The sequence below is a fragment of the Coturnix japonica genome, chromosome 3 (genome assembly GCF_054131305.1).
Source record: "Coturnix japonica strain WE chromosome 3, WE-NBRP24, whole genome shotgun sequence".
NCBI lineage: Eukaryota > Metazoa > Chordata > Aves > Galliformes > Phasianidae > Coturnix > Coturnix japonica.
In genome coordinates, this window is record NC_140665.1 from 83,953,820 (window position 1) to 84,097,998 (window position 144,179).

The following is a 144,179-nucleotide window of genomic DNA, read 5'->3' on the forward strand; positions in this document are numbered from 1 at the left end:
TTTACTGACGTAAGGAATGGTCAACATTGGCCTCTGCTCCTGCTGAGGTCTGGAGTAGGGGTGTGTCTCCCTTCCAGAGCTGAGGTGTTCGAGAATCCACATTGAGGTACATAGATCAGAAGCTGCTTGTGTGAAAGACTTCAGGCTGTAAAGGTGAAATCTTAAACCAAGACAGGGGAGGTTTATTTAGAGGAAGTTTTTCACATAGAGGGTGGTGCCCAAAAGAGGCTGTGGATGCCCCATCCCTGGAGGCATTCAAGGCCAGGCTGGATGTGGCTCTGGCAGCCTGGTCTGGTGGTTGGTGACCCTGCGCATAGCAGGGGGTTGAAACTAGGTGATCCTTGAGGCCCTTTTCAACCCAGGCCATCCTGTGATTCTGTGATTCATTTTGCTGCCTGTAGATCACACGGGTCTTTGGGATCAGTTCTAATCACTCCTATATTTGCTAGGTCCCATTTCCAAACAACAGACAGTATGGCTGTACAGCTCTTCTCTCACCAACCGCATGAGGCCAAAATTAGGCTTTTAATTTCCTGCTGGTTACATTTTCCAAGGGCAGACATTGCAAGAGCAGTCAACAGACACAGGGATATCTATCAAAACATGTAACTTAAGTGGAAATTATCTCAATTGAGAGACTGAAACATTTTAGTTAAAACAAAAAAATATATTAGACTTTTCACAGTTGAGTCTATTACACGTGTGACTAATAAAGACCAACATGTTGATCCAAGAATTTACAATTTAAATAGTTGAGATTCATCTTAAGAAGATTTATGAGAAAACTGATTAAGAATGTTACATTGTATAAATGAATAGTGACAGATTTCTATGTGTAGTACGCTTAGGAAATGACTGCAAAATAAACTAGGAGGTCGTAATACTCAAAGTTAAGCAATATAATTCAAACAAATGGTTCTGTTACTTACTGGGAACCGTATGTTCACATGTCACAACTTATTTAAGTATTTCTATTTTGGTCCATCGGCCCTGGCAACTCGTTTCTTAATAAAGGGGCTCATAAGGTCAAGGGTGAAGAGTGATACCGCATTGCCAGTGCTGCGCGGTCATTAGCTAAACAGTTTCGGTTTTAAGCAGTCGGATTTACAAAGGGACCCCATGATCAATTTTTGCATCAAACTTATTTTTTTCCAAGCTAAGACACTGTTAAGAACGTGAATGTCAGGAAACCAAGCGAGTAAAAGACCCACATTAATTACATTTCCTATTTAGTATCTAAAACAAAGCTCAGCATTACTCAGCTATTAAGAAAGATCTCATCTTTTGGAATTGCAGCTGCTTGGTAGTTCTGAAAATAAAACCAGGTTAATTCTCCCTAATATAATCTTAACTTGGAGCTTTGCCATTATTACGGGAAACTTTTGTTACACATTTATTGAGTGTAAAATATGTAATGTATTATGTTACACGTTTTACAGAGCAACTACGCTAATTTGGGACTGTATATCCTGCCACCCAGACACTGCTGAAACTCTGAAGAAAAAAGATTGGATAGCCCTCAAGTTTAAAGAGGAGGTGCTTTCCAGTTCCATGCCAAGTCCAAGAAGCTGTAGCAATGAAATAGTATAGCAATACTTAAAAATAACCTTACTGGTTGTTCCGTAATATTCATTTGAAATCATTACTTTCATTCCAGGTTCCACTTTGTTTGAGAGTACTCTGGGGAGCATCGGGTTTGGAAGGTATGAGTTATGAGCTGTCATTAAGTTACTGGATAACACATTATTCTCTGCAATGACAATATGTTATTGTGATGGATCCTGCAAATATTGAAAGAAAGTTGTGCCTTTGTTGCTAAACATGTATCACGACATAATTTATATCCACGTCTTTACACCTATCGAGAACAAAAATACGGATTGAGGAGAATTCTAACTTTTAGGACACTTGTGTACATTATTCAAACATACCCAGAGGATTTAGTGATAAGCCTAATTTTCAACATATTTTAGCGTATGCTTGATGTGCTGCCTTAATTCATCTGACCTGGGATCAGTAACTGTTCATGGTTTCAGTCTCCATGTGCACACACAGCAGTTACCTGCACCTTAACAGGATCAAATACACTTAGGGACTAGAAAGCATCTTTCCACTCCTTCTCAGTGAGTAATGACTCTCTCAGCTTTTAGGTCCAAAGGTTCTTCAACAAATAAATGGAAGCATGATGATTTTTATCAAAAAACTTTATTAAAAGGGAACAAATATCATCATTTACATAAGTAATAAAAATGTAAAAACATGTAACTATATTTATAAATATGTAATTCGCATTCTCTTAGAAATTTTATTCACAGCTTAGTTAGTTGTTGAGGCCAAAGCAGGCTTGTTCCCGTGCGGCCATATGGAAGCTCTTGAGTTAGCTCACAGCTGAAAAATGTAGTTTTCCATAGGACACACTGTATGCTGAGTGATTGAATCTAGAAGAAATATAAAGGCAGGATTGTTTGAGATCATGTGCACAAGAAACAGATTATAAAGCAGTAATGTATTTCAGGGCAATTTCTGATCTAAAACAGAGAAAGTCCCTAAAACAAATGCAGACAGATAATAATACTGCAAACTCAGTTACGTTTAATGAAGATGCTGCATTTTTTTACCCATAGGCATTTTGCTCTTGTCAACCTTGAGTGAATTTATTGGCATTTGGTACTCGCAGCAGACAACCACAAACCTACTGGATCGTAACACTGAAGTGTCAATGATAAGACAAAACTTCAGATTTGATTGGATTTATTTGATTAAGATGGCAATTTGTAGGGACAAGCTGTCACTGTTCTTCTTAGTGTTATTCAATGATTATCTTACTGAGAAAGGGGCTAAGTTTCAGAGACCTGTACCTGGTAAGGTACCATATAGAAACATTTATGTTTTACAAGTTCCACAGTGTCAAATCCAGCTGCATGGGTGGAATATAGCAATTATACAGGGCACTATCAGAACGGCAACAAGAAGGGCAATGAAACTGGTGAGGGGTCTGGAACACAAGTCTTGTGAGGGGCGGCTCAGGGAGCTCGTATTGTTTAGCCTGGAGAAAAGGAGGCTCAGGGGAGACCTCATTGCACTCTACAACTTCCTGAAGGGAGGCTGTGATGAGGAGGGGCTTGGCCTCTTCTCCCTGGCAACAAAGAGGACCCGAGGAAATGGCCACAAGTTGTATCAGAGGAGGTTTAGATTAGATGTAAGGAAAAACTTTTTCTCTCAGAGAGTGGTCAGGCACTGGAATGGCTGCACAGGGAGATGGTGGAGTCACCATCCCTGGTGGTATTCAAAAGGTGTCTGGATGAGGAGCTACAGGATCTGGTTTAGTGGTTGTGGTAGCAACGGTAATGGGAGGACAGCTGGACTGGATGATCCTGTAGGTCCTTTCCAACCTTGTGATTCTGTGATTCTATAATTCTATGTTTAATGCAAAAGCAATCTGAGAAAATGTGTAAAAGGCACCAACAATTCAGCCCTTTATCTAATATGTGACTCCCTGCAGCTGGGTGCACAGCTCCCCAGCTCCACTGATGGGCTCAGCTTGGCCCATCCAGCTCCACGCAGATCATTGGCACACGTGCCTTTTAAAAAAGTAATAGTCCTGTGGAGTTTTCCCATTTCTAGTTTGTTCTGAATGAAGCAGTCACATATACAATACATTTGAAAATCTTTGGATTAAATTTTTTCTTGGTAAAATTACAATGGTGAGTAGCATCATAAAGCAGTGTTCATTTTAACAGACAGTCTCCTTGGGACCTACAGATAACAGCCCATTCACTCCCTTCTCTCTAAAACCTCAGTTTAGTGAACTATTTACACTCCATTTTTGAATTCACATTCTATACTGTTTCATATGTATTGAAATAAGGCGTCTTACCTAAAATCCACTTTTCTGACAAACATTTTATTTCCCGGTACTTCTTTCCCGAGTATTTTCCTATGCAGATTTTTGCTTGACGTAGGGCTTTACATACTTTCCCCCCTGACAGCTCTATAAGCTCCACCAGCTTTTTGCAGGGTGGCTGGCTGGTGGGAGATACAAACATCACAGGCTGGTTTGAGAACAGATTCAGCTGGTAGTTTCCTGTTGAGAGGTGACGCTGAAGCCTGCAGATCTGTATTTGAGGGAACAAAGGAATGAATACAAATGGTGTTACTCAGGGTAAAAAGAATCCTCATCTTAAATCCAAGAAATAAGTTATAGGATATGAATATGAGCTTTTTTGCCGTATCAGAAACTCTCGTGTAAACTATGCAATGAATTTGTCATCTTTTATTCTTTTAGTTGTTTTAATACAAGAGCTAAAATGACCATATATGGCACACTGGACTGATATAATTCCAAAACCAGAGCTGAGACTCCTTAGTTACAGCTCAGACGATTACCTGTAAGAGTTCTTACAGGACGTGGCAAAACTATCTTTGACTAGAACCCTACATTCTTACATTTATAATGCTGGGCACCGCACAGACATACTAAAGGATATTCTAAATAATTATAGTCTTTCAGCACACATACAAACCGCGGAAGAGTTTATAACACTGTGTTGCTGTACTAACTTGCTGCTCTGTGATCTCATTTCCCTTACTGTGTTCCTGTATTAACTGTATTTTATCTCAGACAAATGAAGTGACACAAACCTCATCAAAGTGAGCCCATCAAAGTGAGCATCTTCACATGGCAATAAGGACACTGTGTATAAATCTGGCTTACACGAGACGGCTGGATATGAAACTGTTCTCAGTGAAGAGGTGTAACTGGTAGCTGAAAGAATTACTTGTTGAGTGGATTCCTTTCTGCAGCCCTGGCATGAATGTGCTGTGAAACCACAGGCACTTCAGATTTTAATGCAACAGTACACGTGCTTCACGGATGTGCAGCCAAATAAGAGTCTTTATGTGGTCAGTAAAGGCTTTAAAGCTGAACAGTTCCATGGAGCCTTCAGAGAGCCTTCGAACAAGGTCAAGATGCATTGCTTTAGCACTTATGACCAACTGTGCAGGTGAAGCACCAGACAAGTCAGCTGAGCTCTCCTCCATCAGCACAGAATTCAGACTTCTGTTATTGTTAATTCCTTGTCTGCTCTCTTCAGAATAAAACTAAGCTGATTCTTTGTTTTTTGAATTAAGCAAGTTATAAAGACAGCAACTGTTATTGACAAACCAGGCCAAAAAAACCCAACACTTGAGCACAATCCAAGAAATAGCCTTTATTTTATTCTCTTTTGTGAACTGAAGAATTACAAGAGACAAGGCACATAATCTTGTCTCATGGAAGTCAGAACAGCCTCTAAATTATTGTGTTGAGCTCAGCATCAAAGCAGAGTTACATAGTTTGGAAGACCCAAGCTCAGTTCAGAGCATTAACTCTTGGCCAGATAAATGATACATGGGCAGAGAACTCCTCATCACTCAGGTAGGGAGTAGATCTGATTGCAATTCCTGTACATATGCTGGCACGTAATACTTGCACATCTGATTTTGAGCTTTGCACGTACCACTTATATCCATCTGAGCAGAAAACATCTACCTGCCGGGCATCTCAAAGTCAGGAAATACAGAAAGCTAAGCACTGTACACTTGTAGCACATGGTATCAGGTCTGTGGGTCCAGGGCCACAATCAGTATCTTGAAATGGGACTTCTCAGAGATATAAAACAATCTCTGAGCAGCGCCTACAGGGCAGTGTCGTGACTTTGATGTTACTGGGACTGCAATCATTCAGTTTTATCAATAAGGAAATGCCCATTCAATCCTGAAACTAGCAAACTGCTTGTGGTTAGCATGGAGCATGGTCAATTAATTAATGAATGAACTGTAGTCAGGTGAAAAATAGCGGCCCCTCTACATCAATCTCAGAAGAGCCCCATGATACAACGATACGATGCCATCTTAGCTGGTAAAGCACAGAGAAAATCTCTGAAGCTATTTGGACAAATCAGCAGCAAGGGATTGAAGAGAAACAACTACCAAAGGTCTTTAAGTTTGTTTACCTAAAGCAAATCAGATTTAATTCATGGAGACAGATGTTCCACTATTTTTGTCAACCTGGAACACTACGATTCTAAAGCTGAAAATGGTTAGTTCTGATAAGCTGCTATCTTGAAAATACAACATGGCTTGTTCTAGACAGAAGTCAAAAGACAGCTCTTGCAGTCCTTAATGGAGTATGATTTAAAAGGGCTAATCGTATTCCCAGTTACACAAACGTTTTCCCTGAAAGCATTAATTTGCTGCCAGCACAGTGAAAACTAACATGTATGGCAGGTCTTCGTGCAGAGAGAACTTCTGGATTAAATTAATAATGAAAGCAAATACTGACACAACAAATCATCAAATCGAGAAATCCAAGTTTTGCACACCCAGTAACACTTGTCTCACAGGATGCTCACGAAGCACAGCCTTTATTCTCTGCAGTTACTGTATGCTAAAGGAACCCTGGACAGTGAGATGCTGACGTGATATGAAGATGATTTTCTCGAACTTCTGTTACAGTTCCAGCTGTGCGCTACCTATCCACTTTGTAAGAGGATGAGGTAGGAATATATACAACCCTGAAACAGCTAAAGGAGGCTTTGGCATGGAACTCGACTGAACTTTGTCTGAATCCCCTCTTTGGATTTGCTCAAACACGCCGGGTCCTCACACGCATCTCCCATCGAGGCAAATGCAGCAGCATTCATGTTCAGAGCTTTTGGGCTATACTGAAAGTTTTGCTCTGCATTCTGCCCCACAAACCCGAAAGAAACACAGCAGAGGCAGAGCTGGCCATACCAGGCTGGGCTGTGGGGTTAAATGGCCCAATCGTGCCCTCCGCGCTGAACTGACTCAGCTGCCTCAGCAACATCAAAGGGTTCACAGCACTCCAGGAGCATTCCCAGCCCTTTGAAACCACACAGATTCTGGGTAAGTTGTGGGAAAAAAAATAAATAATCCTTCAGCAGAGACTGAGTCTGGGAAAACTTGAGGCCCTCAAAAGTGATTATTTCCATAAATTGTGAAAGTACTGGTTAGTAGTTATATTGTGTCCGTCAGGGAGCTCCACTGTGCGCTATATCTGACAGTGACATCAATTTTCCTTTCCAATTAGATTTATTAGCAGAGGGTTAAAAAGAAAAGAATTTCTTGAAAGCATCTATTTACTCTTTTAGCTGTGATCCCAAGCGTTAACCTCATTCTGTCACACAGCCTGTTGTGTCGTATGCGCTTCTCAAAAGTGTACAATTAATGCCTGCTTCTTGAACTCACATTTTGAAAAGGAAAGTCAGTCTTGACAGAAATAACATCGATGGAGAAAATACAATAAATAAATAGAATTCCTCATTCCCAATCCATTTCATTGGCTATTCTCCTTCCCGTGGTTGGTTTTCGGTCCCCACAGACCAAAAGAGCACGTATTAATACAAATATCTATATCGCCTTTGTAACTGTGCCTAGGACTTTATGAAAACAGCTCCTGCTGAGTAGGGGTGCAGAAACACAAACCCCCATAGAAGTCCAAGGACCAAGAATTTTATGTGAAAAATCTAAGCCTAAGAACAAGGATGGATGGCACACAGCTCAGCATCAGGTGAATCGTGTCATAACTTTTAAGTTTTGAGAAAATATTCAATTGGATGAGAGTTGAAAGAGAAACCAATGAACAGCACATGGTTTCAGTGTACTTTCAGAGCACAGTGTGTGGATAAATCCCCAGTCTAAAATGCTATTAGAATAATAATAATTCACAAAAGCTCAACAGAGCAGATCCTTCTGAATTACTGCAATTATTAGTAGAACTCGTATCTGTACATTAGAATCCAGAACATAAAGTTCCAGCTTCAAAATTACATAGAATTATATATGTCTAAAATTTGTGCATACATTACACAATAAACATAAGCAATATGGTAAGTCTTTACTCTTAATTTCTGCTGCTCAACAGAGATACAGAAATCCACAAACAAAATAAAAAAAAAGTGCTTGCTAATATGACTTGCAAAAATAATAAATAGGTTTTATCAAATGCAAGCTGCAGACACGAAGATTGTAGATTTTGTAACTTGGAGCCAAGGAGCAAATATTATTTCCTTTGAAGCTGATAAATGATTAGTGCTCCACTCCGCAGCTACTGACTGCCATAATAACATAAAACTGATAAAACCCCCAGCCTTTACAGTTTGATGACCTACAGGTTTAATGTGAGAGATACAGAAATTAGTATGTCTGCTTAATACAGTTGGGAGATATTGCTAGGGAAATCCTAAGGTCTGGTATCTTTATATCCATATTATTTCGGTACGCAGAAATATGCTGGTGGAGTAACATTCACAATCCCAGTTACTGCCATTCTGTACGAAGCCCTTGGGAAGGACACACTCACAGCTACTGCTCTGCTGGGGAAATGTATTCTTGCACGGTTATATGCATTTTCAGGCAGTCTGTCATTTTGTAAAAATTTAGAAGAAAAACATACATGGAACCCATGCAAACATTTAAAGATGAAGGGCTCACACACATACACCAAAATGAAGCATCATCCTGCTTCTGAGGAAGGGGAGTGCATCGCAGTGCACAGACTTCTGAAAGTCCGCTTATCCTGCAAGGAGGAATGTGCAGAATCTGCAGGACATCACCAGGATCGAGGAAGTTTGTGTTAACAATGCATGAGCTCTCCTGCATGACGAAGAAGAAATGCTCTGTTTCATCTTTCTGAGTATTGGGACTGGAGAATAGGAGCAACTATCCAAACAGCAACTGTGTTTTCCTAGGAAGAACGGCTGGCGTGCAGTTCCTACTTCAGAGCTGAGCACTTTGGTTTGATTTCTTTGTGGTTTATTTTAGCAGTCTACTGCTTTTTTTTTTCTTCTTTTTTTTCCCCCCAACACACTGACAAATTGAAAATTGAAATAATATTCATTACAATCTCTGATTAAAATGTACATTGAAATGCTGCATGAGATAAATAAGTTGGTGCTCTCCAATATAAAAGAGCTTGTTCAGAGCTGGAAACAAGTCCATTCAGCAAGCAGCTTCCCACAGAAATCGACCTCTGGCTCTGAAGAATTGTAGATTTTATATCTGTATTAATGGAACACTGTACGGATGCCAGATCCCAGCTGGACCAAGCCACACTGTCACCCCACCGCCTCAACAGGACCGATAACCTTATTCCACAGTTGGGCACAAGACGTGTTTATTGTTGATAGAGATGCTTTTCAAACTCAACTTGCAGCATTCATGCAAATCATTTACAATCACTGCATGCATATTTTTGAACCTTGATTGAAATTCCTGCTGGATATCGGTATTTTTTGGCTAAAACATCAGATCTCTTTCTGACAAATAAGAGAAGCGCAGTCCCGCAGACAGACAGAAGCTCCCCAGCGCACGCACGCAGCCTCACAACGGCACACATCAGGCTGTTGGTGCATTCTTGTTCAGTAGAAACCCGTGCACTGTGCCCGGGGCCAGAAACACAGGGAGTAAGTTTTAAAAGACAGGGTGGAAAAACTGCTCCAGAAAAAAAGATAAAATTGAAACTTTCAATGTCAGCCCTTGAAAACTAAAAAGGAAAGTAAAAGAAAGATAAATGACATACTGCAAAGACCCGTGTTATCTGGAAACTTCTTCAAAACACAGTTTCTTCCCCTCCTCTGCACAGTCCTTCGTGTAAGAGTTTCCTGGCCAAGACGAGGGTGGAGGGAAGAAAGCTCGAAACCAGACAATTTAGCTAATAGTGTTTCTTTCCACTATGGGTTGGCACACAGTCTGGCTTCTCTCGAATCCCATAGACTGATAAGAAAAGTTAATTTCACCAATTTGTTTTCTGAGAGACGGAGTCTCAGCGGGAATACTGCATAAGAACGTTTGGCAAATAACTCTACTGTTTGGCGGCCATTCAAAATTATACTGGAAGATGTTTTGAACCATTTTTTTTTCCGGCAGAGAAAATTTTTGCAGGAAAAAAGATAACAAATTCACTTATTTTTAGTTTAATTTCCTTGTTTTCCAAAGCTTGGACTATTTTTAAATACCAGGTAATATCAACACTATCAGCTATAGATTAGTAAAAAACAAATTAGGGTGAAACAATAAGTATTTTCCTTTCTGAGACTGACTTCAAATGAAGGAGCTGTATTTCCATTAGAGATCACTTAAAAACATCCTGGTATAACTGTAAGATGTGCTCATTTTGCTGCGTCTGCAACTACAAAAGTTTTCTGAATTAAATACATTTGCATTTATTTTCAACACAATCTATTTGTGAAATTTAAGCATACTTCCATTACCAATTAGCCTGAGAGAGCGGGATATTTCTGGATCAGAAAACATTCAAGGCGTATTCCAAAATTCTGCAAGTAATTGCCGATTATAACTGGGTTTTTTTTCCTCACTCAAATACTGTGCTGGGTGCCCCCAGAAGCGGTGCAGGAGTTTGGCACCGATGACTCCGTGCCATGCACCATTGGCATACCACTAAGTGGCATACTTTACACTGACAAGCTCCCATAATAAAATTAAAGATAGAAACTCTCGGTCTCCATGCACAATACAGTTCAATGCTTATCTTCTCTTACAGGCAGAAATCTTTTCCTAACAACACAACCTAAATTGCCTTTGCTGCATTTTGAGCCCATTACTTCTTGTCCTAGTGCCAACGGACATGGAGAACAATTTATTCTCTTCCTATTTGCAACAACCTTTTAAATATTTGAAGTCTGCTATCATGTCTCCCTTCAGTCTTCTCTTCCCTAGACTAAACAAACACAGTCCTTTCAGTCTTTGCTCACAGGTCATATTTTTTAGACCTCTGATCACTTTGTTATGCTCCCCTGGATGCTCTCCACATCCTTCTTGAAGTGCTGTGCCCAAAGTTGGACACCAGGCTCCAGCGCAGGCTCCACCACTGCAGAGTGCAGTTCAGGTCATGCATGTGTCTTGCCTAGGGCATTCCTGCTAACACATCTTAGTAAGCCTGCTCCTTCCACTGGGGTATGACATAGGTGACATCTGTTTCAGATCCTCTCACTTACTCATTTGGTAGCAATATTGCATTTTCATTCTCATCAGATTTTTCCTCCTACTTTGTACATATCCTTGCTGAACTCCATCATGGCTATTTCTAATCATTTCTTATATCTCTTAAGGTTATTTTAATTCCAGTCTTATCCTTAAGCACACGAGTAATGCCCATTTGTCTGTGCAGAACTAGGAATCAGTAGAAGTCTGTGCAGGAATGGGAACTTCAGTATGCAAACAATATAGTAGAAAGGGTTTTTCTGCACTACTTTCTTGCTCTGGAAAAGGAAAAGCAACACAAATGACTGACCGAAGCACACCTTAGCATGCAAACAGGCAAGTGGAAAATGTTCTACTAGGCTGCAATAAGAAGTGAATTGTGGGGTATACAGCAACAACTTTAAAGCAGTTTGAATTTCTTTCCTCAAATACATATTTTGATTTGCAATACTGACATGAGCAAAGCTCTCTATAATAAATTGGGGAACAGCTACCACTTCCAGAATCTAGTTTTACCACCCTGGATCATCATTAATCATATTTTCCTGCCTGGTAACTTAAAAAAATCCTAGATAACAAATGAAGAACACGGAGAGGACAGCGGTCAGTTTAATACCAATGACTGACAAATGTGCTGGTGTGGTGGCCCCATCCTGCATACGATGAAGAGCTGACTGGAGCACACACATCGCCTGTGCGGAGACCTGCAGTGAGCCACACTGAATCAGCCATTTTCCACCTGGCACCATTGGTACGACTCCATCTAACTCGCTCTGCAAGTTCATACGTCTCAAAACAGGAAAGAAGTAAATTAAAAACTTCTCTTAATTCAGAGAGCTGTCAAGTGAACAAATGCAGCTGAGCCAATAAACAAACTGAGAAGACCTCAGCCTCCAAATATTTTGTTTTAGACAAATATTAGCATCTTTAAAAAGCAGGCAATACCTGCACAGGCCTGTTTTTCCTCACAGTTTACAAAGATCTATTATTTCTGGATTAATTCTTGCAAGTTCTCTGTCAGGAAAGATACCAACATTCCTCATGGTTCAATTCAAGCTGGAAGTGCACTTTTGAAGCAAAACCTTGGTCGTTCTTATATTGACTCTACCTCTGATTCCTACTGCAGAGCAGCAATTGTGCACAGACTGGATTCCGTTGTATTGAAACAGAATCAGATCATGTGTTTGGTTCAGGGGTCCAGACTGGACCTGGTCCAGATCCATGAGCCAAGTATGGTGTGCAGGTTGCTCTCATCAGTAACTCGTGCAATACATATGCATGAGTATATATATATACTCATATATATATATAACATATATATATCTCATATATATTACCTGTACTTTTACATATTAGCACCTATTGCACGAGACCAATACTTATCCTATTAATATGCCATTAATTTCATTTAATGGCATATTAATTTAATTTAATTTAATTTTTCATTTCATTAATTAAATCTTACTGAAACAAATATCATGTTTAATCACATGGGAGAAAAAAAAGTGTGCATTTGCACAGATTGAAATAATGCATTTGAAGTAGTACATTGAAGCACTGTATTTCAATGGTGAACAGCTGTACTGAAACTGAAATTCCATAAGACAACGTGTTGCAGTTCACTGAAATCAACTTGTTACTCCCCATAGTCGAATGCTGCATATAATTAAAATACTAGTCACGGAAGTCTAGTGTTTGCATAAAATACACTAAAAATGATACCCTCACTTTAACATCTTTAGACTTCTCAGATATTGAAACATTTTAGACAATCTAACTTTCTTTTTGGTCAACATGGGACACTGCGCAGCATTAGCTCCAAAGATTATATCTATTTTGCTGACTTAGGGATGTAGGGAATCCTCCCTTTCGCCTTCAACAGTAAATGACACATCCAGTGCTGTCATCAGATTTGCTATACCTGGCAAAGTTCAGATGAACAGTGTTGTGATAAATAAAAGGATTTATATTCCAATAATAACACAATCAGTGATCTTGCTGAAAGGAAAAGCTTGGCAAATGTGAAGGGTCATGGAGATGCTCCCAAAAGGCTCTTTCACCGAACAGTTGTTTAAACCCACAATAAAATTACTCTTATAAACAACAACAACAAAAACCATCTAGTATTATCTTTCAAGTATGAATATATGAGTCCTTTTGCAATGGTTGAAGCAGAGGCAGAGTACGTTCTTCTCTCTACTCTTCAGTTTCAGCTGAATGCCACTGCAAGGCCCGGCAGTAACTCGTGTGCCAAACGTGAATATTTTTAAGCGTCATTTGAGTCTTAAAGGCTACAGTAAGTGATGGGAACACAATCGTCTTGGGAATCTACAAATAACTTTAAAAAAAGCCCATAAATCTGGCTTTCATGGTTTGCTTTTCAACAACTTTATGAAATATATCAAAGCTTGAACACAGTCAGTTCATCTTCGTTCAGATTTCTTAGGACTGACTTATCTCAATCTTATCCTTCATGTGGTTCAATGAGACAAATAATACAGACTTGGCTTTAAAAAGACAGGTATCAGCAAATTACTTATTAAAAACTTTTCTTGCTTTTTATTTTTTTTCTTAAATTTTTTAATGTCAACAGAGAAAACCAGCACCAGAGACACAGAGCAGCATGAAGTATTTTCTCATTGACAAAAACATGAAATGGTTGCGTTCAGCACTCAATCTATTACAATAATTTTAATCTATTACATAACAGACTATGTTGAAAAAGTTGTATTTTTTTCTTACATTGTTTAACAAAGATGCTTGCTAATGAGAATAGCATTAACATTTAAACATTGTCTTTAATTCTCTGTATATAGAGTGAAATGCATGTATTACAGCCACTAGTAATAGGGAATGTTTGGTTTTGAAAATACAAACTAAAAGCTTAATTGAAATTACATCCATATTCAACAGAGAAAAACCCTTAAAACTGTCTGAGAACTGCTGAAATAAACCCATTCACAGCGATCACTTGGCATGACACAAATCCATGCAACTGCTATGGAATTCTGACAACTGCAAAGAATATTTGGGCAGCTCTCAGAAGTTCCTGAGAACCATGATCACCTCCACTACTGGGCTGCAGTTTCCCTGGTGAGTAGCAGTAATTGCTCCTCCACGGCAGCAATAATTGCTTGTGTGTAATACAGTCTCTCCTTCACCTAATTTCGTCGCAGGTTGGAAGATCCCATAGGAAGTTTGGAAAGCAAAGACAATTTGCCCTCCAGCACAGAGTAAAAATGGAGCTACCAGCACACACGACTGATTAAAAAGTGCTTAAATATTTATCCAGGTGCATTTCAGATGGCAAGTACTCAAGAAAAGAACTTGTTTGAGTGTACCATTTTCTTCATGGGTACTGAAGAAAGGACACTCTCAACATGTTCTATTTGAACATTCCTTTCACGAACACTTGTTACATTTCAGCTCAGCAATAAGCATAGGATTATCAAAGAAAAGACTTTGAACTATATTTTGGCAGCAAGCTGCCATGCTCTTTTCTGCAGTTGAGAGAAAACAACCTGTGCTGTGAACACAGGGTAATCTTATGCTATGGAAGTGACTAGGGTATAGACACAGTACCTGACACTAAGATTAGTTTCTTTGTACAGAGAGATCTGCTTCTGTTCACCACAGATATAATTATTATTAATATTTTAGAAAGGTTTTTAAAGGTTTTAAAAAGTTCCTTACTGAATTTGCTGTTGTTTTATATTCGAGATTGCCAGCTATGACATGGTTAAAGACAGAGAATGAGCCAGCCTTATTACAGTCTTGGACTTACAGTGACTTTTAAAGCAGCTGGGCAAAGTATCTAAGGTCAGACTGCTGACCCTGTCCTCCTTTCTGAGTTCCTCTCCTCTATTCTTACTGTTCTTTGCCTAAGAACAAGGCAGGACAGACAGACCACTACTTTTTAGCTTATCTAGATTTTATCTGAGGTGTTAAAGGCAAAAAGCCTTTTCAAGAGGTTTTCACTGCGCAACCAAGCCATTGAAATTCAAAGACGAAAGAATACTAAGCAAGTACTGTATATAAATGGAGTAACTGGATGGTGGAGATGCAAGCACAGAAACAGTTGTGGGCTTCAAACAAGATTACTGAAGTTGTCTGCTACTCCACTAACTGGGTAGCTTAGACGGAGCAGGCATACTTAGTAACTCCTCCCCCTCCCTGCAGAAGAACACACACTAGTTTTCCAGTCTGTAAGTCAATTTTTACTGCATATGGCTGTACCACGGTCCAGAACTCCCAGTGAAAACAGCTGGAATAAGGTGGGCATAACCCATATGCAGCTTTAGTCCTGTAACAAACTACTGTGATGGTAGAAGGTTTATAAACACCCTGCAAACTCTCTGAATCGTGTCTACTTTTATTTTAAAAATGTATTGTAGTAGTTGACATGATAGTTTTAATGATACCCATGGATATTTTCATGAAAACAATATCACTGATGAAAGCACTAATGCACTCATCCTAATCTTATGGACCAGTACAGGGGGATCTACAAAGACATAATTTCTCAAGTCACTGATAGAGGAAAGAAGAATTCACTGTATAACATTGGAGTATTTTTGGGGTTTAGAAGGAACTGAACAACATCTTGCACATTCAAAGAAGACCAGTGACATACAGACTTCTGAAGGAGGGAGAAAGACACATCTACACAAAACATACAAAAATTCCCAAGCACCTCTTGAAGATTTTGCAGCTAAAAACAACTACATGGTATCAGCATGATCTTTTCTAATGGAAGAGAAGAAGGTTATCAGGAGTAGTCAACACAGGTTTACCAATGAGAAATCGTTCTTGTTCAATCTGGCAGCCTTCTATAGTGTCATGACAGGCTGGGTAGGTGAGGGGGAAGCAGCAGAGAAGAAGCTGTTCTCTACACTGACTTTGGCAAAGCTTTTGGCACTGTCTCCCATAAAATCCTCATAGTTAAGTTTAGGAAGCATGAGATAGATGAGTGGACAACGAGGTTGGTTGAGAAATGTCTGACTGGTAAAGCTCAAAATGTTGTAATCAGCTGCACAGAGTCTGGTTGAGGGCCTGTAACTAGTGGTGTTCCCCTGCAGTCAGTGTTGCATCTGGTCTTCACTGATGATCTGGATGAATGGATAGAGTGCCCTCTCAGCAATTACAAAGCTGGGAGTAGTATCTGACACACCAGAAAGCTGTGGTGCCATTTAGTGAGACCTAGACTGCCTGGGGAGTTTGGTGGAGAGGAACCTTATGAAGTTTAATGAGGACAAGTGTAGAGTCCTACATCTGTAGAGGAATAACTCTATGCATTAGTACAGGTTAGGGGCTACCTACTGGAGAGGAGCTATGAAGAGAAGAATCTGGGTGTTCTAGTGGACAACAGGTTGACCATGAGTCAGCAATGTGCCCTTGTGGCCAAGAAAGCCAGATGATTAGGAGCCTGGAACATCTCCCTTATGAAGAAAGGCTGAGGGACCTGGGACTCTTCAGCCTGCAGAAGAGAAGACTGAAGGGGGATCTTATAAATGCTTATAAATGTCTAAAGGGTGGCTGTCAAGTGGATGGGGCCAGGCTCTTTTTAGTGGTGCTCAGTAAGAGGACAAGGGATGATGGCAACAAACAGGAAGTTCCATAAAGACAGGGGGAAAAGCTTCTTCACTCTGACGGTTACAGAGCACTGGAACAGTCTGTCCAGGGGGGTCGTGGAAACTCCTTCTCTTAAGATATTCAGAATCTACCTGGACACTTTCCTGTGCAACCTACTGTAGGGGGTTGGACTAGATGGTCTCCAGGGGTCCCTTCCAACCCTTATGATTCTGTGATACCAGCCCTACTATTTATAAACAAACATGGCAATTAAAATTAAAAATCCCATACTAAATTTAAAGCAGTAGTTTTATCAGTTATCACCTTCTTGCTAATGATTACTTCTACTTGCTGTAAAGCTGAAATCACGTACTAGATGACAAGGAGAAAAACCTGAGTATTCTGGTTAAACAAGCCCTACATTTTTCATAAATGAAATGCATCAGGGTTCTTATGTGCATTAAAAGCTGAAAATATTCACTCAGGCACTATTTGTGTCAACGTTATACCCACAAAGCGTGCACACCAGAGTGACAGCTAAAAAGTCACAGGGCTTTGCACATAATCTAAAACTAAATCTGTATGTAATTTCCTTCCTTTTGTTAATTGAAGATTAAAACTAAATCAAGGGGAAGCCTTCTATGAGACTACTTCCAACAACAGATGACTCAACTAGCACCTGAGAATTTGTTGTACTTGTGTGTACTGAGGTTTTGAACTTCCTGTTTCAATAAAATACCAAACAAGTTGTGTTTCCTTTACAAATAAGCTATTACATCAAGCCCTGTTCCTATAATTTCAGTTTTTGTCTGCATTCCAACATTTTCTTTGGCAAATGTAGAAACATTCTAATTAAAGAGAAGAGAAAAACAAGCAACATTCATCATGGTAAGAATGAATGTTCAAGAGAACATCCTTACTGGTTACTTCTTTCATTCAATTTAATTTGGCTTCTGAGATACACTTAATTATGGCATGCAGTGGCCTGAGATGAAACAGGTTTTTCACTAATATAAGTGTGTTATCGAAGCTACTGAAGGTCATAGTCAGTTCCCCTAATACCGTACAAACGTAACACCACCTATGTGAAGTGACTGAAAAACATATTTTGAACACTGAAAAAACTTGAAATATGCCTTTCTGCATGGCCAGTCTCACCTATTATCACAGCCTGATTGAACATTTAGCATATCCTTGGACGTTTGTTTTTTTTTCTACAGAGAAAAAATCCTGTGTTTACCTCAGCATGATCTATAGGATCAGAGCTATAAAAATCCTTTACTACGCTCTCTTTCCTCAATTATCAGTTCTTGCTAATGTTTAGATCACAGATCAAAGACTTCTTTCCTGATTTGCAATTGCCACAAGAAAGACAACCTCCACAGAAAAGCTAACGAGCATGACTGCAAACACAACATGATTGTCTGGCTGAGTGCTATATAGATACATAATACATAATACAACACACGTGTTTGCTTTTCTGAATTTATTTAACCTCAGAACTGGAAGTGCTGACTCACCAAGACAGAAGTTCAACTTTTAACTATAACACGATAGCAGGAGATGTGTGATTAGACTCATCCCATTTTGGATCAATCAATTTGTATTCCTGTAGTGTGTCCATGTGCACTCTATCTCCATGAAGAGCACTGCCGCTCTTACTAATAAATCAGGTAAATTGCCAGGCACGTGCAGTTGGAGCAACGGCCACCCTGTGGAGTTTTGTGACAGACAGATCTGGAATGCTGTAGGAAGGGAATGCCCTGTAAATGCTTGAACCCAATAGAAGGTGATAAAGACTTCTGATAAGAGAATTAGCCCGCACTACATCTCAGATATCTTCAAAGACAGCATGAAGCCAGAAATAGTCCAGCTAATCCTGAAAAAAAATCCTGAATTTGACAAATGACTTCATCAACCTCCAAAAAAGACAGAATGCTTCTCCTGCTTTGTCTGAATACAAGCCAATGAACCTCTTCCAGGTATCTCCTACATGAGTAAACAGCAACTGGTACAATCCACATTGCAAAGGGAACACAGCAGAACTGCACTGCTTTAAGAAAGCACATATTTTGTTTTGTAAGCTTATGCTGAGTCACCCTGAAAACTCAGTGGAATGGGACAAACAGCACTTTAGTTTATGCTGTTCCTTTATTTTCTCTTCTAAACCACAACTGACCCAGCCATATAATTTCAAATTACAAAGTTTAGCACAAAACTTTTTTTAATCAACATACAGATGGTTGTTTACCTCCTTCATGTTGGACTAAACCCAAAATTCAAGACTACTCCTCAATAAAACCTAAAGTGCTTGACCTTGCTTTGTGTTGAAACTGCAGCTCTTTGGGGCACTTGAAAATGATCTCCCATCACACAGGAATGTCTGAGGTTAGGCAAAACTATCTGCTAGACATCTGAAGTTTTTCACTTTTAACATGCTTGCAAGGTACCTCTTAAATTGACTCTTAAATGTTTGGTTGCTTTGACTACAGGAAGTTGGTATTAACTAAAAATTTTACATGTTTCCCCTGGATTCTCCAAAACATATTACTTTAAAAGGTAGTAATTAACAGATACTCTTAAAACAGCCAACAAAATTCAGCCTTTCAGACTACCCATAAAAACTCCCTCCCTCAGGCAGGCATACTCCCCTTAAATGCCTCTCTTTAGGGTAGCTTTAAAGATAGTCATGCCATGTAGCAAAGCCTATTGAAGGTCAGCCTGGAATCACTTCCACAGGTAGAAGTCCCTCGTGTCAACTATTGCCAGACTTCCATTCAAAATGAAGTTCATTTTCAGGGCCACAAATGAATTTGGTAGAACGGAACATGGAAAAAGTATGACCTTCCAGACAGGTCAGATTAAAAAGGATGGAAATATTCTTCCTTAGATCAAAAGGTTCTCGGGGCAGATACTATCTTTTGTTTTGGATTTGTACGATGTGTTGGGATGCAGAGTCCTGTTTTATGTCCAGTGAAAAACAATGAAGAAATTCTACCTTTCTAATTGTGAGGCCCTTTTTTTTTTTTATTATTATTTTTTTTTAATTTTGATTACAGCCTCTGGGAACTTCTTCAGGCAACTATTTAATAACTGCATTTGAAAAAATGAATGTAGATGATCTTTTAAATAGTTCTGATAAATAGGAAATAACTTCAATATACAAGACATAAATCATTGTAAGAAAAACACGACAGTAGAAGTTCTTGTCTTTGGAAAAGCCTCCAAGGCCTGTAACAGAATTTCATCAACATGTAATAAATCACTAAACGGTAAGAGCAAGAAGTATGTCTATATATACATACATATACACATAACCCCACTAAATCAAAAACAATGCAAAATAAATCTTCTGAGGATGGAATTTATTTTTGTGACTATCTTATGATTAAATTTCATAGCGGATATAATTTTTTTTATGCGATTGACGCAAAGGTATGAAAGTTAGGAATCAAAAGAGTCTATCATGACTTTTATATCTTTGAAACTAAAACTAACAGGACAGATTTTGGCATGGATTCATATACTATTTTCTTCACATTAGCAGGGAATTGGTTTAACCTCAGAACACATCATTTAGGACCACACCTTAGGTATGTTTGTAAAGTCTGAAAACACAAGCAGTATCAGCTAATTTTTCTACTGTTCTCAGGAGATGAAGAAGACTTTCTTTGCCATGTTATTATGGAATTTCTTTCAGAACAAAATACTTTTCAGGTCTGTAGGCCATGATCCTACACTGTAAAGATTGTCACGTGCTTCAGTGTTATGGGCTTTTGAACGTAAGTGGAGTTGTAATACATCCTTTTATTTAGGACTAAGAGAAGAAACAGAGCATCGAGCACTGAGATTGTTAAAAATAAGGGAACTGTAACTAAACTACCAGGATTCATTTTTGCTGGAACCACTGCATGACACGATGCTTTAAGTGAGTCAGATTTATAACTAATTTTACTGCCTGGATATAGTGTACTACCATTACGATAAACAAAAACCACCAAGAGCATCTCAGCAGCTGTCTCCACTAAAACTGCTAGATGAGAGATTTTCCTTTTCAAACACAATGACAGCTATAAATATTCCCCACAATGTTCCACCATATTGCGGCCTCTTCAGCACTGCCATTAAATACATTACTGTCAGTATTACAAGAGTGATTAAATGTATCTGTGTCAGATTTTAGTGATAACAGCACATAATTCAACACATTTTTCCTCTTATGAAACAACATTACTTATACACATTTAACTGCTCTACATAGGAGTAGTGCTTTCTAATTTCGCCGTTTAAGTAAACAGAAAGTATTTTGGACTGACGGCATTTTGATCATTACAGATAAACACTGCATATAAGCCTGATTTGTTGTTATGCAATAAAACATACATAAACAATTTCCTACTACCATAACAACTGTGGGGATCAAGTGAGACAAAGCAGGATTTCTGCAGCTTTAGCTCTATAGCCCCTGTGGGGCTCCAATGGTTTAAACAACAGAAGATTATTCATATGAAGGAGCCAGGGAGTTTTCTAGCATACACTCTCCTCAAATATTTACTCCTTCACTTTGTTCTTATGAGAAAGATGGAGTATTGCTTCTTCTGTCGCTGTCATCCATACATGTAATTTAGCTTCTATTCATGAACTGTCTAACGTAAACAAATAAACTCTTTACTGAAGGATAAATTTAGACAGCAGTGAATGAAGGCAACCATATCCTGGGGCATTAGGATAACAGGCATTACTATCACTTTAATGTAGAAAAGTATAAAAGCTAAAAGCTGATTATTATTAGTATCAAGCATTACTGCAAAGTGTACGTGACCATCTGCCAGCAAGCCTATAATGAATCATACCGGCAAACACAATCACACTGTAACATCACCAGAAGAGAACAAATAGACAAAGACACATAACCTTAACCAGGCTTTTGCTACCATGGAGAAAGGTCCAAAATAAAACTCTTCTTTTTAAGCAATAACACAGCTTCTCCAAGTTCATTTTCTAGAGGTGTAAAGTCACTGATCAGAAAATAACACAGAAATAGAACATGATCAATTACAGCAAGGTAGAAGTCTATTCAAACTGTGTCAATAGAGCAAGATAAACCTCGATTTCTTTCTAGTAGGGAACACTGGCTACAGAGAACACTGGGTAGAATTCTCTTCTTTCCTAATACATCAGTTCCAGCTTCCTCAGCTCAGACTTTTATGGAAACGCACCCTTGTGTTTCTTCTCCTTTAAGGATCACCTCGTCTCACTTAGAACAAGCAAGTGAAGAAAACCTGCAGTTTTCGTTTATGAAATGTATACTATGTTTATATGCAGAGAAAATCTGTGTTGGAATCAGCCATCCTGTCAACACTTAGGGCCTTTGTTTAGCAAAACTTTCACATTAATCATTTTTCACTTCCACATTGGCTCAAATCAGTCAAACACAGAGAGGAAACTGGTGGCATATACTATCACTAAAAGCAAAATAACCAGTGAAGAGTTTCTGTGACCAAAGTGCAGCAAGACATCAGGATTCTATTACGGAGATCTGCAAGTTCACAGTGCCACAAGCGATGGCTAGAATACGGTCAAAAGGAATTACAGGCACTGATTTTTATCACAGAAGTTTAGGTATGGAGCCAAAACAGAGCAAGCTCTTTGTAGCACCCCAGCTGGTGTGTCACAAGCAAGTTGCTGCAGGACGCGATCATGTGTTCACATATAGGTACAGCAGCCAGGAAAGCCACACTGGTAGGTGGGCAGCAATCCCAAAGTGGGTTCCTGAGCAATTATCAGATGCATAACAAGTTTCTGAACCTGCTTTATCCAAGCTGCTTTTTCTGAATATGCTACATATGACTTAAAAAACATTGCTTGGATAAAATTGGCCTTTTGACTCAGAATGCCTTTGTAAACTAACATTTAAAGGACACAGTCCACAAAAAAACTATGATATGCCTTCCTCCTTCCAGTTCGAGCCAACTTCCCTGGTATGGAAGCAGGATGTACTTCAAGTTCTCATGTCTTCATTGGTAATAAAGGATAAAATTAGTGCCAGGCTCAACAATCTGTCTTTATTAAATAAAAATAGTAATTTGCATTCTCATCCTGAATATATGAAATTTCTTTTCTTTCTTGTCTATAGCAGTGAAACAAATGTATGTAGGGATACTTCTGAGTTCTGTGGATACAATGCAGGCAGAATAACAGTAACATGATATTAGACAGAGAAGCAGCAGAATTTGACCACCAAGTGTTATTCTCCTAAGCTTTCTTGTTAAACCAGTAACTACACTGAATGTAAGTGTAGTTCATGTGCTCCTGTAGGCAGGGCAACCAATTTTGGTTTAATCTGAAGTTTCAGAGATAGTCAATCGTGTTTGGAGTTAGCTGACTGAGAGGACTTGCTTCTCACTATGTACAATAAATGCTGATAAAGAGGGGCTGAATGTGCATTATACATATGAATAGATACAAAGAAAAATGCTCAAAGCTGGATATATAAAATACTGTTGGATTTTACTTCATCAATGTTAAATTTACATCTCTTTCAGTGAGAATTTCAGTGGAATTTACATTTCACTTGTTGCTCTGGTTCTGTTCTCTGGCCTTCATCTCTATTACACACGAAAGCCTAGAGTACTGTGTCCAGATGTGGAACCCTCAGCACAGGAGAGACATGGACCTGGTAAACTCATCCAGACGAGGGCCAAGAAAATGATCCAAGCAATGGAACACCTCCACTGTGAGGCTGAGAGAGCTGGGGCTGTTCAGCCTGGAGGATTCTGGAGTCTGGGGAGAGAAACACCTGTGTCTGGGTCCGGAGAGACCTGATAGCAGCCTCTCAGTTTTTGAAAGGGGGCTATAAGAAAGAAGAGCGCAGACTCTTTAACAGTCTGTTGTGAGATTTAGTCTGGATATAATAAAAGCTCATTACAGTAAGGGTGGTGAGGTACTGTAACAGGTTGCCCAGACAGTTGGTGGAAACCCCATCCCTGGAGACAATCAAGGTCGGGTTGGACAGGGATTTAAGCAACTTGATCTAGCTGCAGTGTCCCTGTTCATTACTGGGGGGCTGGACTATGTGACCTTTAATTGTCCCTTCCGACTCAAACAATTCCATGATTCTAAGATAAGAAAGCAATCTGCCTTTATTTCCGATCCTGAATATCTTCATTGCTGCTTGTCTTCTTTTCGGTAGTTTCAATCCTCCAACTGTAATATGGCTCAATACTTACTATACCATCTACTATCTAATTTCCTGGAAACAGATGCCTCATTCTGACATGGAAAAGCAAAGATAGGGGATTTATTCAATGAACTATTAATGAATTCATTAATACTGAGAAATTGATGAGCGAATCAAGTGCCATTTACTGCAAAGTCTGGTTCTCATTTGGACCAGCCATGAAAGCCAATATCTCAACTAGCGGTAGAGGTGACGCTCCCTGGCAACAATTACAGTTGTTTAACTAATCCAGTGAGTGTTTGGTGAGAAATCTGTATCTTTAAAAAAAAAAATTCACACAAATGGTTGAGGATTCACACATTCTGGCTTACTTTTAACATACACTTCTGTTTCAAATAAACATAGTTCCTGGCCACCGTTCATGTCATTAACAGCTTTGAAAGCCTTGGGCCATCCTCTGTCTACAGACACTGGGTATCTGCAAATTACAGTAATGGAGACCAGAACCATATTCTGCCTACTTCAGCAGCTCCTGATCACAGTGCACACTACACACCTCAGCAAAAGCTTCTGACTGATACTAGAAAGGTCTTCTAAATTGGAAGCTCACAATTTGCCCTTGAAGCATCAACTTTTTCGCAGCCCTCTGGCTCTCTGTTTATTGAAACCTCTGTCTCACAAGTATACGCTATTCCTGATAACTGGATGCACAATAAACCGCAATTGTGCAGCAGCAAACTTAGATAAGATGTGGGTGAGTGCGGTTTTTCTCCATTGTACTGCAGGACTGGTGAGGTAAATGCATGAATATGAGGGAGCCTGCTCCAAACAGAATAAAGCAGATGTTTAAAAGTCAGAAAAGAAGCTTTTTAGTTAGTTTTTAAGTTAATTAAAAGCTATCAGCAGTCTGATCCTAACTTTATAGATTGTTATGTTGATAAGCTCTATGCAGTACATTTTTTACATCATTTACTGCAAGCACTTAAAAAAGCCCCTTTTGTGAAATGTGAAAATGAAAGTAGCAATAAAGCAATACATAGCTGAGAATGTAAATTTCTATTAGCCAAGCAGCTACTGTTGTGGGCCAAAACAATCTATGTGACACAGACTGACTCTTACAATTTCAGTAACAGGTTTATCTACATTCTTCTAAATTTCCTCACTACAATTAATAATTCCACTATTGCAATGAAATTTAAAACCACTGTGATTTCCAATATTAAACCCACTGCTGGCAATAGCACAGTAATTGTGCTTATCACTTTGCAGGCATTAATATTAACTTGTGGCTGATGGTTTTAATTTCGCAACTCTGAGAAAATGCAAGAATTATTTCAAATATATTAATTACACTTTCGTCATCTGGTGAGGGATAGTTTTTTTCTATAAGTACTTTTCACATAGAGGTCCAACATAAATATTTTTCTTTCTTTCAGGAAAGTGATGGGGTTTAGTGAGAAAAATTAGAGATGAAAAAGCTTATTAGGTCACCTAATTCTTATTGCTGCCAGCACAGGATTTTCCTTCACATATTTCAGTGTTTTGCCCATCTATATTAAATTACTCACACAACGGGGATTCCACTGCTTCTCACGAGAGGCTTCTCTACAGACTAATAGATCTTTGCCTCTGAAAATATTTATTTGTACTCGGTATGAAATTAAAATAAAGTGTAAGCCATAACTCCCAACTTTTTCCCTGCCTACTGTAGTCCTGCCTGGAATAATGCACAGTTAGCTGAAAACTCTGTTCTTTGCTAGCCGTCCTTCATTGTTGCAAGGGAGTTCCAGGTATTGTTTAAACATTGCAGTTGACATTTACCAAAGGTATGATGATCTTAACCTTGAAAAATGTGAAGGAATGATCCTTTCAGGGTGAATAATGTAGCTAGAATCATAGAATCATAGAAAAATAAAGGTTGGTAAGACCGCTAAGATTATCTAGTTCAGCTGTAAACCCAACACCACCATGCACACCAACCACATCCCTCAGTGCCGCATCTACACATTTCTTGAACCCCTCCAGGGATGGTGACTCCAGCACCTCCCTGGGCAGTCTGTTCCAATTCAAAGTGAAATTCTTGGAGGTCTGGTTTTTAATAAGTTCATAGTCCAAGTGAATCCACTCTGAATGAAATGAGAATTAACACAAAAAAGTTGGGAGATAATAGTCAGATAGCTGTAAGAAAATGTTGAGCCAATGGGGACACATCTCAAGACTGAAGCAACCTGCACTTCTTCAAGACGTGAAAGTGGAAATTTTAGCAAAATACAAGAAATTGGGTGACATAAAACTCATTTCTCACCACTTTGTAGAAAAATGGTTTGCAAAAACAAACTCTCTTGTCTTTCCCACACAATCTGCAGCAATGAGGTTTTTATAACAAGCATGAGGCCAGCTCTTGAAATAACTAGTGAACTGCATGTCATTTGTTCCAGCTAACCTCAGGTGCTTCCATCTGAGCTTGTTACTTAGAAGTCGCCTTGCAATCAGAAGAGAGAAATCCCTCTGACTGCAAGGAAGCCTTGGGTGATCTAATGTTTATATTTAATCAAAGAATCCCACCTTGACATCTTCCTCAACAACATAATCTTCAGTGATAGAAACAGAAAATATCCCAAGGTGACCGATATAAGATATGTTCTAATTGTCATGTCATCATCTAGTAATTATTTTTAATGTAATGTAAATACTTCTATTCTTAGAAATGATACTTGAGTAGGGAACAGGCAAAGGAAGGCAGAAATCAGCAGAACAATGTCAGCTGATTATTAATTAGATGGATCAGATTTAAAGCTATTTATATTTAATAAAAATGCTATTCACTAGCTATTGCTATTGATATCGTCCCCCACGATACCAGTGAAGTACTAACAACCACTAATGTTACCCTAAAGATGAAGGCTTGCTGGTCATTTAAAGCATAATTTGATCACAAATTCTACTGAAGACCTTGACTTAAGAACCAAGTGAGGAGATAAAGCTACAAGCAAGACATTACACGTCCATGTTTAACCTGAGGTTAGGAAGTGAATGTTGAATGAATTGACAATACCTGCAAACATATGTTGGAGTTTGGCTGTAGTTTGCCTGAGTGGGGACTCACATTCAGACAGTACAGCCATCACTATTGACTGCCACTGGATTTCATTTACATGTATTTCTAGCGGGACAAAATAAAGATTTTTCAGAGTTCTGAATTTTCTCTGTGTAGTGAAACTACTCAATAATAACCTGGATTTAGATAAAGAGAAGTAAAAGAACTTCCTAATTAGTTTATATTATGATAAAACGGAATACTCATAAGAGATTTGATCTTCTGTACACATTCCAATAGAAATGAAGGATTATCTTTCCAGCACACGATTTATTTGCAAAGATAAAGTGCAGACTGTTACACAGCCAGTGAGGTACGTCTGTTAATACCAGCAGGAGGAGTTTCACTAGGTGGCCATATGGACGCAAGCTGCCCAATCTCAAAGGGGACCTATTATTGGCATAAGTGTGCAGTAATCTTTCTTCCGTCCCATCACAAGTTCTGGTGACTCAGTAACTGGGCAAAAATAAAAAATAAATCAATAGTTTGCTTAGAGTTCCTGCCTCCCTCTGTACAGCAGAGAGATGGATGATAAAAAGAACACCCAGTCTGTGCTGTAGAATCAGCAAGAGGCAGTGCACTGCTTATAAGAACTACCACTGGACTATGTTAATTAGCACTGAAAAAAGCAAAGATTTATCTTAATGGAGTGCAAAAATAGTTTTCAGTTCCTCTATCCTCTTCACGTTACATATATAGTTCAACAAATATGAATATATGAAAATATGCTGCAAATATTTTTCTTGCACTCTCCATAAAAAGGTTAGCATGTGTACTGCATTTTTTTCTTGAGGGAAACAGATGTCAGGAACTAGGTACCTTGCTGTTGCCATAAATGTCCTCTCTGTCTGTGAAAGCTTTGTTTATTCCTCTTATACAGTTTCTCACTTCCTTTTCATTCTCTCTTTGACATCAGTTTATCTTTGAGTTCAGAATCTTAACTTGAACGTGCTCTCTGGAAGCATGACATGCTGTTATTATCAATGGAGTGCGCTGCTAGAAGAGGTGGGAACCTTGTGCTAACCTGAAGGATTCATTACAGGGTATTAAAGTTTAAGGACTGGGGGTATTTGGAAGGCCAGATTACCATCAGCTGCGTGGACACTTTTAGAGTGCATTCCTTTAAACAAACTGCATATACATTTTTCTTTGAGATGTCGGTGAGGCAGATTTCTCATTTTCCAAAAGCACTTCTGGATTCTTTCAGAGCCTTTTCACATCAGCATTATCTAACACTTGTGTAGCACAACAGAAGTGAAAGCCTTACATAAGGATTTTAGCATTAAATGGTCCAAATAGAAAAAACTGTAAGCTGGTCTTCAAAGGAGCACATAGACGACATCTGAGCAAAGGGGTTGAGAGCACCTCTGTTCATCTTTTCATGTATAATTTAATAATGAAGAGCAAATACACGTGGTGCTGCAGAAGCTGTTACTGATTTTAAAGGGCTCACTAGAAGCACTTTCTACACTTTGGCATGCAAGTTGTTTCATTCGGTTTCAAATGGATGGCAACCTGTTTAAACAAGTGCTGTATTATACTTTCCCCAGCACCGGGGAGAGACAAGGTACAGCATTTACAGCTGCCAGAGACATTCAGCAGCTCAATTATGAGATCCTTAACATTAGCGCTAACTCCACGTTCATTTTGTACTCATGCTATTCGACTCCAAGATGTAATTACACTTGTTACCAGCTACAATTTGCTGTCACCATGTAACTCTGAAGTGAATGAACAAAGCCTTTAGGGCTCTCTAGCCAAACAACATGAAAATGTTAAGGAGGAAGGACGTATAGCAACTATTTGTCATAATCATGGGACTCACTTCCTACTCCTCTATGTGGGTGATTCATCTCTTAGATTAAAATAACAGTCATTATTAAAAAATGCTCACAGTATGAAGAACTACCATCTGTGCTATGAATAGGAACTTCCGTAGAGTGCTGTGAAAATCTTCTTCGATATCTGCACAGATTGAGTGCGCACAGATCACAGTTGAGCAGGTATTTGTATGTTCTACTTCAGATGTTTCTAGAGATTTTGGATTGATTAAGAAAATCAGAATGAAACAAATTAAAATGAAAAACTAAGAAGCATTTTGCAGTTGAGAAAGTTTTATAATGAGGAAACAATAAGGACAGGAATTAAAGAAACAACATACTTCAGTATTATTGTTGTTGCTCAAGAGGTGATACCACAAAGTTCCAATCTAACGCCAAACATATTATAGGTGTGGTGGCATCTGCAGCATCCTAAGCACTGATGTACACATAGGTGTAAATTTAATGATATAATTTCTTTTAATGTTAATGTGAGAGGTAGATTGTGTGTTTTCGCAGTGGAAATTTCCAGTAGTTTCTGTAAACTACTGGATCTGGATCTGGATCAGAAACAATATTTCTGATTAGAAATTTTTGATCTCGAGCGTGTTTCTCACATATATGTGGTCAAAAAGTTCTGAGCAGTTGTTACATAACAAAAGCAGAATATCAAGATAAAGATTCAGGTGGAAAATACGGTCACATTAAATACCAGATTATCTGAGAAAAGACTTTGCAGGTGTAACCAAGGCAGTCCAAGGAAGTTGCTCGAGTGCCTGCAAAGTAAGCAATGAAGCTGATCTAGTGTGTCAAAGAGATGCTGCATTTAGAGATTCCAAAAATGAAAACAAATCTGGGGCAAATAAATAAGTCCACTTGTGTGAAGCTCTGACAGTTGTCTAAAAACTATTATGAAAATAATATTTAGTGCAATTCACTAAAAGAAGCAAAACTAATATAATAAGCTTTGTAAGCAGCTGTATTTCAAATACTGTTGAGAAGCCAGACAGAATATATTATAAAATTCAGTGATGATGAAGGTCAGCATAAGAATTTTAGAGACACTACTGAAAGCATAGCATCAAAAAATGGAGAATAAAATACCAAGTAAGAAAGGGATAACAAGATAACTTGCAGATTGTGGATTTAAAGAAAGGATGTTGGCAGCATCTGCTGCAAAAAGGAACACGTGGCTTGCAAACAAGCATTTCCAAGGGAAAAACCAAAGTCTGCTTTTGGCCACTTAATGCTTCAACTAGTGATGTGTCATCTAGGAAAAATACTGTGTTCTGAAATGATGGATTGGATGTTGCAAGGCAAGATGGGAACAAGCAGACTGATTCACTGAGACAGGGTGATAACTGAAACTTTCAGTGGTAAGACTATTGACCTCCTGTCCCTTCAGTAAAAGTGCAATGTGAGAATTAGTGCATAAATGAACTCCCTTTATGAGGATGGGCACTCAGAGGAGAAGCGAAGAAACACTGGAAACAGAACATAGAGATGACTGTGAGTTCACAAGATGTTACAAGGGAGGGTGGGTATGAATAGAAATAAGCAGCAGCTGCAGAAGTGAGTGGAAGCCTGAGATTTTGTTAAAGATGTAATGAGAGAGCTGTGCAGAAGTTTTATGGAACAGAAGGGAAAATAGGGGAGAGGAGGAAAGATTGGTAAGATATGGCCATTAATTTTAGAAGCACTAAAGAACTGAATTATGGGTCTTGATGAAAGCAATTTGTTTTGGCTTCATGGAAAACATAATAATCTGGCACTTCTCTCTTTCAAAGAGTTTAAGATCTCAAAACAGATAAGATTTTTAGCAGACTAAAATTCTACTAGGGTTCAAGATCCTGTTCCCTGCTTTTTAAGTTACGAGTTCAAAAGTCTTATCCTTGTTGACATTTGTTCCTGAGAAATATGTTAGAATACTCCCAGCGAAAGAAAATATTGTGAAGCCAGCAAATGGAACTACCATAAACTAACATGAAAGTACCAGGAACCAAAGGTGAGGATTTAATCTTAAGTGTCAAAATGTGAGGAATGTAAAAAACAGGAATATATTTAGATACTTTATTGATTTATTCCAAGATGCAGAAAAAGTTTCACCTCAGACCTGATTTTGCAGGTCCACTTTCACACAACATAGTTTTTGGTTTCTTCTGTAGACAAAGCATCCCTATAAGAATGTGACACCAAAAACTACTTGTTCTCGTTGCTGTGCCTTTATTTTGCCCTTATTTTGTTACTATTTTTCCCTTGTTAAAACATGAAAATTGCTGAAACGAGAACTTGCTTATCTACTAAATCAACACTTCAAATGTTTTAGGTGGCAAAGTCTGCAGATAGCGCCTAACATAAACATTTTATGATATTTCCTCAGAAAAATCTAATACTTCCCTTCCTATCGGAGGTCTCACAAGATCTCTGCATTTGCCTGTCAAACAGAAGCTGCGCAGCTGTAAGTAAATGATAATTGGAAAGATAATGTTGGTGGTATCCAGGCATCTCTCTCCAAGCAACTCAGTTGTGTGCTGTATGGAATCAAACCAGGATTGGCTGAGTAAGGGAATTTGCTGTTTCCCAGGAAAGGAAATTGCCTAAAGCACATCTGGAGAAACGCTCTACATGTTTAGTTTTGACAAAATATACATTTCAGCTCTTCTTATAAGGTGAGTTCTGAAGAGCGAGTATCGTCTTTCTAAAAAGGGAAAGCTCTAATTTGTACTTTAAATATACTGAGCACTTATTTGCTATTTTATGTCAAATATTATATACACTCAGCTATAACACAAGCAGGAAATCCCAGACTAAGCATCAGTATTTCATTTTGTAGGGTGAATGTATGACGAATGCAAACACTCCACTCCATACATTCAGTACAGATAAAGATGAGAACAATGAACATAAAAATACTGGGCAGCAGCAACTGGCCCAAATTATAAATTTCTGCTGAATCTCATGCTGGCATACGAAAGATTCCATGCCAATTTATCTACTACATTCCTTCCTACTCCAGTGTGGCTGAGAATGAACTGTGACACCTCATAACTGGAAGGAGTCAGATCTCTGTCATTCAGCTTTTCTGGAACAAGCCCTTCCTTTGCAGAATACTTGTTGTTATGCCTCTGAGGCTCAGTAGAAAAGCTGCATTCAGGCATCTTCCTTCCTCCTCCCCAGTTTTCAAGGACAAAAATGTATTTAACTGGCCTTACTTTTCACACCAGATTTCCAAATTTAGCTGTTACTACTTTCTTTCCCCCTGAACTCTGCCTGGCTTCCATTCCCCAGGGAGACAGAGAAGACCACTTCCTCCTCCACAGCTGGGAAAGCTGCTCCCGAGGGGACGGAAAGGGTTAAGGATCACAAACAAATGCTCCAAAAGATGCCCCAAATGCAGCACGCTCCCGTAGCGATGAGTTAAAGGGATGTATATTTATCCCGTTGGCAAGGTGAATGCTCACTAACGTTCCTGGGTGGTGGGAAAAAATTCTTCATTAGAGTAATACGAGTCCATCAGACCCGGATGGGGAAATAGCAAAACTCTCCCACTCCGCTCAGTTACTGCCACCGTGTCCAGGAATTACCAAGGAAAGGTCAGGGAAATGTGACCAGGGTGACTCCCAGGGTGCTCCTCAAGATGTGGATGAGAAGCACAAAGAACTTGTGGTTCCTGCTCTGCTGGTACAGGTCTGCCACCCAGCATTTGTTGCCTCCTGCACAAGGATACCTGTGCTTTCCATACCTTTTCCCTGAGATGCAAAGAGCTGCCGCAACAATTGGCCACACATTCATTCATTTCAAACAACAACAGCAACAAAAAACAACTGCAAAAGAACTGATTTCTCCTCCCAGTATTCATACAACCACAGTTCTCCCTAGTGGAGGTCTGAGATACAGCAGTGTGGCCAGGCAGCCTCCAAACTCCACTTTGTTCCCTGAAGTGGTGCTACTCTGGGGCCTCCCAGGGTCATGTATTGGTTTTCCTAAAGGAAAATAGGCCACACATCAAACCTTCAGAGTCTCTCCAGTCTCCCCTCAAAAATCCAGCAAACCCGAGCCACAGGATCGGGCTGGTGATGTGACCTGCCAGTGTGACATATGGGTGATAAGCTCAATAGAGATCCCAGAAGTGCTGATGTAATCAAGCCTCACATGGAAATCCTGTCTCACAGTTTCTCAGTGTCCCTTAAATCTCATCTTCTATGTGTGTACAGTCCCTTGAGTGGAAGCTTAATAATTAAAAAGAAATCATCTAACAGACTATACTGGCCAGCCTCATTTTTTCCTTTCCTATCTCATGAAGGGACTAAAAAAACCATGCAGAACAAATAAAACCATCTTCCAGTTCCTCTCATCAAGAAGATGCTTTCAGGGCTGCGGCATGTTGGTTTTCAGCACTGCTTTGCTGAAATATGGGAATATGGGAGTCCCATATTGCTTTGAGAGGAACAAAAGATGGGGAACGGATAATTTAAGGACAGTTGTATACAAGTCAACAGGAAACTCTCTTTTACCTTTGGAACAAGCAGACAAACAAAAAGCATTCAAATAAAAAAATAATGAATTTGGATGTCTGGTTAGATATCTAGAAATCCTTCACAGAATCGATGGTATAAATTTAATCCATGTGGCACAATAGCAGGTTTCTCAGTTACATTGCAACAATCTGCTATGCACATGGCATTAAACACCCTTTCAAAACGTTCCGTGTACTGCAAAGAAAACAAAATATATCTGTACTGTGCAGAAAGGTCCCAAAACTTCTGTAGCAATGCAGGTAGCTGTCACATTAATTTATTTTGCTATCACCACAGAAACTTCAATGGAAGTCAAGTACATCATTTTTGTGCCAAACTCCACAAATATGTATATTTTGTACAAAATGTGCTTGACTGTATCTCGAACTATGAACATCTTCCTCCATGTGCTCAGCCAGGAAGGATGAAGGGTGGCAGATGAGCACTGAGCAGGTCACAGTCCTGCCAGAACTCCAACCTTCCTGGGTGTCAGCAGAATGGAATTCCAGAGGCTGCCCTTTCCAGAAGTAACAACGCGTTATGTAAAGAAATCCCAACCGCTTTCGATAAGGGAAGCAAATGCAGTTAGCTGTTACAGCTCTTTTTGTCAACTCCTGAACACAGTTTTCATGACAGAAAGAGTAAAAACTACATTAATGTGCTGTGTTAGACATGGCAAGTTGTGTAAGATGGCCTGTCCCAAGAGACAGTGGTGAGACACACTGGGATCTTCTGTCTATCATTGAAGCTTTGGTGTCTGGTTGGACTAGCATGGCATTTGGTTACACAAGTTGGACAAGCAAGGCATTCCCCTTATTTTAACTGTGAGAAAACTTCAGCTCATAATGCCCAGCTGAGCAGAGCAGCCGGGTGGTTTCTCTCCAGGAATCACTGCTCTGTAGTGCTGGTTTCTAGAAGCCAACAACAGGGAAAGGAAACTTCTCTGACATTTCAGTGCACCCAGCTCTTTGCCAGGGGCTGGTGAGATAGTGTTGTGCTTTTGTGGGGTCATTTCTCGTTGCAGAGATCATGGGAGTGTGAAGGAGGGTGAAGCTCCTTTTTACAATCCTTTTGTACAGCCAAGCATCCACTTCCTCTCTGAGATGTCCCCTCACCTTTTCCAGGTGTCTCTTACTTAGGAGGGCAGGAACGGCCCCTCACCACAGGCAGTGCCTTGGTGCTGGTGGCTGTGTGAGGCTGGATCTGCAGCTCACATTGATGTTATCACTATCAGACACTATCACTATCACTATCAGCCAGTTCATACCGATAACAAACAACAAGAAGGATGAGTTTAATAACGTTTAGCTCCTGAAAGTCACTCACAGAAATGACTACTCGTGTCAGAGATCCTCTAACACACAGAGTCTGCGTTGGGCTGAAAACTTCTAATTCACCCCCTCTTGTTTCCTGTGCAAGGACGTGCCCCCGCTTGCTGCCGCATGCTCCGGACAGTGCCGAACTCTGCAGTAACCCCGTGCCTTAAGCACAAGCTAAATCACGTATTCCTTCGGCAAGTTAATAATAACAACCCCCCAAGCTCCCTCCAGAAGCACAAACGGGCGCCCGAGCCGTTTCCCATCACCGTGACCGCGCTGAGGATCGCTCCCCGCTCGGAGCAGCGCCCGGTGAGCTGCAGCGGGGCCGCCCGTGCCCAGGAAGCCCCTTGTAGCCGCCGGGGTCCCGCTCCCCTCGGGGCTCTCTCCGCCGTCCCGCGCCAGCGCGTCCTCCCGGAGGCGAGGGACCCCCCCGCGGAGGGAGGGAGGGAGGGGCGGCCCCTCCGCATGTCTGCCTTCCCCTACCAACTTATCATATAAGGAACGGGGGGAGCCGAGCACCGGCGGCAGCTCGGGACGCGGCGGAGCGGGAGGAGGCTTTCAGGAGGTGGGAAGGCGGCGGAGCTCGGGCCGGCTGTCCCTGGGCACCGGGCGGGCCGCCCGCAGCGCATGGCCGCGGGGCGCTGAGCTCCGAGCTCCGGGCCGGGACCTCCGCGGGCAGGAAGATGCGGCTGAGCGTCTACTTCACGTGGGGCTGCAGCATCGTCCTCGCCGCGGGATACAACGCCTTCGGGAAGGGCGCGGAGCCGGCGGGCAAGAAGCAGTACCAGGTCCAGCACGGGCCGTGCAGCTACACCTTCCTGCTGCCCGAGGCCGACAGCTGCCGGCCGCCCTACGTGCCCAACGCCGTGCAGCGCGACGCGCCGCTTGACTACGACGACTCCGTGCAGAGGCTGCAGCTGCTGGAGAACATCATGGAGAACAACACCCAGTGGCTCTTGAAGGTGGGATAACGTTTCTGTCCTGCGAACCGGGCTTGCGGTATCTCCCTAGATATGTCATGATGGGCTTCATCCCTTCTAACAACCCTAATATCATACAACACGTGCTCTGTGCTAGGTTTCTGACCTGCTTTTCTAGCCATGAGATGTCTCAAGTCTGGGTAGTTAACTTTCCAGCCCAGCAAGGAGCAGGGTTTGCTGTTACATTTGTGCCACTTGGCCAACCCGTAATGGCACGGGCAGGCAGCGAGTGTGTCTGAGAGCTCTGACATGAGAGCAGCAGCTCAGAGTGTATCATTAACTGGCATGGGCTGTTCTATCTCTGTTTAAACAATACAGAACGTGCCGTTATCTGAGGCGTGATAAAAAAAAATAAACTGAAACGTGACCTCAGAATTTGTAGGCAGAAAAGAGAGTGGGGAAAGCCACAGGGATAAGTGTAGCTCCATGTGAGGAATGCCAGGAGGGCTTGCCGTGAGGTTAGTCTGCTGAAGTGATGGGATTGCAAGAAAGTTCACTGGCGGATATCCTTCACATCCTGTAACATTTCCACTCAGACGTAGAAATATTCAAGGAAAAACACACTCGGCTCAAGGTGTTTCAGATGCCACATAGCTTCCTTTAGTGCCACTCCACTGGAACTAAAGGATTTATTGCCCCAATGGCAACATTTGTAAAGTTATACCTGAAACAGCTGGAAAACGTTATACTGCATCCATTCTTAATGTGACTGGAGAATAAACCTGGCCACCGTGCCACATGTTTACAGGAACTCGATTCTAGATGTGACAGCTCAGTGTATCTCGCTGCCACCTGGAAGAGAGTGACTGTACAGTTTAATTGCATCATAAATGTGCAATCCTATGCTTATGCCCATCTGCCAAGCAGTAAATACGCTGAGGACTTAACTGAGAAGTAGATGCAGTGATTGCGGAATGATGCCCTATGGGTTTATTTCTCAAAGAAATGTTGCAAATGGAGAGAATTCAGAATTATCTGTAGTAAGCGATCCCTCCTTCATTCTGAAGTCACATCATTAGAACATAATCTTGCATTGGGGTTGCCTTTACTCATCAGTTGCAGCATTACAGAAATAGCATGACAGAATCAAATAAACCTGCTAGTGAGTGTGTGTGTCCTTCAGAAACAGAGGCCTCTTCAAAGCAGAAAGTGCATTGTGTTCATCTACCTGAAAATGAGCACAAAAGCTTAAATCCAAAATGCACACACTCCAAGTGTGCATCTAAGACTGTCTTTATGGGCTCAGGATGCGTAATCCCATAAATTTGGGAAAGCTCGCAATGTCAGTAGCCTCATTTTACTTCTAATGTCACAGGCAAACTTACTTCCCTCCACATATGGACTTACCTTGCTACTTATTAATTTACAGCACTCGCTATTGTAATGTTAGACCGACATTACCAGATGTGCAGTGCAGGATGAAAACCACACAAAGTAACACAGCCTCATCTCCCCAGCTGGTAAGCAGCTTCCCAGCACAAACAGCAAAATCACACACGGTGCTCCTCTGCTAAGTGCCACTTAAGTAGGAAAACAGCATCATAAGTGACATCAGGTAAACAGAAAGCAGCCAGCAAATTCCAGCATCCTTATTTAGTCAAAACTGCACTTTTCCTGTCACCCTCTGGGAAGTCAGCTACAAGAGGAATAGGATAAAATAGGATAAGTGCCTCCAACCAACTCTTTAGGGGAGCAAAAGGCAGATTCTGTTTTACAAGGCAGAGAAGTGTTTCTTTCAGTTGAGCACAGATTTCCAAGTAAGATGCTGTAGAACAGACTGGTTTTATTTTTTTTCTAGCTCTTCCACAGCTAAACATCCTGTAAAATCAGCACTGTTTGCCTTTTTCACTATTTTAACACCTGCTCTCTATGTCATCTGTTTTGTTCACAAAGAGGTTCCAACAAAAGTTGCCTTTCCTCAGATTTGCTTTGCTGGTGACACCTGGTCTGCCAAGTGAGGATGAAAAGCAAACAATAACCTTTAAAGTTGCTTACTGAGTTCACTTGATGTCTTAGTGCTTTTATTTTTTAAGACCACCAATACTCATTCCTAGGTTCCTATTTCAAGTTACCAAAATATAACACCAGATTATTCAAGGCTTGTAAAGAAAAATATGTATTCACATAGTGTAATATAAGATTAATTTTAAAATAAGCTGATATTAATGCCTTAGCAATTGTACAAAAGCCGCTCTAGATTTTGCTTTGGAAAAATAGTTTTGCTTACTGAAGAGGCAGCATCGCCTGTTTTCTTTTGAAGTTGAGTAAGAAAAATATATGCCACGCTTTTAGTGCGGATTAACTTTTAAAAGCTCTTCCTGAAGTCCTGCACATCTCAAAACATTTTTACACTCCTCCCTCCCCCGTCCTGCCTTTAATCCATCAACTAAAGGAAACATTATGTTTCTGAATGAACAGTAGGCTGTATGAATGGAACAGCATGGGAAGTGTGTGCTTTATCTGGTTAATGGACAAACACAATGGGAAGAAAATTTGTTATGTAGGGCCAGGTTCTTTCCTGCTCTCGTCCTGCACACAGAGCAGAAGACTTTGTTCTACCGTTGCTACCCATTAAATTGGCTGCTGCTTCATGAAAACCCTTCTTTTTTTTTCCTCCTGTCTATATTGCTTTAATGCCTTATGCCACCACATTGCATTCCATACATATAAGTGGAATGTCTTTTCAAAAGTAGATTATGCTTAAGGGTTCAGATGACATACTAGGACAAACCACTATTCCCCCTAATCCAGTGTTTAGCAGTAATCCAGTAAGCAATGCTATAGAGCAAAGGGCAAAACCCTAGATCAATTGTGCAATAACATACCTGAAATGAACTTTCTTCCCAGATCTTCCCTACTTTGGGGTCAATTTATGTACTACAAGAGTAAGATTTTCAGTTTGGGGGGGTAGGAGTTTGAGATACAGATGAGATACAAGACTGAAAGTTTTAAGTATAGTCACGTACACTGGGCATTATCCTTGAGAACTTCTTAGTATTATAATAGTAATACTAATAGTCTCGTGCGGGTTGGAAGGGACCTTAGAGATCATCGAGTCCAACCCCCGGGATTCGAGCTGCAGAGTGGCACTTCTACCACTTGCGCCACAGGGGATTCAAACACCCATGCCCCGGTGTTGCAACGCGGCACTTCTACCACTGCGCCACCAGGGCACACAATATATTCTTTATATATAAATAACATTGGGTTTTCAAATATTCCCAGAAGACAGATGATTCCCGTAAGGTCCACAATTAAACAAATCTCTATCCAAATTAATGGCGTTCCGTCATTTGGAAACATGACAGTTCCACTGAAGAAACTGTATTTTTTTCAGGTATTAGGGTACTGAAATAACCCGATGCTTGCTTGAATTTACTTCTTAGTACATAAACTAGATCCTGCTTTAGACCAGGAGGACGTAGGAATCTGTCCAAAGCAATAGAATGCAAGTGGATCATTTATAATTTTTTTTCCTTTTAGAAACAGTCAAAAACAATTTATGATGAAACTGATAATAGCACGTGGAATATAGGTAATTTATCTTTTAGCACATCGACAAGTCAATAGACGAAAACTAAAATCTGTGCCAGGAGTCAGCAGTAATCCTAAAACTAGAATTTTACCATGAACCATCCTAGACGGGGGATACTTTGCTGACAGAGATGCAGTATCTTTGGGTACTCTGAACTGATCTTTGCTTTTTCTTACCCTTGGAAGCTAGAAAGCCTTTGTCATTTTGAAACATGCTTCTTCTCTAGGGAAAACAAATTCCGACGTTTTAAGATGTATGGGAATAGATATGTTTAACATTTTATGAATAAGTACCAATGAATGGTTATAATTATTGCAATACTTGTACAGAAGTTCATATCTCAAATATGAAAAAGATATTCTGACATGCATCGTCCAAAAAACATCTGCATGCAATAGATAAGGACAAATATATGTAAAGCACTGGATTTTGAAATACGCAAGAGATGTTTCTGACTCTGAATCAAGGGCTGCATTCCATTCTTAAGTGATGCATCTGTTTTCACTTACATGTGAAAAGTGCTTGTTTCTGTATATCAACTATGTATTTGCTAAGCAAGAGCACTGGCATGACTGAAAAAGAAAATACTGTTTTACTTTGAGTATAGTACATATTACCGGATAAAGTTTCCAGGCTACTTTAGATGATCTGACTCTGCAGTTTACTGTTGCATCTCCTGAAGGTAAATTCTTGTGAAAAGATTTGAAATTTTTCTTGCATGTGTTTAAAAACTGGTGTAAAGACTGTTTCTGTGTCATTCCACAAATACCAGATTGATGAAACAGGTATGAAAATGTACAAAACCATTGAAGAGAAGCAGAGATTTTCTTGTGTATGTCTACAAGAAAAAAATGGAACTTGAAAACTCATCATCTTCAAGATGTGATTAGAAAAAAATATGGTAGACAGATGCTTGTTTTACTGAACCAGTCTCTTATTAGCATTCAAAGTAGATTTTCAAGTGCTCTGTTTGTTATCAATATGGTCACCACCTTTGGCTGGTCCAGATAGCAAATTGGAAGACATCATTAATTATTGACAGTAAGTGTTGTTTTGTTTTCTGCTCCTTCAAGTGCACGTATAGGAAATAAACCTGGAGATGCTTGAGTTGACAGTCCTTTGTGTGCATAACCAATAAATACACTGCAAAGCTCAACAGTACAACCTCTCTCTAGAATGTTGTAGAACCTCCTGCTGAGAGACTGAATTCCACAGCAGTATTTATTTTACAGACAGTTAACTTATTAGTGCTCCGTCTTTGTTGTTCATCTTGAATTAATTCAGCAACATGCACCCCCTTCAAGTCTACCAAGAAAAACAACTATTACCTTTTCCTTGATTCCTTCCTGAGCAGAAGAAGCAAACTGTGACAAAGGGATTGCCTAGAACTGAATTCTGCCTAAGAGACACAGATGACCATTTCTAACCTTCAAAATAGGAATATCAGTACCTCTGGTGACTCTATTTAATTCTCATTCTCACTCTGCAGCATTTGTGTTTTTGAAAATATACCACATTCTACATTTTTCAATTCACAAAACTTTTGACGGTGAACCAAGGGAACTCAGTAAATCACTAATTATTTTGTATCTTTTTAATATAATTTAATGTAAGGAACTGCTGCTGCACCTATTGTTAATGGGATTTAGCTTTGGCTGAAATGCGGGAGCAGGGCAGCGTAAGCCTTTCTGCACCAGTATGTCCATTATAGGGACAGACATGCAAAACACTGCCAGCTGATTTAGAAGATATTCTCTCCAGCCTTAGATTACGGTCTGAGGCAGAGAGGTGCCACTCTCTGATCCTTTTCTGGATTTTAGCAAACCCAGAATTTTGTCAGATGACTCAGACTATCTTAATTAGCTCCCTAGAGTATGTTCAGTCTGTCTTCTGAGCCTGGAAGAAAAGCAAGAGGAATGGAAAAGTGGAAATTCCCCTTAAAGAGGCAGAATTATCAGTACTGCTGAAGAAGCTGCAAAAGCTAGCATGCTGCATAGCCCTTATCCTGGCATGAAGCTTTGGAATAAAGTTTATAAAACTCAGAATCTAGAGACAGTAAGTGGATAGTAGAAGAGTGGAGCATGCTACAGAGATGATAGAAAATATACCAATCAACATTACACATCCCATTTGTTACAGCAGCTCAGGAGTGATAATTGAATCAGGACCGATGGCCTTTCCCTTGAGTTTGGTGTTCCCATTCCCACATTCTGACAGAATGGAACAAAAGATGCAAATTGCTCTTCAGAGAATAAGGGTTCTGGCAGCCAGTTAGCAGTAGGAGGGTTACGGATGGGAGTCTTACAGATACCAGGACAAACTGTAGATTTTCTTAAGCACTCAGGGAAAATGGGAGAAAGATGGCACTTGAATGAAAAAAAATACACTCTGCATATACTAGTATATGAAATGAGGATATCGCACTGAGAAAATATGTTGGCAGTCGAAACGCACCCAAGTAAATCTCTCACTGGTAATAACAGCTAAACCACTGAAAAAACAGTTTGTCAGTGCACTATAAATATCAGTGTGACCTTCAAGAAAAAGGGAATTTCTATGGGACTGAGTGAGAAGCTTTAAGATAAGCACACACATTTTTGATGCCATTTTAGTATCTGAATTTCTCAAAGTAACAAAACATAAATTACAGGTGAAAAAATAATAGGAGGATCAGATAATTTGGCAGGGTTAAATATCTGGAAAAAAACCAGAGGTATGGCACTGTAATTTAATACTCAGAAATGCCTTAGAGATATGGCACATTCCACAGTGGAACAAATTATACCAAATAACCTCACACATACCAAAAAAGTGAAAGAGCACTTTACAACTGGAAATACTGTGATCACTTCATTTCCTTTAGCAGGTGTATCTCTAGGAAATGGAGCAGAGGAAAAAGACTCACGCTTTTTCTGTACAATTCAACTACTGTTTGGTGAATCTAAAGTCTGTTTCAAGCTTAGTGGAAATGTCACAGAATTCCCCAAGTTACAAAATCCAGATTCATACTTCATGAGAAAAAAGGAATCGCATACCTAAATAGTCTTGCAAACACTCAGTGTGTTGGTTTTCAAGCTGCCTAGAAAAATACGGTTATATGCTTAAGTTAAAAAAAATAAAGTGCTCACTACGTTTTCCAGGCCAAATGATTACTGGAAATCATATTAGTTTTCATCTGTTGGTGCAGCCGGTTAACTAACCCTAAAGCTGAGATGATGGTTATGAAGCTCAGGAAATGCATTCTGCAGTTTGCATGATGAAGAGGCTGGCTGTCCTCATTTCAACTTCTGGAAAGAGAGAGGGAAGCTACAGGAACTTTCATGTTGTCTTTATACTGCCCATACCAACCTTAATTACTTTATCTAATAATCTTCCAAAGGCTTATTGAGGTCATAAGAAGGCCTTGCTGCTTAAAAATGAGATACTGACAGAATACACAACCTTCTCTCCGTTGACTCCTGTTAGTAAAAACATGGAAATCTAGCATCCTTCACAGAATAACGTAATCCACGTATTCTGTAAGGAGAGAATCATTTCTCTCTCTAGATGAGTGAATACTCCACAGTTCTTGCATGCCATCAACTTTCTCTACAATCAAGCTGTCTCCAGAGATTCCTGTCAACCCCAATCATCTAGTATTTTAACTTTGCCCCAAAACTGTAATATTTTCAGTTTTGTATTGGTATTCAGGCCTTTAGAAAAAACCAAAAAAAACCAAAAAAAAAACCTATATAGGGTATCATCTGGGGAGCAATATTTCAACTTTTTGTCATCAACTCTGGTCAGATTCAAATCAGTGTTTTGTGGTAATGTGGCTGAGAGCTTAACAGAGTATTTTGTTGAACAGCTTGCTGCATGATCTAAGTATTACAAGAGGAAATTAAAAAGCTTTGCCAGATACATCACAACTACCTCAATGTTAGCAAGTCAAATTCTTGAAGAGGCATTCCATTTTACACTCTGTAGTGCTTTTTATTAATGTAACTATTGAGATACTGGAGCACTTCTACGGGGACAAGCTGAGAGAGCTGGGGCTGTTCAGCCTGGAGAAGAGAAGGTTTTGAGGTGACTTGATAGCAGACTTTCAGTATCTAAAGGGGAGCTACAGGAAAGAAGCGGACAGAGACTCTAGCGGGGTCTGTGGCAATAGAACAAGACAAAATGGTTTCAGACATAAGGAGGGTAGATTTAGGTTGGATATAAGGAAAAAGACTTTTACAGTGAGAGTGGTGAGGCCCTGGAACAGCTTCCCCAGAGATGTGGTTGATGCCCCACCTCTGGAGACTTTCATGGCAAGGCTGGATCAGGACCTGGGCAACCTGATCTAGCTGTGGTGGCCCTGTTTATTGCAGGGGTGTTGGACTACATGATCTTAAGATGTCCCTTCCAGCTCTAAGGATTCTATGATTCTACAGTTCTACTGATAGCATTTCAAAAGTGTCCTGAAAGCATATGTGATGACTGGAATCATTTAGTCTAGTTAAAACTAGTGTATTAGAGAATTCTTTCGTGGGACAGCATAATCAATTACACAATTGGTGTCATTTAAGCTACTTCAGAAGCAACATTTCTTTATGCTTTTGAATAAATTGTTTGTTGAAACCACATGATACACACATAGGCAAATATTTGATCTTTAATTATTACTCCACCTAACAAGACTTTTTGATAGAGAGAAAAACTAAAGTTCTCATATTTGAATAAATTAAAACTGTACCTGTTAAAAACAGTGGGAACTTCTTTAAATCTCTAGTGAAAAAATAACAGCCTGATTGAACAATTTAATAATCTTAGTCCAAACAACAGTCTGCAGACCTGTTCATTTTCACAAAACAGGCATTAAGGGGTCTTTCATCTCATGGATCAGCTTCACTGCTATGCTTTCAGGTCTGCACCTGCCATGTGTGGTCCTGGAAAGAAAAAAAGCTCTTTTGTTCCATTCTGTCAGGGTGTTGGAATGAGGAGACACCCAGTTGAGTGGGAAGTGCGTTTCCTGGGCAGTAGCCACAGCCCTTACCCCTAGCAGCTCCCCAGCCCCCACAGGTGCTACCTGACGTCAGTACGCCAGATGGAAGTCTTTCATCTTATGACCTGATGTGTAGTCTTGTCCTGAGGCATTTGAGTGTGCTGAGAGGTTTAATTTTGATAGCTATCACCTAAAAAACATCTTTGTTTTGTCTTCCTCTGAAGAACTTGTATGGATCACACTGAGATACTTCATTTACTTCCCGCAGGTCCTTCGAACACAAACAATGTTGTGTACAATTGCTTTTCTTTGAAACAATTTTCCTCCCCATTTCCCATTCACAAGAGGTAAACACTTGCAAGATCCTAGCTTGAATCAAAAGATTCAATGTGAAATACAAAGCAGCTCTTTCGAGAGGACGTGCCACTTATTCATGAGCAATAGCCTACTTTTACACTTCACCAGCCACCAACTGGCCATCTACCTCAGCTGTGCGAAAGTCATCATCGGAATATCACAAACACTCCAAATCAAATGTAAAATACATGTAACAGTGGCAGAGGTGTTTACCATACTGTTCTGTTACATTAACAGAGAACCTATCCATTGCAAACATTTAATATTCAATAAAATTCCCTGGTGAAGACTTACAGAAAAAAAATCCACTGTTTTGCTTTCTTTTTTCTTCTTTGGAAACAAACAAACAAACAAAACCAACCCACAATGGGCTATAAACGGGGTAATGCAGCTATTCAAAGGTAACGCCAACCTGCATCTTTTTTTAATACAACTTCAACTAAATTGGTCTAGTAGGAAAGAGCTGGCTTAAGTAAGTGAGTTATAACAGGCAAAATCTTAGATTTCTTTATACTTTTAAGGAAATGGCTTTTTTTTTTTTTTAATTTAAAAAAGGTCTACATTTCCTTGGATGAGGTTCAGACTTTGACCTCATATTAACTATTGCTGTGTTTTTCACTTATGTCAAACTTCCATCGTGATGCCGCATTTTCTGTCTCATATAATGATTACCAGCAAAGTGGTAGCAATTTAAAAAATGCACAGAAAAAACACCCAACAACTCAACACAAAATCAACCAGCTGATCAACAAACAAGAGACAAATCCAACTTAATGTGACTGTTACTAGAGCCTTAATGGGAATGCTTTGTGAAAACTACCCTGACGTGATGAAACGAAGTCCAAGTAATGAGAGGGTAAACCTCAGCACTAATAACCTAACCCTTAGGAGAGCTATAAACTGCAACAAGTATAAACAATCTGACCCCTGCTGAAGACTTACCAAATACAAACAAGGACTCTGACAGAAGAGAATAGGACAAATAGTTAAACTACAGTTTACCAGCAACGGGAGAATGTTTAAATATAGTTTAGTAATATCCTTTTTTTTTTTTTTTCCTGACACTTCCATGTTTATTTGATTTACTTGCAGAAGAAACTTATCCGTGTCTTGACATTTTCTTCGTTAGGCTAAACTTGATTATTTTAAGAAGGCTCTGATGACAGCAAACAAAATCCCAGGCATGTAGAAAAGTTCCCACTGATTTTTTAGTGAAACAGATTTCATCTTATGTATCTAAAAATTTGTTTGTATTAAAAGGCAAAATATTACTTTTTAAACAATTTGAAGTTGCTAATGGAATAAAACAGCAAATCAAACACAGGCTCTAAGTCTTTTTTTCACGTAGACTAACTTGTAAGGATACCAACAGGAATGCAATGGTGATGAGTTTAATCACAAGGAAATGCACATCTTCATTTTCTTGTCCCTCTGAAATCACTGTGGGAATAAAGCTTCCTAAGAGGCTAATCCAGTCAAGTTCTTCATTTTCCCCAGTGGGTTTCCCTCCAGCTGCACCATGTGAGCCAATTAGACAATTCATCTCTTCCAGCTCTTTCGTAACTCATTGTCTTTATGAATTCCCAGTTGCCTTTCACATCCCTGACACAAAAAATTTTGCACTTACTCAGATTTGAATCCTTTTTTTTTCTCTTTTTTCCCTCCTTTTGTCTCTTTAAAGCCATTCATCTTCCTGACTGGACAGTCTGTATTCCCTTTTCACTATGTTTTAAATTCTGGAGTGTTTTGTTTTCACTGTTAAATTTATTTGCAACTCTCACCTACATGCGTACTCCTCTGGTTAAGAGGCCGCACATAGCATCAACGATCTTGTACTTTTTCCACTGCTGTATCTGCTTGGTCATCTTCAGAGCAGTCTTGCATCCAAGAAAGTCTCCTGAAAGTGCCACTAAAAGTCTCCCTCTTCAATGGGCCGCCCCAGGCAGACAGCTTCCTCTCATGTAATACCCATCCTAAAGTGCATACTTTGGTTCTCTGCCATTTTTGCTGAAAGCTGCTCCCCTTCTGTTACAATCAATAGCAATAGAACTGTTTGTTTAGCTAGGGATCTGGCTCCTGTTTCTGGTCTTCATTGAAAGGCCCCAAGAGGTGGCTGTCTGGCTCTAGGCTTTCAGAAGCACTGACTGGAACTCAGCTCAAGAGGTGACCTTCCATCACTAATTGAGCACTCTGCAGGGCACTAAGGACAAAGAGGAAGTTTTCTTCTCGGTGCTGTTCCAATAAACTAAACTGCTTACTTTCAAATAGATAAACCAAGCTATTGAGGCAAAAACAAATATATATATTTTTTTATTTATTGGGATTACATCATTTAAAATATTTTTTTTCTGAAGCATGTATGTTACACACTACATTTTGCTTCTGCAATATACTGCCTATAAGCACTGATCTTTTTTCCAAATATTTGTGTTTGACCACTCTTAACACAGGAGCTTCCTGTTTTATCTTTCAAGCACGGAATTCCTCAGAAGCTTTTGCTTTTAAGACTCTTAACTGCGCTAACAGAACAACAGCAAATAAATAAGTACCATTAGAGCAGAATAAACCAAGATGTTCAGGTTTTGAACTAAGTGGAGGTGAGCACCTGAACTTCCCTTCAGGCAGAACTGTATGCTACCAATAGTCAGTCAAGTCCATTTTGGTTCTGGAGTCCTGCTTCCCTGACCCAGTAACTCAGCAATGGCAGGGAAATTCTCAGACAGCTCAGGTCTGGTAAATAAGGAGTTTATAGGCTCAGGAAGAAATTTTATCAATTTTTTAGATATAGCAGCATACCCTGACCATGTAGTGTATTAGCAATCGAAGCAATGGAGAGGGAAGTTTTTTTGCTTCTTTGTCCTGCCTGTCTCAGAGATGCATAATGGCTTACAAATGGAACCATGTGAGATGAAGGTTTTCCCTTTTTGGAAATGTACAGGAAAATCAGCCTGTGAATTCTTTGTGGGGAAATTCAGTCCTTCAAAACTGAAATCAGCAGCTGATCTTCAAGTCTGGAACATCTGAAAACTGGCGTGTCTTCAGCTTAAATTAATGATTCTCTCTTATTAGCATCATCAGGGCATCTTCAGAGAACCTTCTAAAACCTCCTTAAACTTTATTTGGCATTCTATATACTACAGAGTCTAAAAATTTCTCAAAGTGCTTTCAGTTTCCTCTATCTGTGAAATAAAAAAAATAAAAAATAAAAAAAAGATCTAATGATTTTTCATGCTGAAAGGTGTTCTCTTTGAAAAAGGAGACACCCAGTTTTATAGCTTACAAAAGGGACTAATTGTATTCCACAGCTTCCTAACTAGTTTGATCCTTGAACTCCGAATCATTCTTCCTCCTGGTTGGAAGTGGAATGCAAGACAACTGCTTCCCTAGAAAGCAATGCTGAGAATGAGCTGTGAATGCCTAGCTCTCATTCACTTCCCCAGTAGCATAGTTTGAAGAAGAGGAATTTGCTTCATGTTTCCTCAGAAAACTGTTGTATCACACCACGATCTCTTCTGTAAAATAAGCTGTTTTGATGAAAGGGGAATTCATAACAGGCTTCATTTGATATTGTAAATTGAGAAAAAAGTAGTTTCTTATTAAGGAACCTCTGTACCAGATACAAAATGCCTAAAAATATTCTAAAGTACATAAAGCTACGTAGCTTTGCTGTTCATAAAAATATATCCTAAGTAGTCTATTCATCATACCTAATAGAAAGTTCATTTTCTGCTGCCTGTGGCTCAACGGAATGGAAAAAAATACAAAAATGAAAAAGCACTACTTCAGCTCCGGGATAGCACCTGTGTTTACCCAAATTTGTATTTTCTATACCAGAATTTCATCTTCACACCAGTCTGGAAGTCTTGATTCACTGAGAGTACCATGCAAATGCAACATACAGCTGAAAACTTGTAGAGTTTTCTCTCAAAAGTTTGAATATTTAATTTGTGACGTTTGAAGTTATAGTTCAGTGCTATAAGCCAGTATTAAAAAAATTTAGTATGGGTTGGCAATAAGTCTTAAACAGTTCGTAAATAAGGAATCTTGCTCCCGAATTGTTGTGGCTTGTTACACATAATGAGGAATATTTATATTCATTTCAGTGAATGGCAGAAGCATCACTGGCTTCATGCCTTCCTGGCTTCAGTGCTACTGAACTTCGGCAAAATGCCATTCATGACTCAGACTATTTATTTATTTCTTCTTTATTTTTAGACTAGTGGGAACTTTATGAATTCCTTCCCTGATTTCTAAAAGAAATATCATTTAGCTGTGATCTTGAAGAACAGTGATTCAGAATCTTAGATTACTGCCCTGATGACCATCTGTAAATCTTCATGAGAATGGTTAATCACCAAATAGTTGGGGTTAGGTCTGAAGAAACTGTTGTTAAATTTTACTTCAAAATTATTTCTTTACCTGCACAGAAATTCAGATTATTAAAAGATTTGTCCAGATGAATACATAGTTTCTATTAGCAACATTTTTTTGAATCCACAGTATGTTTGTGATTTTATTTACATTTGGTACAAAATGCTTATCTATGTGCCATAAAACATGTATGCTTCACTGGTAGTACAAAGCACCTAATGTCATCCTCCAAGTGACAAACTACCTGAAAACAAATCTACAGTTAAGAGAGCAGTAGTGAGACATCAGCTGTGCAAAGCAGGATCAGGGTGTGGAGTCTTGGGAGCTCAACTTCTGAAAGCTGGACTTGATGATCATTATCTCTTGCCCAGGTGGCCAAGAGGGCCAACAGCATCCTGGCCTGTATAAGAAATAGTGTGACCAGTAGGAGTAGAGAGGTGATCATCCCCCTGTACTCAGCACTGGTGTGGCCACATCTTGAGTACTGTGTTCAGTTTTGGGCTCCTCATTACAAGAAAGACATTGAGGCCCTGGAACGTGTCCACAGAAGGGCAATGAAACTGGTGAGGGGTCTGGAGCACAAGTCCTATGGGAAGCAGCTCAGAGAGCTGGGATCATTTAGCCTGGAGAAGAGGAGGCTCAGGGGAGACCTCATTACACTCTACAACTTCCTGAAGGGAGGCTGTGATGAGGAAGGGCTTGGCCTCTTCTCCCACGCAACAAACAGGACCCGAGGAAATGGCTGCAAGTTGTACCAGAGGAGGTTTAGATTAGACATAAGAAAGAACTTTTTCTCTCAGAGAGTGGTCAGGCACTGGAATGGCTGCCCAGGGAGGTGGCGGAGTTGCCATCCCTGGCAGTGTTCAAGAGGCACCTGGATGAGGAGCTACAAGATCTGGTTTAGTGGTTCCCTGTAGCTACGGTAATGGGTAATGGGAAGACGGTTGGACTGGATGATCCTGTAGGTCCTTTCCAACCTTGTGATTCCATGATTCTGTGATATGATGATTATTACCCTTTCAACTTGGGGTATTCTATGATTCTAAGTTTACCTACCCTTCGGGTAGGGGGTAGTTTCAGATCTCAGTGCCTCTTCCCTTTCTTCCCTTTCCCTAGATACTTTTTTTTTTCTTCTTTTTTTTTTTTTTGGAGGTCATGATTTCATCACTGTTTAGTACAAAATACTTCCAGTCAAGAATACATAATAAAAGTAATTGTCTATTGAGATTTGTGGAGATGATAGAGGCCCTTCATGCATTTAGTCTTTTACTATATTAATGAAATATTTATTTTTTATTCAAGTAATTATTCCCAAAGAAAGTTGGATTTTTTACGCTTTGATGGAAAATATAAATGCTTGATAAACACCTCACCCTATATAAAATATATTCTTGCATCTGATTAACTTAATAAGTCCATAAATGGCATTAACAGAATCATCTCTGCATATAATTTATTTCTATTCTAAGAGTTAGCATTTAAATCTTTTGTATTTTATTTACACAGTTTTAGTTTTAATTTTTTTCTAATAAATCACAGTTCACGTTCAGCTAGTAATCATTTATGATGTTACTTTCACCTTCTGTCTGCTGACAGGAAAATGAGATAAGAGAAAAATCTTAGCTGGAGGTCTGGAGAGGCTGACATGCTCAATGGAGCATGTAAAAAGCTAATACCAAAGAGACATCTCAAGCATTCCAATATACATTCCCAAAAGATTTTTGTTTTCCCTCCCTTGAGAAACAGCAAATAGTCCATAGGGACTTCCTGCACTAGGGAAGGAAATGAAATGTCCACTTTCCAGACGCAGGCACTTTTTTCTTCTGCAGTGCACTGCTTTTCCCAAAAGTCAGAGGCTACTGAAGTTGATATCTGACTTCTAGAAAACTGTTTTATTTTAATAAAAGCTAATTTAAAATAGCTGAAGATCTGATTGATGTTGATTGATGCAATGCCTTTTAAAACATTTTTCCTTAAGTCTATCAAGATGAGTCTTAGAAGGCATAGTGGTTCCTCTTTTTTTCCCCCCTCTTCCTAACTATAAGCAGTAGCAACACTGATAGATTTTGAAAACAAGTATGAAAGCTGGGACATTTTAGTAGGGATGTAGGACAAATAACAAAAGCTTTTGACACCTCAATATATGTCAAACATTGTTGCTTCAATGCAAACTTTAAAAAATGGTCTCCTATAATTGCTGCAGTTGCTGAATTTATGTGGCTAAAGATATTTTTCATGCAAGATTTTGCTGATTCAAATGTAGGGCTACTGCGGTATGAGGTCAGATAAATTTTGACCTCCTTGATATTTCTACTAGCAGGTATGGTATTAGAAAGAATGCATTACAAAAAAAGTAAAGATGATTTTCAGTTTTCAATAGACAGTTTGTAAGAAAGCCCAAAAACATATGCTTTTGGAACTTTCTCAAATCTACAGAGGATGCCCTTCCAAGTAGAAAATTATTTAATTCAGTAACCTGCATTTGATTCAAGGAAAAAAAGATCAGATCTTGATAGATTCTAATGAACACAGGAATTACGCAAATGATCATGCTGCTCCAGTCATCTACCTGCTTCTTCCAGTGGATACAGCACTGGGTAGAAAGTCATGATTAATACTATCACTCTTTCTGAAAATAAACACTACAATTGACACAAATGGATTATAAACATTAAAAAGAAATCACCAAGCTTTATACAGAAAGACCATTTGTGCCAGTAACAGACAAATTCAATAATATGAAACAAGCGGCTGGTACTATTTCTTCCATAACTATGGGGTGACATTTAGAAAAGAAGGAATATATATTCATATAGCTGAAATTTCTGCCAAGAATTTCATTTGTATAGACTAATCATTTGGCAGCAAAGAGCAAAACTAAGAACTCATTTATAACTTTAATTGAAAAAAAAATATTAAGTGTCTAGAAAATGTACAAATAATTTACTGATTCTTTGGAAAATCATTCTGTAATGTGGACACAAACTGTATAACAGCAATTAGGAAGGCTCTTCATTTAAATGGCTCTTCACAAACCTCTCCCAACAGTCTGAAAACAAATTTCTGCTAACACATACTCTACATGTTGTCTTTTCTTTCCTGCCAATTTAAAGCTTATAAAAATTAAGACAGACAACCTTGGCTATAAAAGTAATGTTTTGGAATGTACTCTAATACATCTTTTGGCAGGTTAGCTGAAGTATTTCAAGCAAATTTTAAGATTTTGTATGATCTGAAATCCTGAAGCATGACAACCCCAATTTGATATCCTTAGAGAATTTTGTCTCTCTAAAAATATGTAGCCATAACTATATTTCAAACCTTAAATACATTTTCATTTTATTTCCCAGCTGCTTTTCTAATTTAAGCATATTTTGAAAGACATGCTTTTTTTCCCTCTGTGCTTTCATTTTTTTTTTAAATATTTGCTTCTTTCAAGAATACGTGCCAGCCAAAGACTTAACAAAGCATTTAAAATGTTTCATTAAACAAAATCCCATGATGAACCACTGAAAAGCTAAGAATTATCACTGAAATATATATTTGTCACATAATTTTCACAAGTTTCACTTGCATGATCAGAAAAGAATCCCCCACACCAAATTAACAACCATCACCACAACACTATCAAATGTGGATGACTTACATAGGCTCCATCCCTTGGTCACTTCATCACATGACAACACATTCTCTGCAATCACTACATTCTGAATCTCAACTAACAAGCAATTCTTTCTTTCAGATTAGGTACTGAAAGAGTTTGGGTGTGTTTTTTTTTTGTTTTTTGGTTTTTTTTTTTACTGTACTTACTGATTTTCTGAAGAAAGATACAGCAGTAAGAATCAGCTATTAGGTTTCATCATTTACTACAAAGTAACTGTCACACAGTGAAAGTTAACATGTATTAACTCTAAAGCCTTATAGTTCACTGAATTAAGAAGAAATCAACAACAATCTTTACATAAAGAATTACTTAGGAAAGGAAACCTGGCAAATAATTCATGGTGACCTTCCAAATTGAAGCAAAATATTGTAGAAGACATACAGCATGAACCAAACTGCCGTGCTCCTAAACTGTTGGACAGGAGCTGGAACATTTCATTCCTGTGCCCTTTCTTCTTGTCAATGACCCAAGCCATTCTCCCTCATTCAGTAATTCTGACCGCGCTACTGCTCATAAAGGAAACAGACTTCTTGGCAGGAGCTGATAAAGAGCACTCTGCAAAGATGCATGCCACAAAGAACTGCTGTCTTTCAAAATAGCTGTGAGTCCTTAGTGTTAGTGGTGAAATTCAGCCACAGCTGCCTTAAGAAAAGCATATATTGCAATATTCTTCCACTCACTTTCAAGAGAACACAATGGCCTTCCATTTTGAGAGTATGCAATAGCAATATGTGCTGCTTTTGTTAAGAGCAGTCAGTGGGAGAGGATCCCACTAATAATTCCTGTACTCATATTAGGAGATGAAAGCAAGCACCTGCCACTAAAACAAATAAATAAAAACAGCCCCTAACAAAACCAAAAAGTGTAGGTGTAAAAACTTTCTATTTCTGCACTTTCACATTGTATGAAGAAGAACTATAAATCAGAAGAGATGAGTGCATACATCTATTCAAAGTTAAGAGATTTTTTCATGATATGTGTATTCAGAGAATGCACAATTTTAGGAAAGGATTAGGGAATATAAAGGAAAGAAAAGGAAGGGTTTATGAAGTTATGCTTTGTAGGACTTATAGGGAGAAAAAAAACACTTAATAGATCCATATCACTTCAATGCTTCATGTTGCTTTAAATTAGAGTAAATGAGCCAGATAATGAAACTGGCCACAAACATTAAAATAAATCTCTTTTGATGCTCATATTTTGTGCTTCCAAGTACACACTAATACCATATTCCTTAAATTGTCTATTCAACGTTTTTCAGTTTGAAAACAGATTTGAAGACAAACTGTTAAGCTTTAGCCAAGAGAATACTTCAGAGGTTTAGAATGCACCACATTCATGATATGTAATTTGGAAAAAACAGATGACAGTGTTTAGATATGTGGCAATAGACTTAAGGATATTCAAATAAGATAAAATACAAAGATGCAGATCTGTGTACCTAAACAAGACTGCTTTGTAAAGTTGAAAGCACAGTGACAAAGGATTTAAAATCTTGCAACCAGAACTGCCAGATGCCTTAAACTGTAATCAAAGGTTCTGTGTACTGTAATCAGAACAACCTTACAGCTCTGAGCTTTAGCTAGGGAATTGCCTAAGCCTACCTTAACTTGTTTACCTTACCTTTAAGCCCAGAATTAACTCATTTTCTAGTAGTAGGTTTTGGAATAACCCAGTGATAACATTTTTCAAAGAAGCCTTGCAATTCTGTAACCTTATTTGAAGATACAGCCTTGCTCAGATTCTCATTTTGACCTCTGCCTGCAATGAACAGGAAACCAACCTTCAAGAATGAGGTTTAAATATTCACAACTACTTATTGAAATAATTTACTTTCAATGAAGTGGAAAAGAATCAAAGCTCTGATAACTCTGCTGAACTATTTATTGCTTTCTTTGTTTCTATTATGGGCTTTTTATTTTTTTCCCCCCTAAATTAAAAAAGACAATGATATTTTCAATACTTTTTCATATCGGAAATGTATGTTGTACTGAAGCAAATCAAATGTATTCAAATGTATTCTAATTCTGGATATTTCCCTTCATTTTCATTTAACAGAAGTACATTTAGATTAAAGGTCTTTTCCAAGATGTCCATAATGACATCCAACTGTGTAGTTTCAGTTTCTAAAGTTAATCATGGCTCAAACTGTTTAATCCCGATGTTGCAGCACCTTCAGATGAGACATATTAATTGTTCTCAGTCTTTATGAAGCACCATCTAACTTTGTTGAGGAATTATATATTTTTATCTAAAAGCCTTCATATTCTTGTACAACTCATTAAACTACGTTGCACTAAAAATTGGTTTGCTTTAGTATTAAAATTATCACTATAATGTAATGTACTCAAGTTTAAAATTCTACCATATTTGATCAAACTAGATGTGTCTCTGGCAGGGCGGCTTTTGAAAATGAGCAATATTTAGGAGTAACAGGAGAATAGGGAAGAACTTGAACTGCCATAGTATGATGAAAACTGAAGATAGCCACATTAAATTATCATGCTCCAAATCAGTTGATGGTACCCTGACTTTTAGCATTCGAAAGTGTTGTCATAAAAGAACACCTAGCATTGCCTAAAGGCCACTTGTAAAATGCTAACTACTCAATCCTTGTAGTATAGCTGGGTGGTAAATGCAGCAGCTTTTTTACAGATATGGGTCAAAGCTTGTGCCAAGTCAGAAATTTCTGTTGTGCATTGCAGTTCACTAGAGTTTAGAGAATGGAGAGAACAAACAAATAGTGTTTTATAAGCCTGGTCATATTGGACAAAAACAAAATAATGTTGAATTTAAAGGAAGCATACATGCTAGCTATTTGTTATTTACTAGCATCTTCCTTGTAGTAACATGTTCTCTTGTTCAAATGATGTTAGAGTGATCTTATGTGTCATCCCTGAAGAAAAAGAGCTGTAGACTCTCAGTGTTTAGGCACTTACTTTTATCAGTACAACAGCATCCAAAGTCAAACTTTAGTTATATAAAAATGTAAAGGAAATAACTCGGTATTCAATAACTATACTATACTATGAAAAAGTTTACTTAAAGATCTAGCTCCAAGAAATGATCAACAAGAGCAGTATTTATTTCATGAATAATGGATACAGGTAAGCTATCAAGCTGGCTCACTTTTAGGATATCAGAGAGACAGGAGTTCAAAAAAGGAATCCATTTCTCCATGTTCCCCCAGACTCAATCTTCCCTATCACCTTCCCGCCTCAAAGAACTCTTGCAATGTGTTGCACAGACAACAAAATCCATACCAAGACATTTGAAAGCCAAATCTGTTATTCAGCCTTGTATTAAGTGATTATGGTTAACAGCAGTGCATACATGGATTACTTTGCAACTTGTCTTAGACTGAGTGTCCCCCAAAAGCACTGAAGGATAGACAAAAAAATGACCCTTCAGCAAACGGGATTCTTAAAATTACTGTTTTGAAATACTTCTGCTTACTTCAACTCCAGTAAGTTGAAAATTTTAACTTCAGCTACTTTTTGTAAACTTGTTTACAGATCTCATATCTTGTCAGAAATTATTTTTTAATTTTTCTCACACAGATTTACAATTCCCACATTTTAAAAGGATACTTTGTGATTTCCACAGCTACCACAGTCCCTATTTGGTGGATTTGTCTGCCAAAACTGCTCTCTTTTACCAGCAAGTTTTCATTTCCTTGTTTTTTTTTTAAAGACAGATTTTACTTTGAGTGTAGGCATATGAATGTAGATTCAGATTTCCTAATGCTTTTAAGGATATATTCAGTAGATTCTGAAGAAAAAGCACTGAATTCCTAGAAGTAAAGCCCATAATTCGGAAAAGCTAACTACAATGATATTGTGAAAAAGAATTTGTTTCTTACAGCTGTAGCCTAACTCACAGAATCACAGAATCGCCAAGCTTGGAAAAGACCTAAAAGATCATCCAGTCCAACCTATTACCAATAGCTCCCACTAAAACATGTCCCTCAACACAACATCCAGGGCTGGTGACTCCACCACATCCCTGGGCAGTCCATTCCAGTGCCTGACCACCCTTTCTGAGAAGTAATACTTCCTTATGTCCAGCCTGAATCTCCCCTGCTGCAGCTTGAAACCATCCCCTCTGAATGAAACTCCTGACAAAGAGAAGTAATTTAGGCTCATAGCTCTGAACATTTGTAGTAGCAGAAATATGGGATCACTGATATTTCAGGTAGAAGCTTAATTCTAGAAATTTCCTGTCAACAGCAATTAAAAAAATAAATAGATTAGATAGCCTGTATTTTGAACAGAGTTTAAAGATAAGGAAATGACTCATTAATGGATTATGAAATATTTGCAGAGTTATCAAGAACATGATTTTAAAGAAGCATGGAGAAAAATGAGATTGTTTTGGATAACCCAAACATATGGGAAGAAAGATTTCATGAAATGCTAACTGAAATTCCTCCTTGCTTTCTTTGAAAGCAACATATTCCTCTATAAAGTGACTACCAAAAACCTCATTAGTTTAGTCATTGAAATAACTTTGGAATCAAGTATTTTAGACAGTTTTTACATTCCAAAATAATAAGCATTTAAAGTATTTATGGATTTTCCTACTGTTTCATGTCTTTATTTGAAAGTTTCTGTGATAAAAATACGCACATCAGTGTTAAATGACATTCGACCCCTTCTCTGACATCAAGTTGGGTGATGAAAAATGCTCTTGAAAATATTTGAGTCTGGATACAGGAAGATGACTAAACTGCAAAGCTTTTGTCTTCTAAAAAATTCCCATCGCTGCCAAAGCTGGTGAAGCTACTCTGGTGGTTACAATGGTGGGAGCACTACCATAAAAGAAGTTCCCAGTGTCTGCAAGCATTCTCACCGCTGAGTTCTAGCTACCTTCAGCAAATCTGTGTTCCTGCCTTTAGAAAATAGATGGTCACACATTCCTTGTCATCTTTGCCCTTCCTCTGGCAGAGCTTAATGTTGGGAAGCTTCACAGAAATGTAAAACAGACAAGGACAAAAAACAAATTTGTTTAGCAAGGCAGACAGCAGGCTTACTGTACTACCACCCCCCTTCCAACATTTAAAGAATGCAACTATCTTCTTTTTTTCCTTTCCCATGTAGCTTGAGAATTACATCCAAGACAGTATGAAGAAAGAAATGGTAGAGATCCAGCAAACTGCAGTGCAGAACCAGACTGCAGTAATGATTGAAATAGGCACAAACTTACTAAATCAAACAGCTGAGCAGACCCGCAAATTAACAGATGTTGAAGCACAAGTAAGTAAAGATTTCAAACTAAAAATGCTTCTGCTCCCCAAACTCCTGTAACGACATTTAACACAGTTTAGTGTTACACTATGCAGTTCAACAATTGGAAGTCAATCATTATGTAAAAGTGAAAGTATCCTGTATGGATACATGTTTGTCTGTACATGTGGAAATGCTGATTTGTGTTGGAGCATCACCACTGTGGTTCAATTGTCTGTGGACTAACAGGTTATTATTACTGGGTATTTTTGGTTATTGCCAGACTCTGGGCTTGTAACTGTGCCAAAGGAGCCTCAGATCCATTCTAACATTGTTTTTCTGATCCTTTGAAAATCATAATCACACTCCAATATAAGGTCCTTGTTTTCCCAGTGCAAGCACCTGTACCTCTGTTACTTCTCCTATGTCCTAACAGTAATAAGATAAGATACACACATCTCAGAGAGAGATATGTGTGGAGTTGTTGATGCAGTTGTCCAGGTAGCTCGGAAAAGCCCACAGCTTAGGAATCATAGAATAGTAGAATGGTCTGGGCTGGAAAAGACCTCAAAGATCATCTAGTTTCAATCCACCAGGCTGCTCAGTGTCACATCCAGCCTGGCCTTGAATGCATCCAGGGGCAGGGCATCCACAACCTCCTTGGCTGGGCAACCTGTTCCAGGAAACTTTTGTGCAGATGCAGTCAGCGCTGACATGAGCAGGGAGCTGGAGGGAAATCTGTAGGGAATATGGCTTCCTTAATGTTGCTGGTGATAAAAGTGATTTTTGACATTTGTTTGTGCCATCCACAATCCATTAGAGTAGCCATATATATTTTTTTTCTCTTCAAAAATGTTCTAATCTTAAACCTCAAAGCATCTCTTTTCATTGGGCTTTGAAAATATTTAATCTTTTCATTCATATGCCAGGAGTTGGACACAGTGATCCTTGTAGGTCCCATCCAACATGGCATCTTCTATGATTATCATCAACAGCTCTACCCAGCTTAAGAAAAAATAAATATTTGGTAACATGAAAGAGTTCTGTTATGGAAGGATTTGAAGACTGTCTGGCAAGACAGAAGTTACATCCATCTTCAAAGATAATGTTCTTTAAACTACTACCATAGGTTCAAGCATACACTTTGGTAACGGTATGCTTTTATACAACTCTTGTTGTATAGCTCTTCAGTACTCACCTCTTACCACCAGATCTTAGCAAACACAGTTCCTTCCCACTCTGCCTTTGTTCCATTTACTAAACTGTTTTGTTTGAATTTTCTTGTGTGTTTTAAAAAAATTCTTATAAATAAAAAATGTGATTTTTAAAGATTTTTTTTATATATTAAAGTAAACCTGCCTACAGCATATTAATCTCTGAACAATTTCAAACAACAAAAACATCAAAAGATTTATCTTCAATTGAAAAGTATTAACTACAATAAGACTTTATGTGAAATAGAATGCAAGTTCTTATTATGTTTTACTTTTAAAGATGAGGACAAATCTAATCAATGCAGAATGTTGTGTATTTGTAGTTTTGCTAACATGGTAGGAAAGTTATGTGTGTGTAAACCCCAGACAAGCGAATACAGTGTGTAGCACATAATTTATTATGTAACTAACACATAAAACCCTGTATAATACCTAAAACCCTTGCTAGGCGCTTTACTATCTGTAGAACTCATCCAGTGAGTACAAATATACTTTTAAACCTAACATAAGCCTTTGAGAATTGCTTGATAAACTGTTCATAGTTCACAGATGTGAATTCAACTTTCTTATTGGGAAGCCCAGTATTTTGCACACGATGAGAGAATGTATTTATTCACAGTAATGACTTGATGGAAATTCTTCAGTTATTTTCTGCTTAGAGGAAGAAAATCATCACTGACTTTCCTTCTCTGCTTGGAATTTACTGGTGGCTGGGTGAAGGTCTTAATTAACAACATAAGGAAATTAACCGAACAATTGCTCTCTCAAGGACACTTTTTGGCAATAATTTTCAGTTACAGTTAATTGTGAAATCATGTCCTGAATGACACTTTAACATGAAGGACATGAGCAATCAATTCTTCCTGCCAATGAAAGCCAAATTTTACTGAATTAAAAAAGCTGTTCTAAAACAATGAGAACATATTTCTAGAAAACATGCCTCAAAGTAATGCAGTCCAGGACAAAACAGAAGCACTTTCCATGCTTCCCAATTTCTTCCTTTAATGACACAAATAAATGTAGACAGTAAACAGTCCATATACAAAAGGTGATATTAAAACACAAGGAATTACTTGACAAATGTGGCCTAATGCTAAACACCTCAGAATATAATTTGGGATTAAGGAAAATAGCTAAGAGTGAACTAATGGTTTTAGAGGACTGGGCCAAGATTTCCACTAGTGAGAGATACGCAAATTGTTTTCTTTCTACAATAGGTGGAGAAAACAACTCATTATTTTTTGATTAACAACCTTAACAGTTCCAGTAATGAAAGAAGAGCTTTATAACACAACAGAAGGTTTAACAGTAAAACTAGTGTAAACAGTAACTCTCAATCATTGGTCAAAATGCAGCATATTACTGAAACACTCCCAGTGATAAATGGTAGTGGAACAACAACATAAGTGGAAACCCGTGTATTCTTCTTCATTCTAATTCTGAGATATTTGTACCTAAATTAAATGTTCAGAAGACAACTTTGGCATTATAAGTTTACACACAACTTCACAATATAGAGAAATTACAGTTGGTTTAAAAGATGCATCTTGATTTTCAAATACTTTTATATATTTTATTTAGGTACTAAATCAGACAACCAGACTTGAACTTCAGCTTTTGGAACATTCCCTTTCAACAAATAAACTAGAAAGACAGATTTCTGTTCAGACCAACGAGATAACTAAATTACAAGAAAAAAACAGGTAAGCAGCCTATCAGTTTGATAAAATGATATTCCTTTGTGTACTTTTAGAAGTGCTTATGTGCTTTTACTGGCTTTAGAACTATATTTATTGTGTCTGTTGGTTTTTTTTTAAACCTCAATGTAGAAATTTTTATTTTTTACTGAAACTTTGACAATTTTCAAATTTCTTGTATAAGAAATTGCATAATTTATTTAATGTTTATATAAGTATAATAATTACTATAATACATATTTGAAAAGACTTAACTGATACACTTCAAAAGCTTATGATACAACTGTACTAGATAATATTGTTCATTTATGTACTAATGAGTTCTATAATAAATTAAAGCATACTTGCAACAGGTTTAATACTTTTTACATCAGAATTGTTTCCCAAGGTCCTAATTGTAACCTTTTATTTAGCTTTCTAGAAAAAAGAGTTCTTGAAATGGAAGACAAGCACACACTTCAGCTGAAGTCAATAAAAGATGAAAAAGATCAGCTTCAAGTCCTAGTAGCCAGACAGAATTCCATTATAGAAGAACTAGAAAAGCAGTTAGTTACAGCTACAGTAAACAACTCCGTTCTGCAGAAACAGCAACACGACTTGATGGAGACTGTTCATAACTTACTTACTATGATATCTACACCAAACTGTAAGTGAAAGCACACAGACATCAATTTGAGTGACCTTCCCTAGCTTGTGTACAATACAAACTCAGCTTAATGACCAGTCTTTCGATTCTTCTGTTTCTCAAAAAATGTACTTTTTTTTTGCCTTAAATTCTGCATCTGAGTTAACTGACTTATTTTTCTGGGAAAAATACCCAACAACAAAAATCATTTACATGGTTTGTTTTCATTATCTTGCTCATCTTCTGTGATTCATACCCTTATGCCTACTCAGCTCTCCAACAGTTCAGCAAACAACAGCAATTCCAGGTATCATTCATCTCATATGGCAGTGACTTTCCCTTGACCACATATCTAGGCTAGTACACATGATACAGGCTTGTAGCTTTTATTCCTGGCTTACAAATACTGGTTTTGCCACTTCTCACTGTTCAACGTACATAGACTTGATTAAAGAATGGACAATTTATAATGGCTGCTAAAGGCAAAATAATAGGCACTGGTGCAGTTATTAGCACCTATGTACGGCCCAGACCACAGAAACAACCAACCCTGTGTAGAAGAACCTCCAGACTTAAAGTGAAGCTTCCCTACTCATTCTAAAAAAAATCAGTCAGCATAACAAATTTTATAGGCAATAACCCCTCTCCTCATATTCTTGGCAGTCCTACAGCAAAGCATAGGTTCCACATTTATGCAGGTTCACAGCCTCCATTAAAAACCACAAAATCTATGGTTGGTGAAAGTTATGATAAATGTTAAACATATGAACAAATTTCTTATCTTGAACTTCATGTCCAATATGGAACTCTGACAAATGTAGAAGTTAGAGATGTGCTATATAAAGGAGTAATGAATCTGTTATGCTTGCCTGTAAAGCTATCTGGATCAGAAATCCACAAGCCACCTCCCAAAAAAAAAAAAAAAAAAAAGGAATTTAAAATTAAATACCAGGAAATTTCTTATATACTTATTGCAACTTAAAAGACGGTATTAATGGACTATACTGCATTACTCTGGTTGGATCAAAAAAGGAAACAGGTATTTGAAAGTACTCCTTTTAAAAAGTAAAGTCCTTTAAATCCTCACTTCAAAAAGTGTTTAGTAATATGATGTTGTAGATTTTCCTAGGCAAAGTGAAATCCCAACTTTTTTTTTTCTTTTCCATATGTGTGAGTTAATAACTGGCACTATTCCCTTAAATACCGTTAGCAAAGCTGTACACGTTATCTGCTGATGTTATCTGCTGTGCTAGTGCACAAATAAGTAAACAAGTCAAAGTCATGTTGGCTACACCACCATTAAAGCTGGAGTGGAAAAAATAATGAATGTTTGCCAAAAAGACAAAATGAGCAGGGAAAGCTTCTAAGACAGTTTACAAACAATGGAGTGTGGAAAAGCAATTAAAACACTGAATGTGTTATTTTTGTATTTAAGGCAAAGCATGAAAACAGGTAAATGATGAATAAGTGAGCCAAAGAGAACATAATATTAAGCCACTATAATACATGCACATACTTATATAGCAACTAGAGCTTTGTACTAACTGGCTGTGTTTGTTAGATTAAAATGGAAAATACACAAAACCAAGCTCTGAAGGGTCAAATATGAAATATCAGTCAGCAGGCTAAATGTCAGGAAATTCCAACCTTCATAGTTAATAAAGAGCTGAACAAAAAGATGCTCTGTAAAACAAGACGGCTTAGTGATATTAAAATATATCTGTTACAGAAATGAATTCCAGAAGGGATGTTTCAGGAGTGGGTTGGCCTGAAGTGCCAAGCTTCAGTTTGGTACAAAGTCATTTCTGCTCAGCAAGGGGCGAAAGCCTGGCTAAAATTGGAGTAGTTCCTCCACTCAGTCAGCTGTATTATAAGAGATTTAATAATTCCTACAATAGATTTCTCTATTTTGGAATACTATCCACATATCAATATAATAAGTTGCTACTTAGATATATTAGTAATAGTAGTTAATGCAAGTGGTAGTTGCAAATGCAAAGGTAATGGGAGCTGGAAATGCTAAACTGAAGGAGATATTATAACCTAAGTTTTATTACTCAGCATATTAGTAAGTGTTATCACTTTTCAACATGTCAAGCAACAATGCTTGATCTTGGAATAAAATCTCTTAGTAATATAATGTAAATCATAATTAGTAACTTAATTTGTCATTTTCTTCAGGACCAGGCATATGTTTGGAACGGCAAAGCTATAGGCTGACTACATAACTGACCATTAGTAAATTTTAATTATCTCTCTTTATTGCATTTTAGCAGCTAAGAACAACTTCATAGCTAAAGAGGAGCAAATCAGCTTCAAAGACTGTGCTGAAGCTTTCAAATCTGGACTCACAACAAGTGGAATCTACACCTTAACATTTCCTAACTCTGCACAGGAAAAGAAGGTAGGATGCCTAAAATACACAATATGTGTTGAAAAGTTATTTGATCTAGTAAACATGCTAGTTTAAGGGTTAGTTAATAGTTAACTTATTATTTAGCATATTTTTAGTATGTAGGCAGTCACTGATGTGGATTGTGAGTATCTGAAAGGAAGATGAAAGCACTTAAGGTTTTCAAACCTCCAACTCCAACACAATTGCCCTATATGACCAATGGCATAGATAACAATGGCAGCCTGAAATGCATGAATGCCTTTAAATAAAATAGACCTTTTTCTTGGAAGATATTCCTGTCCCATGACCAGGGGACAAACCAACATATGTCAGCTCCTAATACTTTACAGACATGACAACCACTGACTATACTTTAACAGCTAGTTTATTGTTCAATGTTAGAAGAATGCAGCTTTCCATGAGATGTCACATTGAGCTAGTTCTTCCTCTGCAGCTTCTCAAGCTGAAGATTACAACACCCTCAAAAAAGAAAAGGTAAAGCTAACATTTAAGGCAGCCAGGTGGGCCAACATTCTCCTGTTTCCTTTTATTTCTTCACAAGTTAAATGTCCTTCAAGTAGCAAAAGGAGTTAAAATCAGACTTCAGAAAAAAGGGACATGGAAGATCTCTGAGGGGTGTGTACTCATGTAAGCAATCTACTAGTACTGAATCCATGTGTGATATCCAGTTTAGATCAGCATAAATAACAAAAGGTGATAAAGAAATTTCCTTGAGACTACTACCTTAAATAGCTTAACTAAAAGGTAAGACTTCACAGTGGTTTTGCTGTAGCTCAATATTTTTTAAAGCCTAGAAAAAGGAAAAACAATATAAAGTGTAAAAAAAAGAAAGTGAAGGAACATTTGGAAAAGCAAGTGGTAAAACTGTAGTAGTAAATAACTGGTTAAAAAGATTTCATCTAGCCTAAGCCAGACATCGTGATCTTTACCCTTAAAAGTTCTCATCTAAAGGAAATAAGCCATTTGTTTGGGTAAGATCCATAAAATACAACTCACAAAAACTACAATTTCTCTAGATAACATCTAGTGAAATAATGGTATCTGCAAGTTTGTATCTCCAGAAAACAGACCATTTTTCCTTTGGATTAGCCTCATCTATATTTGATACATCTGCTTCACAAGAAAACTAGTTACATAAGATGAAATAAAGTGTAGTATTATGCATGAAGCAAAAGGATATTTAAATAGCATTTACAATCACAACTCTAAGTGCAAGTTACTGCATCTCTGAAGGATTAGATTGCAGTGGTCTTTCCTAGACATCTCAGGACAAGCTACATTCCTTGAATTTCCTAATACTATTTGCCTCAAGTGTTTACCTTTGGTTCTAATTTTATTCTCAAATACAAAGAACATCAGTATTTTCTAAAAGCAGCCACAAGTCCATACCGTATTACAGAATGGTAATTTCTCAGTGTCAGAGATGCTGCTTTTGCAAAGTCATAAATTTTTAGTCAATTTATATCATCTGAGAACTTAAAGTGACTCAAACTTCTACAAAACTAAGACCAAAAGTACTTCATTCCTGAACCGATTTCCTTGACTGTAAAGCATTGGATGCTTTACCTTTGAACATGAAGGCCTAAAACACTTAGCCAAAAAAATAAAACAAAACAAAATAAACCACCTGTAACATTTTGACAGCAGTGATTCAAGAGGCTAAAATAAACCAGTTTCAACACACCAATGAAATTTAAGTAAACTTTAAAAGAATTTTCATCTTGTTCTGCCTACTTACAATAAAATAGAAATGACAAGCAAAAAAGCTTGAATTACTATACGAAAAGAAAAATAAGAAACTAAAAAGTTTTGATCTGATACAGGCTTTTTTTTTTTTTTTAATATACAAATACAAATGCATAAGAAGAGTTGTCACAGGGAAGTGAAGGTTTAAGGATAATCAACACATTATACCATTTTCAACTGTTTATAGCCACTCAGACCAGGAAACAGAATGACCTTTTTCATTTGCCAAAAGTGCTGCTCTGCTGTTTATGTTTTCATCTTTTCCTCTTGTAACACCTTCTGACCTCTCAACAAGCTTATAAACAACTTCTGTGTAATCTGTGTAACTGATCCCACTCCACTCATTTGTCTCCCATCATAATATAAAACTAAAGTATCGCACATGAGCTGAGAGGAAGACAATTATTTCATTCCATTAATATTTTCAAACTTTCCTGTTCTGCGTCAGGACAAAAGCTAAGTACTTTTAAAAACACAGAGGAAAAACAGCAAGAGACTGCTGACATAAGGAAAAACGGCAGAAGCAAACTCATGAAAAGTTAATAGCTTCATGTTTACAGCAGTAACTTGAGCCACTTAACCTCCTGATTATAGTTAGACAGAACAGTTGAGCCTGGATGACTCCCTTATGTTAGGCTTAACCACTACCATGACCATTACCAACATAGTGCCCCAGATCTTCAAAACAGTGGCAGAGCTGTTCCCCATTCCCACCACCACTGAGCAGGGCTTTTGTTGCAGAACTCATACTTTTCCAATAAGCCATTTTCTTTAAACAAGATTTCATTGCAGAAAGTGATACAGACAAGCCTGAACACTTACATATTTGTATGTAACACTTACATAACCAGACTACTTCTGGTTATATGTATCTTACAGTATTTAAAAATAAAATATAGCACTGATCCTCAGCTGAAGTTGAAAAGCAGTTGTTTTTAGCTCTCACGGAATCATAGAATGGATGGGGTTGAAAGGGAACTCAAAGATCCTCTAGTTACAACCTGTGTGTTGCAGGTAGGGTTGCCAGCCATTAAATCAGGCACTAGACCAGGTTGTACAGGGCTGCATCCAATCTGTATTGAATACCTCCATGGTTGGGGCAACCATAACCTCTTTGGGCAGCCTGTTCCAGCACCTCACCACTCTCTCAGTGAAAAAAATCCCAATATCTAGTTTAAATCACAACTCTTTTATTCAAAACTGTTCCCCCCCTTGTCCTATCACTGTCTACCTGTGTAGAAATTTGATCTATCTCCTGGTTACAAGCACTTTTTAATTTCTGGAAGGCTGATAACAGTTCTTCCCTGAGCCTTGTCAAGGTTGAACAAGCCCAGCTCCCCCAGCTTCTCTTCATAGGAAGAGTGCTTTAGTCCTCTAATCATTTTCATGGTCTGCTTTTGGACTTGTTCCAAAAGCTCCACATCTTTCTTGAGTTGTGGCCCCCCTACCTTCATGCAGTACTCCAGATGGGGCCTCACAAGGGTAGAGTAGAGGGGGACAGTCATCTCTCTCACCCTGCTCACCACCTCTCTTTTGATGCAGCCCAGTATGCAGTTGGCCTTCTGGGCTTCATGCCCACGCTGCTGGTTCATATTAAGTTCTTCATCTCCCAGGACTTCTAAGACCTTCTTGATCGGGCTGCTCTCAAATAGTTTTTCCTCTACTCTGTACACATATCTAGGAGTGCCCCAACTCAAATGCACTTGGTCTTGTTAAACCTCATTAGATTATTGTGTGCCCAATTTTCAGCATGAATAAATTTCTGGATGACATCCCTCCCTTCTGTTGTGTCAACTGTGCCACTCAGCTTGGTGTTAACAGCAAACTTGCTGAGGATACTCTCAATCCCACTTTCTGTGGAACTGATAAAGCTGTAGAAGAGCACTGGTCCCAAGATGGACACCTGGGCAATACCACTCATCACTGGCCTTCACCTGGACACAGAGCCATTAACAACAACCCTCTGGCTGTGACCATTCAACCAATTTTGTATTCACCTTAAAATCTATATCTCTCCAATTTAGTGATGAGATTGTGGTGTGGGCTCGTGTCAAAGGTCTTGAAGAAGTACAGATAGGTTATATCAGTTACCCTTTTTTTTTCACTTAAACTGTCAGTTCATCACAGAAGGCCAACTTTCACAGTGTTTCAACTGCTAGAACTGCAAGTACTGAAGCAGTACAAAAGATAAACTATATATATGTACCCTGCCAATTTGTCGTAATTTGAGATGCTAATCTCTTTATTCATTTTGGCAACTGTTTGAAGACTCCTGCTGCCTGCCTAATCTTGGTATCTATTTTTACTAGTTCTATTAAATGTTACATTTCTTCCTTTAGAATATAAAACCTAGGCTAGGAAGAAAGGTCAGAAGAGCTGTATTTTAGAAATGACATAGAAAGCCTCCAATGTGTATCATTTTACCGAAAAATGAATTTTAATTTTAGTACAAATAAATACTTCCTAGATCTCTCACACAGATCATTAAGAATTTATTCCATCTACTGACTAACACAGCATTTTATTTTTGTTTTAAATTAAGCAAATCTTTTCCTTAATCTTCATTGTGCCAAACAGGCTATTCTCCGTCCTTTATAATACTTATAATATATAAATTTATAGAGTACTGGTCAAGTCTGTAAGCAAGATGTTTCATGTTATTACACTTAAAGATGGTAAAAATAATATTAAATTTTTAGCTATTTCAAGGGGGCAAGTGTAAAACTGTAAAGTACAACAGTAAGAAATCATATATTGAAATCTCAAACAACAATAATAATCACTCACCAACTCCGCTTTCACAGCAGCTATTATGACACTAAACAGCAACAATGTAAACCATTTAATTCCTTTCTCTAAGCCATATTTTCCACCCAATAAAGAAAATAATTTCTATTTTGAACATCTAACTGGCATCTTTTGGAACCACTTACAGATGAATGTGGAAAAAATATATGATTAAGTTTACCTACAATTCATGCCATTATTATTGATGAGGAAAGTCTACTCTTAAGTTTTTTATATTGTATTGCAGTTCCCACTAAAACTGGTTTCCACTTTTAGAAAAAAATTTACCATCACTACCACAGTATTTATCACAAAGAGCACACGGTGCCTATAAAAGTCAACCAACTTGCCATCCACGTACAAAATATTCCTATTAGAGCCAGTACCCATTTTAAGACATCCACTCTGAGAATACTGCAATCATATTGGAACTAAAATATTTTGCTATTTTAAGGCATTATATCATTATCTCACAGCCTCCAGTGACAATCAGTTTTTATACATACATTATTTGCTTTTTTAAAACAGATTTATCATTATTATATCTAAACTTTAGAATTTTATCTCTCCTTTTAAAGGTAATTTTTATTTTTACTAAGCGTTCTATGCGATTACCAAACCATTACCAGTCATTAAATTAGTGAAAAAAAGTTCATATATAAGAAATTGCATGCAGCAATACAAACTAAATTTTCTGCTTTTGGTTAAATTTCATTCACATGACATACTTTAACCACTAATTCTTGATCCAGCTCACTTTCTTCCCTCTTTTATCTTTATGAGAATTTGCACAATTCTTTGATGTTGAACAGAGGCTATACACAACTTCAACATACAGCACCTACTTTGGATTTACTATACATTGCAACTGGTTGAAAAACCAATATGCTTAATATCCTCTGAGAGCTTGCTTTCCCTTCAAAAACTCTTTTGGCACATCTACCAGTTCATAGAATGGTTTGAGTTGGAGTTGGAAGGGACCTTTAAGATCATGTAATTCCAACCCCCTGCAATAGGCAGGGACACTTCACACTAAACCAGGTTGCTCAGAGCTCCATCCAGCCCAGCCTTGAACCAAAGAATCACCAAGGTTGGAAAAGACCTACAAGATCATCCAGTCCATACACCCATCACCAATAGCTCTCACTAAACCATGTCCCTCAATGCAACGTCCAAACAGTCCTTGAGCACCTCCAGGGTCGCTCTGATCCAGCCTGAACCTTCCCTGGCACAGCTTGAAGCCATTCTCTCTAATCCTATCACCAGTTACATGAGAGAAGAGGCAGAACCCCAGCTCACAACAACCTCCTTTCAGGTAATTATAGAGGGCAATAAGGTCTCCCCTGAGCCTCCTCTTCTCCAGACTGAACAATCCCAGCTCCCTCAGTTGCTCCCCATAAGACATGTGCTCCAGACCCCTCAATGCTTCCAGGGAGGGGGTATGCACAACCTGTTCCAGTGTCTCACCACTAGCGCTAATAAGAACAACTCTAGTGGAAAAGGATGGGAAAGACATATAGCTTCAGTGCCACTCAGTCATGATTCAAGGGCATGCATAGGAACACAGTGACAAGCAGCAGTAATCATTTTGGTAGGAAGGTTGTTTTGGATACCAGAAATAATTTCTATAAAAATTATGAAAACAAGTACTCTTAGCTTAATGTGTTAATGTGTATTAACACACTGCATATTTTAAAACTGTCCAGGATGGAGAACTGTGTAAAGCATAAGCTCTCTGTTTTCATTTTCACTTGAGTACATGAACTTACACTGTTATATAATTACTTTGGTAGGCCTACTGTGACATGGAAAGCAGTGGAGGAGGTTGGACAGTTCTTCAGAGACGTGAAGATGGCAGTGTGGATTTTCACCGGACATGGAAAGAGTACAAGATAGTAAGCAATATTTTTGGAGGCATTAATATTGGATATTATAATCTGAAATTTTCTATGATAAAGTAATACAAATAGCATCCTTAGAATGTATGCAGGTTTTGAAAGTTGTCTTTATCCTTAGATGTTCATTTTGAAAATGTCAGAGTAGTAAGTCTGCTTTGACAATTTATACAAGAGTGATGTTTGTTTTTAAAGAGAAACTTCATTTTTCTTTCCTCAACTATTCTATGATACATCTACATTTTTGAGTTACTTATATATTTGTGTTTCTACTGGCAGCTTGCCCCAAGTCTATTAAGTTATACTAATACATTATTTCAGATAAAGATCATCAACCTTCACAGATCCAGTAAAATTATGAGTTACCTGACTGAAAACCACTGAAGTTAAAAACTGTTTGAGGAATCTCTTTGAAATCAAAGGAGAAAAAACAAGTTGCCTATTTAAGTAACTCTGCTTCATGTGTTGAATTACAGGGATTTGGTGATCCTGCTGGGGAGTACTGGCTAGGAAATGAGTTTGTTTCTCAACTGACTAATCAGAAGCGCTACGTTCTTAAAATAATCCTGAAAGACTGGGAAGGAAATGAAGCGTATACTTTGTATGACCAATTCTATTTAGCAAATGAAGAACAAAAATACAGGTAAGCAGAGAAAATTGAACTGAATTAAAGGAGTGAACTGATGATGATTTTAAACTGTGTACATGCATTACATGCTTGTTATATTTTAACATGTTCCCTATAACATTGAAGAAAATATTTCATTTCAAAGGAAACAATGCATATTTACTAGCACACACTGGGTGAATATAAAACAGACAAATGAAGATGAATAGATTGTATAGTATAATATCAGATATACTAATCCAGCAGATGGCTGTGCCCTATTTTCAAGAAGTAAGAACACATCTGAAGTTGCAGAGAAAAGGGGCAGAAAAAAAGAGATCCTGTGTCCATCTTCTGCTCTGGGCATGAAGATCTATCCAAGTATATTAACATAGGATAATAATAGCTAATAACCCTTAAAGTTCAGCAGTAGTCTCATTCAGTAGTAGTCTCATTCCCTATAAAACTGTTATTTAAAGAAAGCAATTTTTATTGCACATTTTGTTTATACTCCCATTTCACTTCAAAATGTAAAAAGAAAAGAAAAGAAAAGAAAATTTTAAATGAGGCTTTTACTTTAACAACCACACTAATTCTTGATCCTTCAAGATACTTTCATATTTCTTTTTTTTTTTTTTTTTTTTTTTTTCCCATACCTGTTTGGTTAGAAATGAAACATTATCAAAGAATTATACAATTAAAATAGTATCAGTCACAACTGAAATATATGGGCAATTCATATTTCATTCTGCAGGCTCTGTCAAAGCAGTACATATGGTATGATAACATGCAGGAGAAATAGAGTGTACAGAATAACTGATAATTTCCTACTGCATGGTCCAGGAAATGTTTCTTCATAAGAATCTTGCAGATTCACAAAACTGGATAGAGAAAAATAGCTTATTTTTAGCTACATTTCTCCAAGATTTCTTAACTTCTAGTTTATGTAAACAAAGTCCATCTGACACCCAAGTGAACTGAAGCTGTTACTTCAACTCAAGTATCCCATGCAAAGCAATCTAAAACCATCAGTCTCTCCATCCCTCTGAATGTAAAGTCTTAATGCCTTAGCAGTACACAGCTGTCTCATCTCCAAAGCAAATGTTTTTTCATCTGGGAACATTTAGAATCAACAGCAGAGACTTTTTTTTTAAGTAATGTATTAAAATACTTAGAAAGACAATTTTTGTGAAATAGGTCATTGCCCTTGTCATGTTACATTACTAAAAAATAACCACTGAAAACTAATATGATGGTCAGTAAATACATCCTTTGTTTTAAAATGCAATGAAACATGGAACGCATCATAGACGCAGTGGTTTAAAGAATAGATTAACATGAATAAAGAAAAAGGAAGAAAGCATTCAAAGGCATCTTTCATTACATTAAAAAACATTAAAACATCTGAATGCTGTAAGATTGTGAGTTGGTTCATAAAATTAAAATTTCATAGAACCATAGAAGAATTGAATTCAGAACCTGTTTTGAGGCCAACTACTTCATATCAGACTAGGTTGCTCAAGGATTTATTGACACGGGCCTTCATAACCTCCAAAGATGGAGGCTACATGACCTGTTCCATTGCTCACCTATGCTTATGGTAAAAACAGTTTTCCTGACATCTAGTCAGAATCCCTCCTTTCAGTTTACATTCATTGACTATAATCTCCTGTTTTACTAAGCCATATTTTTAAAAACCACTGTGATGAATAAATGTTTGCTTACATTATGACATGAACAAAACATTCATCTCTACAAATGGAGGTTGTTCATCAAGATAATGTGATGAGGATTTGCAGTTGTGAAAAAATGCTATGAATGGTTATTCACAACAGTACATCAGCTAGAAGGGAACTGAGCTATTTGAACATGATATATACTGCAAACTATTTCATCATTATTTTGTAGCTCAACTTCAATGTAATATTTGTCTTTCCATTCTTCACTTCTACAGGATCCACCTTAAAGGACTTACTGGGACAGCAGGCAAAATAAGTAGTATAAGCCAACCAGGAAATGATTTTAGCACAAAGGATGCAGACAATGACAAATGTATTTGCAAATGTTCACAAATGCTAACAGGAGGTAGGAATGTTTTTCTGTTTTTCAGTTTTCCTATTTTTATTGGCACTGGAATTGTCTATGAGATAAATAGTGATAATTTTGTCTTAGTAAATTCTCATTATCGAAGAAGTCCAGAATTGATGGAAACACTAGCATGGTGACTCAAAATGAAATACTTTGACAAATATTATTCAACAAAGGTTGAAGTGAAATGAAAAGTAAAAATTGGGGGAGAAAAAAGTAAGCAGCCTCACAAGCCAGGGTTCAAGAAAGGCTGTGATTGTGAAACTAAGAAGAGCAACATTCTTCCAAGGAATGATAACAGAGTCCCAAACATCAAAACAATTATAGCACTTCAAAATTTGTTTTAGAGATTCAGATGGTCACTGAAATAGCTCCTAATTCTTTTGGGCACAGATCTCACTAATCTCTAACTATTCAATGGAGAAGAAAACTCCCAAACTCGATGAATACACCGTACATGCTGCAGAGGGGTACAAGTATTTAATTATGTATTTCAATGCAATTATCAAATGTCAATAAATGCATTTAAGGTAAACCATGTGAGAGATATCTACACTTTTGCAGTAATTGTTCATAAGCTATTGGAGTTTTCAATGAAGTTTTTACGTCAAGTCACTCTATAATTTGTCCATCTAGCCTTCCATGCTCTGTAATGTAAACAACTGCTTTTATTTCCTGTTATCTCTTAAGAAATGGTTTGTTTCCCTAGAAGCACAGAAAGTCTTTCAGTTTATTCAAAAAGATAATTGGACTGCCGCCCTGTAAAACAGAACACGCACATTATCGCCTTCATAGCAGAAGTATAAAAATATTATCTTATTAATAAAAATAAATTTTCCTTATGACCAACTAACAGCTCAGGACCATCAAGATGCAAAATAAGTTTGGGCTGCTTTTTCCTCCTTCGCAAGTTTCAACACAGTTGTTTTGAACTGATCTGCACACAGAACCAAAACAAATAACCGAATTAATCCTCTAAAAACAATTAAGAAAGGAATTTACGTCTGTGAAGGACAGGGATTTACCAAAGGGGAGATGAAAAGCAAAGAATACTCAATATCATTGCAGTTGGAGTGAAGTTCTGCCCATGGATTGACAATAATAGCTGACATCAGTAAGATAGATTGAACACCTTCCCTTTTCAACTTTAAACTCCTAGGAATGACATTAAGCTTTAAGAGTATGTAATTAATACTGTTCCTTATTGGCTGGGGGTAAATCTTTTATATTAATACTTCAAAATCATGAGTTTGGATTTGTTTCTCATGTTGGGACAACAAATTGTTAAAATCTTCATGTATGCTATTTTAAAAATTATCTGTGCTGACAATTTCATTTGCTGGTATTTATCTTTGTGTTCCGATCTTGCAGGGTGGTGGTTTGATGCATGTGGTCCTTCTAACCTCAATGGAATGTATTATCCATTACGACAGAACAACAACAAGTTCAATGGTATCAAGTGGTACTACTGGAAAGGCTCAGGATATTCTCTCAAAGCCACAACTATGATGATTCGACCAGCAGATTTCTAAATGCATTTGCATTCTTATGTGAATTATGTATTTTATAGTCTTCAAAGACTTTACTTGCCAAGCATATAAACACACCTGCAACTTGTCTCATTTTCAAGCCCAGAAAACATGCACTAGTGTTCTGAAGAGATCAGCTCATTCCAATCCTTGAATTGCAATAGTCTTGATCAGTTAAAGCTCGCATTGTTCAACTAGACACAAAGTCTAAGGCATCAACCCGATATAACAGTGATTTGGCCAAATGACTAACTAAAAAGAATATCCAAGAAACTGTCAGACAACTGAAGGACTGTGTTTTACTGATCATTTATATTAAGTATGTGTTAGTAAATAACTGGAACTGTGAAAAAAATATCTAAAATAGTTTTAGAGATACGCATTTTGCCTCATCACTGAACTTCAAACATTACTCTAATATAAAACTTACCTAGATCTAGAACTATTTATCTCTGAGTATGTTTGCTGTTTATGTACATAAAAATATATCATCCTGTAATTAGCTTAATATAGTACTTAATACATTCTTTCCCCCATAGCCTCTTAAACAACTTCTTACACTTGTTCAGGGATTTTTTCCAATAGTTTCTATTACTTTATTTAACAGAGGACTTTGCATTTAATCTTGGAAAATGCCGTGTAAAAAAATCACAATTTTTTTTCAGTTTGTGTTTATTGATCACTATCTTTAATTTACAAAAATCCCTGCAAGTTATAATATAGTCTGAGTTTCTTTACATTGTTCTGATGATTGCACTTTTTTTATTTCCTTATCAACTACCTGTAAAATAACTGACCAGTATTTTATAAATGGAAATAATAACATTAGCACTAGATGCCTGGTTGTCTATCATGATCAGTTATCATGTGGTACCATGGTCCGTCTAAACATTTCATAAAAACAATCTAAAAACCATGTTTATGTTCTTTGATGCAATTCAGTTATGCTTGTGTCTTAAGAAACAGATTCCTACATTTGAAAAAGAGGAAAAAAATCTGAAGGTTACCTAAGAACTTACTGTTGTTTTGCGTCCCCTCCTCTCACCCCTCCCCCCTCAAAATTCTCCATGAAGAGGTAGGCCCTCAGTGTATGACACAATGTGAATAAATTAATCTACTGGGTAGTGTTTGCTTTTTTATTGTTTGTTTGTTTAACTACATTTCATACTGGAAGTCATTAAAACTGCCATCAGAGTACTCTACCACTTGCAACACACCACCTTTCTTCTTCATTGAAAATGTAAACCTGCACTACTAAGGAGTATCAGAGATACAAAAATACTTCTAGTATTACCTCATGAACTGATTTTAAATAAATTTAATAAACGTAAATTGACAGTCATCATCTGAAGAGTTGTGCACAATAATCTCAATGTGTCTAAGATTAGTAATTTATTACTATTTATGTAATTTATTGTTTCTTCTGGAAACTTATAAGGATATGCAGATGTCACACTAAAAAACACTTCACAAAATTAAAGACATTTCTTAGAAATTCATGAAATTAAAGACCAGTCTAGTAGGGAAGCTACAGCCTATGACATACAGAAAAAGAGATGGCATTTTTCCACCTGGACCAGAGAAGGGGAAGGGGAGAACTTACTGCTGTCTACAGCTACCTGACACAGAGAAGACAGAGCCAGACCCCTCCTTGGAGGTGTACTGTAGTGGAACAATGAGCAAAAGTTGGAATTTGGGAAATTCTACTCAGTTGGATTTCTATTTATCTGTTTAATACCACAAGGGTGAATCAGACAAGTCCTTGAGTATCTTCATCTAATTAGATCTGCTTGGAACAGGGCATTGAACTAAACGTTGTGTTACTTCCTAATCTAGGATATTTTATGATTTCATAAAATTGAATAGAAAGAACGTGCTTCCTTCCTCACTGCATTTTATCAGATGACTAAAGAAAACACTCCCAGTATTTGTGACAGTAACTCAGCCCAATAGTCTAAAAGAATCTTCTAACAAAATGTGATGGAAACTGGCACAGATTTGCTTCACCTGGCAAAGAAAAAAGATGCCAACTTCTGGTTATTAAAAGACATTGTTTCAGTAAGAAAACAAAAGTAACTGCATACTGCACGCTTAGTTTCAATTTGCTGGGAAGAAAGGTACCTTCTGATGAATGTTCTATGAAGATCATCGAAGATGCTGTGTTAGATCTTTAGCAGATCAATTTTTTTAACAAGAATTTTAATTATTTTTAAAATAATTTGAAAAGAATATCAGAGATCATCTAATTTCAACCCCCCTGCCATGGGCAGGGTTGCCAACCATTAGACCAGAGTAGTTACTCATTAACATGAATATAAAATTTTAGAGTAAGTTTTACAGTGTTTTACAAGTTTTACAAATCATCTAAATGAGATCCCATTGTTTAGAAATGCCAAAGTGAAAAGAGAGCATTTTAGAAGGAATACTATAGGAAGAAGATTGCAACCACTTCTTTGGATTTGGTACAAACAATTACAATACAACAGTAATATAACCCCTTCTTTAGTTCCTGCTTGTAATCAAATAAACAGTATATAAAAGTATATAAACAGTATAAAAGTAGCCCTTTCTATATTGCTTCTTAAGAAGAAAAGAAATAATAAGAAAGGACACGTAAACTCCATTCATACTGAAATGATAATCTTATCTTCGAATATAAGGTATCTATTACAATTGGACTCCAGAATGACTCAAGAAAGGAATGATTGGAAAGGTGATGGAATTATGACTTTCTACACCAACTTTTTTTCCTCAACAGAAGTGGCCTGCAAACAAGCAATGCATACCTCCTTTAATTTTATCTCCTCACCATCTCTCCACCCTTCTCAGGTTCTGCATTGGGAATAAAAACTGTAAACAGAATCTAAAAACTGACACCAGCTGGAATCACTTCCAAAGAATGCCGTGTAAGCTGTTACTGATAACATACTTAAGAGACAAGGTGGTCTGAGAAGAAACAGAAAACTCAAAACGGCTTGGCCTGAAATAGTGTTGTGGTTATTTTGTACAAATGCAGAAGAAAAGAACACGCTCATACATTCTTCACATTAAGCATTGCCATTCAAGTATTTGCTATATAAAAAATGACTTCTTTCCTTCAGGAAAATATACAAAACATCTAATAGATAATAAATTTCTTTGGGCTTATTTCAGGAAAACTATTACAGATTCCCTACACTTTGAGAACTTAAGCTTAACATCATGAAATAAAACCTTCATCTCGAACACATAAATTTACAAAAAAATATAGATAATAAAATTCAACCTCAATTAAATGTTCTTTCATCAAAGCCTGTTAGAAACTATGAAAAACAAGTAGCAGATAAGAAAATAGTTATCTAGCTGCAAAAGTGTAATAGAAAATATGAAAACTTTTTGGCAGAGTGGTTAAAGCAACCAACTATTAACCTGCTAGAATATTATAAATCCAAAATTAAATTACTGTTTAACCCATTACAACACGTGCAGATACAGTTAGATCCGCATAGATACACCACACTTCAACAAAAACAGTTTCTCATTAGTTTGTTAACACAGTACCGTGAGAATTAAAGACAGGAAAAAAAAAACCAAAACTTTGGAAGCCTGCAGTAATTTTACATCCTCACAGCAATTTCTGGACTGAAAACATTGACACCATGACTTGAGACATTTTCTCATTAGTCAATAACATGCCTCTTCAGCATACTTTCAAGTGAGGATAGCAATCAAATAAGTTAAAGTGCATTTGTACTTAAGAAATAAGCAAATTATTTATTTTTTTATTGGTGAATCAATCTTTTGCATTTTTTTCTCATACCAAAGGTTTCTCAGAATTCTTCAGAATTCTTCGAAAAGTACTAGATGATCTAGAAAATAATTCCTTATGGCATTTCCTTTAACAGTTTGGTTTTTTTCTATATGCCATTCTAGTTCACAAAACCTATGTACAGGCCAAATCATTTTTCAGAGAAACAAAAGAATGTTAACAAGTTTGAAGGGCAATTAAACTTACAGGAGCAGCTGGGAAGTTGGAAGAAAGTTCATATGGTTCCTCTGAGATCCAATGCCCAAATTCCAAAGAACACAGAATCTAAAATAAATCAAATAATAAGAAGAACATCTATAATTTTTAAAAGAGCAAACCATTTGAATTAAAGAAATTAAAACAGTGCAGTTACAATGGATAGCTTGGTACTTTGGTTTACCCAAGTAAAATGATTCTCTGTAAATCCAAGCAATCTCAAAGTATAAATAAATCAAATGATGAAAATGCCAGTCATGTTTTTATGTCAAGCCACATTACACTTCAAAACCTTGCAAGGATATTTAGTGGAAGAGTCAACTTGTGTGTTTTATAGAACATTAAAATAAAGGTTTGAAACTGGATGTCAAAAGGGAAGAAAGTCAACAATTCCCATACTATATCATTTCTGTTCCCTTGATACAGTTGATTATTGAACATCATGGGGATTTCCTATTGGTCCAGCCTGTATTGGTTGTTCTGAATGAGCACAATCTTAGAGTATATCACTCTTCCTTGTTTTGTATTATCTGCAAGTTTGCTGAGACTTCCCTCCATCCCATCATCTAGAACATAAATGAAGATGTTAAACTATACTGGACCCAATATCATCTCCTACAACTGACTGCAATCACGCAACACATAAGCCAGCCTGAAAAGAAGAAAAGCTCTGACTCATTCTCTTTAGTAACTTCCTCTGCCAGCTGTACATTCTAGACCACAAATAAAAAGGTTCCTACCAGACCAGAGTACTGACTGCCTGGAAAATCCACCATCATTTGCATTTGAGTGAGCTCTGAAATGCTGAATGGATGTGACCCTTAAAGACTTCTGATCCTAACACTTTGGATAAGTTTCAGACTTCTGTTTTTAATCAGGGCCATCACAAGATGTATAACATGAAAAATAAAATAGAAGAATAATCTATGCAGGGATGTTTTCTTCCGTACCCTGGGACTCCTCATGTTTGTGTACTGAAAACTGAAACCACATTAAGTAGTAGTTACCATACCTAGTTACAAGGCTAAAAAACATCGCAACCCACCAGTGACAATCTATACATTCAACTTTAAAAACGTAACTGCCTAACGCCTTACTGGTCCTACGGCAACAAGTTGTGTTATGTTAACAAGAAGTATACAAAAACCGAAAATATAGGGTATGTGGATTCTCATGAGAAAGTAAATCCCAGTGTTTAGGATCACTTTCCAATGCATAATAATTCTCCAGTCATTTCAAACAGATTAAGTCTATTTCTTACTGCACCATCAAATTGTTGCCATTATTTATCTTATAACAAACTGTACTCCATCAATAGGTGGAATTTCTCCCAAGCTCGAGTCACAGATAACTGTAGCTTTCCTTTATTTTATTTAATTTTTATTTTTAAATTAATTATCTTGGAATAAAATGCTATACAAATCCATACATTATTACTTACCAATGAAAATATAAAATTCTATTTAAAAAACAAAAAACATGCAATGGGATGTTTCACTTGGACAAAAGCTGGCATAATACATGTTATACTTTATATTGTTTACAGCATTACAGCTCACAAAATGAGATTTTAAGCTAAACAGACTGATTGTTAGGTAGTAATGTAAATTTTATTTCCCAGCATATAATTGAGCCATCTTGAGACTTCCTTCTTTTTTGCCCAAATTCTAGTACTAATAGAGGCAAGCTGCAAACTGAATTTAGAAAGCAATCTTATTACTTTCAGAAACAAATTGCATAGTCTGCAGTCTGAAGTAGTCTATGTTTGACAAATTTCAGGACATCTCACAATCGAAAGCATAGCAATAACAGAAGAACAGCAAAGTCCTTGCTCAAATGCAGCAGCTTACGGGAACACAGAAAAGAATCTGCTTACATTCAGAAGGCCTCAAATATGTAGGCATCTTCAGAGAGACACCTGTGCTTTCACTGCCAACCCTTAAACAAGGTCTGGGTAGGGGTGGATTCTGGTTCCGCCCCTTACAGTCACTTAGATGCATTGCATGCACCTGAGCTCCCCTGGGTTGGCCCTGCCTTTGCACCAGGTGGCAACCAACACTGGTTCAGGCCATGATGTAGCATTTCCGCTACAGAGTGGAACCAGCAACCACTTACATAAACTGCAGCAAAAGCTGGTGCTTTCTGTGATATGGAAAGCAGTGTTTTACTTGCATAGGGAGTAGAGGCATTCAATTTTGCAGACAACTGAGAGTGTGGAATAAAGAAAAGTATGCATCTTCATTTATTCTTACTGTTAAACTTCACTATTACAAAAATAAAAGCATTATGTTTACTTTCAGAAAACTTACAACCAAATATCTGAAAATACAACAGATGCACAAGGTGAAAATGTTTTTTATAGACCATTATAGCATCCCCAAACCAAAAATGAGTTGAGTAGATAAGTCAAAGATTTTTATAGTAATTCAAAATAAAATAATGCATTTCTCTATTTAGCCAAGAAAAATAAGCTTACTAAAAAGCATTCGGTTAAGACTATAACATTATAAGATATAAAATTTAAGTTGCATTTATGCATATTTTTTTTACAATTAATACTTCTAATTTACAACTAGAATATTGAAATCTGTTAGTTTTATTCTTAAAATTGTATATACTTGTTGCAAATAGACTGGTCAATCTAAGCCATCTTGTTTGATGATCAACTTGAGCTGAACCAAGAAAACTGGAAATTTTAACACAATTCTTTGAGTCGTGCTGCATGAAAACAAGTTATTTATAAATAATCTTGAGTAGCAACAGATGTACCATGCTCTATAATGCGTACATCATGTCCGTATAATACTAAAATGATGTTTGTACTATGAATAACTGGCAAAAAACAAAAAATAGAATAAACAAACCCAAAAGATTAATTATGATTAAGTAATTCCATTTTATTTTCCAGGCCAATTTTTCAGTGATAACATCTATCAATCCTTGTAGTATTTACAGAAGTTTGTTTAGAGATCAATTTTGTTTATCTCAACAGAAGATGGATTAATGCTCGTCTATCACAGTTCTGGAATTGAGTACAAAGGCATCTATCTACTTTCTTAGATAAAAAGTAAATGAGATACAAAGTTTATGAACAAACTCTGCAGTAAATAATTAGGTCACTACTCACAACATCATTCAGTTTTCAGGAACACAAAGGCAAGAATTCTCCATTTTAAGTCACTGAAAGTTTGCTTCTGACAGAATTATACAATCATATATTTCTAAGGGTTGGAAGGGAAAGGCCAGCTACTCTACAATGAACTGGGACACCACAGATAGATCAGGTTGCCCAGGGCTTTATCCAGCCTCACCCTGAAAGTCTCTGGGGATGGGGTACCAACAATAACTCGAGGTAACCTGTTCGACCCTCACTGTAAATTATTTTTTCATAATATCCAACCTAAATCTGCTCTTCCTGAGCTTGAAGCCATTTCCCCTTGTTCTGTCACCACAGACTCTGCTAAAGAGTCTGTCCCCTTCTTTCCTATAGCTCCCCTTTAGATACTTAAAGGCTGCTATCAGTTCACTGTGCAGCCTTCTCTTCTCCAGGCTGAACAGCCCCAGCTCTCTCAGCCTGTCCTCATAGGAGAGGTGTTCCATTCTGTGGATCATTTCTGCGGCCCTTCTCTGGTCGCACTCCAACAGGTTCATGTCTCTCCTGTACTGAGGACTCCACATCTGGATGCAATAGGAAGAATGCAAGAAGGAGGTGAGTCCTCCTTCTTTCAGCAGAGATGTCTTTCAAACAGTGTATTGTCATTGCAACACCAAAGAAAAAAACAAACAACCGAACAACTTCAATTTCATAGAATCATGAAATGACTTAGGTTCTAGTAGACCTTAAAGATCATATATTTCCAACTCCCCTGCCATGGGCAGAGTTGCCAGCTACTAGATCAAGCCTCCCAGGATTCCATCCAAAATGGCTTGGAATGCCTCCAGACATGGGGCAGCTACGATCTTTCTGGGTAACCTGTTTCAGCATGTCACCACCCTCTGAGTAAAAAATTTCTTCCTAACATCTAACCTGTATCTACTCTCTTCTAGTTTAAAGCCATTAAGCTAGTCCCCCTTGTCCTATGTCTATCAAACCATGTAAAAAGTCAGTCCTCCTTCTGCTTGTAAGCTCCCTCCAAGTACTGGAAGGCAACATAATTAGAAATAAGGATACTCATATATCATATGACCCCTTTGCACAGATATGATGAAGCAGACAAAGATTCTATTGGTCTTTTTCAACCACAAAGGCACATTATTGGCTAACTAGACTGATCAAAGATACAATATCCTTTATTCTAAGGGAAGTTAATCACCAAGAACTTCTGAAAACCACAAAGGATATCACAGCAGCTTAATAACTTAAATAACTACATACATGTTATGATTTTAGAGTATTTACTGAAAAAAGGAACAAAGAAATTAAAGTAGTTATTCTACAGTCATTTTCTGTAGATGAATATCTACTTCTATGTAAATTCCAACAGTCATATTTTGAAGTTCTGAAAATATGAGGAAAATCTGTCATCTGTGTTGTCAAATTAATTATCTTGCAATTGATCTCTATAACAGAGGTGGTTTGATCCTGACTATCAAAGCTCCCGTTTAGATGCTGTTCAACTCCCTCCAACCCACAAGCAGGATAGGGAAGAGAACTAGAAGGGAAAAAGCAAGAAAAAAATATATAGTCATTCAAAAATAACATAGGAAAAAAACTATCCTTTTGGTCAGGTTTGATCAGCTGCCCTAGCTGCATCCTCTCCCAGTCTATGTGTCGGTGGGAATGACAGAAAAAGAGAAGGTCTTAATGCTATTGGTCAGGAACAGCTAAAGCAGTAGTGTGTTATCAACACAATTTGATCACCAGTCTAAAACATGGCAACATATGGGCTGCTATGAAAAAAATATATGCAACTGTATCGCAGACAAAGCAACAGAGCAATTCACAGTTATCTTCTGTTTACAGAAACAGTTACCAGTAGCATGTAAAGACATGGCAGTCCACAAAAAATTTTGAGGTTGTGTGAGGATTCTTGGATCTGGATATCTGGGAATAATTTTTATAAACGACATAGCCTCCAAATTACTCATCTACAAGCTTTCCTTCTTATTAAATAGTTTTCATCATTCAGGAAAACACCTAAAAATTCTTCTTCATGTTTGCCAGCACTGAACACAATACCCATTTAAGAATAAGACAGAAATGTATTAAGTCAGCATATAAAAAGTTCCAACTGAATAATGGGTAACATTGAATCAAAATGCTTTGTTTAGCCTTTAATCTGTCCAAAAATAATGCATGAGCATTGTCGGAGAGATTTCAAGCGTTTCTAAAATATACACTGAGGTACAACACAGGAATACTTTGGTCAGATTAAATAATGAAATACAGTATTTATAGTAACATAGAGCTTTAAACAAGTTTCCCTAAATTCAGCTAACTCAATGCCTGAGTATCTAAACAATGCAACACTGTGCATAGCATAGACAAAAATATGGTTGACATTCCAGCTATACAAAATAAGCTTAATTTATTTTGCAGTAACATTCAAATATATTTCTTACCCACTCATAAGAAACAATCCAGCACCCACGAACAATTCCCAGCATAACATTCAAGGTACGACGAGGACTCCCTGTAACTACATGACTTGTTGTTTCACATACATCGTCTGAGAACAAGAAGTCTCCGAGTTTATTCACCACTTGAATTACCATACTTTGTTTCCTAAAAAGAGCAAAAAGAAAAAAAGATATAATGTTGAGTAGGTAGATAGGATTGTGGATGCAATCATTCACAACACAAGTTTTCTCAAGTTTTCTTACATTTATACCTCATGCCTTTTCTCACTAATCCTTTCTTATCCTTCCCTCACTCAGACTTGACCCACTTGATAGTCAAAAATCCGTTAGCCTTTCCACAGAGTCCGAACAGATCCTTTTCTGTCAGCACACAATCGTACCTACTTGCATATCAAAGGTCTTTTATACCCCATGTCTATCTTGCTTGTTTAAATGGAAGCTTTTTTGAGTCAGGAATTATCTAACATTCTGTTTGTGTACAATGCCTTGTACAACAGAGGCTCATTCTTGGTTGTTTCTGTTGTACTTAAAAAAGAAGAAGTATTCCTAAGAAATGTAAACAGTTGGATGTAGCACGCTTCAAAGGATGTCATTTGGAAGTACCAGATTTTCATTATTCAAATAAAATTTTATGTTAAATTTAGAGAGAAGTCTTAAAGTTCTGGCTTAATATCTTTACGTCTGAGTCAGTGTTTAAATTTAAAGAAATCACTTATCTTTAAATAAATATGGACACATGGACTGCCATATAAAATAGTGAATGGCCACCTATAACTAGAATGCTAAGTTGAGTTCTCTACTATGTAGGTCACACTGAGGCACACAAATACCTCACCATGAAAACACTGAACTCTTGGTATCCCTAGAAAGAAGCTGTTATATAAGAACAATTTAATAAGAACAATTTAACTAAAGATTGTTGTTACAAATAATACAGGAAAGCCCAATGCCAGTGCCCTCTCTGTTCCCCTCAGCTGACTTATTGAAAATGTCTGCAACTTGCCACATAAAATAAAGTTAGCTTGGACAAAGTCAAAGGTACCACATCTGCAATCCTCTCAGGTAAAATACTGAGGTTAATAATGGACATAATGAGAGCAGTCAGCCTCTGAAGTTACTTCATTCTCACTACATTTTACTCCACCAAAAGTAACTCAGTTACAGATCCCCAAATATCCAAGCAACTTAGAGGAACTCTAATAAAACCTGTGAAACATCTTCAAAGCAGAAATCTCTTTAGAATAAATAAATAAATATTTAAGCAAGTAAAGGAATAGTAAACACAAAGAGTTTAAAAAATTAACTTCACAGAAGTCAAATGGTGATAGCATATGTGGACACACTAAAAAACTGAACCACTGACTTAACTGCCTAACTTCTGCCACAGATTAGTGTCAGTTTTAACTTGTCAGAGCCTACAAGAGAAGTTTTGCAACATTGCTACTCACAGAAGCTAACTCTACCTGAACTATATGCTCAGCAGAGACAACTTCATATACCACCTGAAGCTATTCACATAGTTCTTTCTTGTCCATATGAAATTTCTTAGGTGAGAGTAGAGAGACCTCTTCTACATTATTCATATCTAAGGTATCTTATCAATTGCACTGAAAACTCAGCAGCTTATACTTCAGTCAGCTGAAAACATCTACCAGAAGCAAAGTTACACCATTTCACTAAATTTGTGACTCAGAAAAATAAGTAGCTACTAGCTGTGTATGAGCGGCATTGAAAATATTCACAGAACTTGATACCATGAAACCACTGAATTCATGCATCTTCAAATTTCTAATGTACTACTTCTATAAATGTAGCTACTGGGTAGGAGAACTGGATTTGAGCCACTGGGTTATCCTTCTGAGGACTATTTTCTGCTTTTTAGTTCCTTCAGAAGCAGTTCCTTTACCTTCACTATAGCATGATTAATCCCAATAACTGCAGTCAGAAGCAAAATCTAGATGAAAAAGTTCTGGAGAAAAGCAGTTTTTTAATCAACAGACATTTTTATTTCATGAAACAGTGAATTGTTTCTAGGAAAAGTCAACATACATCAACATAAAAGAAGTAACTTACTAAGGACCTCTTTCAACAAAGGAACACTTTTTTCCCCAGCTGTCAAGATCTGTTGTCTCCTTTAAGGCAAATCACAGCCTGTTTTCCACTATCCTTATCTGTGCTGTAGTTATTATCTTTCCCTCCCTCACACTGATCCTGTATGACATGCTTAGCAAAGTACACTTGTAGTCTTGGTGTTAATAGAAACCACTCACTCATATAAAACACAAGAAAAATACTATACTGTTCTACATTTCTGACCTTTATAGTAGTAGACCAGTTAATTGCTACTGGCAACCATTTACAAAGTATTTCTGAGAGGACAGCCACTAAGTATGTTTTCAGATTGCTTACAATGTAACTGTCATGACTTAATTACTTCAGCGCTGAAAGAGATTTGTGGGTAGTAGAAATAAGACCTTGAGTTTTGAAAAATAACTCAAAAAACTGTAAGAAAATACAATATAAAGCATGGAATTGTGTTTTTCTTGGAAATCTTTATGATGTAAAAATTTTAAGAGAATGATAAGAGCCTGCCAGAAAAATATTAACTCTTACACAAACACACAGTTGCAGCTGCTTCTGACATTTTGAAACAAAGTGTCTGAAAAGCCTAGAACTGCTATTTCTTCAGCAAGAAGAAAGAAGATATGAATGAAAAGATTTTAAATACCCCAAAGGTAAATTCCATTTTGTATAGAGGTGAGAAGATTACCAAAACTTAAGTCAAACCTAATGACGAGAAAGTAAAAATACTTAATATGTTATAATACTTACTCAGAAGACATACTTGTCATCACTAGTGTTCTTGCTGGCTGAAAAAAGGAAGCAAACAAGAAAACATCAAAACTCTGAAAAGATTTCATCTTGGAAAAAAAAAAAATTAAATGATTAACCATACCATTAAAGAGACAAAAGGACTGAATTGCTTGATAATTACAGTATCATTCTGGGAAGAGGCAGTACTAATTGACATACATGCTAGAAATGTTAAACTTCAAGGATATGGAAGGAAAGAAACCCCTTCATCATGTCGTGTATCAAAACATCCAGTAAGAGTAAGCAAAAATGGGATTTTTCATCAGTTAAAATGAAGTGATAGATTTCAAGATTAGCATGGCAAAAAAAAAAAAAAAAAAAGTATTTTTTATTTTCTGCTTTTATCTTTTCTTGATTAGATTGAGTTGAGAAAGCAGCTTAACTACAGCAAAAAAAACCCAGTAATTTACAATGATTTGCATTTTTTCCAAAAGAAAGACAAAATCAGGCCGAGATACTGAAGAAATAAGAGCTTGTTTATTTTAAAGAATATATGTTACTTCACTCTCGAATCATGACTAATGAATAAAAGTTGATCGAGTAGTAATTAATAAGGTATGCTCAACGATTACAGAAATGCATATAATAGCAAAACTGAGACACCCCAAAAAGCATCCTCCCAGCAGAATCCTCTAGCTTATGTGCATAGCAAGAACGTCTCACACAGGTTTTAAAGTACTGTTTCATGAGTTAGTACTATAGATATCAGAAGAGGTATCCTTCCACCATCAGAAATAAACATAAGGCCTCCACCATGTACAAAAGTAGGACAGAATATGAATTCACCGATATCAGAGAAACATGTAACTGAACACAACATGATCATCAAATCATAAAGCAATCAACATGACATAATCCTGCAAGAAAAGTCTAATTACCTGTAACTACATAAATATGCATAAGAATGTATATTTTATCATTTCAGTTTTGTAGAAAAAGTAGATCAATGGACTTCTACAGTAATTTCAATACAACTCTTTGTAATCTTAAAAATCAAGGTACGAATTTCACGTTACTTCTCTAGGTATATACCACTCCATAAAAAATATTCATTTCCATTTCTGATCTCACTCCAGTATACTAAAATCTGGTAGAATCTCAGAATGTCTTGGGTTGGAAGGGACCTCAAGGATCACGAATCTCCAGCATCCCCCACCACAGGCAGGGCCTCCAACATTTAATACTAATCCAGGCTGCCCAGGGCCCCATCCAGCCTGGCCTTGAACACCTCCAGGGACAGGGCATCTCAAGTGGAGCTATGCTATACAGTAGGGAGGAAGTACCTCATGGTGTCCAAACGCATTTTGTTAAATCTACATAACTTCAAGGGATCCTGGAGTCCATAATTCTAAGGGATCTTGGAAAGGCACAGAGCATGGCTTTGAAGCAATGTATTCTCTGTCCAATCTTTCTGGGTTGAAAATCTCATCATATTGAATATGTATGCTTCAGCAAAAGCATACTTCAGTATGACCATAATGTTCTCTTTTGACTTGAAACACAAAATAATTGCACTAGGTTCTCAGGGTTCTTGTGTAGTAACAGCTCTAAAGAGAGATCCTGATGTGTCTGTTCAGAACACGCAGAAAAATTTCTCACAACATCTAATAAATAAACATACTGAAAACATTACTAATCAAACTACTAATTTTGCCAAAGCTGTATTAATAGAGTTACTACATAAACCAAGGCCAGAGCAACTTGAGATCCTACAGCTGTTTTTTCAGCTTCAGAGAACAAACGTTCATTACGGGCTCCTTAATATCCATCTCCAAGAAACTGAAAATGCTGAACTCACACAACTTGGGAAACCTGCAGCCTGCACTGACATAAGCCTGAAAACTCTTCTTTTGAACTGCAGCTTTTATGCTACAACACACAACAAACAAGATGGTATAGATGAACATTCTGGATGATGTTTTGTCAATGTCACCAGTGCCCCATCAGAGACTCAGGGATGCAGAAACATGCATACAGTAGGTAGAAATTGGAATAAGTTTAATTGCTTCCAAACTACTTCTTCATCTTCATTCAAAACTGCATATTTCTGCAAGAATGGGGTCATCTTCTAAATAGATAACGTTTTGTTTTATTGCTTTAATTAGACAAGCAGTTCTCTTTAATACACATACAGTTACCAAACAGAAAACTTAGCAAAATTGTTTTAATTTTCAGTATTCCATTTTTCAGGCTAATTGCTTTTTTCCCTCCCTTGCTATACAATTTTTCTTCAATGCTATTTGTGTCTGTTTTATTTTACATTTTTCTTTTATTGTAAAATATTTTTTGAGTTAGCATTTTCTTTTCTGACTAGCAAAGACATCTGGTGTGCATGGCTACATAGTCTAATGCACATTTAAAGCAGGATTGTTATCAATACAACTCTGAAAAAATAGTGTTAAATGAATAGGACCTTTTAGAATTAATTCTTTTTTCTCTGAATCAAGAGGAGCTGCACATCTGTTTTCTAAATCAGAGCATATTTATTTCTGGATTGTGTTTTAGATCTGTAATGAAGGTTGTGTAGACTCCTGTAGGACATTTACATGGCTCAACTTTCCTTTATATGTTTCTTAAGACTACAGTTGCATTAAATATTTCTTTCTAGAATCTGTCAACAAGATTTCTCCACATCCTATGAAATACATAACATGCATTTCAATACCTCAAAGAAAGCAGTATCTGTTATTTTTTTCAGTTCATGAAACACAGCGTGATACTTCCTGTATGTGAACTGCTTTACATCACAAAAGAGACATCCAACCTCAAAGTGTATTTCTTTCCTTTTCTAACTTTAAGCAGGTGCTTCTTGGTGCTGAAGGAAAATAAGAGAAAAGCCCTGTTCTGTACAACTTGCTTTTCAAAAAGTGTCACTTGTTGTTTGGGTCTAGAACATAGACCTGTGATTTCTTCAAAGGATGGACATCAAGGGATATTTATCACTTCTGATTTGTGTATTTCTTAATCTGCATGCTCACTTACACCTACAATTTGACAAGCTCTGAAAGAAATGGGCTTTGGAATACTCTTAAGATCAAATGCATACTGTGATGGGTGAAATAAAAAGACTTTCAATTTCAGAACTCAACAAGAGTTCTGCTTACCCTGTGTAGTTTGGTCAGTATGATAGGGATAAAGCATATTTTTTTGAACATGAAGGAAAGGGAAGAAGTACATTCATATGCAAATATAATGCAAGAGATAGTACAAGAGCATTATGACAACCATTTTGTTCTCTTCCAACCCTTTTACTCTTTGGCTATTGTAGCTCCATCAGATGGTTCTGAAATAGATTCAGAACTCCTATACATGCTTTTGATCTTAACAGATGTATTCTAGGAGTCACATTCTTCTTCACTCTGACTAGTACAGGAGCCAAAAAAGAGCCAGATGCAGCATGTGAATAATCAAGAATTAGGTTAATCTTGCTATTTTTTCTAGATAAGTTTTAAGAAGAGGATAGAAAACTTTAAAGCTGTTTTTAGAAACAATCTATAAATTATGTTAATTTATTCTATTAATATAATTGAGGCTCACAGCTGAGAATAATTGGTAATTGTGGTGAATGATTTCTATTCAGCAGTTTTAAACAGCAAATATTCAAAGCTATAATTTACTTTCTGGCTGGCCTTACTCCACTTATCAGTTCTTGATAATGACATTTTTCAAGTTTTCTCTGGCTGCAAACTGAGTTACAGTTGTAATTTCCCGACTAAAAACAAGACCTCTGCTTTGGTGCTAATGAGATGTGTAAAATGAACCCGCATTATCCAAATCAGAACTACTATGAAGTAGGTTAAAAGAAAAACAACACAACACACACAATGTAAGCTATTACAAGTGAAAAATAGAACAAAATGGCACATCTGGGATTCAGGTTTCCCTCAGAGCCAAAGAACCATAGAACTTCTGTTAGCAACATTAAGGATGATCAACAGCTTCAGACTTTTCAGCCTAATACTGACACAATTTACAACTAACTGACATTTTCTGTTTTCTTCATGCATCCATAATAGTGAATACGTTTTAAACAAAACAAAAAAAAATCATGTCATATTCTTTTTTTTTTTTTTCAAAAAAAGGCAGATTTCACAGCATTCTGCACCTTCATAAATTTATCTGTCAAAGCCAGGGATTTAGTTTTTCCAGCAGGACAAAGAGTAAGGAAAGGGCAGAGTAATAAAGATTCTCCTTCCCACACCTTTGTCTGCAACCAGAAATTTCAAAGTCAGTCAGCATGAACCCCTCATGCAGCTTCTTATCATTTAAGTTTAACAAAATTAGTTCGTGTCCTTTCCTGAACAATTCCAACAAAAATTTAAGTATGGTATAAGAGTAAATCTATTTCATCTGTTCACACATTAAAGCTGTTTATGCTTTCATTACCAGATCTGGTCAAGTGAATAATTTCTTCAGATACCTGAATTATGTCAGACTAAAAGAATTACCAAAAGCTTCAGCTGGGATACTTTGAGCCCTAACTCTGAGACTGAAAACCAAGTTATGAAGACAATCTGCAACAGTAAGAATAGCTTCAGAGAGAAGAATGGCCTGATTTTAAGTCCTCATCACGCATCCATTCCATTTTGGTCACTGGTAGGCACTCAACACGGAAGGATAAGAAGAGGTGTCTGCCCAAGCTACTTCATCAAAAACACCAGTGGCTTGATGTTCTTTAGGTGAATATACTCCTGTATAAGTGACTCCTGTCACTTGGTGGACAAAGTCTAGAATTAGAATTGCCTTGCAAAGGTTGGGTAAAAATACTGATGAGGTTAATGATATAAACAAGACATACAAAACTTGCTCAAAACATGGTATTCAAAGGCACTCTTTACTGACCTATCTCCTGAAAAGAAAAGCTTGAAACTCTGGTTTTCAAATTTTCACTGTATTTTTTCAGCAATTCTAGTCATCTCATACTAACCTTGCTGATACCCATTTTAGTTTTACCTAAGATCACTCTTATGGAATTCAGTTAATTGGTTTACTTTCTTTACTACTTAATATTACATTGAAATAAAGAAGAATCTTATCAAATGAGTATCTGCACATTCTATTTGTATGAAACAATAATTAATACTTCTTATTTATATTCTGCTCTTGAACGTCACTACTGCTATAAATTCTGAATGTTTGAAACAAACTAATGAACAAAGCTACATTTTGGATATAGCAACATCATAAGATGCATCTTGCCAGTAAAAATAAACTTTCCTGCTGGATCTCAGTGTTCCATTCAGTGGCCTATTTCAGGCACTCCAATGAAGATAAACTGACATATAACATGAAATCCTGTTATTTTTACAGTTGTCTCAGAATGCTGATTGCTCAAATCTTATTTCCTATTTTCTTCAGTATTATGCTGCACAAGCCAGACGACTAGACTTAAACAATAATCAACTATTCAGTTGTCATCAGCTAGAGTCAGTCAGGCACTTTCAGGATTACTTCATATATGATAAGGCAATTTGCAAACATGAAACATTCTGGGATCAAATCAGTTACACCTAAAATCACAGCAACAGATATTTGATCCATACCATAGAAGTCTCCTGACAGTATCATTGAAGAATTCTTATCATTTGCAGATATATTCTCATAAGTCCACACTCCCTTCTCTGACAAAGCATGAATTTAATTATCCATCAAGATACTTAATAATTATCCTTGTATTTCATGTATCTAAAAATTGCACTGCAGTATGTAAAGGTTTGATTCTTCCCCTGTAACACAGTATCATCAACTGACATTTCTAGACCACGGAAGCCACCTGCTGACATTCACAGGCATTAGATCAGAGTACATATCTTGGTCAGCCAAGTGTTAGAAGAATTTAGAACAATTTACATTTTTCACTGACTGGTCTCAAAACCAGGAAGTTTTAGATGAACTATGTATAGTTCCTTTTTTAAACTTTTGAATCTATCTTTAGAGACTTCAATGTAAACAACACATACAACACACGAAAGCTCTTGTTACTGTTTGTTGTGGGGTTTTTTTGTTGTTGTTGTTGCTCCATTAAAGATTCCTGAAAGTGTTTATTATCTTTCCCCAGTATGTCTGGGTTTGCCATTAAAACTGCTCTGTCTTCAGAGCTCATCTTAGTTTACAACTTATGTAGTTTGAATAGTTACGATTAGAAGTCTTTCATGTTAAAGAACAAAATAAGTAAGTCTATATTAATAGTATAAATAGGAAAGGAAATTTGAATTCAATCTAACATTGTGATAAAGAAGCAGCTAAACAAAGATATTATTGATTCTGACTTCTGTTGAAAGACAAAACAGAAGGATTTCAACTTGGGTGAGATTTTGAAGCTAACAAATGAATAACATAAAAATGTGACAAATCACCAAGCACTATTCCCACAGACAGCCTTATGGCCACTAACTGTTTATGGATATCTACTTAGCAGCTTTTGTAAGATTTCTGTTACAGGAAATTAAACTTTTCTGTACAGGTGTTTCAGCTTAATGAGAATGAATTCTTAAAATGTTTATCACAGGACACAGATATAGAGTGAAGCTGATTTATATGTTCTATATAACTCTTATTAGTTTTACAACTAGTATGACTGTATGTATTTAGAAGAAGGTGAGCACTTTTACAGAAGGGACCATTAAAGGTTATCCAGTTGAACTCCCCTGCAATGTATGGGGACATCCACAGCTCACTTTAAAAAGTAACAAGCAATAAGACACAAGCAGGAAGTCAAAATGTAGTTTTGAACGAGAGCAGATGATTGGGCCATGGAAAATAGTATTCTGTCTTCCAGATGCTTAAAAGGCTGAACAGCCTGGTAACTGCATTTGCTCAGAACTTCAGAGTTAAAGGAGAAAAAAAAATAACTGATCAAACTGTTTAAAACCCCACCTACAGCAAACAATGACACATCGGTCTAATTTGTTTCATGTCGCTACATCCTTCAGTGCCTTAGGACTTCCCATTTTTTAGACAATTTAGTATACATTTTAATTGTATGCCTTGCTACTACAGTACTCATGAAAAGAGCTACTATTTATTTTCCTATTTATTTGCATTTAATTGTAAAAAAACTTTCACAAGACAAAGTAACCTTAAGATCAGTGCTAACCCAGTCATCTCATTTCATTTGCTCCTATCCAAACTGAGCTCATATCATAAATTTAGCTAAATTTATGATTAAATAAAAGAATATAAGAAGACACAGGGAATATTTATTCTGCAGAACAGCCATGGCGAATGATCTACTATATACATATATAAGAAAAAAATGCAGTGACATGACTGCCACTGCAAGTTTGCAGAAAGCTGAGTTGAGTAGTTATATGTATTGTTTTTGAACACCTTTCACATAATATTTCAAAGAACGTAAGTTTAGAAATGTTTATTTTTAAAATGTGCATCAAGCACGCATATTCTGTTTGTAGGTACAAAGGCACTCAGTGATTCTTCAAAAAGAGCTTAACAATAAGTCCAGTTAAACTGACCTTTTGGAGTCTTCTGTTTTTTTTTACCCTCCCATTGTGCTTATTTTTTTGTTCATTAAAAACTTTGCAAGAGCCGTAAGTAACATCATACTCTGACACGTGATTTTCATCACCTAGGAAAAAAGCATATTACTAATTTAGAAACATGAAATGAAACTGACAGACTTTATAGAGCTCAGTACAATTTAAAAAATCTAACTTGAATACTTGCATCAGTTATTTTTTTCATTGTTTCAGTTATGGAAAGAAAAACGACATATGAGCACTTGACTTTATCATTCAGTTTCTCATCTTCTAAATAAACTAATTATAAAACTAACTGTGATTTCTAGCATTTTGAACACCGCACAGTAATCACAAATAGAGAATGAGCAACACAGCTTTCTGTTTCAAAGTTTGCAATTTCTATGAATACACAAATAAATATTTCACAGTTTGAAGCACTGGTGCTATATACTTATATTTCTTATTAAAAGAAGAGTGCTTTCAGAACACACTGTTTTTTATCTCAGATTACCTGAGGGTCCAAGATATGTTTTCAAACAACAGTTAGTAAACCAATTAAGCAAGCTGGTAGCAGGCAAGGAAATGTATAGACATTTCCTTCTGCCCAGAGAGGTTGTGGATGCCTCGTCCTTGGAGGTGTTCAAGACCAGGTTGGACGGGGCCCTGGGCAACCTGATCTAGTACATGTGTATGTTTGGTGGCCCTGCTAGGCAGGGGGCTGGAACTATATGATACTTGGGATCCCTTCCAACCCGGGTCATTTTGTGATTCTGTGATTCCTTCTATACACATGAAAGTGTATAAGTCCTGGTATTTAGAAAAAGGCACCATTCATGAAAATGTACTCTAATATACAACAAAAAGCAGTATTTATCATCACTTCTTTTTTAAATTACATATATTTGTCAACTTCATTTCAAATTCATTTCAAATTACCTTCTGGATTCATTTGAGAAATTATCTTGCTCGCAAAAGACAAAAAAGACTTTGATCTCTCTTTTGAAGAAGTTTTAATTACTGAAGATTGAGGTAGGTTGTTGTTCTTAATAAATAGTGGATAGTGAAGTGGGTCGAGAATTGGCTGACTGGCAGAGTGCAGAGGGTTGTTGCTGGCGGTGCGGTGTCTGGCTGGAGGCCTGTAACTAGCGGCGTCCCCCAGGGGTCTGTACTGGGTCCGGTCTTGTTCAACATCTTCATCAACGACCTTGATGAGGGGATAGTGACCACCCTCAGCAAGTTTGCTGATGACACGAAGTTGGGAGGATTGGCTGACACGCCTGAAGGCTGTGCTGCCATTCAGCGAGACCTGGACAGGCTGGAGAGCTGGGCAGTAAGAAAGCGGATGAGGTTTAACAAAAGCAAGTGTAGAGTCTTGCACCTGGGTAGAAATAATTGCATGCACCAGTACAGGCTGGGGGAAGACCTGCTGGAGAGGAGCTCTGCAGAGAGGGACCTGGGCGTCCTGGTGGACGACAGATTGACCATGAGCCAGCAGTGTGCCCTTGGAGCCAAAAAAGCCAATGGCATACTGGGGTGTATTAAAAAGAGTGTGTCCAGCAGGTTGAAGGAGGCGATCCTCCCCCTCTACTCTGCCCTGGTGAGGCCTCATCTGGAATATTGTGTCCAGTTCTGGGCTCCCCAGTACAAGAAAGACACGCATCTCTTGGAAAGAGTCCAGCGGAGGGTCACTAAGATGGTGAAGGGCCTGGAGCATCTCCCCTATGAGGAGAGACTTAGGGAACTGGGTCTGTTTAGCCTTGAGAAAAGAAGGCTGAGAGGGGACTTGATCCATGTTTATAAATACCTGAGGTGTGGGAGCCATAGTTGTGAGGCTGGTCTCTTTTCAGTAGTGCGTGGGGATAGGACTAGGGGTAATGGGATGAAAGTACAGCATAGGAAGTTCCACACGAATGTGCAGAAGAACTTCTTTACAGTGCGGGTGATGGAGCACTGGAACAGGCTGCCCAGGGAGGTGGTGGAGTCTCCTTCTCTGGAGATATTCAAGACCCGCCTGGACGCCTTCCTGTGTGACGTGGTGTAGGGAGCCTGCTTTGGCAGGGGGGTTGGACTCGATGATCTCTAGAGGTCCCTTCCAACTCCTACAATTCTGTGATTGAAGTGGCATAATTTCAACTCCTCAAAAATAATCTTGTCATTACATCAATATTACCCATATTTAAAAGTATAACTGCCTAGTCTATTCAATAGAAACAAATAAAAGGTGTTAATCTTGAAGTGTCCTTTGTATTTAGTATTGCACTAAGGTCCATCATCTTCAATCATACAGCAATACTGATGGCAAGAGGACGAAAGTTCTTGCCACACAATAAAAAGAAGATATTAAAAATAAATGTCACCGTTTAGGATACATGAGTTCAGAAAGTTACTACTAAACATTTATTTTTAATCTTAAATAAAAGATATTGGCCACAAAGAACAAACAAAACAAAACAAAAGTCAGGAGATCACTGACTCCATTGCTTCACCTGATCACACACACAGGCAGGCTGAAATATTACCTGCAATCACTGTGCTTTACCTGCCAAGTGGCACACATGTAAATATGTAATGCATGCTCTTTTTGATTCAATTGAGTGCAGTGGTGGGTGTGATAGGTAGAGTTAGCACTGCATTGTGCTCTCCCCTCATAGCACCCTGTAGCTGCCTATGCAGCCTGTACTCAAGCTATGCACAGCAGAATCACAAAAAATACTGCTAAAATCACTTGATAACGGTAACAGTTAACAGCCCTGTGGGGCCACATTTCTAGCTGTCATGTGGCCTGCAGGCTGTGAGTTGGATATGATTTACAACATGAATGACAATGAAATTCTAAGACTCTGCCAGCAACACAGACAACCTTCACAACAGCATTACTGTCAACTGATAAACTTACATTCATGATAGAGAGAAACCACCATTTTGCTCATCTTGTAACTGCTATAAATCTAGGCACTGACATGCAAAACCCAGCAGTTAAATTTCTACTTTAAAATCAAAGAGCAAAAGAAGTCTGTAAAGAGAATGCTTCTCAAATGTTACATCTTGTCATTAAGGACAATGTGTAGGAGTGCCACTAACTTAAAAACCGGGGAAGAAAAATACTTGATATTTAAGTATATACAGATATTAAGTTTTATCATGATTTAATAAATATTCATGATTACATTTTACAGTGTCACACTAAGAAGTTCAAAACACAACTTTCTTCCACAAAACTTCCATTAATAGTGAAAATACAGCTCAGTTTTTATTACTGATCTCTTCTGTTTTCAGATGAGCTGAAACCATCTTGAAACCACATAGGATTGAAAGGAAAAGCATCTGGTAACTTTTATTTGCTGAATACCCTTCCTTAATCCTCTCCTCCAGATTCTGAGCTTAAATAAGTTGTCCAGTGAGAAAACAAAAGTATAACATGCTAGAATATTGATCTCAATTTCATAACTAGAATTCATCATTTAGAATTAACTCTCAAATCAGCTGACATAGCATAAAGTATATGTTTTCTCCTTACTCTTTTTCTTTTTTTTAACTGTTTAAAGAGAAAACACTGTTCACTGACATTAGGAAATGCAGCAATTAAGGATCGTGTTTCAGTACATTGTCATGAGGCATAAATCACATTCAGTGGGATCATAAGCATGAAACCAAAATTGTTCTGCCCTTTTACATTTTACTTAATGTATTGATGATTTGTGAAAGTTTTTTTGTGTTTTTGTAGTAGATACTTCCAACAGTAAAGTATAGGCCTTTACTGAACTTATAACATTCTCACAAAATGGCTGCATAGGTTGGATATATAGGTTGCATAGGTAATGGATGCACAGGTTGTTCTTCACAAGAAAGATGCTAAGCAGCAGAATAGAGTGGACACTGAGACATCCTGGCCAGGGTAAGATCCAGAATCTTGGATCTTGAGCAATAATCTTGAGCAATACCCACCATAATCAAGTGTGGATAATGTGAGTTTATGTGAAGGAATACACAAGGGGAAGACCACTAACTAAATGTAAAATTTAATGTATAATTAAATTTATGCTTGCTAGCACAGCATAATAGATATAATAAATCAGGAATTGGAGCTTCCTACCCTTTAGATATTTTCTGATATGAGTTCCTTCTTAAGTATGGCTTTCATAAATAGTAAGAGAAGGAAAAATAGAGTGCAGGGTAAGGAAGCCTGGCACAGAATAAAACAGGTATAGCAGCTTCAAGAAATATTGCCCTTCTGTATCCATCAAAATGTACAAAATGATCCTAAAAACAGTAGGTTTGTGATAGACGTCATATGGAAAAGTGGACGTGTTGCACAGACTGTAAGCCAGGAGAACCTAGACAAGAGGGAAACATGAAAGTAACTACTGGTGATGGGGGAAAAAAAAGAGATATAATGAGAAATGTTTCACTGATCAAGCATGCATTTTCTCCTTTGCCACAAGGGGGTACATGCCCACTATTGTAATAATAGTAAAAACTTTGCCACTTCACTGAGATATTTGCCTGATGGAAAATTATTGGAACTGAGAGTTTCTCACAGTGTCATTTGAGAATTTTCCTGAGTTCCCAAGACTTCATATTCTAGTACATATTTGCGTTGAAAGAATTTATGCTAAACTAAATTAAGAATGCTCACGTATAAATAACATTCTCTAAAATGTTATTAAAACCAAAGATTAGCTCCATATAAATAAAGCCATAACTGAAAGTGATGTGTACTTTGCATGTTGTTCAGCTGCCTCATGTGAAGTAAGGAGATGGACTCAACCTTCAATTGACCATTCCAAGTCAGAATATTCTATGATTCTACATGCCTTCAAATGGCTAATTCGATCTTCATTATAGTAAAAGTTAGAAATTGCTGGGGTTTTTTTTGTTTTTTTGTTTTTTTCCATTATAGATTTTGTGCCTTTAACAGCAATTTAAAATTGTGAAATAAGAATTTTAACACAGAATATTATGCTTAATGGATACTTGCAGACAGTTTACAATAACATCATAACATTAAAAGGATGAAGAACTTGTTACCTTAAACAAGCCTTGAACAGAACGACAGAATTATTTGAGTTGGAAGGGACCTTTAAAGGTCATATAGTCCAACTCCCCTGCAGTGAACAGCTAGATCAGATTGTTCGGAGCCTGGTCCAGTCTGACCTTGAATGTCTCCAGGACAGACCCTACTAAAGAGTCTGTCACTCTCCTTCTTATAAGCCCCTTTAGATACTGAAAGGCAGAGATAAAGTTTCCCAAAAGCCTTCTCTTGGCTGAACAGACCCGGCTCTTTCAGCCTTAATAGCAGCATAAAGCTTACAGAATGCCAAGCATTACAAGAAGAAGGCAGCTCACAGTTTTGCTGCATTTTGTAAGCCAATTTCCTTATATCCTGATGATTTCATATTTGCAATATATGTGAATACAAATGTGTGTTCTTCTGGCTCCTACACACTCATATATTTTTAAGTAAAAGTCTGGACTGCAGCATTTTTTTCTTTTGGTGTAATTCTCAAGCATTTTTCCATTGAGAACATTTTGCATTTAGTTGTACAAGTATTTCTAATGCAGTATGGTCATTGTACTTCCATCCTTCACGGTTTTGCTCTGAAAACTTTTTCAGATCTTTTATTTCTAAATACAACATATCATGCAAAGTACTCTGCAAAATCCGCTTTTTACCTAAGCTTCTTCTGCTAGGTTGTTTCTGGATTAAGCTCCTCTGGTCACAGCCACATGAGGGAGAATTCGTTATTGAAGCACTCATAGAAACGTGAGTACAAGTCTGAGTATTGCAGGTGTTTTCTACCTCTTTTTTCTGTCTCTTTGATGTAACAGTTCCAAAATAGTCATCAAAACTTGAGTTTAAGCAGTCTTTCTTCTTTTCTCCTGTAAATATGAAAAGTAGCAATATAAACAGTTAAGAAAACAGGAACAAAACAAAATTTCTAAGTAAAATCCATATAAAATTATTGAAATGAAAAAACAAGGACATAGCCATTTACTTGAATGTTCAGTGGCCAAATCATTAAACAGAAACAAAGTATACTGACAAGAAGCTACAATAGATTTTACTATCATTACAGCAGTACAGCACTTTATATATATATGTATATATATATATACACACACACATTACTGTTGGAGGATAATGGAGTAGGCAGTTCACCCAAGTGGTCTTCAATATGAATTCTAAAAGCTGACTTCGTAATTTTCTGCTAAAATTCAACTTATCTTTTTCTTCTGACTAGCAGGAGACATGTATGAAGTACATTACTCACTGTGGACATTATTTCTTACTGCTGTTAAGAAATCCACAGATGTAGCGTAACAACTTTCACAATCACTCTCTGCCTTATGTCCTGCTTCTACGCCAAAACACAGGCACTAAAGTTGAGTACACGAGCCTTAACATATGTCACTTCCTGAATACTTAAACTGGAAAATGCATTGGGTTTTCAGGTCTTCCAGTTTTTCGGTGGCAAAACATTCCAGATTCGTGAATTCTACTTTTTACTCAACTCTCTGTTTTGACAACACACCATTAAGCTCTGTGTTCCATACAAGATTCCTGTATCAGTAAACTGACGGAATACCAGAATAAGAAGCCATTAGCAAGGAACAGAATTACTCGTCACACATGGAAGTGACACAGGCAACTCAGTAGTAAGGTGACACGTTCACCCTGTGTGACTTCTCGTGCTCAAGTTCCTTGATTTCTTATTCCTATATACTTTGCCAATTAGGAGAAAAGAAATATAATTCAACTTAAAATATAAATAATAGAAAAAACAAGTAAAGTCCTATTTCACTCTACAAATCTATCACCACTCAAAAGAAGATATACAGATCATATGTTATGTTTATAACATCTAACACATAACTAAGGTTGAGATTGTTACCTTGCAATAATGTGTCTTCTGAATTAGTTAAAGAGTTAGACAATGGGCAGTTCAAATCCAATTGAATTAGAAGAAAAAAATACACTCAACTTTTATGTTCAAAACAAAGCATCAGGTACAAAGTAGGCATAGTCATAAGCTCTAATTCCAGACTGGAAAAGAAACAAGCACCACCCTTTCTGCATGCATCATTTAGATCAGTATCCCTTTGCAATTGCAAATTTAAATCAGTGAGATTTAAAGCTCAGCGATCATTTCAAATGAATTATGGGCTAATGGGCTGATGTCTTGCAAAATGCTACCCACATAAAGATTAATGCTAATTGATTACAGCAGTACTATCTTACACATTTCTAATCAAACATTTTCGAGTCTAGAGAATTAAATATTTCAAGAAAAGTACAGTAAGAGTAATTCTGAGAGACAGCAAAAAAGTGTGGAAAAAATGCAGCAATAAAAATGGTGGCCATTTGTGCAAGCTCATGAATAAATAAAGTTTACCTTCTTACCAGTAGGAGAAAGATTTTCTCTTTTCTCCTTCATCTCATTTACTCTTCTCTCCATTTCACTGCATTGATCTCTTAATTTAGAAACAGGGCTATACACAAGTGAACCATCATCTTCAAACTGTAAAACCGGTATATCAGTTTCTAAGCAAAAAAATAAATGAATTGTACATTATTAATTATTTTTAATAATTTCTAATAACCATTTGTACTACAACAGCTTCAGATTGAGTTCTGTTTTGTTTCTCAAAAAAGCCAAACACAACCCAAAACACAAGTTTGCAAACAGCTCTGTAAAATGTAAATCAACTTCATCTGTCACAAAGATGTGCACAAAGGCATAAAAAGAAACAAACAAACAAATCCTCAAAAATTCATTCACTTTCAAGAAATAACTAAGGTATTTGAATACTAGTCCAAACTAATTCTTACCTGTGTTAATTCCTATCCTTTGTTGAGCTAATTCCTTAGCCATCTGGTTCAGTCTTCTCTGCAGCTTTCTATCATTCTCTGGAGTTTTCTCAACAAAGTCCGTTGGCTGCATACATTTGTGCTAGAAGACATGTGAAACTATTAAGTATATGGTTAAAACCAGCTCAAAGTAACTAGACTTCCTTTTTACCTACCATTTTAACATAGTATTGTCAGTGTTTAACACTAATTTATAATCACCTCTTTAAGAGTTCTTGATAATTGCAAAGATAACATTTTCTAAAACAAACTGTAATATGAAAGTGAATAGAAAGGATTCACAGATATTTCAGATCAGATTTTAGTAAAAGGGAGATGAAGCTATCAACTTTCTTCTTCTCTTTTGTATTGTTTGCAGCAATGTTACTATTCTATATACTAGAAGTCATGTGCTGTTTCCCCCTTCAAAATGAGGATTTTAGTTCTTGACACAACTCAATGAAGGTACACAGCATTTGGATGGTTTGGATTAGCAGATCATTTTGTTGACATTTAGATCTTCACTTATATACCAATATAAACACTCAATTATTATCTTTAAAAACCTACTCAGAGTTTACAGGAAGCTCTGAAAAATCAAGTGTGTTCAAATCCTTGAGGTCAGGATATTAGAATTTTACTCACTTTTAGTGGTAACCCTTCATTATTGTATACTACAGGAAATAAAGATTCATCAACATGTATTCCAGTTTCTCGACATCTGTGTAATAAAACAGAGTTATTATTTTTGGTCCTTAAGAATGACAACTTTTGCTGAAAAAAATAAATTGCTCAAGTTCTGCATTCATTAAACCTTTTCCAAGTATGCATTCCTAGCATAACTACTGCAATGCTAAGAACCCCAAACCCAACAACTTTACATTACATATCAAATAGAGGATATGATAGCTTTTTGTCCTAATGATGTCCTCTAACATGCTGTTTCAGTGCTCTAAAACTCAAAGATATACATCCATACTATTCTCCCACACACTCAGAATTCGCTGAATGAAGTCATCTGGCCCAATTCACATGACTGTAAGATCTAGACTTGTATTTTCTGGGTTTTCATTCTTCTCTAGCTAATGAGATGCTAAACATTTATTTGTCATTCCGATGACAGTAAATGCTTACCTATAAACCACAGTGTGTCAGGAAAAATAAGAAAAGAAAGGATAATACTCCTGTTCTGGTAATTGAGAACATAGGTTTCATCTGATCCTGGCTCTTACTTCTTACTACCAATTAGTTTCAGTTTTCTGTCTTCTCTTTGTATGTGCAATGTCAGAATCAGCCCCTTGCAGTGAAGTAAAGCTGTCTCTATAATTTTTTAATGAAAAAAATAAAAATAATCAAACTGATACTCTACCCCTGGATTTCCTTCTTAATAATTTCAAGTCTGAGTTGAGATTTGTGGGACTCATGTTATCTTGGAATATTGTACTATTGTATCTATTGTATGTCTGCTCATTATGCACGGGTGTTGAGACAAGAACTTTAGCAAGGTTAATGGCAGACATATTTTAGTCAGAACTGGTGATGTTTCATTCTTGAACAACGTCTTCTGTAGTAAAGCTGGTTATGGAAAAGAGCCAGAACCTTAGCAGAGTACTAGAATTCCTTTGGAAGACTGTGATTCTAGTGACACCTAGTGTCAAATTGCTTTAATGGTCATGTTTATAAAATAACAATTAATGCTTTACACCTAGAGGAAAAAAAAAGAGACAAATCACTTCAAATATTTGTTAAACTAACAGAGTTTAGAGCCGTCTGGAGTACCAATTAAAGATGATAATACACCTGCTATACTTCAGTGGCTGTTATTAAAATCTAGATAATGATTTTAAATCTGTTTCTTTTTATTGTTAAAAGAAACATATTCTGGATTTATGATTTATTTGAAATTTCAAGGGTCACCTTATTTTTCAGGTGTTCTTCTGGATAACATTACTTCCTGTTAAACAATGGGACCACATTTATTCAGTGTATACTCAAGCACACTCATGAAGCAGAAGCTTTATCTCAGGCAGATCATTGGCAAGAACACTCTAAAGTGAGAGACGACATTCATACAAGCCCTGACACTAATAATTTGTGCTGTTTTTTAAAAGAAAAGCAAATATTACAGTTTTTCAAGTCAAAGGGCATGTTCTTATGAAAGGCTTATGCATTACCCAGGGGAATATAACAGTAGAGTACATGCAGAACAATTCATAAGTAGTGGTTCACCAGCTGTTAAGTGGGAGAATACTTGGCATAAAGTAGAATAATCAGGAAATGCTGGAGTAATTGTTGATGAGTTGCTTCCTTGTCTGGTGTTTTTAGGGCTCAAATATCAAAGAATAGAGCCTGGATAAAATACCACATAGTATCAATATCACGATACCCAAGAGCATATAAGAAAACAGTCAAACATTTCCATTTTGCTTTGCTACAGATTCATGGTATAAGGATGGCCTGAGGCAATATTATTTTTTGTTTGTTTTGCTTTTTTTTGTTGTTGTTGTTTTTTATTAAACTGTTTAATTCATGTGAATTCTCCAATTCTAGGGAAGGAAAATATACATTCATTCCCCATACAGCATCTTCATATTAACCTTTGTTTTCGTATGAAAGAGGGATCTCTGACTTGCCACTCTCACTTCTTTTCCAGGATGAAGAATTCTTGTTACTTCAAATCACATCTTGTGAGAAAATCATTTTATACTTTCAGTCATTCTCAAAGTCATTTTCTGCCATCGTTCTGAACATATCCATGGCCTTCTCACTTCAGCTACCAGATGCTCGCTAGCTCTTTTTCTCATAAAAGTTTTCAACCACCTGGATGTCTACTGGAAAGGCAGCACAGTGGGCTGCAAGCAATTCAGGATACTCCTGGAGTGCACTAAGGATAACTTCCTGGACCAGGTATAAGCCAAACTGACCAGAGGAGAAGCATTACTGGAAATGATGTTCACCAGCACATCAGTACATCAGTACATGAGCACATCAGTAGAGGGTAAAGACTGGAGGCGTTCTGGTCTGTATTGACCATGCCCTGGTTGAATCTGTGATCTTGAAAGTTACAGGCCTGGCAAACAGCAGAGTAGGGACCCTGAACCTCAGAAGAGTGCATTTCCAGTTGTTTAAAGAGTTATTGGATGGAATTCCCTGGAAAGCCACCCTTATGGACAAAAGAGTGAAATAGAGCTGGCAGTTCTTTAAGGACATCCTTCTGAGATCAAAAGAGCTCTCTGTTTCCATGGTTCAGAAGTCAGACAAGGGAGGCAGGAAACCAGCATGGCTGAGCAAGGGCTTGCTGGTCAAAGTGAGGGATAAGGAGGAAACGCATAGGCAGCAGAAGCAGGAATGTATGGCAGAGGAAAAAGAGAAGTTCATTCATCTATCCTTATCATCACTGCCCCTACCTCAATAAAGCACATCTATATATCTTCTATATCAGAGGATTTTGCCAGTTACAACAAGCATCTTCTAAGACATACATCAAAACCTTGCACTGATTATGGGAATAGTTTAAAGAATATCAGGAAGATAGCAGCTATTTTATATCCTATTGAACAGCTTACATTTTCCTTCTAGATACTCTCATAACTTTTCATTTGGTGCTGACATCCTGACAGTTAGTTTCTTGAGGCTTAAAAGCTTGATCTCAAAGCTGCAGAGCACAGTGTTGTTTTATCTTACTCAGACTGCTATTTCTCTAAGCACATGATAATTGATAAGAAAAGGACCTTTTACTTCACTTATATTCTAATTTCCATCATCACAAAAATTTAAGAGTTGGAATGTTTGAATATAACATATGGGTATTCTTAAAAACCAGCACTGTATTTTTACACTTTGCCAGAACTCTAAGTTAAGCTTCAACCACTTCTTAAACACAGAGGAGAAGCCACAAACTACAAACAAAATGGAAGTGAAGTTCAAATTTTTGGTTGTTGTTTTGTTTTTTTAACACAACTTTCCTTATAGTAGTCAATAACCTTCAAACAGTACCATGCTGAACCTGACAAATGTCCTAAAAGATAGACTGCACACGGATCTTTTCCTTTCTCACTATGAGATATTCGTCTATAAGGACTAAGTACAGAAACAGTACAAATACTTCCTTCATTTTTATCCCTGATGAAATCTGTATTTTCATATGGAAATGGAATAATTCAATTCAGTGTAAATATCTGGTCTTCATTGTCTATGCATGCCATCTGAGAGCATGAAAACACCAAACAAATATATAATGCAGCTAATTCAACATACTCATTTTCAATAGATAACACACCATCTTTCTGTGGAAGTAACAGATTTTGTAATGGAAATACTGTCATAAGAAAGTTCTCATTTACTCATAGACTTAACAATATTTCAGCTACATAAGAAAAAAGAGGTCATTTTTAAATAAAATAATAAAGGAATTCATTTTGTGGAACCGGTCACATTCATTTTACTCAACAGTACTCACTTCTCCACCCAGAGTACAGAAACAATCTTTACACCAGCATTCTGTGCTTTTCTCCATGTAGCTGAATGTCCATCTTTGAAGACTACATGTGTCACGCGCTTGTTGAAAGTTTTTGAAACCTGCAGAAGTGAACAGAGAGCTCATCTTTGAGTCTGAAAATCAGAAAATATTAATGAAACTAGATGGCATGGTCTGTTTTTCTTGCATATAACACAGCATAAGAACTTATTCTAAGCACTATGTCAAGGATTGCTTTCATCTTTCCCGTATTTGCAAAAAGTGTGAAGCAATTGAAGCTCAAGTCTGATTAGTCAAATGAACGCAAAACAAGCTGGAGGGCTACAGTAGTCTTTTATTTTCATAACTTCTTTTCTCTGTGCCATCATTTCTATTTCCCTTCTCTCTGTATCACTAATCTTACAACATTATTTAAGTAGACAGAAATTGTTATGAAACCATCAGTACAGAAGTTTGTTGCCACTATCCAGAGAAATGCCAATTGCATCTTTCATTTAGTGAAGAACTCACAAACTTAGAATACAGGTAACATCATCTAATAAACTAATTCTCAATAATAGTAATCTCTTCTAGTTCTGAGGGAAGGCTGATGCTACCAAAAAGCATGAGAGAACACTTTAAAAACAAGAGTGAGAAATACAGGAAATTTAGGAAAGCATAACTAACATCACAACTGACATTTTCACTGTGATACAAAAATAATCAAATCTCCAGCTACAAACCTCTAGTAACAACTAAATAATAACACTTTCAGTCCTAGAGGTTCCATTCTTTACAAACAATATTACTAAATATAAAACTGTTCAATCAGTTGTTCTAATTGTACCAAATTAATCAAGTTAATAATTCACATTTTACAGCAACATCTCAACACAGTCAAACAGAAGCAGTTGTGTAGCTCTCTAATGCTTAGCTCAATTGCATCACTATACTTGCCTCCCAAGGTGTTGCATTTACATTTGGTTTTAAGAAAACTATTCAGCTTCTCCAAACATTTCTGATGGCAAGTTGATTTACAGTTTTTCAGAAGACAAAACCCATGAGATATAAGTATCTAAGACCAATGAGTCTTTTTCAGAAAAAGTTATGACTCCCAGATACAAATGTATCATCATTTCTGCTAGTAACCAGGCTCACAGCCCATATGCTAAGGAGACTTGATGCTTGGTATGACTTTGCCACCAAATTATGGAGCATCACTACCTTAGGCCTCCCTCTCAACATTAAGCCATCAATCAGGGTACATTCACATGTAATATCACAGAATCACAGAATGACCCGGGTTGGAAGGGACCTCAAGGATCATGTAGTTCCAACCCCCTGCCTGGCAGGGCCACCAAACATACACATTTACTAGATCAGGTTGCCCAGGGCCCCGTCCAACCTGGCCTTGAACACCTCCAAGGACGGGGCATCCACAACCTCCCTGGGCAGCCTGTTCCAGGGCCTGACCACTCTCCTAGTGAAGAACTTCCCCCTAACATCCAACCTAAATCTTCCCTCTTTTAACTTAAAACCATTTCCCCATGCCCTGCTATTGTCAGCCCTTTCGAAGAGTTTACTCCCCTTCTGGGTGTAAGTTCCCTTCTGGTATTGAAAGGCTGCAATGAGGTATTGAAAGGCCGCAACCTTCTCTTCTCCAGGCTGAACAAGCCCAACTCCCTCAGCCTGTCCTCATAGCGGAGGTGCTCCAGCCCCCTGATCATCTTCATGGCGTGGTAGTCCTCTCTTTCATCTCATCTCTTACCCTGGAGGTCATCTGTTGATTACTTGGCCTCAACTTGGTACATCTGAACCCTGACAGGGTAAGCCAAGTCAGTACACTATAATGTCCTTAGCCCAATGAAAGGCAAGGTAGTGTCTGGCCAGGAGGGAAATAACAAAGGGGCAGGATCACCCCTTCTTGGTCCTGGTGAATAGTCTCAGCATTCTCACCTAGCTTCATAGTCTCATGTATATGTTTCATCTTATCAAGCTACTTCCAGATCAACAAAATACAATTGATTAGAAAACACTGTAGTAACAACGGACCAGCAGCCTGCAAGCTATAGAAACAAAGCAACATGTGAATGACTTAGGTTTTCAACCCTTAGATTTGGTTTGTCCCCAGTGTGGAGCAAGACCAATACTTCATAGCATATTAACAAACAAGGAAGATTATATGTACCTGAGTAGGCTTTATATGCATTTCTTATCTGCCACTGATAAGAATTTTAGAGCATAATCATATATTCTCAAGTTTGTGATGGTTTTCCTTCCTGCCTTTTAAAAACTCCTACTACATAGAAATACACAAGCAGAACAAGCTAAGTTTGTAAGTAAGATTTCTCCTATTCTATTAATTTCAAAATAGTTTCCTTACTTTTGCTCCCATATCAAGAAGTTGCTGCTCAAAGGTTTTCGAGTAATTTTCGGTTCTGCTGGATGACCAAACTTCTACAAATGCACAAACACCTGGAATCAGAAGAGAGAAAACAAGACATTTAATTGCACTGTGGTAAAACCAGTTAAATTGTCCTTCAGAAAATAACTGGCTTTAATACTCCTTCATACACATTAAGTAGCAAGAATAGCTTCAGATCCATGGCTGGTTTTAATAATTGCTAATGTTCAAGTTAATAAAAGATGCTAAGATAAGTTGTCGTAACACAAGCTACAGAATATATTTAAATAAATATGGAATTACCCTTTCAGCAAATTTCAACAAAAATACATAGAAATAAGCATTCCCAACTTAAAATGGTGAACTTAAAATTCCACCTTATCTATATCAAATCACCTTGAAACTAAGTATCTCTCACAGGGTCTAACAAACTTTCATGACAGTTGCCTTATAAAAGTTTAGATATATTGCAGTTAAGCAGCTTACTTGATCAATCAGATTAAGAACCTCCTTAAGGAATAAAATAGCCTTGGCTCAGTAAGTCTTTAAATAAAATAAAAGTTAAAAAAAAAAATAAAAAATAAAAATCCCATAATCTCAGATGTACTGACACACAAGGACAAGCAAAAGAAACTTTCAATAATCCCTTTGTTAGTTTGACTTAGGATGATCTATAACTGCTTTGGCCATACCAGTTTCTCCTTTTGAATAGCAGATCAGTAAACTTCCAGACAACTGGAGGAATGCCAGCTCACCAAAACCAACTTTAAACAAACTGCAGGCCAGGTGACACTCAGAGCTCAGGAATAAAATTGAAAGCTTTACTTAGATTTAAAGGGTTCATCCTCAGCAAACACGGTTTAACTACAGTGTCTGATGGGGAAGTGTGTATGAAGCAAAGGCATGCCATTAAATTCCTCCGTGTAAAAACCTGCACCCACTGGCATTCACTGATGTTTGCCGAACATTTATGGAAGCCAAACAGTGCATGTGGGCGTGTTTCAGTACTGGTTTAACAGTGGGCCACCTCCAATATGTGGCATATATGTGTTCTAATTCAACACCGGCAAAATGCAGAGCTAACGGTAGTAACTATGTTGCAATACATTATGTTGTATTTGAGAACTTGCTCTATTGAATAGTGTTATTGGATCTGTTATAGCTGCAGGTGGCATTTCCTCAGAGTTACATACATATGCAATCTTCCAATTCATTACAAGGACACGCTGGGAACTCAGAATTATCTTCAAAGCAGCACGAACCCACCATAGGACTAAAGGGATGCTTTACAGTAATTACCCCATTTAGGAAACAATAGAGAAAACAAGTAGTAGTTTTTGTGTTGCAGATGTAAGGGGAAAGCCAGAAAGCCCGGAGCTTTTTTGAGCTAGAAGAGCTTTGAAAGAGGCAGGTTCCTGTCACAGTTAACAGGCCTCAAAGGTGGCGGCTGTAGTGGGGAAGCGACAACCAAGGAGGGAGAAACTTCACAAGATGCCAGGCACACCGAGCATAACCCAAGGCATTACGAGACCGGCAGCAGCACAGCAAGCAGAGACGGCCGGTAGCACCGAGAGCCGCCCTCAGGGGCAAAAGGAGCCCGGAGGGGCCGCGAGGCACCACGGTGCTGCCAGCCCCTTCCTGCGGCTGTGGGGTGAGCCACGCCGGAGAAGGCCGCGCAGCACCGAGAAGGCCGCGACCTCCCCGCAACCTCAGGGCCGGCAGCCCCAAGGGGAAGAGCTGCACGGAGGAGCCCGCTGCAGCCCGGCAGCTCCTCCCGCGGAGCTCAGCCGATACCTTTCAGCACGGACTCCATCAGCGGCTCCGACACCCGCCACCGTTCAAACTGCTGCCGCGCTGCTCCGTGGCGCCTGCGTGATGCCGCCGGGCTCTGCCGCGTCTGCGCGGTGCTGCCGGGCCCACAGCCTATGGCCGGGGTGGGGTGTGGTTGTAAGGTGGGTGAGGAGAATCGTGAGGAGAGATGTTAAAAACAAGCCCATAAAATGTGTGCTCTGTGAGAGCAAAGCTCTGTTTAAAGCAGCGTTTTCAAAAGATAAAGATATATAGACTCAACATGAGCCAGCAGTGCGCTCTGGCAGCCCAGAAAGCAAATGGGATCCTGGGCTCCATCAGGGGTGGTCAGCAGGGATAGGGAGGTGATTGTCCCTCTCTGCTCTGCTCTTGTGAGGCCCCATCTGGAGTACTGTGACCAGGTGTGGAGCCCTCAGCCTGGTTTTAAGTTAAAAGAGGGAAGATTTAGGTTGGATGTTAGGGGGAAGTTCTTCACTAGGAGAGTGGTTAGGGCCTGGAACAGGCTGCCCAGGGAGGTTGTGGATGCCCCGTCCTTGGAGGTGTTCAAGACCAGGTTGGACGGGGCCCTGGGCAACCTGATCTAGTAAAGGTGTATGTTTGGTGGCCCTGCCAGGCAGGGGGGTTGGAACTTCATGATCCTTGATGTCCCTTCCAACCCGGGTCATTCTGTGATTCTATAGCCAAACAATAAATGAGTGGGTATTTTTTGGGGTGTATGTGCGTTCACTGTGTAGAGTGATGAGGAGGTTCCTGTCTGAGCTTTTAATGGACTTCAAAAAACATGTAATGAAACTGGGACGTTAGGGCATAGTTACTATTTTACCAGTTTGAATACGTGAGGGTGTTTTAGCTCTTGTGAGGCAATGAACTCCAGCAAATGGCAATGAATTGCAGGGAAGTAAACTTAACAGAAGTGCCTACATAACAAACTTGCTGATACACAGTTTCATGGTGTATATAAACTGGGGATATAGCATCAGATTGGAGTTAGTACAACATAAAAGTTATGGAATGCTGCAATGTGTAGACAGGGTTTCACAGGTTCTGTTATGTCTAAGTTATCCTAAATTTAATGAAGAGCAGCAGTATTCTCAAGTACCTACTTGAATCTTCAGAATATTCCCTCTCCTTGATTGATTAAAATTGGAAGGGATCTTTGAGATGGGGTATTGTAAGTCTGTAATGCAGAGACTGGGCTCGTTCCTCTGGAACAGGGCTCATATGGTGGGGTATGAGTCACTTCTTAAGACTTGCATCGAGTCATATGAAAAATACCTCCAGCAATGAAGACACTTCCTAAGTATTAAGTATAGTCTAGGTTTGTTTATTATCAGGAGGTGTACTTTGGTTGATTGGTTTGCTTTATGGGCTGATTTTCAACTTGGACAAACAACACTTTGATCCTTTTTGTCCATTCTTTAGTTTCCAAGTGTCAACCGTAAAACTCAGATGAGCTGAAAAGGCTGAGGTGTGTTGCCTCCCCCAGAGCAGCAAATCTTGGTAAGACAATCTACATATACAGCACCTGGGTGTTTTTATACCAGAATATATTTGAAGAGGTCTTCAATACCATGTGTCTTGGCTATTACAGGTGCAGAGATAGGAAGAAATGTTCATCTAGCCTTTGTGGACAAAGCACTAGAAAGCAGTTATGACTGTCCATTTAAACTATCACAATCTCTTCTGTCAAGGTGGGCTCCTTAGTTTGTTGGTAAAGCTAACTGTTCTTGTCAGTTCTTTTTGCAGTTTGAATGTGGCTTTCTTAAGTAGCATAACTAATTGTAGTGTTTAAGTTGCCGTGTACTGTTATATTAATTCTGAACTTTTAGAAATTTACATAATCTATGCTAGAATCTTATGTATGTCGTCTCATGGCCACTTTATTATGCTGCAATAGACTAATATTTCCAGCTAATGAGCTCTGTCATTGCAGCTGCTTGTTTATTAGTTTCTACTTTCACTGCACTCCAATATGTGAGCTCATCCAATTGTTTCTATATTCCAGTCTGTGTCTCTTTTAATAAAGCCTCTGTTTAAACCATCTGCAAATTTTGTTAGCCCACACTTGAGTTCCAAGCTCATTATGAAAGTAACAGTCTTAGAAGACTGGATCATAGCTGGATCTAAATCTGTAATGGAACTGACTGGATCATTCAGGATCTCCTTTAGAGTACTGTCCTTAGTTCTCCCTCAGCTATGAGCTATTTTACCCCACCCACTTTTCCAGCTTAGGACTTCTTGAACAACTCCATTTCTTTTTTGTGTGAGGTAACAATGTACCACATATTGAACTCTACATATTCAAGCAATGCAGATTCAAACTCTGTTACCTTTGTCCAGAAAAAAATTTCTAAGCAAAACCAGATATTATGATTGTGTAATCACAGGAATCCTAATTTATGTCACTGACAGTTTTTGCCCTTCCCTATGCCATTTACTGTCCCCAAATACTTTTTCCTTTCTCTTGTCTTAGTTGAGATAAAAGTTTGGAAAATCATTCTTGACAAGTTTGCACTAGAAAGATATTTTGAGCACAGGAGTAGCCACCTCCGACTGGTTAGAACTGAATTTTGATGACACACAGTGGAATTACAGACCAGGAAACTAACCCCAAATGGTGCTAATATAGCTCAAAATTGGGGCTATGCAGGTGAAAGGATACTCTGACATTTTTCATACTGAATTGTTATCTGACACTCATGCTGGCTATAGTTTTGCAGAACTGTTGTAGATAAGATAGAGGAGTCATGCCTCAATAGTCTCAGAGGCATTCTAGTCTCATTGCTTCTCCACAAGCAGAATACCTCCTGAGATTGCCAACAGTGGCTTTATGCTTCTATTCCACAGAATAATGAGAGTTTTTCTGTTATGTGGAGTAGTTCAGTCTAAACAGTCAAGGAGAACCCCTTGTCTCACATTTTCCCTGTTTATTTTAGTATACATTTTTTAGAGTAGTAGTATATAGTGGTAAAGCAAACAAACAAACAGAGATAATAATTTTTTGTTTTAATAGCCAAAGGAACTTTGTGAACAATATTAGAAAAAGAATGTTGCATAAGCTTGTCAGATAGGTGTGTATTTATCGTCAGCAAAAACTGGTAGTTCTTATTTGTCTTTGAGAGTGTGTGGAAAAACTTATGAGGGACATTTATTTCTTGTCACAAAGGAAGGGCAGTATTATGGATCGTGTTAAATGTTCTCATCATTGAGATGGCTGTTCATTTTCTAATGCTGGTGTTCATGATGAAGAAAATGATGTGCTTAGTGTGAGAACTTTTTCAAGGAAGGAAAAAACAGTTATTATTTTTTCTTTCAGCTGAGGCAGACACTAATTTTATTTTCTCTTCCTATCCTGTAATTTAAGAAATCGCCCCTTTTAGATCCACAACAAATCTGCTGACACAGCACTAGCTTTATTTTGAGTCTGCAAAATGCTGATAATAGGATAGAGACATACCCTTGTAAATTTTAACTCACCCAGTGAGACAATGTCTTTGACATACTGTGATCCTAAAGGCCTATCACAGAAGAAAAACACAGCACCATGCTGAAAAATAACAGTCCATCATATAACAGAGAGCATGACTTGACAACATGCTAATAAGCAGATGTCTCTGTTGTTCATGCTGGTATGGAAAGCTTATGTATCTGCCCTCCAGACAGCTTTTACTGCCTGTGGTTCAGGCTATGATAGCAGCTGTAAAAGGGTGGAAAAGCTAGTTTATCTGACCTCAGTAGTAAAATTCTCAGTTAAAGGTTTGTGATATTCTCAAGTAATGAAGTACTGGACTACTGACCAAAGACTGCTTCCTTTTCATCCAGTTTTTTGTGGAGTAGAAGGTACTGACTATGGAAGAAAGCATTAAGGACAGTGAATCCAAAATACATAATAATCCTATCCTTACTTGGTAAAGTAGCACAAAGATACTATTGAAAAACACAGTCCTTTTGGGTATGTTCAGGCACATCTTGGTGATACATGTGAGAGCAATTTAAAAAATTTCCACCTCCTACTGTGAGCTCCACAGTTTATGTGAGTCTCAGAAAAAGTGATGGTAGGGTAAGATTGGAGTTCAGGCTGTGAACTGAGGCAAGAAAGAAGCTGACTCAGCTCCTGAAGAAGTACATAAAGAGGACAGTAGGAGGCATAAACTTCTTATATCTTCCTGACATGAATGATCAAAGCTCATTTGAAAGCATCTAAAGCACTTTACTTCTGGAGAGTGGAGCTTCAGGCATGTCTTGTGGATGAAGTGGACATAGAAAGACATAGACAGTTTCTGCTTCTTCAGAAATAGACAAGGAATACTTTTATACGTGTAACTATAGTTTGCCCACATTTTGTCAGCAGACCTTGTTTCCCAAGTTAAATAAGTTTAAGTTCAGGCTCAGAAAAGTGTGACTGGCTTACTTAAAAGTATGGAATAGATCCCATATGATTAAATGGACCTGGAAATGGACTGGAAAACAGCCAAGTGAGAGAAGATACAGTTTGTGCCAACAGAATGATAAGTTGCCTAGAGAGTACAACCAAAAAGAGTGACTCTCCAATAAAGAAATTAGCAGAATGCAGATGGGCAGATGCAGAACAAACAACAGTAAGTGTTTTTTTGTTTTGTTTTGCTTTGTTTTTCTGTTCCCATGTAAGAGGAAGTTCAAATGAAGATCTTGCAGCCAGATGTTATGAGTTCCAAAACTGGATGTAGAACTCAAATAGAAGCTGGAAGGAAAACATACCGGGCCTACTAAATATATCACAACTATCACAACTAGGATTACTTTAGGAAATCCTGAGGCCATAGGTAGGCTGAGAGCCTACCTGATAAAGGGCACTAGATGGGTAAACTCTGATCCAGAGTACATAATTTTACTGTTTGTTCAGTTCAAATTTGTGAGAGCCTTAATGCCATAAAGAAGGGATCCATTTAGTTTTAGAATGACCCCAACTGGAGAGTGCAAGATTGTCATTCAGAGAGACCTGAATGGGCCAGTGGGAACCTCATTAAATTCAACAGGAATAAATCCAAGGTCCTAAACCTGGGCAGGAATGATCTCTGGCAATAATGCAATCTGGTTTGGGATCTTACTTGTACAAGAAAGCATGGGTAAACTGAAGCAGGTTCTGCAGAAAGCCATAAAGATGTCTGGAACATGTGTCCTGTGAGGAAAAGCTGAGGGAGCAGGGCACCAGGTTGCCCTGGAGTGTTACGGAATATCAGTTCCTGGAGGTTTCCAGAACTGAATAAAAATGTTTTTTTGTTAGTGTTGTTTCTTAATAGACAAACTCCCAAATCCCTTCCAAGATAACTTATTGTTTAATTCTATGACTTTTCAGCTAGGTCACCTCCCTGAAAGAGATCATCACATGACTTCTCAGCAACAGGGCCCATGTGAGGTAAGGAACAGGGTGACATGATTGAGGAAGGGACTGAAAGACATCAGAGAGACCAATTTAATACAGTATGCAACTGCACCCCCATAAAGTTCCATGACATCTTTCACCTTATGCTGTAGATCAGAACGATGTTCTAAAGACAGAATGAAAACTGTTTTCTACTCTTCACTCCCAACAATCTGATCTTTTAGAGAAGAACTGATTAGTACTGAGAATGCTGTTTTCCAGAACATCATGGAGCACTTAGTTTTTAGTGTAGTATTCAAGAACAGTGTAAAGAGAGTCAACTGGAGTTCCCATTACCTGATGCCTTTTTGTGGTCTAGATTCTAATGTAGTGGTTAGTGTGGAAATGCTATTTATTTTTTCTTTTTCATTCTGCTTGTTCATTTCACCCACCTATTCAAATACATCTAAACAGCATTTGGAATAAGAGCTGCAAAATGTTTTTGCATGCCTCTAGCTATGTTTAGTTGGTTTTATTTGTTATCAGAGATGTTTATCTTTAGATGGAAGAAGCCCAACAGAACTAAGTATAACTCATAGTACTGTTACATACGCAAGAAGATTATATGCTAGCAGCTACTGTTCCAGAACAAATGACAAATATTAGGCAAACTGCCATTTACCATTTTGATTGTTTCTATTGCTCATCATATGTCTCCAGTCATCAAAGGTCAAACTAACCCTTATGGAATTCTAGTGAAGCCAGAAATGAATATAACCCATCTAATATTAAGTGAAAGAAATTCAGAAATGGATTAGAAGGAAGAAGGAAATTGTAGATGGGAGACTTGGGAGTGATAAAGATTAACCCATGTGCTTTTCAGCTTTTTGAAGTTGGATTCAGATTCCTCTCTCACAGAAAGAAGGCACAGTAAGAATATATTTAGATCATCATAATACAAAAAGCCTATCACAAAAGTAAGCAAATTTGTCAGTCTATTGAGAACATATGAAGCAAGATAAAAGAGTGTTTACCCATTAAGAGTGATCAGATGCAATGCTTGCAGAATGCTTACATGAATTTATTTATTATGACAGTGCTTTTACTCTGTTGCACTATAGATACATACATAATTTCTTAGGGATTTGTAATTTGAACAGTATTACTTATGCAGTAATCCATGGATGTGAAAATTTAAAATGATATTTATATCTACTGTAAAACTTTAAAGATCCATGGACTGGAAAGTATTGAAAGCCACTGATAGCCACTGATAGCCAGAGTGTTGTTTGGCTTTTATAAAGTAACCTAAGAGTTTACAGCAAAGATTATTTTGGATGAAATCCAAGAGTGATATTCTTTTGACTATCAGGCAACTTCATTTCCTGTATTCTTTTACATAACATGGTTCTGATGTATTGTACAAACACTGAAAAGACTATTTTGTTCTTGCTTTATTGTATTAATTTATATATATAAAGAAATATCAGTTGAAATAGTTTTTCTTTCATGCAACCCAGCAGAGCTAAATAACATTTCTGAAACTGAGTTGTTTGTTGTTGTTGTTTGTTTGTTTGTTTTTTCATCCAGATGAAGTTTTCAACTTGGTTTTGGTAAGTTAAAAATGGAGGCCTGAGACACACATGTTGAAGACATCTTGGCTCACAGTAAAGGCAGTTTGGGCATGAAAAGCAGATTCCAGACTTGTGATTGAACTTTTAAAATAATTTTGGACACCTATGTTTTGGTGTGGCTGTTGTATAGAACATTTTGCAGTTAAGACAGAGGCCTATAGAGAAGTCATTACGGAAGCATGGTGTTTACAGCACAACAGCTTGTCTAGTGATTGCTAAAAAGTAAATGCTCTTACCTAGAAGCAAATGAATGATTGATTATCCTTTCTCACTGACTAGAGAGATAAAGTTGTTTACAAGAGGCAAAGTATGTACAAACGACGTAACTGTGGAATGACAAATTCACTGTTTGTTCATGCTCTTTGTTAACTTCTTTTATCTTTCTGTGTTGCAGATGGTGTTAGAGAACATTGTCCATCTACTTATGAAACAAGATACTTTGAAACATTAGGATTGAGCAACTAAAGCTATTAAATGGTTTGGAATAATCAGTGCTAAACATGACATTTTCAAGAAAGGCAGAGCATTGTAGCAGATAAATAGTTTGTTCTCATTCTCATGTAGGACCTGCAGACAGCAGAAAAATTGTATGAGACAAAAAGCAAGTGCATATATTATTGTGAAAACATTACATCTCTATACTTACTATACATGCATAAAAAGTAGTATATAAAGATTCAGCCTGGGGTTGTAAAGGGATTCATTCTCTAGGGACATACTCAGAGGTGTAGAATTCATCTGCTTTGCCTTCCTGTTGGAACAAAAAGTTCTTATTGGCAATACATTGGGTTATAAAAAGGATTTGAATGTCTCTGGAGGCTGAGGAAAAGACAAAGTGTTTTTATAGAAAGGAACTCTAGAAGCAGCAAAGCTTAGGAGAAACAATAGGATGAGTGAGGTCTGACTTTTTGGTTAAGGTAACAATAAAGAAAGCTCCTCCAAGGGAAGGACTTTGGATCCAGTGTGTCTTATCAGAAGCACAGAAAAAATTATACTAGGATGATGGATTCATTCCAGAAGTTCAAAAACTCTACTGTTCATTGTAGTTCTAAGTATGATAAATATCATGGGCATTTTTAAACTTCACGACAGCAGCAAAGATAGAGTTCGGTTCCTCCTGTTTCAAATGCAAAGACCTGAAATATTTGGGTATACAATTTTGAGGAAGTACATCCATGATAAAATATCTTTGAAGGTGAAAAAGGCTTAAGAAATTACCTCTTCCATTCACCCATGTGAATTCCAGTGTTGTTTGGAGCTATCTCTTACTGGCAGTAAGTTGTTAGACTTTAATGATACAATGTTGTCTGTATTTAGGTTAAAGGTACTGTCTTCTCCAAATCTCATTTTTGAGAGTGTTACCTTAATGATCTGATCTAGAGCATGTTGGAGGGACCAGAAGGAGATGTTGCAAATTAGAAGATTCTTAAATGTGCTTCACAGGCAAAGACAGTATATCATCATCTACAGTTTCATTTTTTTTATATGAACATGGCCTCTGGTCTTTGCATCATTTAGTGATGATCCATGCTTTTCCAGATTGTGCCTCTACATCATGTGAGGAAAAAAAAAAGTATAAGAATCAGGGCTTTATTTGTATCTGGCCTCAGAGAGAAAAAGAAAAATCATGTCCCTTTCCCAGACTTATCTGTGATCATTACATCAGAATCATTTCATCTGTAGTATGAAGTCAGAGCGTGACACATCTTGATGTGAAAGTTACGTTTGGTTGTTGAAGACGAGAAACATACATAATCTGGAAGAAAAAAAAAGAAGCAATAATCAAGAAAAAATATTTGGTACTGAAACAAGCATATTGAGTTTTAGAAAATTAAGTTATATCCACCACATCACAAGGAAGAAGCACAGCAGAAGGTGGTCTTCTCATGAATCAAAGCTGATCAGTGCTTCTGGGTACAAAGAGAAAACCAGAATCATCATCAATCTGAAATGCTTCAGGGAAAGCAGTTTCTTCATTTTTAAAAACTGTTCTTGTATAACTTTTCAGTCTCAACTGAGTTTCAGAAGTCTCCTAGAAAATAAGCAGGAAACACAGCTAGCAATTTTTGCAATAGTTATGGAGTATTACTGTTCTGCTCTGAAAGTAGGCTATCTGACCAACAGAGATAAAAACCTTGTTTGCTAAATTCAGGGGTAACCAAAGTGATTCATGGATAATGACCGAAGATTTCACTGCTGAATATGAACAGGTGCCAGCAAGGTGGTGCTGGGGGGAGTTAATAAAACACTTCTACTTTTTAATGTGAGAACTATGTAAGAATGTATTTTCAATATGTTATGAGATATATCTACTTTATCGGTCTGATTTAATCATTCCTACTTCCCTGTAGCATAAGAATGTTATAATAATTAATTAGCTAATGTTCTTTACTTTTTCTCTGGTTGCCCTTACATTCTGTTATGTATAGCAGGAATATTTCTTCTTACGTTTCATTGTTTCAAGAGTCTGTAATTTACTGTGATAAAATGGTGCAGCTCTTCTGTTTTGACCAGGAGGTCAGTCTGTGAAGTAAACAGGATGGAATAGTACAAATTCTTTAAGGAGAGAGAGCTTTCCTCTCCTGTGAGCAGTTTTCACAATACAAAGAGGAAGCAGAGGGAGCAAGAGGAGTTCACAAAAATGGGAGAGTAGCAGGGAAAGAATGTGGCTGAGGTCCAGGTGTAAGAAGCCATGCTTTTTACATTACTGTCTCAAAGTTTGCTGAAATGGACAAGTTCAGGCAAGTCCTGGCCAAGGTTCCAGGACTCCCTTTGTCTGAGACACACAGGAACCAAGGTTCGAGAAATCCCTTTGTTTAGGAGATGGACAAGTCCGGGAGCTACGAAAGGGAGATAAGATACTGATCAATGGCCCTTAAGTGCTCTTTTGTGTAGGCCTATCTCAAGGAAGATGGCCATCCCTGAGGACTAATGGCCCTTAAGTGGTCTTTCTCTCGTGTTGGCTCATCTCAAGGAAGATTGACATCTCTGAGGAAATCACAGGACTCTGACCCGAGCCGTCCCGAAATGTCTCGAAGGCTGGAAAGAAGGATAAAAAGGGCACGGACAAACCCCGAATTTGGGGGAGGTTTTTGACACCTGATGCCTCACTACGGAAACAAGGAGGCTTTCTGTCATCAGATGCCTCTCTACGCGAGTGCCTGCATGCTGAAGAAGATGCCTGCATGCTGAAGAACCTTTGTGGGCATCTAGGTATCTGACCTCAGATTCCTCCACCGTTGTCATACTGCTGCCTATTATCTCTTCTGGGATTGCTGCTCGAGACTCTGCTCCGAGGGACCTCGCTGCCCGAGACTCCACTTCCTGAGACCTCGCTACTCTGACCATCTTCTCTGCGTTTCATCGATCTGTGGCCTGCTACTTCGCTGCTGCTCTCCCCTACGCTTATTTTGCCCCGGACCAACGTTAACAACGTCCTACCTACAACGTCACCACCTAGGAGGTGACTATTCCCCGCTTTAACGTAATTCTTGCTCTTTTCTACCTTTTTCTATCGCCTACTTTCCCTTCCCCATCACCCTAATTTTGGCATTCGTCGCTCTCCCTTCCCCATCCCCTCAATTGTCTATTATTTCCAATAAACTGGTCGGATCAACATTTGAATGTTCTTCTTCTTAATCTCACGCCGGGCATAACATATCAAAAGAACCTTTGCCTCACTCCTAAATTGGAGCGAGACACCAGGTAAGATTATTAGTAAGGGACAAGACTTTGGCAGTGACTGTCCTCTGCCACACTTGCACAGAAATGTGAGAAAAAAATCTTCAAGGGAAAAGATACATAACATACATACCAAATAGGCCAACTGCACTTACAAAGCAAAAGCACTACTTAGTGAATGTGTGACTTCCCATTTAAATACATAAAGGAGGGAAGAAAGCACTTTCCTCTGTAGAAGAAATGTAAAGTGTAAAATTTCATGTGCTGCCATTGCATGGCACCATCCATAATGTCCTTACTGCTTTCTGCCCATCAGCACCTTTACTTGTTTCCATCACCTGAGAGATATGGGTCTCTGCTCACTCTAGTGGCTACTTAGTGTCTAAACCAAATCTTTATTTGAACAAATTCTGTAGTAGTAAGCTGAGCTAACTAAGATTTTTGCATGCTATTAAAGAAATGATTAAAAATTAGTGTTACTTCCCTGTATGTCTGTCCTCCTTTGGCATAATGCTGAGTGTGCTTTCCTTATACACATGGTCATAACACCTCCCTTGCCACTCTTTGACCTTGGTGTTGTCCTGCCTTTTCCTTCTTGCAAACAAACAAAAAAGCCCAGGAACTCCTTTTTGAACAACGAACAGCAGCTGCAACAACTTCAGTTCCTTTGCAGATTCCTGCCCCTTGGTCCTCAGCCAGCAGCTCACTGAGGCACTGGAAGAAGAAGGTGTGGGAAAGATGTCAGCTCTACAGCATTCTTTTCCAGGCTCCAGAATAAATGGCAGCTTGCAGCATCCCATGTCATCTGAACAGAAAGTGAGGCACTGGTGGTACGTTTACCCATACCTCAGGCAGAAAATTGAAGCCCTACACACACCTTAACACTAGGCTTTTACTTGCAGTACAGACAAATGGGTTGACAAAGCAATAGGAAAGCCTTGCTGCATCTTGCTAAGACCTGTGGAAGAGTTATCTTGTACAAAAGTATCCTGTCACTTGGGAGTTAAGAAAGATGTTTGAAGGACTTGCGTGGATGCAGAAAGCACATAGAGATCTGGGGCACCAGGAATGGGCTGAAAAGCAACCCAGCAAAGTGTCAGCTGATATTATAGATTCTCCTAAGAAGCAAAGAATCAGAAGCATTTGGGGTTTTATTTAGATAGTCTGTGTTCCTACAGAGACTGTTTGTTGTGATGTATGACTTTGCTACGTGTGGTACAGCTGTTGTCCTGGAGACCTGCCAGTGACTTTGTTTTAATATTCTGACACACTGTTCTACTTCCAGTGGGGCTGCTGACTGATGTCCATATGGAATTATTTCCTCTGTTCATTTTTCTCCTCTTTTTAACTAATTCGGCCTTACCAGTCTATGATTTAAGAAGTATGGCGAGTGTTGGCACAGTGGTCTTATTAAAGTTCTATAAAATGTGTTGAGTATATTTACTAAAGATGGAATTACTTGGTCTTTCATACTTTTGTCTATTATTATTGAGTTTGTTTATATATCTTTTTATTTGTCTGGCTGGTCAGTACAATTTCCAGGATGTAGATTATGAAAGTTCAGTGGACTTCTAGGTTCATGATAGAAAATAAGATGGCAACTACTACTTTAAAGGCAATCTCTCAAATTTAGTGGCTCCTAGGGAAACAAACAAGAAGAAGAACATTTCTACTGTTAGCACTGGTTCATGAAAATACATTTTAGTGATTTGAATTTCAAAAGTTCTTTTCCAGTGATATAAAGCTTCAGCTCAATTTATATTAAACCATGACCTCATTAGGAGTCATGAAAATCTGCTCCTAGCAAGTCTTTCAAAGAATTGAATTTGTAGCATCTGTCTGTTTCCCGGGGTACCAACATTAGAAGTAAGATATGTAACTGGTTAAGGCAAGCTTCTAACTTGAATGGCTTGGAGTGCTGTGTCTCAAGCTTAATTCAACCAATAATACTTACAGGCTCTACTGTAAAAAGAAAACATACAGTGATGGGCTTTGTGCTTTTCCTGTCATCCCATCACAATTCCATCATCAAGTCCATAGGTTTATGAATATTTCTCCACATTTGGTTTACTTGCAATCTGGTATCTCTGTGAAAAGGTCAATACATAGCTGATTTTATTCTTTCCAGTCCAATGACTGAGCCTGTTTATTTGGAAACTTGGATTATTTTATTTTATTTTATTTTATTTTATTTTATTTTATTTTATTTTATTTTAGCAGCCAAGGGCAAAGAAATATGCCTGCAATGAGATAGTTTTTCTTCTGTGTATTACAGCCTTTCTGAATTTCTTAAATTAATGTCCAGTATATAATGTAGGTCTCCAGGTGCCTTTTGATATGCAGCCTTAGGAAGTTTTTCAGAATGAAGATAATTTGCACTTGGAAAACTGTAAAAATGATACAATGACCTTCTTTGTTCTCCTGCCAGATTCTTTTATAGGCAGAACCTTATAGTTCTGTCTTAATTTCAGCTGGGATGGAATTGTTTTCTTCAGAGTGTCTGGTATGATGCTACGTTTCGGTTCTAGGAAGAAAAAACAATGATGATAACACACCAGTGTTCACAGTTGCTGCTAAGCAGTGCTGTACAGAGCCAGAGCCATTCTCTGTGAAGGACCCAGGGAGCTGGGAGGGGAAGGAACTAGGACAGCTGACTTAAACTGGCCAAAGGGATATATTCCATATCATATGACATCATGCAGAAGGACTTTTGAAGAGGAGGGGAGTTCATCTCTCTTTCTTCTGCTGCTCAGGGAGCTAGCTGTGCTTCGGTAAGGGGATGCTGAGCAATTGCATGTACATCACTTGTTATGAGGATCACAGCACCTGCAGGGCCCAGCAGAAGGGTTAGAGTAATTGCAGGGTCCGTCAAAAAGGTCAGAGCAACTGCAGGACACATCTCAGGAGCTGGAGCGGCTGCAGGGTCTGTTGCGAGGGTTGGAGCAGCTGCAGGGCTTGTTCATTGCAGGAGTCAGGGTAAGCACAGGGCTTGCCACAGGAGATGGAGCAAACTGTAGAATTCATAGGTAAAATTATTATTTTTAGTTTTGTATGAATAGTCTGCAGTATTAGTTTGCAGTTGAGCTGATTACAACAAAGATCCTGACTGCATTTCCCTGCAGTCTGAATAAAATATCTATGCAGCATTCAGTAAAGAGAATGCTGCTAATATCGGGAATAAAAATCCTGATTGTGTTGACCCATGACACGAAAATTCTTTACAAGACATAAAGGAGATTTATCCCACAGCAGCATTCTGTATCTTACTCTTCTGATACTTCCCTCTTTTCTGAGGAATCTGACAGAGCTCTCACTCACATCCCTGAGAACAGCAAATGCAGTTTCTGTGGTCATACCCACAGATTCATGAGGTTCTGTCTAGCCATCAGATCCTGCTTGCCACACAAGCAATAGAACGAAGCAAATTCTGATAAACTGAGTTTTTCTTTGCTTGAATATCTTCTTGTCTTCATCTTCTCTTCATATAGAAAGAGATATTAATACAAAGGGGGTTCACACCTTCAAATATATACAAATATACTGCCTTTAAGATCTTCTTGTTACTAAGAATCCCCAAAACAACTATTGTCAAAAGTAGCAGATCAAGTTAAATAAAAGGGCAGCAGTTCTGTTGTAGAAACAACTAGATGGTGCTCATCTGCTTTGAATTTTGTAAGAGCTGCAAGACAGGTAAGCTACATAAGGAAGATGTACTCCTCAGAAAAAAAGATGCATTCTGAACCATCCTGCTCATAATGTTTGCTACAAATGCCTAGAAACATTTGTGAGTTACAATTAAGTTTATAATTTAGCAAAGATAGAACAATTGCTTTGCAGAACTTTACAGCCATCTCATATGGTAAACTGGATGCTTAGCATGGTAATTATCCCCACATATATGTGTTGTAACTTAAGTAGTATGCCTTTCAAAAAGAAAGAATTTATTCTAAGAGGTTTTAGAAAATTAACCAGTGTGACTTTTTTAAAATGCAATGCCAGATACAAACCGGGGGGGGTGGCGGGATGGAGGGGGGGGGCCATAAAAAGCATCTTGCAACTGGGACAATATGTCAGTGGAGCCCAAAGCTAAAAAAATCTTCAAGCATAACCGAGAATTCAGTACTACACCATTAGCTTTACATTCACAATTGCCATTTAAAATTCTGTAAGTACAAGTAGCTCCTAAAATGCTAGACAATTTTAAAATGAGTGAATAGATTTTTTTCTTTTCTGATCATTGACTATGATGTGCTCAAGACTGTATATTCTTTGAAACATGGTTATACGTTGTCATATCTTGCAGTGCTCAGGGTTGTGCTCACTTTCTCAGACTTTGCTAGGTATGATATTCAGCAGCAACATTAACAAGCATGCTGAGCCCGAGTAGCTGTAATTAAACACACCAGTGCAATGGAGTAGACAGTGCCAGTGTTTCAAGATACTGGTGATGTGTTGGTGATGCTCAAAAAACCTTTTGTTACTTAGAAAATGATAAAATCTTTTGGAAGTTTTATAAAGGAAATCATAAGGAGGAATTTAGATTTTGTTTCTCAACTGTTTTGTCAGAAAGCTGTAATGTTTTGAACAAATGGATGAAAGGTACTGTGTCTGTATGGGTATTTCATGGCAATGTGTTTGACCTGTGAAACACTGTCTTTTCTTCCTTTCACTCACATCTATGTGAAAATGTGCTTTAAGCACCTCCTCAGAGGAATGGGGGAGAGAATCAGAAAAAAAAAAATAAATAGAACTCATGTGTTAAAACTATTTACTAAGATAAAGAAAAGGAAAAAGACAGTAACCACTATAAATATATACATGTGTGTAAAAGCATATAACAAGTGATGCACATGCAATTGATCACCATCTCCTTACCAATGCCCAGCTAGATCCCTGAGCAGCAGAAGAAAGAGAGATGAACTCCCACCCCCTTCAAAAGTCCTTCTGCATGATGTCATATGATATGGAATATATCCCTTTGGACAGTTTAAGTCAGCTGTCCTGGATCCATCTCCTCCCAGCTCCCGGGGTCCTTCACTGAGAATGGCTCTGGTTCTGTACAGCACTGCTTAGCAGCAACTGTGAACACTGGTGTGTTATCATCATTGTTTTTCCTTCCTAGAGCCAAAATGTATCATCATTCCAGACACTCTGAAGAAAACAATTCCATCCCAGCTGAAATTATGACAGAAAATAATTTGCTCCATATAAACTTTATGGCACTGAAAACTGCTTTATCTTTGTCATGTTTTACCACATATTTACATATCAAAAATAAAATTTAAAGGTCCTGAAAATACTTTGAAGTATTTAAAATTTTATGTGTTATTTTTGTAATATGAAGCAGCATCGACACTTTTATATTCTGGCATTGATTAACGTGTAGAGGTCTGTAGAATTTGTTATTTATCACTTGTAAAGATAAATACAACCCCACTAATAGTAGGAAAATAAGAAATTGCTACAATACTGATACATGTGCTTGAGAAGTGTGTAATTTTCAAAAGGAGAATTGTAGTTCTTTATAATTTTACTCAAAGCAGAAGACAGAAGTACTGAATTTTTCAGGCTGCTGCTAAGGTCACAGGAGTTCCCTTCCAGTATCTTTTTACAAATTGAGAATATGGGAGATTCTAAGAAGAATCTAGGAGCTTTGAAATGAACACATAAATAACTGCCATTGCTTCCCTGTCCGTGTGACTGCATTATCTGTCAATTGTTTGTTAAGTAATTTATTGAATAACTAGGAGATTTTTCAGCTAACTAAATGGGCTTTGTCCAGAAATCCTCCTCTCCCTTCTCCATCATTGCAACATACAACAAGGGCATTATCTAACAGTTCCCCTCATTCCAGATAGTGGCTGTAATCTCTACCCATCTCTTCTTGTTCAGTCATACTCTATCTTTTCTCCAGTTTCTTTGCCCTACAGCAGCTCCCTCCAGCATGCTAGATCATCCTGGCATATGTCCCACTGCTTTGCACATGTCCTTTCCAGTTCCATACCCAATCTCAGCCCCAAAACCCTTGCCAGATAGTTTTGCTCTCATCCCCTCTCATCCTTTCTTTGCACTTGCTTGCATCCTCTGGCTCTTTTCTTTCTCTGTCTTGCTGCATCTTTGCCAACCCAATTAGGCTCAGCTTCTTTTCCTGTTTTGAATATCTGCATTTTTTCAGCACTCACAGAGCACACTCCCACTCTATATACAGATGATTTTGCTGCTGAATTAATTGCAGTCCACTGGCATCCAAACTAGTTGCTGCATAGGAAGTATTTCTGTGCACCACCTGAGGCAGGCTCACCAAACACAGCTAGCATCAACTCCAGACAAAAGCTGCTGAGTTCAGAAGTTTCTACAGAGCGTGTGTAAATGGCAGTACTGAGTTTTTCAGCCTGGATAATTTTAGATATAGTTGCATGAAGTTAGATAAGGCATGTCTTTGAAGCCTTAAGCGAAAGTATTTGAATACTAAATTTTTACAGGGAAAATAGCCCTCATAGAGCCTTTTATTTGAGTTATAATATAACTTACCGTATAGTTATCCTCATGGGGGGCAGAATCCACCTGATAAAGGTATTTCAAAAGTTTAGCCATGGAATGAATTTCAAGTGAAACTAATTCTGTTTTTTCAAGATTATACACAGCTAAATGCAGAATACTGGAATGGGAGATGTTCAGCAATAAGAAGCTCTTACACCGAACTTATGTATAAAAATGCAAGAAATTGCCAGATACAGGTAAGTAATATGGCATATGTGTGGTGTATGTGTTCATGATCATCTTCTCTGATGTTACTTGTTGTCCTAGACTTTAAACTGCAGAAGATGCATGAACAGTATCTGTTGAAAAGTCTGACACCAGCCTTGGGGATCAGCAATAATATTAATACTGGAGAAGAATGATGAAACTGTAAATCACTTTCGACATTCTGTGAAATGCATTCCTGAGTGATTATTTTGAAGTTTAGGATTAGAAGTTGTGGTTAACTACTTATTCTCTACTTTAATCCATTTTGTTTTTCTTTTCCTCTCTATTTAAGACCAAATGGTAATTGATTGAAGATTTTGCACATTAAGCTTTAAAAACTATTCCAGCAGTTGGGTTCCAATTTTATATTGACAGAGGAGATTGTCCATAAAACTTGTCTTTCCTTAGGCTTTCTTCATAGCTAATTGAAAGGCTCCTGCAAAGGGTGTTTCAAAGCTGGACCCTAATTAAATTGCTCACTTTTTCACTTGCAGAACTTTCTTCTCTCTGTTGATTTTTGAAAGAATCCACAGAGACTTTTCTCACAAAGCTTTAAAATTCACCTGCTCTATAAGTCAGTGTTTGCCTATTCTGTGCAATGTTATAGTGACTGTCTTGAGCGTATCAGAGATTATTTAAAATAGTAAGCTAAAAATGGACAATGAGTTTGTCACCTCATGTTGATTGATTTAATTATTGATCCACTGCAGTGATGAGTTTACTGAAGTTTACACCATTGTTATTGCCTTAGAGCAAGCATAATGATCAAACTAAACTTTTCTGCCCTGATAATTCCATGGTAACCTGTACTATTACTCACTAAACAAAGTATCTCTAAATCTTTGCAGGCTTCATGTGCAAGTATGGCTGCACAATCAAACTTTCAAAGGACAAAGACACAGCCTTTGAAACATTCAGTATTGAATCAATTGCTGAAATTAAATACTTATCAATACTTTTATTTCTGTGTTTTCACATAGGTCATTCCAAAAATAATGCCTGCTATTTATTTCTATGGAAATCATAATGGATACAAAGAGCACAAGAACACTATCTGATAGAGCAGATTTTCAGATGCAAAACAGTATTGTTCAAGACAGTCGCCACCATTAGCTGTGCATATTAGTGAGTGATGAACAAGAGCCTGCATGTTGCACTTCTAACTATCTACACCAGCATAGGTGACTCACTGTCACTATCACTACTGCTAGAATGTACCTCCTGTCGCCTTGTTGTGCTCACATCGTGTTTGGTCTCCATAAATGCTCAGTAAGTGGTGTTTGGTCTCCATAAATGCTCAGTAAGTGTTGATCAATGTCAGTGGAGGAATTTTCCGCATGGAGGAATTCAATTCCACCCCTTTTCTTCATATGCACTTCCATATCAGACACCAATTTGTCAGAGTGCCCCTCTGCTGCCATTTGTCACATGGCAAAAAATTTATCAGAATGTTGGTGGGAAGGTTCAACATCTACTGTCACACCACAGGCATCTGTCTCTGATGTCAAAGATCAAAATAATAAAATGAAAGGCATTACTTTTGGAGCATCCCTTATTTATAAAATGTTCCACTAAGGAAGCTGGCATCTTAACATCTCCTCTTTGCCTTTTTATTTTTGAGTCCAAGGACATTCTTATCCAGCACACATACTGGTTGTTCCAATGGTTTTCCTTTGTAAAACTTCAGCGTATTTAGCTAGAATAAGGCAAAAAAATCCATGCAAAGTTCAAGAAACAACACATCTTTACTAAAGATCTGTTCAGTCTGAAGCAGAAAGCTTTGTTTTACATAAAAAGAGTGAAAGCAATATTTACAGCTGATTTTATCCGTGGGTTCTTTGTACTACATGAAACATCTTATGCACAGTCAGAAATTTGTTATTTATTTATGACTTTTATTTGCTGTCTGTCTGTTCAGTCTTATTTGACTTCTTCATATATTTGTTTTTGCTAAAATGAATTATTATGGGATTATTTTTAAATTTCTTTTGATCCTGGCTTGCCAAGGTCTTTTCTCTTTTGATCGTAAAGAAAAGTATGGGACAATCTATTTGTGAGATCCTTTTAAATAAAGATAAAACAGATACATACTCAAAATACTTCTCCCAATATGGAAAGCACAGAGGGAGTGCGTCACCTCTTTCAAAGTTAACCTTGCACATATTCAAGGCACATAAAGAGGAAAAAGATATCTCGAGTAAGCAAAAAAAATATCCTTAAATTCTTATGTAAAGGACCTTAAAAGTGATATAAAATGTTCTAGAGTAGTAATTTGATGTGGTTAGGTTGCATACATACTGTTGTGTAAACAAGTTTAATTAAACATTTGAATTATTTTCATTACAATGTAACAAAAATTATTTTTTCTGCAATCAGTTCTGATTTTGAAAAGATCTGATTTGGTACTTGCACCCAAGCAAAATTAAAATATATATTACTTGCCTTAGGTATCCTACAATGAGGGTCTAAATGTTCCCTGGAAAAACTGACTGATTAATGGGTAGATAAAAGTGAGAAAAAAAACCTACTTTTGTAAAGTCAGAGTTAATATTTAAATACCTAAAATTATTGTTATTATGTTTTTACCCATTAGCTTGGGTTTCCAACTGATGATCAAATAGAGAGAAATGAAGAGAGAAAAAAATCCAGCTCTGATTTTCTGATATCCTGACATTCAAAATTAAGAGTTAAAATACCCTTCCATGTACAACAGCATTGCCATATTTTTTTGACAGTCCAAATATTTGGCCTACTTTTATATAAAGCAATAGTATAAGGCAGGATATCAGCAGGTATTTACAAAGCCTAACTTCAGGTGCAGGAGGCTAATTTCCATAGGCTTCCTCAGTATGTGGTAGAGATTACATATGAAATACTTCAAAGTAGAAGCATAGTTACTGCCTTCTGGAGAAAATGTTCTTCCTCTACTGAGGCCCAACTGTGACACAAGGATTTTTTTTTTTAATTGTTATATATATTACATACGTACTGTAATAAGTACATGCATTATATAATGCACCTTGTCTATATTGCTTATGTTACACGTGTTATGCAAATGTTAACCACCACTTAGTATTCATATTTAAACTCCAGCACAGACTACTTTCTAATTTCAACTCTCATTTTTGAAAAGCTGAATGGCTGATGATTAATGAGTCTATCCCTACTCTTTTATATAGTAATTGTAGAAAGAATACGAACATTACACTAGTAGAAGCTGTACAAATATATAAGTATTTTTATAAGTGCATAACTGCTTCCCTAAGTTTTCAATTTTTGTTTGAAAATGTCCCCTGTGCCATGCAGATTTTTGATGTTTAATCTTCTCAGGCCTAGGGTTTTACTGTTTTTTGTTCTCATTTTTCTCAGAAATTTCCGTGCTATGATAACCAGTTCACTATAGCCAAGGCTGCCCTTAACCTTCATACTAGTTCCTACTTCAGTGACAGCAGAAAGTCCATTAGAACACTTAGTCATCTTGTTGATTCTGCATTAGAAAATTGCCAACATAGTGCAGAAACCTGCTGGATTGCTTTCAGCCATATGTATCAGAGTGATTCCAAACCCCTCCTATGCCAGGTGGTTTCATCCTGACAGGCACCTGGATTCCACCACACTATTTGCAAACTCCCCCTCAAAAGAAAAGAGGAGAATATAACATGAAAAAGGGCTCAAGGAATAATGTAAGCACTGGGAGATCACCCACCAATTAACTGCCATGGGTGAAAGAGACTCTTGATAGGGAGATTAATACGATTTATTGTTTATTACTAATAGATCAGAGCAGAGAGATCTAAAAGCAGACTAAAGCCACCTACCCCCCACCCACCTCTTCTAACCTCATCCCCTGAGGTGGTATAGGAGAATGGAGGGCTGCAGTCAGTCCATATTGATTCAAAGGAGGCTGAAGGGAGACCTTATTGCTCTCTTCTAATATCTTAAATGTGCTTGCAGTGAGCGCAGGGTTGTCTCTTCTCAATGATGACAGGTGACAGGACGAAGGGAAATGGCCTCAAGTTGTGCCAGGGTAAGTTTAGGTTGTATATTAGTAAACACTTCTTTACAGAAAGGGTTGTTAAGCACTGGAATAGGCTCCCCAGGGAGGTGGTTGAGTCACCATCCCTGGATGTGTTTAAAAACTGTTTGGATGCGGTGCTCAGGGACATAATTTATTGGAGGGTTGTGAGTTAGGGTAGTAAGGTTAGGTTGTGGTTGGACTCGATGATCTTTTCCAACCTGATCAATTCTATGATTCTATGATTCTGTGATCTTTGATGCTCCTTCATGGCCACTCTGCACCTGCTCCATGTGGGGCCCTTACGGGGTATGCCATCCTTCTCCAGCTGACTTGCTAATGACTCTTCAGGGCACAGCTCTGTGTATTTGAACCACTCCTTTACACAGAGCTCAACTGTTTCTCTTTGCTTTTTCAGTCAGGCTTTCCTGAAAAGTGTGTGTGAATGTAAAAAATATGGGTGGAAAGCCAGCATAACACTTGAGTCACACGAGCCATCCCACCGCATTTCTGTATCCCAATGAGATCACTTCTCTGCAGATATACGAGAACTTATAATTCTGCTTGATCATGTACTGCACTGCATCTGTCTGTGCAAAGGAACTTGATACAGGCCACTACTCACTTTGCGTTTAGGAGCGAAGTGCAAGAACTACTCAGTTTTCCTATGGACACATCCTTGCTTTCCCTCAGCTTTCATGTTCTCTTCAGGTTACATTAGCCCCAGTTATGTATGTAGCCATGGACCAGAGGAGAAAATGTTTTTCAGATGAAAGCAATAAAGAGAAAATTAAAGTAGCACATTCGTGCTCCCATGCAGTAAAGCAAGCATATGGGCCCTGATGCAGCAACACTTACATAAGCAGACATATGCCTGAAAAGAGATTAATTTTATGGTGCAGAATATTTGAAGATACTTGAAACATTGCAAATCCATAGTGGGAAATATGATTTCTGTTTTAGTGATGAATTTGTAAACTGTGCTATCACTGTTCATGCTACCACACACAAAGTTGCATTTATCCTTGGAAAATTCCAAACTCATGAATAAGATGAATGATGATGAGAAATTTATCCCTTTCAAAGTGTTAAATTCTGAATAGATATACAGTTCAGGATTAAACTCCTAGATTGTGAAAAACACTTGGAACAACTCTTGATTTACCAAGGCACTACAAATACTATTTCAATTCAGTGTTTATTTGTGACTTGTCTTCTGGCACAATATTATTATCTGGCAGTCTTTAAAGCTGTTATTGCATTTATATGTGCCCAGGAGAACTAGAGTTACTTTACTTTTAGAGTAGAATTCAGGAAAGGATATGAACATAAGCACCCAAGCACTCAAATCACACCTCATATACCAAAGTGGGCTCTAAATGATCAGACAGGATTTTGTTTTCATTTGTTTTTTTGCTTCTGAATACCTGGTTTGTTTTCATTCTGTTAACACTTGCAAGTACTGTGCTGAATCATCTGTATATGTGACGTGCCTCCATGTAACCTTCTTTCTTTTTTACATCAACAGAAAAAAGGCTTCTTTGTTTAACAGACCTTAGTTTAAAATGTTAGACCAGTTCTCACTTACCCTTCTCCATTCAGATCAATGAGTCAGACAAAGGACTCATCCATCATAATTCTGAAGCCAGATTCCTGTTTGGTATGAAACCATTAAGCTGCAGAAAAAACTATGACCTAAGGACCTCAACTTTCCCTTCCATAAAGTGAGAAAACCCTTCTCCAAGCACCTGTCCCAGTTGCTCTCATAGGAATAGCAGAGCATGGAAACGACAGGCTCTGACAGATTTTTGGCTGCCGTGATATTTGGCAGAAGCTAGAATGAATCACTCAATCTCTGATCAACAGAAATTAGGTTGGTTTAGGAAAAAGAGAGCAGAAAACAGAGAAGCATGTCTATCTTCAGCTGAACAAAATACAAATTCAGATTATCCTTCCCCCTCTTTCTCAGCATTAGAAAAAAACCTTTCTTCTTTTTTTTTTAAAAAAATTATTATTATTTCATTTTTAAATGTTTACAATATAAAGAGAAATTATGTTCCACAGACTTTTTGCATGTGGCTATGAACACCATGTGAGAAGCAGCATTGTGAACGAGGATAAGTGCTCAAATGAATCTCTGTTTTCAGTTTCATCTCTTCAAGTATATTTCCTTTGCTTCCTGCATTTCCTGGAGTTGTGTTTTTTCTCTGTTTATGTACAGTGACATAATCTATCTGCCTGTATAACAGAACTTTCATGTTTTGTGCTTTGACCTCTCAGTGCTTTCACCTCCTCCACTAAATACTTTGTTTCTGCATCAAGAGAGAGGAGTACAACCACTGTGGGGGGGAAAAGGCAGTTAAGGCTCTTCAGTGAACAACACTGCAAGCTTAGTCCCAAATGTGGGTAAGTATTTCTGGGTATGAAAGAAAAGTAGATGAAAGGCTGTTGAGGTTTTTCTGGTTGTTGCATTGTTAAAGCAGAAATCTGAAAGGAAAAAAGGAGAAAAGCTACCAAAGAACTACTATAACTAAAGGATTTTGTATTTTCTTAAAGTTGAGGTAAATAAAGAGGACTGTATCAAAGAAACTCCTTACTTCCTTATCAGCATTTCTTCAAACAGACAACTTGCCATCCCCAAAGTCTGGTCAACAGCATAGGTAAAAAAAGGGATAACACTATATATTTACATGAAGTGAATAATATATGAATCCCTTGCTCTCTCGTGCTCTTTAGAATGTCATTCATTAGTGCATATGGCACAAACAGTCGGAACAGGTCAATACAGTTAGAGATAATTAAGAATTGATCAGCATCTGAGAAGCCCAGTGAGAAGACACATTTTCCCCCAGTGTTTGGAATTGTTAATTGATAAAACCAAGAATTGTTGCTCAAATCCACATTCTGTTGGCCCTCACAATTACTGATTGCTCTTTTTCCTGTAATTTATTTTTGACAAGAATCTGTGATATCACATAACCCCTTATTTCCCTTAGTCTTCATGATGCTAAGAAGAGTTCTCATTTTATCCATAACGGAAGTATTACCAGAGCTCTCTCAGGAAGTGGTGGGAGTCCTTAGAGATGGAAGAGGAAGAGTGGGGATATTAAATTTCTGGACATTATCTCTGCAGCAATGGCCCCATCTTCATCCTTGTTTCTCACATATGCCTGTGTGTCTGAATGCTGGTTTTGTGTCCTTAGGAAGTAACTATATTTAGGTTCCTTGGTGAGATACAGAGATTCCTCTGCACAGATCTAATTCAATATGATGTGGCAGGATAGAGGATAAGAATGAAGATACTAATGTTTCTTTTATTCTCATTTGAAAGACACAATTGCAAATGCAAGTTTAGAATTGAATATAGTTTAGCCATTTTTTAGTCATCGAAAAAAACAACCCTGAGCTATTTTTAACACCCCCGATGTTTCCACAGTTTTGTTTTAGCACTATTTAAATAAATATTTCAATAAACTTATGTTGCCTTTCCAAATGAATCTACTTCCTTCTCAGTTAAAATTTGTCTTTTTATTGAGAAACAGTCATTGTCTGCAGTCTTATTTTGAAGTTCATGTAATTTTTTGTTTTCCAAGTAGAACAGTCACGATCTGTTGCATTTTTTCTAAATAAATTACATGAATATCTACCCACATCAGGCATAAATCTCGTAAGCTATGTCATTTTTTACACTACATAAAAAATATTGCTATTGTTAGTAATTCTATGCTTGCAATTCAGATGTTTCCACTGACTTTCTTTTAAGGTCTAAACACATTCTTAAGTCTGGCATGTGGCAGAGACGATGATGTGGTTGTAAGATTGAATTCCATGTGATACGTGTTTCTGCTCCTCTATTATGCCCATATTTATTTATTTTTTTTGGTGGGATTTCTTTTAACATTCTAATCCACTGATTAGTTTCAAAATGCCCTTTAGTGAAAAGCAGGAAGAAAACATCTTCTTGGAGAAATATTTCATTCTTTCTGCTTCTACCAGAAATGTGAAACTTCTGTCAATATGGCCTGAAGACCAAGGCAGGTAATATTCTGCAATGTACCAGTGACAGGATTAAGATCCAATTTTTTGTGATCCATCAGTGTTGAAATGGGAGCTGTATACCACTGGCAGGGCATATCATTGGAAAGGAAATAGCATGTGTACAGTCCTTGCTATCAATCACAGCATTTCTGAAACATCAGACCTTGCACTTGTATAATGTGTGAAAAAGCAATTTATACTTAATAATTACATTTCCAAAATGTGTTAGTGATCATTTCACTCTTCTTTAGATGTCCACACAGTTATATTGCTGATATTAAAGGATTTATTTTACTGCTGGAGAAGGATTAAAGTGACACTAAAAGTATTTTTAAATAGAAAAAATATTTATGTCAACTCTTTTGGTAAAGTCTGAGAAATAGTGAGAACAACTGATGGATAATAGAGTGATCAAATTGTAGTTTGTGTGGAGTGCATAAATCCAATCATTAACTGAAGATCTTTGGCAGTAATAGGAAAACACAATGTTTTCACACTAATATTACTGGAATTCTGTGTCTTAACTTTCTCATTTATTTGTGTGGATTCGACTTCAAGACACTGGATTCTGCTTTGCTTTCCTGCGAGATTAAGTAGCCTATAGCAGCTGGTGTTTTCACCCTGCAAATGCACTTATATTCTGTAATCAGATCATAGCTTCATCTTTTTTGATAAAACAGAGTAGACCTATTTCATCTCTCACTGAAAAGCTTTTTCTTCAGCCCTCAGATTATCCTGTGCTATTTTCTATACTGTTGAATTTTCAACTTTCTCTAGATGTAACTCCTAGACCTCAGAGCAGTCTCCTTGGATTACTCTCCACAGTACTGCATACAGCACTGTGGTAGCGATGTAATAGAGTTTATCTTTAGTTGTTAACCTACTAGGATTCTTGTATGCTTTTTAGTCATTGCTTTCCAGGATATAGACATGTTTGTAGGATTTACCTGTGTTCTTGGTTTCTACAAGTGTAACTGTATTTCACAGAATCACAGGGTCCTAGGGGTTGGATGTGCTTACTAACTACACGTATAGGTGTATAGATATAGTGGTGTAATAAAAGATACTTGGCAATTGCTTTATTTTTGTCTCTGGTGTCACTTTGGCTTAAGTGTGAGGATAAAATCTAGTGCTTTGAAAAATCCAGATGGCTTTCACACAAAGTCCACTTCATATATTAGAAGTAACAGTTTTTCAGGCACTTATTAACATCTAAAATCTTCACAAACTGATCAAGTCATTGTAGACAAGGCAGGAAGAGTCTGAAAAGAATAATGGCTTGACATATGACCTGTGGGCTCTGTGAAACTTGTCACCACCCTGAGAAAGCACACTGTCTATAGTCTGAGCTTAGGTTCTAACAGGGTAATAAAATTATTCATTGCACACTCTGGCACTGTGAGGAATCTTTTTTCCAGTGATTTTTCGAAAGGGCAGCAGCTTGGGAAGCCCCCCTCAATCTACAAACTTCTGCTGTAGCTACTGGAAATCTAAAAACACCGACAAGTTTGTCTTAGGCATTGCTCAGAGCTTCTCTGTGATGACAAATTCACACCAGTAAGTGCTGACATGCTGAATCCCTGCTTAATTTGCATCCTCCAGGCTTCTGAGCTGCATATCGTCAAGTTACACTTGTGGGCTTCATAAGTCCAGTGGCTATGGACATTCATTGTCACAATCTCTGTCACATAGTAGGGTTTTCTTTAGACGGGAGCCTGTAAACCTCAGTATCTTAACTTATCATAAGCGCATCACCACTCTCTTAAAATCTTGTAATTTTTAATCCAACATCCAAATTGCCTTGCAGACTATGTAGGCAGAGACATTAGATATCAGATATCAGAATCAGATTTTTATTTCAAATTAAAACCTATGTTTGTGCCATATGTTCATGAAATGATGATGCTTATACAGAATGAAACAAAACCAGAGCAAACAGTTAATCAGTTTGTTTTTGAACAAAAACCTTTCTTAAGATTAGATTTTGCCTGAAACTTTTGCAAGACTAGGATTCCTGTTCAGAAGCGGGGAGGCTACTACCATGGTGTCAGACTTTCTGATTTCATTGAATTTCAAGGGAAAGTCACTATGCAATTTTGAAGTGTCATTAGATATCCAATAACGACTGATGAGAAGCTGATGAAATGTTGCAATGCAGTATGTCTTTGTGGGATAAAATGTCACAAGTAGCAATCACAACCCTATTCCCATTTTTTTTCAGAGGGAGGAAGAAACTGTCCTGACGTACCTTTATAGCTGAGTTGGTAGGTAGTTTTATCCCTTGCTCACAGCTGTACATTTTTGCTTTTTTTTTAGGAATGGGCTTTACTCCATCATCAGACTAGGATAAGTTTTTAGTGCAGCTGAGCATGGAAGAATAGATTGAGATGCATGCCTACAGAAAAAGACAAAATAAAGCTCTAGTGGAGTCTGTGTGGTCACATTTATCACACCTATACAAAGCCTTCATATCTTCAGTTGAAATTTTTATTTTTATGCTTTCAAAAATAATGTTTTAAATTCAGTACTTCTAATGTTTTTCGCTGAGTTCCTGGCTCTCCACTTCTAACACGAGCCAAAGAGAAACAGATATGCCATAGATACGCTCTTCTCTGCTGCCTGACACACCTTTCCTTGTAAATCCAGGAAATACAAGGAACTGAAAGCAATAGTTAATGCAGCTTTTGTGTAAATGGCCACTAGAGAGATTTGATACATGACAGTGTAAGTGCCTTTTGGGAAAAGGTAGAAAAGGTGAGACTGGAACAGAATCTCTGTGCATCCTTGGTATATGCAGTTTTGTCCAGTCACATACAAGAAGGGAACTTAACAACTGTATATGATTTACCATGCCAGCTGTCAGAATAAAACAATAAACATACCATAAATATAGCGTGGAAATGTCTATCTATATTGAGATTATTCTGATTCAGATAGTTTCAGTGTTTTGTTCTATAAAATTTCCAGACCCACTATTTCATTGGCTGTAAGTCTCTCCTTGTGGCTAGACTGAAAATAGTATGTATACAGACAAAGAAAAGAAAACCTTAGGTACATAAGGCAGAACAGTAGTTGCCACGAGAGTATTGTGAGAATGAAGAAAAATTCAACAAAATTGAATATTATTTTTTATTGAGTGGTAATTAAAATAACTTTTTTTTCTTCCATGCTTTCTGCTTTTTGAGAATCTTGTTTTCCTGGAGTTATTCAGGCATGGATAAGCAAAGCTCCATGGAGATGAAAACACTCATTTTGGCAGATGTTTTAGCAAACAGTATTCCTGTTGAAATTTCTGAAGGACTTTTTCAGGCTAACAAAATTACTACCTTACCTCATGGATTTACATTTTTATTTTCTTAAATGTTTGTGCCTTCATAGAAACCACAGGACTGAGTGCAGCCATAAGCAAAAGTACTGGGGATGCTGGTTGATGAAAACCTCAAAGTGAGCTGGCAAGGCATGTTTTGAGCCCAGAAACCCAACTATATTCTGTGCTACATCAAAAGAAGTATGAGCGGGAAGGTATGGAAGGAGCTTCCCCCCTGTACTCCTCTCTCGTGAGACCCCACCTGCAGTACTGCTTTCAGCTCTGAGGCTCCCAGCATAAGAAGGATTTGAACTTCTTTGAGCAGGTCCAGAGGAGCGCCGTGAAGATGATGAGGGCTGGAGCACCTCTCCTGTGAAGTAAGGTTGAAGGAGCTCTGCTTATTCAACTTACAGAAGAGAAGGCTCCTAGGAGAATGCAAAGTGCATCTGTCTTTTGCATTCTGAGCTGAGTAAAAAAGTACAGTATACCTACACATTATAAAATTAAAAACAAGTCTCAAAGTTCAGGTTCTGAGATCAACAATTCATTAATGCTTTCTTCTCTCTCTTTTGTTTAAATTTTTGAGCAATTCCAAGCAGTGTTTTTTTCCTAATGCCACCAAATAAATAAAAGAGAAGAAGACCTTAAAAACATCCCTGAATGCTTTTGATGATTCATCTGTAGTATCAGTTTAGTGAAAGGCATGCTTCCTCATTAAAAGCCTCAGTGGGACATTATAAAATACCCCTCGTAAGAATGCCTTTCCTGATATTCTTGGAAAAAGTATTGATCTTATATGTTAGCTTCCTCTGTGCACATCAGTCATTATCTGTTTCAAACAGTGTACAAAACAGAAAAAGAAAGTCTCTAAGCAGTTTAGAATCTATGCAGGGAATGGTAGAATGACTGCTTGAAATGGGCAAGCATACAATGAGTGACTTGAAGAAGATGAACGAAAGTCTTTTTGCAGATATTTGCCAAAAAATCTTCATGAATTTGGTATAAGACAAGGAGAAAATTGTCTTAGGCAGTGGAATCTGCTTTCATTTAGAAAGTGTATGAAAGCTGTGAAATCAGGAATAGACTGGAAAGTAAAACATGACCTGTACTTGAGGTGTTAGGAAAATATAAGAGTGAAGGGTTGAGGCGAGGGTTAGTTAGTTATTAATAAGACAGTGGTAAGGCTCAAGCCATTATCAACCTAGCTTTTATTTTTATTTGTGCATGGCACTGCTCTGGTGTACTTTCAGTTGTATTCTCAAAGCCCAGTTGTCTGAAGTGTTTGCAAATACTACAGAAGCCACTTGAAGCAAAGATGTTGCTTCTAAAGAGAGATTTCAGGCAATATTTCTGGGAGAAAAATAAAGCAACAAAATTATTCAGTGAGAAAGTAGTTTAAATGCATTTATATGAAATAATTTCTCTGGGACTGATGGTTTAGTCAATTGGAGAATAACCGAGGAAAGCTTGGATCAGTCTATGCTAACTTTTTTATGTAAGTGCCATTATGTTAAGCATAAAAATGGATACAAAACACATATTTAATTTTCTGCAAATGGATCTGGAAAAAAACTCACAGTGCCAGTTACTGTCACAAAAGATCTGTGGCTCCCTACTGGAAAATATTTAAAAGCAGAAAAATGTCATTTCAGTTTACTGTATAACTTTGATATTACAAATGGAAATAACATGGAACATATTCTGGATTTAGTATTATGAGACATTTTAACCGTGGAAGTTTGAGGAGGCCATATCAGAAGATGTGCTCCTGAATAGGTTCAAAGTACTGTCACCAGTTTCTGCACTGACATAATACAAGGCCATGGATCTCTTCAGGTCTCCTCTGGTGGTGTACTGTCAAGGCTGTTAGCTGTCTTTTGGAATGCTCAAGGGTGTGACAAAGCAATGGTCTGTTACTCGTATGTGCTTTCTTTGTTTTCCCATATTTCCTCCACAATCACTTTTGCAAACTGAGGCTTTGTCTTTTGTTTAGAACTGCTAGCAGTTCTTCAATAAAGGCTGATACTCCAGCCAGTGAGACAATGCTCCATAATTTCTGGACATTAAGTCAACACTGTTCTGTCAATAGGTGCTTTCTTTTTCTCAGCATAAAATATCTCTTTGAGCTTCACAGATTATGAGGCAAACGTGCTTCCTGCCCTGAAGAAAGGAAAGTCTTGTACATGATGCATATGTACATGTGTATGTCTTTAGAACAATAGTATATGAGAAATGTACTCTAAAAACAAAACAATTTTCATTTCTGAAAATTTGTGCACTCATAAAATAGACTCCTGATTATTCTTGATCCTTTGCTGTTCACCTAACATATTCTTTTGTTTTTCATGATCTTCTGTAGCCTTTGCATGCTTTTGATTTATTTCCTGCTGTTCATCTCTGTTTCCAGCATTTGCAAATCCCCTGATCCATAGTCACTGGGGAGGAAGGAATCATAGCTTTATTTATTTATGGAAGATCAGAGGCAGGCATGAGGAAGATCAGAGACAGAGACTGGCTTCTATGAAAGTGTGGATGGGAGAGGTGGAGTACATGGGATAAGTGGAGACAGATGTGGCAAGAATACATACATACATATATGCAAGTTTAGAATCACAGAATCCTAGAATATCCTGATTTGGAAGGGACCGACAAGGATCACTGAGTCCACCTCCTGGCTCCATGCAGGATATCCCTCCTTTGGATGCTCTCTAATAGTTTTATGTCTTATAGGGTGATGCTCAAAACTGCTACAGTTCTTGAGGTGAGTGTGCACCAGAGGGAGTGAAAATAGAAGGCTTTTGTGTATTGGAACTGAGTGTCGATGAAAGACTTACAATGAATGAATGTACAGAATGAAAGCAAACAAGATAAACTTGGACTTAATATGCAAATTCATGTAAGTATCCATGAAGAAGAGTATACCGAGGTTAATCGCTGTAGTGTAGTTAGACAATACACAAATGCTAAAGTGTTTTCCCTGAACTGTATACCGCTGTACTCTGATGATGTCTGCAGTGACTAATTCATGTTTATGAAACTCTTTTGGATAGGAAGAGCTGAGTGATACAGCTATGATACTGGCCATCAGCCATCTCTGCTCACAATTTCATGGGTACTCAAGAAGTCAGGTATGTGATAAAAGTATCCTGTCATCCTTATTCTAAAAATAAATCTCTTTGGCCTGGTAGTGATGTAGACAAGATTCTGTGCAAAGTGAAATACTGGGTTATTTTATACTATGAGTATTGAGATGGCAAAACAAAGCACAGGTGGTGTATTCATGACTTATCCATTGTACATGCCAATGGTTGTTAAAGCAATTCATCACATTACAAAGTGGCCTTAGAGCATGTGATTGGATTCCAGTTTGTGTAGAACTGGAATGTTTTCTTCCTTAAGAAAGTTGTGAATTTCTTACAATTGAGATTACAGTCTCCTGCGGAGGATACAATCAGTCACCCAAAACTAGTCCAGCATTTTCTGATTAACTCTGGAGTATAAGATAATCAGTTTCCACTTCTACTTCCAAGTAAGACAACTGGTATTTTAGCACTGAACAAAAATACATGGATTTTGCTGACTCAGGTGGCTTTCTGTGGGCATTAGAATAGGTGAGGCTATATTAGCCCAAATGTTCAGAGAAGACAATAGTAAAAGCAGCACGAGCTTATCTGAACAAGAATTTCATTTTGATTAGTGCAGTTTTTCTATATTCTGGGCCAGCATTGTGGTTCTACATATCTAAGCAGCATGCCAGGCAGAGTACAGAGTACCTGCCAGGAAGCACTCTTCCCCTTGGGAGCAAGAACTAAAGACTGTCAATACAGCACTGGAAATGAGCTTCCTGTTACCTGGTGCAGTAGGAAAACTCTACAGCAAAATAAGCTACTTGCTGATGCACTGAAAAATGCCAAGACAATATCAGCAGCATAAAATTCATAGTGTTAATAGATTACCAAAGAGTTTTTACTGGTATGACTTTGTGTCATATATAGGATGTACAACTATGTACTAAAATGGTAGCTTATAGTTACACTCTCTAGAGGTTAGCAGTTTTTCATATGCATGTATCATATAATTTAAAATTTAATCAATAGAAATAACATTATTTTCTTTTGCAGTATGGGTAAAAGATCTTTCTGTGCCTTCTCTTGCATCCAAAACCTTGTGTAGTGAAGGTCTGGATGAAAGCCGAGCACAGAGTTCTGGTTGTAGCAGTGGGAATGCATGCTATGAAAAAAGAGAGTTTCAGGCCATTTTTGGAACAAGAAATTTCTGTTACACATATCATCCAGCCACTAGAGAGCATGTCTTGCCTAGCCCACCTTCTGACTGTTTTTTGTTTTCAGAATCTTAGTTTTGAGGGCAGATGGCATACATTCCATCTCATAATAACTTAAAGCCAGATGGTTAGTCCCACATTTTTTGGGATGAGCTCAGGCTGCTCAATTTCCTGACTATTTATTAGGTGAGTTCTCTAACATCTTGTCATTACAGAAATGGTGCAGAAGTTACCATCATAGCAAGTGAAATCAGTTGTATTGCTCATTACAACTAGTTCTTAAGTCCCATGAGATGGGTAGAAGCTGGATTTGTGCATTTAAATCTGGTTAAGAATAGCACATTGAGCACATTGAGAAGAGAAGGAGGTGTATATCTTTCTGGAACAGGCAATCTGCATGCATTTTACTGTCTCAGGAGGAATATCTAGGAAATCAGGCAGGGATAGACAGACACCCAGTGCTTTTTGGGACTA

At 37.6% G+C, this 144,179-nt stretch overlaps 2 protein-coding genes across 10 annotated transcripts; one reads left to right on the top strand and one right to left on the bottom strand.

The window, feature by feature from the left end:
* Window positions 1-2,186: 2,186 nt before the first annotated feature.
* On the bottom strand, window positions 2,187-110,744 carry MCPH1 (microcephalin 1). Of its 6 annotated transcripts, XM_015859299.3 has the most exons (13): window positions 110,646-110,744; window positions 108,831-108,922; window positions 106,451-106,569; window positions 102,637-102,712; window positions 101,974-102,094; window positions 101,545-101,685; window positions 99,816-100,022; window positions 94,137-94,249; window positions 86,623-86,660; window positions 83,773-83,935; window positions 78,202-78,279; window positions 3,878-4,115; window positions 2,187-2,438 (listed from the first exon to the last, which is right to left on the bottom strand). In XM_015859299.3, exons 1-13 carry the CDS (start codon window positions 110,662-110,664, stop codon window positions 2,383-2,385), a joined length of 1,461 nt encoding a protein of 486 aa, XP_015714785.2. In that variant the 5' UTR covers window positions 110,665-110,744; the 3' UTR covers window positions 2,187-2,382. The 6 variants fall into 6 exon arrangements, with proteins under 6 accessions (XP_015714785.2, XP_085400021.1, XP_085400023.1 ...); XM_085543897.1 differs by lacking the exons at window positions 2,187-2,438; window positions 3,878-4,115 and adding an exon at window positions 67,683-70,963; XM_085543899.1 differs by lacking the exons at window positions 2,187-2,438; window positions 3,878-4,115; window positions 78,202-78,279; ... (1 more) ...; window positions 86,623-86,660; window positions 94,137-94,249 and adding an exon at window positions 96,517-98,476.
* On the top strand, window positions 35,029-75,331 carry ANGPT2 (angiopoietin 2). 4 transcript variants are annotated; one of them, XM_015859295.3, is made up of 9 exons: window positions 35,029-35,467; window positions 57,478-57,633; window positions 60,399-60,520; window positions 60,928-61,160; window positions 63,413-63,543; window positions 69,882-69,983; window positions 70,460-70,626; window positions 72,545-72,675; window positions 74,050-75,331. In XM_015859295.3, the coding sequence occupies exons 1-9, from the start codon at window positions 35,189-35,191 to the stop codon at window positions 74,208-74,210; spliced, it is 1,482 nt and encodes a 493-aa protein (XP_015714781.1). In that variant the 5' UTR covers window positions 35,029-35,188; the 3' UTR covers window positions 74,211-75,331. The 4 variants fall into 4 exon arrangements, with proteins under 4 accessions (XP_015714781.1, XP_015714782.1, XP_015714783.1 ...); XM_015859296.3 differs by having other exon boundaries at window positions 63,416-63,543; XM_015859297.3 differs by lacking the exon at window positions 57,478-57,633.
* Window positions 110,745-144,179: the final 33,435 nt, after the last annotated feature.

Excerpts from the sequence above, each read along its gene's own strand:
- MCPH1 (XM_085543895.1), bottom strand. The coding sequence starts at position 95,964 with ATGGCTCCCACACCTCAGGTATTTATAAACATGGATCAAGTCCCCTCT. Across the intron at positions 94,250-95,078 it reads TTCTCAAATGAATCCAGAAG|GTGATGAAAATCACGTGTCA; the intron begins GTAATTTGAAAT and ends CTTTTTTCCTAG. Across the intron at positions 83,936-86,622 it reads ATGACAAGTATGTCTTCTGA|GAAACAAAGTATGGTAATTC; the intron begins GTAAGTATTATA and ends TGCTCTTTTTAG.
- ANGPT2 (XM_015859295.3), top strand. The coding sequence starts at position 35,189 with ATGCGGCTGAGCGTCTACTTCACGTGGGGCTGCAGCATCGTCCTCGCC. Across the intron at positions 60,521-60,927 it reads AAATTACAAGAAAAAAACAG|CTTTCTAGAAAAAAGAGTTC; the intron begins GTAAGCAGCCTA and ends CCTTTTATTTAG. Across the intron at positions 70,627-72,544 it reads AATGAAGAACAAAAATACAG|GATCCACCTTAAAGGACTTA; the intron begins GTAAGCAGAGAA and ends TCACTTCTACAG.